At 43.3% G+C, this 144,179-nt stretch overlaps 1 protein-coding gene and 1 long non-coding RNA gene across 2 annotated transcripts; one reads left to right on the top strand and one right to left on the bottom strand.

Moving 5' to 3' along the window:
• Positions 1-14,162: 14,162 nt before the first annotated feature.
• LOC143804599 (cystatin-like) lies at positions 14,163-20,086 on the bottom strand. The gene is made up of 3 exons (XM_077282841.1): positions 19,655-20,086; positions 16,528-16,635; positions 14,163-14,366 (listed from the first exon to the last, which is right to left on the bottom strand). The coding sequence occupies exons 1-3, from the start codon at positions 20,069-20,071 to the stop codon at positions 14,286-14,288; spliced, it is 606 nt and encodes a 201-aa protein (XP_077138956.1). The 5' UTR covers positions 20,072-20,086; the 3' UTR covers positions 14,163-14,285.
• A 50,825-nt stretch (positions 20,087-70,911) lies between these two features.
• LOC143809160 (uncharacterized) lies at positions 70,912-137,190 on the top strand. The gene is made up of 3 exons (XR_013222108.1): positions 70,912-71,272; positions 136,307-136,405; positions 136,994-137,190. It is a non-coding gene; the product is annotated as an uncharacterized LOC143809160 (long non-coding RNA).
• Positions 137,191-144,179: the final 6,989 nt, after the last annotated feature.

The following is a 144,179-nucleotide window of genomic DNA, read 5'->3' as shown; positions in this document are numbered from 1 at the left end:
TCGGTAATATTGCTGATTCCTATTCTTGTATTTTTTACAGGTGACCAGGGCTTCAATAGAATGGGTTTAAGGTGAGTATTTTTGATGTTTATTATTTTCATTTTTTTACAGGGGACCAAAGCTCCAATGGAATGGGTGTAAGGTGCGTATACCTGTGTTTTTTTAATTTTTAAATAAATTTGGAAAATGGCGTGTATTTTTACTGCAAATAAAGGACTGTATTAAGGATGTTTTTTATTGTCAAATATGACTATGGGGTTAGTAATGGATAGGCATCTTCCAAAATGAGAGTTAGACCAGGACGATAAACCTTACTTTGTATTATTGCTCTTTGACTTTGTATTTATTGCAGCTGATCCTCCTTTATTACTATAGTATGTTTCATTCCATGATTCAAGAAGTGTGGGATAAGAGATTCTCTTCTGTAAATTTATCAGTGTTCTTCAACTACATTATTTGTCAAAATAACCTGATGCTAGTCCTGATAACAGCCCTACAACAATTCTGTGAATTGCTAATGGTGCTAGAAGTTTTGGCACAATGTGCAAGCATTCAGTATCGACCTCATTGTATGAAAGAAATCAGCTCTAGAATTGTTGTGCCCAGGTAACATCAGCAAGTGTTTTGTTCACTGCTTACTAATATATACAATATCTAACAGTGTCGGGCTGTATTCACCTGGTATAATTATTTACTGTACTGAACCACGAGCAAAAGTAGACTTTACACTGTACAGGAGAAAAGGACTTCACTGACTATAAGAGCTTACCCACTAGAGGTCATCAGAAGCAAGAAAAAAATACACAGACAGAAAGTTAAAATAGAGGGAAGAGTAGGGAATTTTGAATTTTTATACATATGGTATGAAATTCACTTAGTTTCAAACAAAATCTTTAACCCCTTACCAACATCCGCCATTCATGTACAGCACAAGTTGGTAGCCAGAGTATGGAGCAGGCTCACGGGGTGAGCCCAACATATGCCCGGCAGATAATGGCTGTCTGTAACATCCAGGACCTGCCTCTAACAACCGTGGGTGGAGGTAGCGCCGCCCATGACTGCTAACCTGTTAAATGTCACTGTCAATCTCTGACAGCTGCATTAACAGTGAAGCGGCATAGAGGCATATCATTCATCGGTGCCTCTCGTTCCATTATCATGTGGCGCCGATGGGCCGCTATGACAGCCTGTGGCCATTCTGCAAATGAAACAGTGATTTTTACTTTGTTCAGCAATACTGTGGTATTGCTGTATATAGCACAAGTGGTCAGATGATGGCAGGTTCAAGTACCCTAAAGGGACTATTAAATACAGTCGAAAGTTAAGAAAACAATAATGAAAAAAATGTCAAAAAAAGTTAAAATCACCTTCTTTTTTCCCCCATTAAAAATAAAGATAATACAAAAGATTTAAAAAAAAACATGTGGTATCGCCGCAACTAGAAAAGTCTGATCTATCAAAATATTAATATAATTAACCCAATCCTTAAATACCGTAAACAAAAAACAAAATCAAAACCACAAAGCTGTGGTTTTTGGTTGCTGCCAAACAGGAAAAAATGCTGTAAGAATTGATTGAAATGTGATATCCATCCCCAAATTGTATCAATACAAATGTATTTTTATCTCACAAAAAAGTGAGCTCCATAGGCAATAAAATTGAAAAATGAAAACAGGCTCAGAAAATAGCTACAATCCCAAAACAAAACATTTTTTTTTCTAAAATACAAAATACTATGTTCGACAAGTTTAGTATTGCCATAATAAATATGATGAGCAGGATTATATTCACAGGTCATTTTTTCCACAAAATGTACACCTTAAGAACAATTTCCAACAAATGTCAGAATTGTTTTATTTTCTCACTTTCACTGCAATTTGTAGTTTTCCCGTTTTCCATTACACTTTGTGATAAAATGAATGGTGTCTTTTTAAAAATGCAACTCATCCTGCAAAAAAATAAGCCCACAGACGTCCATGTCGACAGAAAAATAAATAAGTTATAGTTCTTATGGGTTAAATATATATATTTTATGTGTTACTAGTCCAACAGAATCTCCCTATGGCTCCAACACACAACCCATTTTTGTGTACATGTATATATAACTTTTTTGGGGGGGATAAAACTATTAGTCTTTTCACACACTTATTTCGTTTGCAGACCATGGGTACAGATGAGTGATCCTTTTAGGGTTTGGTTCGGTTGGATTTGCTGAACGTTTAGACGTTCGCCGAACAGTTCAACGAACGTACCTGAACCCCATTAAATTCAATCGGAGGCCAAACCAAACGTATACACAGCTAAAATTAGGGGCAGACACCATGAAAAGTGGCATCAATTGACCCACAGTAGAAATGTGCAAATGGCACAGCAGCAGTCAGCCATGGACCATATATGAGGTAGCAGGGTCTGGGCCAGCACTTACAGCTTTGAATTGAAGTTTCAATGAGGACCTGGTGGTTAAGGGAGCAGTGTAAGCCTTCTTAGCTGGGAGCCCTGATACCTCATGCACACCTCCTCCATTTTTTTCCAGCCACACACAGATGGCACAAACTTCAGTTTCTTACAGTACTATTGGTATAAAAATGTAAGGAAAGTAACATGGGTAGTAGACTGATCAATTGACCAACAGTAGAACCTTTTATAATGCCATAGAAGCAGTCAGTCATGAGCCACGCATGAGGCATCAGGGTCTTGGCCAGCATTTACAGCTTAGAATTGAAGTTTGAGGACTTGGTGGTTAAGGGAGCGGTGTAAGCATTTTTAGCTGGGAACCTCATATAACAGCTCCATTTTTTTTCAGCCACTCTCGGATGGCACAAACATAAGTTTCATACAGTACTATTGGTAGAACAATGTAACAAAGGCAATCCACCAGGAGAGCCAACGTGGAGTTTCTTCATTACAAACAATTATTGTCACACACCACTAAGGTGGCATCAATTTCCACAGAATAGAAAAAGTATAATAGGCCTTTTACACACCTTCTAATACAGGCAACCCACCAGATTGTGACCCAACTTGGAGTCTCCACATTTCAAAAAATTGTTTGTAACATCAGCAGCAGTAGCCACAGCAGGCACAGAAGTCACAGCAAAGTGGTCACAGACTGCAATAACCCGAGATCAATGCATGACACTAAAAATGACACGATTGTCTCGTCTGCCCAGTCTGCGACAGGGGTGCAAAAATAATTGGAGATCCAAAACTTGTTCATTTTGATGAAAGTTAGATGGCCTAAACTTTTCATGGGACAGATGGATTCTCTTATCCGTCAGTACACCAGTAGCAGCGCTGAAGACGCTGCGAGAAAGCTGGCTGCCAGGCATGACAAAACCTCCAAGGAATGACAAGCGAGCTCAGGCAACTCTTCCATTTGTGAAGGCCAAAATGCAAACGGGTCCAAACCCCCCTGATGGCATTGATATTGAGCTTCAAATACTTATGCACCATACTCTTCAGTTGCTCATAACGTGTCAGACTTGAACTCTGTTCTGCTGGTGCTCCGGCTAAAAAAGGTGAGAAACGACTCGCAGAGATTGCTTATGCCACTTAAACAGGTGATGCTGGTAAAGTTTTGGGGATGATACCTTGATGTTCCCAGGGTTGGAGGTCTAGAACTGGAACGCACACTGCTGTCTTGGAGACAACCATTCTTAAGATTGTCTGCAAACATGTTTCAATACCCCAGCATGAACGCATCCCTTTCCAGGGGGGGGGGCATCTGTGTATCTAACTATTCTATGTGTATTTACTGTATGTAATACATCTCTTCTTTCCTGCTGTGATTTTACAATACGCGGCTGCTAAATTGCTGGCTTTTCTTCTATCTATCAATCTATGTAATATACACTGCTCAAAAAATAAAGGGAACACTCAAATAACACATCCTAGATCCGAATAAATTAAATATTCTCATTGAATACTTTGTTCTGTACAAAGTTGAATGTGCTGACAACAAAATCACACAAAAATCATCAATGGAAATCAAATTTATTAACCAATGGAGGCCTGGATTTGGAACGATACTCAAAATCAAGGTAGAAAATCAAATTACAGGCTGATCCAACTTCAGTGGAAATGCCTCAAAACAAGGAAATGATGCTCAGTAGTGTGTGTGGCCTCCTTGAGTCTGTATGACCTCCCTACAATGCCTGGGCATGCTCCTGATAAGGCGGCGGATGGTCTCCTGAGGGATCTCCTCCCAGACCTGGACTAAAGCATCCGCCAACTCCTGGACAGTCTGTGGTGCAACTTGACGTTGGTGGATGGTGCGAGACATGATGTCCCAGATGTGTTCAATCAGATTAAGGTCTGGAGAATGGGCGGGCCAGTCCAGAGCCTTCATCTTCATCTTGCAGGAACTGCTGACACACTCCAGCCACATGAGGTCTGGCATTGTCCTGCATTAGGAGGAACCCAGGGCCAACCGCACCAGCATATGGTCTCACAAAGGGTCTGAGGATCTCATCTCGTTACCTTATAGCAGTCAGGCTACCTCTGGTGAGCACATGGAGGGCTGTGTGGCCCTCCAAAGAAATGCCACCCCACACCATTACTGATCCACTGCCAAATCGGTCATACTGAAGGATGTTGCAGGCAGCAGATCGCTCTCCACGGCATCTCCAGACTCTGTCACATCTGTCACATGTGCTCAGTGTGAACCTGCTTTCATCTGTGAAGAGCACAGGGTGCCAGTGGTGAATTTGCCAATCCTGGTGTTCTGTGGCAAATGCCAAGCATCCTGCACGGTGTGGGGCTGTGAGCACAACCCCCATCTGTGGACGTCGGGCACTCAGACCATCCTCATGGAGTCGGTTTCTAACCATTTGTGCAGACACATGCACATTTTGCAGGGCTCTGGAAGTGCTCCTCCTGTTCCTCCTTGCACAAAGGCTGAGGTAGTGGTCCTGCTGCTGGGTTGTTACATACCGGAAGTGGTGAATCATCATGCATGCGCTGTGTACGGTAATGTTTAAACCCAGAAGGAGTAAAGTCAGCGGGCGTCCCAGCGCGCAGGCATGTCAGAAACCACGAGAGGTTTATGTGTATATAAGTCTAAGAAAGCACAAGGAGTGCAAGGCTGATAGAGACCTGCAGTTTTGGATGGATCAGATAAGTCTTTGTGAACTAATACTGAGTATGTCTCCTGATGAATCAACTTCGGGGAAACACGTCAAGATGAACATACTTCGAGATGAACATGCTTAATGCTTAATCTAATTAAAATATACTATACATTATGAAAGGGAATTGTCAGTAATGTGATTTTGTTTATTTTGTGCACTGTTAATCTGGGTGGTGCCCAATTTGATATATTTATATCTAACTTTGGATATAAACAGAACCTGTAGGGTTTATCAGGGCTAGACGATGACGAGCTGGGGCTCCAATTATAGTTATAGGGTGCCAACCTCCGCTGGTAGGTAGGGCAAACCTAGGCACAGTGTATAGGTTAACAGTTATATTCCCCAGTGCTCATCATTACATTGCTTTCCGAAATAGGTGCAATAATAGAAAGTGTGCAATATATTTGAGCACATGCTATTGATTATTATTGATGATAATTTCGTTTATGTATTTGTTTGTCTGAATTGAATGGTCTGTTGTTTGATTTGCTATCTTTTTCTACACGACAGGGCCCATTAGGGTGAATTAGGGAGAGCCTACGTTGAGCGGGGGCGCCACTGCGCAGGATTTAGGGTGCCAACCTCTGCGGTAAGGTAGGGTACAGATAATCTGTTAACCAAGGATATTGTGCACCCTGTATATTTCAGCCAAACTATGGACATTGTTTAAGGTCGTATGTGTGATGTGGTTGCTATTTTTTTATTATATGATTTATTAAATGCTACGTTTTATTGTCTTTATTCAGTTTATTCTTTGTATATAGTGCTTCATGTCGGTGAATATTACAAGGTTTTTGGCGCTTTTATTCTATGTTCTGTGAGATAGAGCTGCCTCATAGGTTAACACTGGGCCATGTGATGATTTCTCACATAGCACTCGGCCATATTCTATGATAGTGTGACTATCACTTGTCTGGTACCATGAGCCCCCTCGATCGCTGTAAGCCACCCTCCCATAGCACCCACCTGTGCAACGGCAGTCAGGAAATTTCAGATATTGTTATCCCTTCCACATCCTCCTCTGCTTCCACCTCTTTTCTGGGATCTCTACCTTCTCACGCAAATTATTGAAAGTGTGCACTAGCATGTAGATGACCGAAATAGTTATGCTGATGACTGCATCGTCAGTGCTACCCATCTTTGTAGCCATTTTGAAACTATGCAGAAGGGTGCAGAGGTCCTTCATCTGTGCCTACTCCACAAGCGTGATTTGCACCATATCCATACTGCTTTGGCTCAGGCTATAGAAAAGGACATACTGCACCAGGGCTAGTCACTGCTGTCAAAGTCACTGCAATATGTCCAGAGTGGAATTCTACCATGTTGGAACATCGTAAATCAAACGGTTAAGCGCTAGGCTGAAATACCTCATGAGTTGATGACAAGTTGATGACCCGTGAGGTGAGATCGGAGGAAGTGAGTTCACAGCAACTGTGCTTTCTGCAACAGTGCATTCATGCCAGGATAGGGGTAGAGAAATTGATGTGTCACCAGGGTGAGGGTGTGAGCTATGCAAGGCAAGTGTGTGAGGTTGCCCCGGCATAGGTCCACCATCAGATATGCACCATTATGCACCATTATCGCACATGGCCTTCCCTGAATCCAGGTTCAGTGGAGACAGCCATTGCTCAAACTCGGCCTAGATAGCTGTCCACAATTCTTGAGCTGTGTGACTGCGATCTCCAAGACATATTAATTTGAACACTGCCTGATTGCGGTGAGCCATGGCTACTCAGTACAGAGGTGGGGGTGATTTTGTCTGCACTGTTGGAACGTGTTCTACCCACGGAGGTGATGAGTTCACCCAGGTTGCTAACCTCCTCGCAACCTGGGCCACCTAGTTTTCCGGTGGCTGTTTTACTATGTGGTTGAGAAGGGCACGTGCCCACGAAATGGCCCTTTTTTCCACAGTAGAAACACACTCCCCCTTTTCGCCGAACAACAGACAGTTTACCAGAGTGAGATGCCACACCCACCTGCCTAGGTTCCTCAGTTGGCTCAGTACTGAGCTCCCTTGACCCCAGACCTCCTGCACCCAGACCCAGAGGTGTCTCCCTATGTCTCTGGCAAAGACGGTGATCAACCCGTATCACCAAACACATCGCATCCTTCACCCTTATAGAAAGTCCCTCACAGAACAAGCTATGGAGTGGGGGGACATTCCAATGAGTATTCATGGCCCACCTCTGAAACCGGTCTCCTTGCTGAAGTTGGCGCAGTGTGGATTCAGCTAAGGAGACGCGATCGGGGACATCAATATAAGATCCAGAGTCAAAAGAAATTCCTTCACCATCTAAAGCAATGATGACTCAGGTGGGATAGAAAACGCCCATGCTTGGGGGGTCCCCCTGGAGGAACGTTGCTCCTCTGAAACTGAGGAGACAGGACATAGCCTGAAGTATAGTTTACAGACCTCCCTGAACACAGCAAACTTGTCACGCCCCCCAGAGAACCTGTCAGGCAAAGCGATTTTGGACTCCATGATGGTTTGCCTCAGAAACGCGAATGCCACACCAAATGTATTAGGGTGCTGCAAAGCAACCGTGTGTAAATCTGCCACCTCCAGACTGAGCCGATGCAGTTACCCTGTAAGAGCAGTGATTGGATCCATAATGGATCACAAAAAATGGTTATGATCAGAGCTAATGTCACAACACAGCTTTTGGGTGACCCGGGACCAGGGGCTCCTTCCACTAATTGTATGCCCTAGCTTGCCCTATTCCACGGGATGCTTCTGAATGTGAAGATGCCGGGGCTACCACCTTTGCCTTATCTTCTGATTTAGCCCTCCGTCTGTTCTCTTCCCCCACCCAGGGAAGAGGGACCTTATTGTGCACCTCAGTACACCAACCTGACAAACAAGGCAATACAAATAAGGGTTAACAGAAAACTCCAGGCATACAAAATATTCACTCACATATAAAAGAGGAATGCACCAGGGAGTGGAGGATGGGGAATAAACAACAGTAGAGAAGGGAAGGGAATTACCACACGTACAAACCACGCAACAGTCACAGATAACGCCTCCAACACTCCTTCTCATATGAACACCTCTTCCTCCTGAAGCCATGCAGCAAATGCTAGCTTTGACATGGATTTGCAACAGAGCCCAGATTATAAAGGGGAAGGGATTGGCTTACTGAGCTCAGCTGCGAGTTCAGAGATTTCCAACATGGCCGATTAACCCTTGTTCTACCAAAAGGAATAAATACCATTAAAATGAAGGAGAAGTGCTTCTTCTCAGCGCCGGAGTAGGAAAAATCAGCCGCTGTTGTCTTCTGGCTCCACACTGTCGTGGTAACCCCGTGACAGTGTGGCTGCACTCTAATATTAGGCCAAATGATTTTTTAAGGGACTCTGTCACCTCAAATTGGCAGGATATTTAAATGACTTTTTACCTGTCCGATGGGCGGCGTTTCATCTTCATTTCTCCACCCCGTCCGTCCCTGTTGTCTGCAATATTTTAGTGAATTAGAGTACTTGTGCTCCATAGTTGGCACGTGCGCAATGCAATCTTCAGTCGTGCATGCGCAGTATGCTTTGCCCAACTTCGGGCAAAGCTGAAAAGCATTACTGCACATGTGCACGCACACTATGTCCCGCAACACAGCGAAATACTTCCGAGACATAGTGCGTGGGCGCATGCACAGTAATGCTTTTCGGCTTTGCCCACAGTTGGGCAAAGCATAATGTGCATGCCTGACCGAAGATTGCATTGCGCACATGCCAACTATGGAGAACAAGTACTCTAATTCACTAACATATTGCGGACAACAGAGACGGACGGGGTGGAGAAATGAAGATGAAATGCTGCCCATCCAACAGGTAAAAAGTCATTTAACCCCTTTACCCCCAAGGGTGGTTTGCACGTTAATGACCAGGCCAATTTTTACAATTCTGACCACTGTCCCTTTATGAGGTTATAACTCTGGAACGCTTCAACGGATCTTGGCGATTCTGACACTGTTTTCTCGGGACATATTGTACTTCATGATATTGGTAAAATTTATTCGATATAACTTGTGTTTATTTGTGAAAAAAAAAACAGAAATTTGGCGAAAATTTAGAAAATTTTGCAATTTTCCAACTTTGAATTTGTATGCCCTTAAATCACAGAGATATGTCATGCAAAATACTTAAAAAGTAGCATTTCCCACATGTCTACTTTACATCAGCACAATTTTGGAACCAAAATTTTTTTTATTAGGGAGTTATAAGGGTTAAAAGTTGACCAGAAATTTCTCATTTTTACAACACCATTTTTTTTTAGGGACCACATCTCATTTGAAGTCATTTTGAGGGGTCTATATGATAGAAAATACCCAAGTGTGACACCATTCTAAAAACTGAACCCCTCAAGGTGCTCAAAACCACATTCAAGAAGTTTATTAACCCTTCAGGTGTTTCACAGGAATTTTTGGAATGTTTAAATAAAAACGAACATTTAACTTTTTTCACACAAAATTTATTTCAGCTCCAATTTGTTTTATTTTACCAAGGGTAACAGGAGAAAATGGACCTTAAAACTTGTTTTACAATTTGTCCTGAGTACGCTGATACCCCATATGTGGGGGTAAACCACTGTTTGGGCACATGGCAGAGCTAGGAAGGAAAGGAGCGCCATTTTACTTTTCAATGCAAAATTGACTGGAATTGAGATGGGATGCCATGTTGAGTTTGGAGAGCCCCTGATGTGCCTAAACATTGAAACCCCCCACAAGTGACACCATTTTGGAAAGTAGACCCCCTAAGGAACTTATCTAGATGTGTGGGGAGCACTTTGACCCACCAAGTGCTTCACAGAAGTTTATAATGCAGAGCAGTAAAAATAAAAAATCATATTTTTTCACAAAAATGATATTTTCGCCCCCAATTTTTTATTTTCCCAAGGGTAAGAGAAGAAATTGGACCCCAAAATTTGTTGTACAATTTGTCTTGAGTATGCTGATACCCCATATGTGAGTGTAAACCATTGTTTGGGCGCATGGCAGAGCTCGGAAGGGAAGGAGCGCCATTTTACTTTTCAATGCAAAATTGACTGGAATTGAGATGGGACGCCATGTTGTGTTTGGAGAGCCTCTGATGTGCCTAAACATTGAAACCCCCCACAAGTGACCCCATATTGGAAACTAGACCTTCCAAGGAACTTATCTAGATGTGTTGTGAGAACTTTGAACCCCCAAGTGTTTCACTACAGTTTACAACGCAGAGTCGTAAAAATAAAAAATCCTTTTTTTCCCACAAAAATGATTTTTAGCCCTCCAAATTTTTATTTTCCCGAGGATAACAAGAGAACTTTGACCCCAAAAGTTATTGTCCAATTTGTCCCGAGTATGCTGATACCCCATGTGTTGGGGTAAACCCCTGTTTGGGTGCACGGTAGAGCTCGGAAGGGAAGGAGCACTGTTTTACTTTTTCAACTCAGAATTGGATGGAATTGAGATCGGATGCCATGTCGTGTTTGGAGAGCCCCTGATGTGCCTGAACAGTGGAGACTCCCCAATTCTACCTGAAACTCTAATCCAAACACACCCCTAACCCTAATCCCAACGGTAACCATAACCACACCCCTAACCCTGACACACCCCTAACTCTAATCCCAACCCTTATTCCAACCTAGCCCTAACCCTAGCCCTAACCATAACCCTAACCCTAGCCCTAATGGGAAAATTTATATCATTTTTTTATGTTTTGGCGCTTTTATACGATAAAAGCTATTTTATAGAAAAAATAATTATTTTGGCATCGCTTTATTCTGAGGACTACAACTTTTTTATTTTTTTGCTTATGATGCTGTGTGGTGGCTCCTTTTTTGTATGACAAGATGATGTTTTCAGCGGTACCATGGTTATTTATATCCGTCTTTTTATTCACGTGTCATTCCACTTTTTGTTTGGCGGTATGATAATGAAGCGTTCTTTTTTTCTTTGCTTGTTTTTTTGCTTGTTTTTTTTTTTTTCTTACGGTGTTCACTGAAGGGGTTAACTAGTGGGACAGTTTTATAGGTTGGGTCATTACGGACGCGGCGATACTAAATATGTGTACTTTTATTGTTTTTTTTGTTTTTTTAGATAAAGAAATGTATTTATAGGAATAATATTTTTTTTTTCTTTATTTAGGAATTTTTTTTATAATTTTTTTTTACACATGTGGAAATTTTTTTTTTTACTTTGTCCCAGGGGGAGACATCACAGATCGCTGATCTGACAGTTTGCACAGCACTCTGTCAGATCAGCGATCTGACATACAGCCGTGCAGACTTACCAGCCCCTGCTGTGGACCCGGAAGTACTCCCTGCAGGACCTGGATGCAGCCCCGCAGCCATTTTGGATCCGGGGACTACAGCGAGGAGACACTCGGTACAAGGTGAGTACATCACCTTGCACCGATCGTCTCTGGGAAGCACGCAGGGAGCCCCCTCCTTGCGCGATGCTTCCCTGTACTGCCGGTACACTGCGATCATGCTTGATCGCAGTGTGCCGGGGGTTAATGTGCCGGGGGCGGTCCGTAACCGCTCCTGGCACATAGTGCCGGATGTAAGCTGCGATAGTCAGCTGACACCCGGGCCGTGATGGCCGCGCTCCCCCCGTGAGCGCGGCCGATCGCATATGACGTACTATCCCGTCAGTGGTCATACGGGCCCACCACACCTCGACGGGATAGTACGTCAGATGTCAGAAAGGGGTTAAATATCCCACCAATTTGAGGTGACAGAGTCCCTTTAAATGGAAATCTGGCCTTCTGCTTTTTCTCCGAAACACAGTTTTATCACAAACTATTTGGATTAGCTAATTGGGCCTCATGGCTGCACCCCAATATTAGGCCTGTTATGGACCTGGTGGTTAGGAGCACCCGGAATGGCCTGATGGTTAAACTGAAAATAGGACAAGCTCTGGGGAGTGGGAACTCTGCTGACCGCAAACCCTAATCCTATCACACACACTAGAAATAGCCGTGGAGTGTGCCTAACTCTGCCTAGACGCCTCTTCACAGCCTAAGAGCTAACTACCCCTAAAGAGGAAATAAAGCCTTACCTTGCCTCAGAGAAATTCCCCAAAGGAAAAGGCAGCCCCCCACAAATATTGACTGTGAGTTAAGAGGAAAGTCACAAACACAGGAATGAAACAGGTTTCAGCAAAGGAGGCCAGTCTAACTAGACAGACAGAGGATAGAAAAGGGATCTTTGCGGTAAACACAAAAAACTACAAAAAACCACGCAGAGTGTGCAAAAAAGATTCCCGCACCGACTCACGGTGCGGAGGTGCCACTCTGCACCCCAGAGCTTCCATCTAGCAAGGCAATATCATGATAGCAAGCTGGACTAGAATTTAGCAAGTACTCAGAAATATATTCAGTACACAATGAGCAACAAATGAACTAGCAGGGACTTAGCTTCTGCTGGAGTAGACAGGTCATCAGAAAGATCCAAGAGCGATCTGAACCAGTACTGATACATTGACCGCTGGCATCAAGTAACGATCTGAGTGGAATTAAATAGAGAAGCCAGCCCAGCAATAAACGAGGGCAGCTGAGGTAGCAACTTCAAGACCAGCAGCTCCACTTACAGCCACCAGAGGGTGTCCACGGACAGAACTCACAGAAATACCATTCCTGACCACAGGAGGGAGTTCGAGAACGGAATTCACAACATAGGCCTAATGATTTTTAACTGGAAATCTGGCCTTCTGCTTTGCCACTGAAACACAGTTTTATAAAAAATGATTTGAAGTAGCAAGTGGTGCCTCCGGAGACTGCCACACAGTTTTTGCACAAACTAGTTTAAGAGTTATCTATCTAGTTAAGAGACAAGTTCACTTTCAGCAGCAGCATTAGCGCAAGTGTGTCAGGGGGGTACTGGGTAGACTACAGCTGATTACCCAGGCCCCTGCGATATCCCTCAGACTAGGGAAAATCCTGTCTGTCCCTCTCCCAGAATTTACACTGATGGTGTGCTTGTTTGGGCCGCCAGGCCTGACCCTGACTCCTGTTTCAGCCCTATGCTGAAACCTTCACCCGCCACCCAGTGATAAGACCACACACCAACCCCTACAGAAAGCACAGACAGGGAAAACTAAAAAACGCACCACGCCGCAGACACAGGAAAACACTATAATGTGCACAGGGCAAAACAAATACAAATATAGGAAGGAGAAATATGACAAAGGATAATACACCACCAGATACGATATTTCTTCTCCTAGACCACCACTCCAGACCAAGATCACCAGACACAAGACACAAGCTATAATCGGCAATGCCCAAAGTCCAGAATGACTATTTAAAGGTCACGGGCATGACCCAGCCTCCAACCCGATTACCAGCTAGATTAACCCCGGACAACCTGGATAAAGTCTAGCCGGCACCACTGTGCGTATAGTGGACGAATGTGGAATTACCGCTGTCTGTCGGACGCCTTAGTGTGAATAACGTCCGACATGACAAAGCGCAACCTCTCTGCACTGTGACAGTGAGACAATGGAGTCAGCAAAACAAGAAGTACAGTTTTTATAATGCCAGGGACATGTGACTTCAGCAGCTAATCACAGAAGACCTGGTGTCATGATGTTGTTGATGGTTTCTGCACCCTGATTGGCTGCCGGAATCAACACACATAAAGCTAAGGGAAAAAAAAAAAGGGTGCACTGCTCCTCTAACTTCTCCATACTCCCTGTCCTCATGAAACACGTCCCCCCATCCACCCTCTCATCATACAGCACCACCATCCTAGCCAAAATAACAGCAAAAGCATTAGTGAAAACACGATGATTTACCGAACTATGGCCGAATTTTGCCAACTTTGAGTAAAAAAATGCTTGTGAAATCGAACACAAATCTGAATGTGCTACATACGTGCCGAATTTTAGATTGGCAATAGTTTTCCAAACAAGTTCGCTCATGCCTAGTCAGGACTTTCAAGAACAAGAAATGATAGGGGACTGGTTTTCCACAATGTCTGGAGACCCACACATTACTAGCACGATACTGTTGCATCAATTCAGGCAGCAATATTAAAATAGCACACAACACAAAAAAGAAGATATTACATGTTTAATAGTGAGAACACTCTACAAGGGTTTCGGCATGCAATATTATTGAAATTATTTTTCGTTTTTCTAAAAAAAAAATTATAAGATGGAATTAGCAGGATAGATCTTGCTAGTGATTCTTGCTGCAATAACCTTTTATCAGCTCTTTGTGATTTTTCCATGGAACAACAACTACTTCAAAAAAGCATCTCTGTGAAAAAGAAAGAAAGAAAGAAAAGTTAAAAACATTGCAGCAGTTTAATTAACATTTTTAGCATCTTAATATACGATTTGAAATTTAGTGCAAGGCAACACAATCTGTAACATACCTAATAACCTCGTCTAACCTGGGCCAATAGATGCCCAGCTTCTACTTTGTATATTTGATTGCTGGTTTGACTATGGCTCTTTTGTTTTCTGACTACTCTTGTGTGTTCTGATTTTGTACCTTTACTGCCTTCCTGGTTTTGACTTAGCAACCTGACAACTCATGCCAACCTGCACCATAGGCCAGCATCTGACTCTGTGGCCCCAGGTCAGGAGCCCCTGTGTAAGTCCTGATCCCTGTATAAGGAATGAAGGCCAGGAAAACCCCTAGGATCTGGTAATCGGATTGGCTTTCGCTAAGCATGTCCGTAGTTGCCATTTTTAGAACTGCCAGACGACCACTTTACATTACTAGTGGCCAGCTAATAGGGGTTGTCCAGTCCAAATTGGTAAGTCTGCAGTCACTCTGTGTGACTGTAGACTTTTCAATCCCTCCAGGGCACAAACTGTGCTCTGTGGGGATTCGCCGGTTTCTGAGCCAGAACCGGAAGGTATGTATGCAATGTACATACTCCCAGCCAGAACCTGCCTAGTGGGAGCGACTGCGGCCTTTACACAGCCACGCTCACTGCACGGTTTTATCACTAGTTGGGGGTGCAGCCTCGCTCAATAGAAGTGTGTGGAGTGAGGCCGCGCCCAATGGGCATACCTTTGGTAGTATATGCCATCTGTAAATTTGCAGACAGTCTTAAAAAAATAGATGTTACTTTCTGCTGCACTGTCATGTGAATAAATAGTTTTTGTCCTTTTTTACGTTTTTATTATGCAAGTGCTAATACAGCACATGAACAGTTGAAAGAGTGTTCTCAGCCTTTCCTGCCATTTTAAAAATGTTTAAAAAATGCTGACTTATTAAATCTCTTCCTGCTCCATCTCCTACTGTTGCTCACCAGTTTACAAGGCAGCTGGGATGGGGACAGTAATTTTGACGTGTCATCATTGCTACAATGTAAACGAAGCATTGGCAGTAAAGCAGCAGCGGAGGAGGGCGGGAGCGATGACAGGTCACAATTGTGGTTTATTTCTCACAGTTTTGACAAATTTTTGTGTTTTCACTACTGGACAACCTTTTTTAATTTTGTGGTCTTTGTGATTGAACGCCGTTTTGTAGACATGTTGTGGAGGCATGGTTTCTATTTGGGGGGGTAAAAGTGTTGAGGAGAGCCATAAGATCAAATACTTAATTAACCTCAAGACATAAGACATAAGGTAATTGAGAGAAGCAACCCATAACATGTACTGTTTAACCTTACATAAGTTTTCTCAGATCAAAGTGAGACACTAAAGATGGCTGCCATTTCCTGTATCAGCACACCCTGTGCTGATATCCTTGATAACGCCCACCCTGATGACCTCATGGATCCACCCACAGTGACGCCCACCCTGATGACCTCATGGACCAACCCACCCTGATGACCTCATGGATCTGCCCATGGACTTGTTCATTGCCCAACCCACTAACCAATGGAATACATCCGATCACTCCCATTTTAGAGCTAACAGAGCCCCCTTACAGGAACTATATAAACTTGTGTCTGACTAATAAAAGCCCTTCTTGGAGCTGAGCCACAGATTGATCAAGGAGAGTTTACATCCAACTGTGTGGTGTATTTCTTTTGGTGCGCACCTGATCAATATCCATTAGGCCAGGAGTAGGCAACTAGAGAGTGAACATTTTATTGATTGTTCAACCTAACAAAAGCTTAAGACCTTCCTTGATTTTTTACCAAGTTGTCCAGAAAACAAAAGTTGGCAACTTCAAAGGAGAGTTGCATGAATTTTTGCATCCTGTTTAACTAAATTTTTTACTTGTTTTTTTACTTTTTTTCTGTAACTAAATGTATAAGACTTCATATATTTACAAAAAAAAAATATAAGCATTTTTCACAGATAAGGAGATTTTGTGGATAATCTGCACTGCTGGTATTCCATATAATAGATCCAAGTCCAGATACAAAGTATTTGCGGTTCTTTTTTATTTAGTCAACGCGTTTCAAAGTTCTACAGGCTTCTTCACCAGGACAATACAACACAGTTACACTTACCTGTTTTTTGGTTTTCTGATTTTGGCATTCTTCTGCAGTAAATTCATTTTGAGAGCAGCGACTGACAAGGGCTTCAACTTCTATGGAATATTTCATACCAGCAACCACCTAATGCAAAGAAAGTACAAATGACAAGGATATTACAGTAAAGCAATGGTCAGCACTGCTATGCATAACGAAACTCACACTCTATGAATGCCAGCTACTGCACTTGTGGCTGTTAGAGGCAGATGATGGCTGAATAATTCAGCCATCATCTGCCGGGAAAGATGTGGACTCGGATTGAGAGTCCACATCCAAGTCAGGGACTTTACGCCATTAGTCGGGAAGGAGTTAAAAACATTAAAAATATATACCGCAGTTTGTGTGAATGAGACCTTAGAACAGAGTGAAACACAGGGTTTTGTGACATTTTATGCAGTGGTTGTATGACTTGATGTTGGTAAGCTGGCTATTTAAATTCTGCAAATTACTATATACAGAGGGCAAATATAATTATTCCCTCAACAACAAAAAAATGCTTAAAAAATTCCTAATATTGCTGCAAATTTTTACAAAAATTTGACTTGGCCTACTTCTTGTTCAAAAAATGTGTGTGGCTTAAAAAAAGGGCAGTGGTCGACCACCTTGCAATAAATTTATTAAAAATATATAATGAATGCCAGAAAACTGTTGTACATTTCAGCAGAAATTTAACCAGTATATATTACACGTTCAAGGGCACAGCCAGCCCAAAAATGTGACAAATTTAACGAGAGGCATGTACCTCTTCATTCATTTGGTATAGAAAGTGCCAGTTTGATAAATTCTCCCCCACAGTGTTCAGGTTTCTGGTATTTTTCTGGTGGTTTTGGATTCAATATTTCTAACAACATGCAGCTCGCTCAAGCTGTAGGCATTTTCTTCATACATTTTAAAATACTGTATACCTGCAATGATACCTGAAAGAACTCTCTATAATTTAAAAAATAATATTAACAAAAAGTTCCTAATACACACATATTTAATACTTGCTTTAACATGGCACAATTAAATCTAATTCAGATTTTTTACCTAGTCACAGTAACGGCTTTTTTACAGGACCATATTTTCGCTCCCAATGCTGTTCGTGAAAAAAAACAGACCGCACTCGGACCAATGTTATACAATGGGGCAGTGCAAACTAGCAATTTATTATTTTTTTTTCACTGGCTGAATCTGCGTGTGAAAAACAACAGCAGCATTCACTAGTTTCTTCCATTAATAGGATAAGACTCTCCGTATTCAAATCTATAGGTGCAGCAAAAACATCAGATGCCATACGGAGCCACGGCATCTGACTGTTATGGATCCGCCGCACTTCTGTAGCGTAGGAAACTGGAAATGGTCTTGTAAATTATCAATAGCTGCTGCTGTAAAAAAGGATTGCATACATACTGTGCACAGATGGCAAATGAGCAAAAAATCGTCCTACTTACGAAAATGACACATATTTCCATGTTAAAAAATTCTGCAGCACAAGCTGGGTTTTCGAATTTTGTGCAGCATTTCCAGTTATGCAATTACCTTTGGGGGTCGTTCAGAAGTAGCTGTTTTGTTGCATTTTCTTTTTCCATATGGAAAAATTGCAGCATATTACAGCCAGATGAATGAGATATCTAAAATATCATTCACACAATGTATTTTTAGATATTTGTTTAACTTTTTAAATACTTATAATTACAGTATCCCAATTCTTTCAGTTTTTCCCTATTGAGATAAAAATGATTCTTAGCAAGAGAATGTTCACACGTTACATTTTTTTCAGCAATTTTTTTAATTCTTGTTTTAATGCAAATTTTCAGCTGCGTCTTACAGCACCAGCAAAGTGTATGAGATGTCAAATCTCATGCGCACAACTTTGTTTTTTTTGTCCTCAGTATTTTTTTCAAAACCTTGTTTTTTGCAAAATGGAGCATGTCACTTCTTTCAGCGTTTTTCAGCATTTTGCACTCATTGAAAGCAAAAAAACCCCGAAAAAAATGAAGATATCAGATTTTGCGTGGTTTTGGTGCCAGAACCTGATGAAGTAGAATCAGATTTTTTTTTATTAACAAAACTTTATTAGTATTCACAAGAGACAAATGTACCCTGATAAAAGAAACCAAGAAACCAGGTTTTGCCTGCGGAAAAAAATGTGATGCGTGAACATAGTCTTATATTCTCTCTTTGGATTCACTGGTAGTTTTGTTTCAAATAAACTGCATGATAAACTGCGTGTGAATCCACGTAATCCTCATAATGTTTCCTCTTTATTCAATGGTTGGGGGACAGGTAATTTGTTAATGGACTGACTAGGACTATGAAAAAATTATTATTTTTATTATTATTATTTAGCTCAAATGCATTTATCAATGAAACAGTCACATATTTGATATTCATTTTATAACTTGTGGGGAATTGTGAAGATGATTTGTCTACTGTTACTAAATGTGGTCTGGGTCACATACATAAAGAATACGAAAAAGGGATGAACTTTCTTTCTAGAAACAGTGCCACTATGGTCCACTGGCTGGGTCTGTTATTACAACAGCAGTTTTATATCTTACCAGCGTGGGGAAAAAATAACTTTTTTATCCGATTGGACACTCCTGGAATGTCCATGAAAATAGAACACTTTTTTAGAGTTCATGATAAAAATTTAACCATGTGTTATCTCCAGTGAATCCTTCTCCCTGTATGGGTAATGTGTAGGTCACCCATCAATTCTCTTAGGCCTGTTTCACACGTCAGTGGCTCCGGTATGTGTGGTGACAGTTTTCTCACGTACCGGAGACACTGTCTCACGTAGACACATTAAAATAAATGTGTCTCTGCACATGTCAGCATGTTTTCACGGACCGTGTGGTCCTCAGTCGGCACACGGGCGGCACACGGCTGCCGCTCGTGTGCCACACTGATGTGCCACGTGAGCACACGGACACAGATAACTCCGGTACTGATTTTTCCGGTACCGGAATTATCTGGACGTCTGAGACTGGCCTTAAAGGGTTTTCCTGCTGAAGCTGCAGCACATAGTGACATATAATGACAGCCGGAGCTGTGAAACCTTTTCTGTGCATCATATGATGACCAGGATCATTATAATGTACATACACTTCTTACTAACCTGTCTCCTTAGTCGGATAACTTTGCTGACACTGGTGATGTACCCATCTTTGTTGTCCTTGTTGTATTCTTCCTTGGCATACCGCAATGCCTCTTGTCCATATTCATCATTTTCATTAATATCTCTCCAACCTCCCGCCAGGGCCATTTTCTTGTTTTGCGCGAAGCCTTGTGAACATAGAGCTAATGTGACCACAACACAAATTTTCCAGAACACGGCCATCTCTGTTGTTTCCCTTTTAAAACGTCTGTGGCTCTTGGTGCTGGCAGTTCCTAGTTTTCTTCCAGAGTGAGCAGAGGAGAAAGACCTTCGGTATTTATGCTGATGAGTCTCAGTGCTTGCCAAGCCCCTCTGAATCACATTTTTGGCATCCAGCAAGTGAGCACAAATTTCAGCGGAAACATTTCCAAAACACATGGGGTGCTTCCACGTTAATCTCTCACGTCATATTATTGTACTTTTGGCACAGTAGGATGTATGGAAAATATCTGAAGAGACACGAAAATAAGGAATGTTCAAGTCTTACAGTAATTAGGACAGGAAGTTTGTGTTCTCATATGTGCCTGTTCTTAATTTAGGTCGGGATTTCTAAAATAAAAAAAACCATGTCTTTGTTCTTTAGTAAAGAGGAATTATGCCGGGAAGCATAGACTACGTGATACAGGTTTCCAGAATACGTTTGGGAGCGGGGGCTCACATACGAAGCTTGTGGCAGATTTATCCAATAAAGTCAATGTTAGCCAATGATTAACGTTGCTGGTAATATTATTAATTTATTTAGAGGGTCACCAGTAATTCTTTTTTCATAATCAAACTCTAGAATTACAGATTGATACCTTCATTATATACTATATTACACAGTTTTGTCTTATTACTACATGTATTTAGCTCTCTACCTCCATTGCTAAATGGCAGTCCCAAAGTGTACAAATCATGCATTGACCACAGCCATAAAAGTAAAAGAATACGTTACTCCTTTCTTCATTTCCTCCTCGCTGTGTGTTCTCCCATGGTCCTTATGTAACACCCCTTTAGGGCTACCATGGTACACTGGGTGTTATGGGGTCTCACCTCTCTGTGGCACAGTGCCTCCACCCGAATCTTGATTGGAGCTCTCTCTGGGACTGCAGAAGGACTATTATCTTCTGCCAGGGGCTGACTCGGGAATCCCCTGCCACACTCAGTACACACTCACAGGGATCAGGAGTAAAACAGCTTAACAGGTTTATTGCTATGCAGCATAAATGAGATAGATTTAAAAGAATAACATGCAATAAAAGAATGCAAAGTCATATACACGTCACACTCTAATTCTACTTCAACCCTGCAAGTGTAAAGTAACAGGGGTTTTTTTGTTTCTTCTGGTTTAACTCAGTCCAAACGTTGGGGCCCAGTTGCCGCGGATGTTGGCGCAAATTAGAACAGTTGGTGCACTTAGATGAATATTAATGGCAATAGTCTGGGCTGTAATGTACTCACTATAAATAGCGCTGGTAGGACCACAAGTCTCAGAAAGGCACTCACTGCGCATCTCCAACGGTCGGATGGTTCTCTGGACACCAGCTGGGGGCGGCCGGATTCAGTCCTTTATAAGGTGGGAGTGCCGGCAGAACTCTCCAAGTTCTTGATGTAACTTGCTTCAGAGAGTAAAAGAAAGCCGCGCTCTCTAGCAGCATGGGTATATCCGAGGGGACAGCAACACTGCAGCATAGAGGGATGCAAATCCGCCGTGCTCAGTCTCTTACAGCAAGTTGCCACGCTCACTTCTTTCTCTGCACTCTAGCTTTCACTTTCTGCCCAGCTCCTCCCTCCAAGTCCCTCCTCATCCAATCCAGGCTGTGTCATCTGACTGAAACAAGGGTCCCTGGGAATTGTAGTCCACTGCCGCTCAGGGGAAAATCTGCTAATGTCTGTAGATCCCTGTTTAACAGCAGCTGCAAAGCTCTTCTTAGTGTCTGTAAGTCCCAGTATACCAGTAGCTGCCATGACAGTTCCCAGTGCAGATGTTACACTTACAAAGTACTATTCACTCATAAAGACAGAACCTTGCCAATTTCCAGCTGCACTAGTCTCATTGCTGTATCTGTCTCTGAATACCTGGAAAACAGTATGGAGCGATGATGACCCTGCAGCCGAGCAGAATCATGGGTTTAGAATAGAGCACATTGTGTGTGAACTCTGGAAATGAGACCAAAAAAGTGTCTGCATGGGCGATGGGCAGGTGAATGGTAGGTACAATTTAAGCTGCTTTCCCATTCCCACAATAAAATAACTATATGCAAATGCTAGGACAACTTCAAAAGGGATGGCCCTTGTAGGGGTTGGCCACTACAGTCCCTTTCATGTGAACTAACTGCATGGATAAGGTCTTTACTAAATACCTTGCTTTCCCAAATCCATCTGTGACCAGAGCTGCTCTATGATCACGTGATTTCTGGCTGAGAATCCACCATTGTCCAATGATGTAATATCAGATTTTCCATGAGTTCAGCAGCAGCATGCACAGGCGCGTGTGAGCTCTGCTGAAAAAGCCACACCTACCCACACAGCAAGCCACGCCTACCCGTCAGAGTCCAGAACTCATACACACAAAGGAAATTAACATGTGCATAACAATACATGTGCGATTGCAATACTTTTCTGGGAGAAATACTTTATTTTCTGGAACACTTTCAAGGGTTCCAACACTCTTGGCAATGACTGTACACCCTGCTGTATTCCCTCTATAATAAATACAAATTCATATCTCTCTTTGCATTCATCCATCCATCCATCCATCCATTAATTATTGTGGGGGAGAAGTTGATAATCTTTACTGCAATGGCTGGTGTTCTGGTGCTTTGTACATTTCAGTGGCATGTAAAAGTTTGGGCACCACTGGTCAAAATAACTGCTATTGTGAACAGTTAAGCAAGTTGAAGCGGAAATAATCAAATAATCTCAAAAAGGCAGAAATTTAAAGATGACACATTTCTTTTGTAGTTTATGCAAAAAAAAAGTAGATTCCCATTTTTTATATTTTAAAATTACAAAAAGTAAAACGGGCATATGAAAAAATTTGGACACCCTTGGAGATTTGTGTGCTCAAATAGCTTTGAAAAAAGTTTCAGTCCTTAATTAGCCTGTTAGGGTTATGGCTTGTTCACTATCATTGTTAAGAAAAGCCAGGTGATGCAAATTTCCCAGCTTTATAAAAACCCAGCCTCCTCTAACCTTGCACCAAAAAAACAGCAGCCACTGGTTCTTCTAAGCAACTGTCTAGCACTCTAAAAATGGTGGAGGTCCACAAAGCAGGAGAATGCTATAGGAAGATAGCAAAGTGTTTTCAAGTTGACCTTTCCTCAGTTTGAAATGAAATTAACAAATGGTCTGGAAGACCAAGCAAAATTTCCATGAGAACTGCTTGTAGGATTTCTAGAAAGGTAAATCCGAATACACCAGCTTGACTACAAAAGACTATCAGAAAGATTTAGCAGACTCTGGAGTTGTGGTACATTGTTCTACTGTTCAGAGACATCTGCACAAATACGGCCTTCATGGAAGAATCATCAGAAGAAAACCTCTCCTGCAACCTCACCATAAAAATCAGCACCAGATGTTTTTCAAAAGAACATCTAAACAAGACTGGTGCATTTTGGAAACAAGTCCTGTGGACCAATGAAGTTAACCCCTTCCCGACCTGTGACGCCACATAGGTGTCACGAAAGTCAGTGCCAATCCGACCTGTGACACCTATGTGGCGTCATGGAGGGATCGCGTCCCTGCATATTGGGTGAAAGGGTAAGCTACAATTTCACCTGATTTGCAGGGACAGGGGGATAGGTACTTCAGCCCAGGGGGGTGGCTTCACCCCCCCCCCCCCCCCCCCCCCCCGTGGCTACGATCGCTCTGGTTGGATGTTTCACTTTCAATAGCCAATCAGAGCGATTTGTAATATTTCACCTATGAAAAGTGGTGAAATATTACAATCCAGACATGGCCGATGCTGCAATATCATAGGCCGTGGCTGGAAACCCTGATCTGCCCCTGCCACTGCCACCGATCTCCTCCCCAGTCCTCCGTCCTTTGCTCCGCTCACCTCGGTCCTCCTGTTCGCTCCCCCATCCTCCTGTCTGCTCCCCACGTGCTCTGATCCCACCCCCCCGTGCTCCGATCGCCCCCGTGCTCCGATCCCCCCTCATACTTACCGAGCCTCCCAGTGTCCGTCCGTCTTCTGTATGGGCACCACCATCTTCCAAAATGGCGGGCACATGCGCAGTGCACGCGCCGAATCTGCCGACCGGCAAATTCATTCCAGGTACATTTTGATCATTGTGATCACAGCGATCAAAGTAAAAAAAATAGTAAATGAACCCCCCCTTTATCACCTTCAAAGGTATGGACAATAATAAAATAAAGAAATTATATTTACTTTTCTTTTTCCACTAGGGTTAGGGTTAGGGCTAGGGTTAGGGTATCGGCGTACTCAGGACAAATTGTACAATAACTTTTGTGGTCCATTTTCTCTTTTTACCCTTGGAAAAATAAAAAAATTGTTGCTATTGCTAAAAGATCATTTTTGTGACTAAAAAGTTAAATGTTCATTTTTTCCTTCCATGTTTCTTCTGCTGCTGTGAAGCACCTGAAGGGTTAATAAACTTCTTGAATGGGGTTTTGAGCACCTTTAGGGGTGCAGTTTTTAGAATGTTGTCACTTTTGGGTATTTTCAGCCATATAGACCCCTCAAATTGACTTCAAATGTAAGGTGGTCCCTAAAAAAAATGGTTTTGTAAATTTCGTTGTAAAAATGAGAAATTGCTGGTCAAATTTTAACCCTTATAACTTCCTAGCAAAAAAAAATTTTGTTTCCAAAATTGTGCTGATGTAAAGTAGACATGTGGGTATTGTTATTTATTAACCATTTTGTGTCACATAACTCTCTCTTTTAACAGAATAAAAATTTAAAATTTGAAAATTGCAAAATTTTCAAACTTTTAGCCAAATATCCATTTTTTTCACAAATAAACACAAAAATTATTGACCTAAATTTAACACCAGCATGAAGCCCAATATGTCACGAAAAAACATTCTCAGAACCGCTAGGATCCGTTGAAGCGTTCCTGAGTTATTACCTCATAAAGGGACACTGGTCAGAATTGCAAAAAACGGCCAGGTCATTAAGGTGAAAATAGGCTGGGTCTTGAAAGGGTTAAAATAGAACTCTTTGGCCACAATGATCAAAGGTACAGTATGTTTGGAGAAAAAAGGGCACAGAATTTCAGGAAAAGAGCATCTCGCCAATCATTAAACATGGTGGTGGATCAATCATGCTTTGTGGTTGTGAGTCGCCGAATTAAAGGGGAAAGATCTTTTAAAGAGATTTGTATGAAACTTTATATTCGTGATGCTACCTGAGGTTTAAGGTCAGAAGGGACCGACGCTGCTTAAAGGGGTCCTCTGGGGTGGTGTTGCTGCAGCAAAGATGGTGACACTTCCTATAGGTGAAGGGGGGTCCCCAGGACTCCCGGTGTGCTGGGCAGAGATGGTGTATGCTGGCAAATAAATGAAGGACACAGAGTTGTAACGTCTTTACCTGGTTTACTGATGGTAGCTGTCCACAATCCAGGGTACCAGGAACAGGTGGTGATGTGGTTTGGCCAGCCTGGAGGCAAAGGTAGATCCTGCTCCCAGGTGAGGTCTGTAAGCCTTCCAACTCGCTCTAGTATGCAAGGTCCCTGCTGCCTGTAGTTTGCTGGCACAGTCCTCTCTTTCCTGACCTGGGAGAGTTACCTGTACGATGGGCAGTGTGAGCCTTTTTATAGGGTCTCTATCACGACCCGGGCTCCTAGTGTACTGCTGCACCTTCAGGTGGGGGTACGGGCAAACATAAAGTCCTTTGCCCTCCAGTTCTGCTGTGTGACCTAGAGTACAACACAGCCTCGGGCTCCCGGTGCTCGGTTCCTGTGCTTCCGCTCTGAGGGTGCCCGATCATAGTTTCCCTCTGAGCCCCTTTCCTTCTCCTGTGCTTCTTTCCTCTGATGCTACTCTACAATCAACCCCTCAGGTTCACTTCCTTTCCTGGAGCTGCAGCTCAGTCCTGGCTGCATGACTCCGCTCTCTGCTCTCCACTCCTCTCCCTTCACTGTCTGCTCCAGACTGAACTCTACTAACAGCTAAATCTAATGGTCACTACTCCATGCTAATTCTCTTGGATCTCTCCGCAGCATTCGATACTGTGGATCATCAGCTCCTCCTCACTATGCTCTGCTCCATCGGCCTCAAGGACACCGTTCTCTCCTGGATCTCCTCCTATCTCTCTGACCGATCCTTCACTGTATGTTTTGCTGGTTTCTCCTCCTCTCACCTTCCCCTTACTGTTGAGGTTCCTCAAGGATCAGTCCTAGGCCCACTCCTCTTCTCTTTGTATACTGCCCCTACTGGACAAACAATCAATAGATTTGGATTCCAGTACCATCTCTATGCTGACGACACCCAATTATACACCTCTTCTCCTGTTATCATGCTGACCTTTTTAGAAAACACCAGTGATTGTCTTACCGCTGTCTCTAACATCATGTCCTCCCTCTATCTGAAACTGAACCTGTCAAAAACTGAACTCCTCGTGTTCTCTCCCTCTACTAACCTACATTTGCCTGACATTGCCATCTCCGTGTGTGGTTCCACCATTACTCCAAAGCAACATGCCCGCTGCCTTGGGGTCATCCTTGATTCTGATCTTTCATTCACCCCCCACATCTGATCACTGGCTCGCTCTTCTTATCTGCATCTCAAAAACATTTCTAGAATTCGTCCTTTTCTTGCTTTCGACTCTGCAAAAACTCTTACTGTTTCACTTATTCATTCTCGTCTGGACTATTGTAACTCTCTACTAATTGGTCTTCCTCTTACCAAACTCTCCCCGCCAGTCATTACACTGGCTACCCATCCACTCCAGAATCCAGTACAAACCTACTACCCTCATCCACAAAGCACTCCATGGCTCAGCACCACCCTAAATCTCCTCTCTGGTCTCAGTCTACCACCCTACCCGTGCCCTCCGCTCCGCTAATGACCTCAGGTTAGCATCCTCAATAATCAGAACCTCCCACTCCCGTCTCCAAGACTTTACACGTGCGGCGCCGATTCTTTGGAATGCACTACCTAGGTTAATACGATTAATCCCCAATCCCCACAGTTTTAAGCGTGCCCTAAAAACTCATTTGTTCAGATTGGCCTACCGCCTCATCGCATTAACCTAACTATCCCTGTGTGGCCTATTAAAAAAAACAAAAAAAAAACATAATCAGGTTCCTCGCATCATGTTCTCATACATTTTATGCAGTTAATAGCCTCTGTGTCTGTACTGCTACATACTTAGGCAGTTAACTGGTTCATGCAGCTTTACATGAACACCCGAGCCTTACACTATGGCTGTTCCAAATAACGAAAGCAATTGTTACCATCCACCTCTCGTGTCTCCCATTTTCCTCATAGTTTGTAAGCTTGCGAGCAGGGCCCTCACTCCTCCTGGTATCTGTTTTGAACTGTGATTTCTGTTATGCTGTTATGTCTATTGTCTCTACAAGTCCCCTCTATAATTTGTAAAGCGCTGCGGAATATGTTGGCGCTATATAAATAAAAATTATTATTATTATTATTATTACTATCCATGCAGGGTGCCCAAATGCTTGCTTTGGCCCTTTTTCATTTTTGTAATTTTTAAAATGTAAAAGATGAAAATAAATAAAAATGTGTCATCTTTAATTTTTGCACTTTAGAGATCATTTAATCTTCAACTTGCTTAACTGTTCACAATAACAGTAATTTTGACCAGGGGTGCCCAAACTTTTACATGCCACTATACTTGTATTCCCAGTAATAGTATTCTGCACAGGAGATCATGCTGGGGCTCTGTGTGATGCTGTGAGTGGAGTGGGGATGGGTTTAGGTGGAGTTTAATGGGCTGTGCTCACTGCTGGCTTGCAGCTCATCACAAGCAATGATGGAAAATGTAGTCAGAAGAGAGAAAAGGAATCTGTAAAGGAAATGATGACTGTGACAGCAGAGCTGATGCTAGGATACAGGAAGTAAAGCAGAACGGCAGAAAACATGAAATTGTCAGAAAAGTATACAAAGCATATCTAGGGGCATAAATGGTACCTGCGTTATGGTAGTTGATAATCTCTTTAAGTTACAGGTAAATTATTTCCTTACGAGCTATGTACACCTTTGTGCAGATTTTTTATTATTTCCTAATTGTAAAGCTAAGCCACTTTCTTCATTAAAAATGTTCCATCATTTTCTGCTGCACGGTGTAAGTTATTTATCTGAGAGATCTTCAAAAAAGAACCTGACAGTTCTCTGCTCCCTCCTTCCTCCTGTAAGTCTTAGTAACAGGAGGGATGGGAAAGGAGTTGTATAAAGGATCTGCAGTTAAAAAAAAGGCTAATGTTTTGTTGCAGGCAGAGAAAAACTAGGACAAAAGCAAACAAAGAAGAAATCAGTGCAGTTCTGAGCTAGTAAAGAGAGTACCCTGGATGCGCAGAGCTCACATCCCACCTATATTACAGGGACAGAAACGCCCTTGAGTAAAAAAATCTGAATCTTGGATCTGGCTGCAAACTGCAAATCAGAAGTCTGAAAATGATGAAGAAATGAAGATTACAGACTGAAATTTAGTGATTAACTTTAGTTAATAAAATCGCACTAACAATGTAAAAATTATTCTTTCCATCTCAGAGATGCTCATAATACGGTATCGCAAGAATACGTCATCAATATCACATGTTTAGTAACCTTTGCCTCTGCACACCCAATGATTGCATTTATATTTATCTGGATACATTACAGGGAACATGTCAGCATGATTTTGTAATGTAAAGACATGGCTGTAATGGCGCCGTGATACAGATTAATTTGATACCTTTGCTGAAGAAATCTGCTTTGTGGTTCTTCTTTAATTACCATTTGAAGTTTTCCGCTAATTAGATTTTGGTGCGCAGGGGCCGGACTGTGCTCTAGGTCTTTTCCTTCCTGTCCCATGTGCTTGTTTCTGGTCTTTAAATGACCGGTCACTTATTTTTCAGTGCCCAGCCTCCTGAGTTTGACATCTCCTTTTCAAACAGAGGTGATTAAAGAACCAAAAAGTAGATTTCTTAACAAAATGTATCAAATTACAGTAATTAGTATTACAGCACCATTACAGTCATATCTTTATATTACAGAATCATACTGACAGATTCTCTTTAGCCATGTAGGACAATGTGTCTTTTCGGAAAAGACTCACAGATAATGTTGTTCTAATTCAGAATAGGAATATATTTACATACAGCATCATTTCATTTCATTATACTAAAACCATTTTTGAAGTAAGTTTGTCAGCAGGTTTTTGCTATGTAATCTGGGAGCTGTAGGATTAGAGACCCTTAATCCAGTGATGTATCATTTACAGGGCTACTTGCTTCAGTTCTGATAGAATACCTTTTTTCTGGACTGTAAATGTAGCAGTGTTCAGAATGCTGAGCCCTGTATAACCCCACCCACACCCCTGATTGAGAGCTTCCTGTTTACACTGTATATTGTCAGAAACCTGTCAATCAGTGGTAGGGACGGGGTTTACACAGATTAGCTGGACTGTCTTGCACAAGACCTAGTCGTCTAGATATAACTCCTACTGATAAAACCCTGATAGCATTGAAACAATAACACAAAGCCTATTAAGTGACATATCACTGGAATCAGGGTCTCTGCCCCTATATTATGCTGCTCTCAGATTAAATAGCAAAAAACCTGCTGACAGATTGCCTCGAATACCCTTTTAATATATAGAGTGCTCAGCATAAATGAGCATACCTCATTGAACATAAAACCAATTTCCAAAATGTTTACAAGCCTCAGTTTCATAGAACATGTTATTAACCCATAACATGAAAGTAAGGTTAATAATATAACTTTTATTACAAAATATTGTTTTATGGCTCATCTGTGTTTAAAACATCAATCCGATGTTAATCCAGAAAAGTAAGGCGAGTGTTATGTGAGTGTCATGTGTGTACAATGCGATTTTTTCACATATCATCCGTATGACATCTACCAAACTATGACTAAGAACAATTAGTTCGAAACGCATCAGTCTGATGAATTGCCAGGGACATTCAATTTTTACTAATAAGATACAAAAAAAAAATTTTGAGATGAAAAAAAAATTTTAATCATTCTTTGAAATTAATAGATGTTGTAAACACATCTCTGGATCTGTTACTTAACATCTTCTCTACCAAGTTGTCATCCATATGACATCCGTATAACACCTGTATGCAATGTGTTTTTTTTCTCTGCAATTATTATTCTACAAACATTTACAGAACCATTTTCAAAGTTGTAGGCTACAGAATTGTAATGTATCCGTAAAAATCAGGCATCATACAGATGGTCCGTGTGCCGTCCATTTTTGTTCGCTCACCCATTGACTTGCATTGGTGAGTTTCGTCCAATATAGGTGGCCACTCATAGAATGCCGCGATTTCTTTCTCATCCATATTCCAGCTGATAAAAAAAAAATGGCAGATTAGCACTGAATCAGTGAATAACGTTGGTGAGAGTGCAATCCGATTTTTTTATCCAATTGCACTCGTATGATTTATACGCAGATGAGCATGAGTCCTCACTGAAATAATTGCAGCGTCTATGTTTTCCATTTTATAAGAACGTCTTTCATAGCTTGGATGCTGGATGGAGAGCATTGCTCAACTTGTCTATTTAGGAAATCCCATATGAGTTCAACTGGGTTCTGATCAGGAGACATACGTGGCCACTTAATCACTCTTCTTCTTAAGAAATGCAACAGATGTGCGTTTTAGATCATTGCCATGTTGGAAAACTGTACATCTACAAAGATCACAAAGTGATGGCAGCATCTTCTCTTTCACTATAGAGTATGTGAATTCATAATATGTGACTTTTCCTTCATCATAAATTTCCTGTGTAAGAAGGGCCCACAATTTCTCAATAGGGTTTAGGTCAGGTGAGGAAGGGACCATGTCATTATTCTTTCATCTTTACAGCCCTTACTGGCTGCCAAGCAGTGGAGAATTCAAAGCATGCAAAGGAGCATTGTCCTGTATAAAACTCACGGTTCTTTTGAAAAATGCAGACTTTTTCTTATACCACTACTTGAAGAAGGTGTCAGGTGAACTCACTTGTGGGGGAAGCGCTTGACTCTGCTTTTTCTTCAAGCAGTGTATTTTTATTACAGACAGTGCGCTCTCTTGCCAGATCCTTAACCCCTTAGTGACAGAGCCAATTTGGTACTTAATGACCGAGCCAATTTTTACAATTCTGACCAGTGTCACTTTAAGAGGTTATAACTCTGGAACGCTTTATCGGATCCAGCTGATTCTGAGACTGTTTTTTCGTGACATGATGTACTTCAAGTTAGTGGTAACATTTCTTCGATATTACTTGCAATTATTTATGAAAAAAATGGAAATATGGCGAAAATTTTTAACATTTTGCAATTTTCAAACTTTGTATTTTTATGCCCTTAAATCAGAGAGATATGTCACAAAAAATAGTTAATAAATAACATTTCTCACATGTCTACTTTACATCAGCACAATTTTGGAAACAATTTTTTTTTTTTGTTAGGGAGTTATAAGGGTTAAAAGTTGACCAGCAATTTCTCATTTTTACAACACCATGTTTTTTTTAGGGACCACATCACCTTTGAAGTGATTTTGAGGGGTCTATATGATAGAAAATAACCAAGTGTGACACCATTCTAAAAACTGCACCCTCAAGCTGCTGAAAACCACATTCAAGAAGTTTATTAACCCTTTACGTACTTCACAGGAACTAAAACAATGTGGAAGAAAAAAATGAACATTTAACTTTTTTTTGCAAACATTTTACTTCAGAACCATTTTTTTTAATTTTCTCAAGTGTAAAAACAGAAATTTAACCACAAATTTTGTTGTGCAATTTTTCCTGAGTACGCCGATACCCCATATGTGGAGGTAAACCACTGTTTGGGCGCACCGCAGAGCTTGGAAGTGAAGGAGCACCGTTTGACTGTTTCAATGCAGAATTGGCTGGAATTGAGATCGGACGCCATGTCGCGTTTGGAGAGCCCCTGATGTGCCTAAACAGTGGAAACCCCCCACAAGTGACACCATTTTGGAAACTAGACCCCCCAAGGAACTTATCTAGATGTGTGGTGAGCACTTTGAACCCCCAAGTGCTTCACAGAAGTTTATAACGTAGTGCCGTGAAAATAAAAAATCGCATTTGTTTTCACAAAAATGATTTTTTCGCCCACAAATTCATATTTTCACAAGGGTAACAGGAGAAATTAGACCACAAAAGTTGTTGTGCAATTTCTCCTGAGTACGTCGATACCCCATATGTAGAGGTAAACCACTGTTTGGGCGCACCGCAGAGCTTGGAAGTGAAGGAGCACCATTTGACTTTTTCAATGCAGAATTGGCTGGAATTGAGATCGGATGCCATGTCGCGTTTGGAGAGTCCCTGATGTGCCTAAACAGTGGAAACCCCCCACAAGTGATACCATTTTGGAAACTAGACCCCTTAAGGAACTTATCTAGATGTGTGGTGAGCACTTTGAACCCCCAAGTGCTTCACAGAAGTTTATAACGTAGAGCCGTGAAAATAAAAAATCGCATTTTTTCTACAAAAATGATCTTTTTGCCCCCAAATTTTTATTTTCACAAGGGTAACAGGAGAAATTAGACCACAAAAGTTGTTGTACAATTTGTCTTGAGTACGCCGACACCCCATATGTGGGGGTAAACCACTGTTTGGGCGCATGGCTGAGCTCGGAAGCAAAGGAGCGCCATTTGACTTTTCAATGCAAAATTGACTGGAATTGAGATCGGACGCCATGTCGCGTTTGGAGAGCCCCTGATGTGCCTAAACAGTAGAAACCCCCCAAAAGTGACCCCATTTTGGAAACTAGACCCCCCATGGAACTTATCTAGATGTGTAGTGAGAACTTTGAATGCCCAAGTGCATCACAGAAGTTTATAATGCAGAGTCGTGAAAATAAAAAATATATATTTTTTAACAATAAAGATTTTTTAGCCCCCAAGTTTTTATTTTCACAAGGGTAAAAAGAGAAATTGGACCCCAAAAGTTGTTGTCCAATTTGTCCTGAGTATGCTGGTACCCCATATGTGGGGGTAAACCACTGTTTGGGCGCACGGCAGAGCTCGGAAGGGAAGGAGCGCCATTTTGGAATGCAGACTTTGATAGAATTGTCTGCGGGCGTTATGTTGCGTTTGCAGACCCCTAATGTACCTAAACAGTAGAAACCCCCAACAAGTGACCCCATTTTGGAAAATAGACCCCCCAAGGAACTTATCTAGATATGTGGTGAGAACTTTGAATGCCCAAGTGCTTCACAGAAGTTTATAATGCAGAGTAGTGAAAATAAAAAATATTTTTTTTCCCACAAAAAAGATTTTTTTAGCCTCCAAATTTTTATTTTCACAAAGGTAACAAGAGAAATTGGATGCCAATATTTGTTCTCCAATTTGTCCTGAGTATTCTGGTACCCCATATGTGGGGGTAAACCACTGTTTTGGCACACGGCAGAGCTCGGAAGAGAAGGAGCGCCATTTTGGAATTCAGACTTTGATAGAATTGTCTGTGGGTGTTATGTTGCGTTTGCAGAGCCCCTGATGTACCTAAACAGTAGAAACCCCCACAAGTGACCAAATTTTGGAAACTAGACCCCCTAAGGAACTTATCTAGATATGTGGTGAGAACTTTGAAAGCTCAAGTGCTTCACAGAAGTTTATAATGCAGAGTAGTGAAAATAAAAAAATATTTTTTTTTCCAACAAAAAAGATTTTTAGCCCCCAAGTTTTTATTTTCACAAGGGTAACAGGAGAAATTGGACACCAAAAGTTGTTGTCCAATTTATCCCAAGTACGCTGATGCCCCATATGTGGGGGTAAACCACTGTTTGGGCGCACGGCAGAGCTCAGAAGGGAGGGAGTACCATTTGACTTTTTTAGCGCAAAATTGGCTGTCGTGTTTGGAGACCCCCTGATGTACCTAAACAGTGGAAACCCCCAAATTATAACTCCAACCCTAACTCCAACACACCCCTAACCCTAATCTCAACCCGATCCATAATCCTAATCACAACCCTAACGATAATCACAACCCTAACCCCAAAACAGCCCTAATCTCAACCCTAACCATAACCCTAATCAAAACCCTAAATCCAACACACCCCTAACCCTAATCCCAACCCTAACCCTAATCCCAACCCTAATCCCAAACGTAACACTAATCCCAACCCTAATCAAAACCTTAACCCTAATCCCAACTCTAACCCTAACTTTAGCCCCAACCCTAACTTTAGCCCCAACCATAACCATAACTAGCCCCCGTCGTCACAAAAAAGTTCAATGTAACCTTTTTTTTGTACTTCGCGTCCGCCATTTCCGCGCATGCGTGGCCGTAACTCTGCCCCCTCCTCCCCAGGACATAGACTGGGCAGCGGATGCGTTGAAAAACTGCATCCGCTGCCCACGTTGTGCACAATTTTCACAACGTGCGTCGGTACGTCGGGCCGACGCATTGCGACCGCCCCGTACCGACGCAAGTGTGAAAGAAGCCTAAGGCTACTTTCACACTAGCGTCGTACTCGGCCCATCGCAGTGTGTCGGGCCGACGTACCGACGCTAGCGCTGTAAGCGCCGCACAACGGGTGCAGCGGATGCTGTTTTTTCAACGCATCCGCTGCCCCATTGTGAGGTGCGGGGAGGCGGGGGCGGAGTTCCGGCCACGCATGCGCGGTCGGAAATGGCGGGCACGTCGCACAAAAAAGTTACATGTAGTTTTTTTTGTGTCGACGGTCCGCCAAAGCACGACGCATCCGTCGCACGACGGATGCGACATGTGGCAATCCGTCGCAATGCGTCGCTAATGCAAGCCAATGGAGAAAAAACGCATCCTGCAAGCACTTTTGCAGAATGCGTTTTTTCTCCAATGACGCATTGCGACGGAAGCCAAAAAACGCTAGTGTGAAAGTAGCCTAACCCTAACCCTAGCCCTATCCCTAAATTTAGCCCCAACCCTAACCCTAACTCTAACCCTAACCCTAACTCTAACCCTAACCCTAACTCTAACCCTAACCCTAACTCTAACCCTAACCCTAACTCTAACCCTAACTCTAACCCTAACCCTAACCCTAACCCTAATTTTAGCCCCAACTCGTCTTCTCCTGCCGGCCGGCAGATGGCAGCAGATGGCGGGCGCACTGCGCATGCGCCCGCCATGATGAAAAAGCCGGCTGGCAGGAGAAGACAGAAGAGGACCCAGGGACACCGGGTGAGTATGTTAGGGTCCCCGAATCCCCCTATTTCTCTGTCCTCTGATGTGCGATCACATCAGAGGACAGAGAAATAACTGATCGCTTTTTTTTTTTTTTTTGCGGTCGCCGGTAAACTGTTAATTACCGGCGATCGCAAAGCAGGGGTCGGTGCAAACCGACCCCGATCATGTTCTTTGGGGTCTCGGCTACCCCCGGCAGCCGAGACCCCAAAGATCTTCCGGGTGCCGGTCGGCGGGCGTACTGCGCGTGCGCCCGCCATTTTTTCCCAGAAAAAAGATGGCGGCGCCCATCGGGAGCCACGAGGAGCACCGGGGGAGGTAGGTAAGTATCGGGGGGCTATTGGGGGCCATCGGGGACCACGTTTCTCTGTCCTCCGATGTGCGATCACATCGGAGGACAGAGAAATTAAACGGCAAATCGCGTTTTGTTTTTTTTTTGTTGCGACCGCCGGTAAACGGTTAATTACCGGCGATCGCAACTCGGGGGTCGGTAAAACCCCCCCGAATCATGTTCTCTGGGGTCTCGGCTACCCTCGGCAACCGAGACCCCAGAGAAAATCCGACTCTGGGGGGCGCTATTCACTTTTTCCACAGCGCCGTTAACGGCGCTGTGGTTTATGTACCCTTAGCGGCCGCCGTTAAAAGGCGTATCGGCGGTCGTTAAGGGGTTAATTCAGATCAGAGCCTGAGAGCGAGCGCACTGTCACTGTTCATCTTGCACACTGACAAGAACCTACCGAGCATACATTGGAATTAACAACTGATGCATGTTCAATAGAGCAGGATCTAGCCCAGCCCCGAAATAGATGTCTTGCTTTGTTTCAGGGAGGGGGCAGAGACTGTGGTAGTGACCACAGCCTTTACCCCCTGATGATGACTTGTTTGACTCTGGTTCTCAAGCAAAGCATCATCACATCACAAAGGATGTAGTGACGGAACAATAGAGACTTTTTAATTAAAATATATTACAAAACAGATTAGATTTTTACATGAAATAAGTAGGCATTTAGGATTAAAATACATTTTAGTTCCGCACCACCCCTTTGAAACAAAAGCATGTTGACTTTGTGCTTTCATAATGGCATACTCGATAGAGGGGTTATGCACTTTTATACTTTGGTTCCTTGATTAGAAATGTAAGTACTGTACATACATTAAGTGTTTCTTCATGTATCTTGCTTCCCATAAAATATAGAGCTTTCTCAAAATGCCGTGGATTACGTAACTTTGTGAGTTATGCTTTGGCGGAAAATGTCTAATTAAACTCCTATTGCACTCTAGTCTTGAGTCTTTGAAAAATAAAGATCTTTTCCAAGAATTTTTCCTTCAAGGCCTGCATATGCACAGAACGTACAGTACAAACATATTATCGAATATTATGTAACTCGTGTTCTCGTCTTTTAGTTATATTTGTTCAATTAATCGTAAAATTCTGGAACCTTTAGTCAATTAGTCACATAAACAAACATGGACATGAACTCTTGCAGGAAAGGAATAAAATGTGTCTTTTTTCTTTCTGCTTAGTAAACATTTTCTTTCACTGACCCCAAGCCTGGAAAATAAACACAGAACAGCACATTTTTCATGTTTCAGTGGAACTATCCATTTAACCTCCTCTTTGTTTGTAGGCCCTCTTACCTTGCAGAATATGTGAAATATATACTTTTGTTGGAGTGTTTTTCTTATATGTATGGTAGGGGTTGGGGAAGAACTGTGGTGTATGATTAGATGAAGGGTAGAAAAAGATGAAAAGTTCAGTCCTGCACTATGGGAATACTGAATTTTCAGCATTCATACTCATGGACATAATACAGCATCATTTTCTACAAAACTGTAATTGTAATAGAGGTGCATGAAATTTCTTCTCTACCGCTTCATTAATCCAAGTAGGTATATACCATTTTTATGTTGGATAAAGTACATATCTGCCCCCAAAAAATGAAGACATGCTACATTATTAGACATATGAATGGAGTAATATTTCCATTATTGTAGTACATTTGGCCCTAAATAAAAAAAAAAAAATAGAGGCCCTATAGCTCCATAGTAACAGAAAATAGACGTCACACTCTTAGCAACTGAGAAATCTGTGTCAGTGAGGCTTTAAAAATCATATTCACGATTATTGTCCAGATCTTTCTAGATTATCCGTTTTGAATCTATGCTAACAATCCACAACAAATCAGTAACATTTGGCCTTGGCCTAACATTTCCTCATAGTGACAATGCGCTCTTTTGCTGCTCTAATATGAGGTGATGAATTGGCAACAGAGCGCACTGTCATTGTACAGTGTAAGTAAAAAAATGAGTGAGCAGAGACCAGCACCGCCCACACAAGTGACGTCCCTTCAGTCCAGAGCTGGTGAGAGAGCGCACTGAGAACAGTGCACAGTGACAAAAATCTACTCAGCATCTGACCTAATTGACAACTGACGCATACTCAGTAGATCAGGGACTAGCCCAGCCCTTGAAATTGAAATTAACTGATGAAGCTTTGCTTCATAAAGGGGGCAAAGGCTGCATCAGCCTCTGACCTTTGATGAAGCTTCGTATGAGTATCCCAGCATGCACTGGTGATTCTCAAACGTAGTGTCATCAAAGAGGAAGTAGTAGAGAAAGAGTAATTAAATTTTTACTGACAAAATTTAGTTTTAGACTTAATTTTTTTATTTTTTAAGGGTTGATAAGGAAAAATGGACCTCACAGTTTGTTGTGCAATTTCTCTTTTGCGTGCACCAATACCCTACAAGTAATCGAGAACTACTTTTCATGCACAGTGCTGAGCTCAGAAGGGAAGGATCACCATAATATAGTGCAGATTTTACTGTTATGGTTTACAGGTGCCAAAACCCACTGGAATAGCCCCTGAGGTGTCAGAACATCAGAACCCCCATTAGTGACCTATTTACAAGCTACACCTCTCAATTAATTCATTTAGTGATCATATTGACACCACGGGTGTGTCACAGAATTTTATATCTTCATAGATAGCAGCGTGAAATGGCTACTCTGATGACCGGTGTAGTAATTGATGTTACCGCTGTTCAAAGCCACCGCTGGGAGCCGGCAGCTCTGATTCTGTACTGCAACCCTAGGTCACTCCCAGTCATGTTTCTTGAGTAATGACGTTACTGAATTACTGACGTCTTCGCTCATGAGAGATGAACGGGAGTGACCTATGAAATGTCGTTCTCAGAAAGACTCTCCATAATTTCAGTACAGAATTGGTGGACGTCGTGGGAGTACCATGGATTACAACAAAGCTGCGAGGATTATTTTTCAACAATAAATTGGTGAATGAGGAGTGTTTCTTGTTTTTATTTCTTATCTTTACCTCTCTTTTTATGTCTTTCAGGTTCCCATTTGTGGACTACTTCAGATTTTGTGGACTACGTTGGAATCCCCGGACTGGATGGGGTTTTTTAAAATTCTTGGGTTTTTTTAATAAATTGTTGAAACATGGCTAGAGTTGGGGGGAGGGGGTTAAAATAATTTTTGTATGTGTGTGTTTTTTTCTTTTACCTTACTGGGTTAGTAATAGGGGTGTCTGATAGACATCAATCTCCTAAAACCATTACCCCAATTGTCACCGCACCAGGGCAATCAGGAAGAGCCAGGCCAAGAGCCAGAATTGGCCCATCTTATGTGCTGCGCCAACTCTGGAATGGTTGTGGGCTTGTAGTTGTAGACTAGGAAGGGCCCAATAACCAGGGACCTTCCCAGCCTGACAATATAAGCCTGAAGATGTCTGCTTTTACTGTGGCTGGTTCAGAAAAATATGGAGGACTCCATGTAATTTTTTTAATAATTTATTTAATAGGTTAGATAAGGTTAAATGTGTTAGGGCTGACTGAACGCACCGAGGATATTTAGATATTATTATTGGTGCTTTCGTAGCCCGGGGTCCACCGTGCAGAAGACCAACCTGCTGCTAGCAAATGGTGGCACGATATGGCGGTAGAAGTGTACTCTGTTACTTCACAGAGTCGCACAGAAGGGAAAACGCTGTGCCCTGTTATAGTCACAGGGGAACATAGCTGCCTAACAGAGCAAGCAAACAAACACCTCCTCTCCGGTGGAGCCGGAATTCTAATGGCTTTACGCCAGCCCTGAATTCACCATGCAAACTCCTCACCGGAGGTGCCGGTATTCTAGTGGCTTATTTCAGCCGGACCCTGACCACAAACAGACAAGACCACTGAGTAGCTAAAGCTCATAACATAAGCTGATACCAGTGCATGGCCGTGCAGCCATGCAAACCTTTTATAGCTGCAGCAACTTCAGGACCTTCCTAGAGGACCAATGGGAGCTGCTACAGTACCTATGCAACTTCAGGACCTTCCTAGAGGACCAATGGGAGCTGCCACAGTACCTGAGCATGTGACCCCCGACCTCCAATGAGGTCTTACCCTGGGCATGCTCAGAAGGGGAAAAGCAGGACTTAGGCTACTTTCACATTTGCGTTTTAATCTGCAGCATTTAATCTGCAAACGCAAGGACCAGAAAAACGCAGAATAGCGAGTATAAACGTAGCGGTTTTTAAGCGCATGCGGTTAACGCATGCAGCTGTAAAACGCTGCGTTTACTTGCTTTTTTATGCGTTTTTCATGCGTTTGCGTTTTTGGTGCGCATGGTGAAAAATTTTACAGGAGAAAAATCTAGATTACCAGAAACAGCCAATAGGACTACAGAGGGCATGTATTATGGGATATCTATATATAGACCCTAGGACTGCTGAAATCTTCAGATTTTGCTCCTGTATCCTGTGTCATGATGGATCTTCACATGGATAGCTTTTACTTCAACCTGGATCTAAGCATCAAGCTGCGTTTGCTTGGGAGGCACACCGAAACCGTGAAAGACAGAGAAGGACACGGCGTAGGCGTTTTTGGCAACACCCAATTATAGAACTGCGGGAGAGCCGTGGTGCATATCACACCCTGTATGTCGAGCTCAATGACAACCTGGACAAATTCCCGGAATATACCGGGATGTCGCAAGACTCTTTCCGGGATTTGCTTGCTCGTGTCCAAGGAGCCATCCGGAGACAGGACACACAGCTCCGTAGAGCGATTCCACCAGAGGAACGTCTCCTGGTTACCTTAAGGTACGTAATAATTCTAAACAAATGCTAGTCATAATTATTGCTGGTCTGACATGTATTCTTTGCATTTTTGTAAATTATTTTTTCTTTATTACAGATTTCTTGCAACTAGAGAGAGCTTGTCATCCCTACACTTCCAGTACCGCCTTGGAATTTCCACCCTGTCTGGAATAGTTTTTGACACCTGCCGGGCTTTGTGGAATGTTCTCCGTGAAGAATTTATACCCATACCCAACGAGGAAATGTGGATGGAAATAGCAGATAAATTCTGGACTGTGTGTGATTTCCCCAATTGTTTGGGTGCGGTGGATGGGAAGCACATCCGGATTATCCAACCAGCCAGAACGGGATCACAGTTCTTCAACTACAAAAAATATTTTTCAGTAGTTCTCATGGCAATAGCCGATGCGGACTGTCGCTTCATTGCTGTGGACATTGGTGCTTTTGGCCGTGGCAACGATTCACAGACTTTCAAAAACTCTGATATGGGCCGACGTGTTTATGGCAAAAATTTTAATTTTCCACAGCCACGACCTCTCCCCAACACTCAAGGCCCACCGATGCCATTTGTAATGGTTGGGGATGAGGCATTTCAGATGAGTGAAAATCTACTGAAGCCCTATTCAAGTCGGGACTTGAACTGCACAAAACGGATCTATAACTACAGACTAACCAGGGCCCGCAGAACAGTAGAGTGTGCCTTTGGGATTATGGTGTCTAAATGGCGCATTCTTGCAACAGCCATAAATTTAAAAATGGAGATGCAGCGCCCCAGAGTCCTGGTCGTTGCAGTACTGTGGCTCCGCCACTAAGGGGAGCTATGGTACGTCTGATGGCACCGAAGGAGTTCATCTGATCAGGTATCACAGACACCAATACATTTCACAGTCGGGCCTCCGGGGGGAGCTAAGGGTTCTATTCACTAGGCCACTCCCCACCATAGTGGGTAAACTGGGGGTCAGGCAGGAAGTTAGAAGAGAAAGCTGACTGGGTTGGAACCAGGCAACACCTTGTGGCAGAGGGTGTTGTGGGGGAAGATACAGTAGGGTCTCTGTCAGGGGTGGGATCCTGACAGAGGCTTGGCAACTTGAGCGAACGTAACGGGACCGTGCCTGCTCAGGATAGCGGCGGTGCCCAAGGAAGGATCAGAAGCGAGATAGATTGTGCTGAGTGAGAAACGAGATCAAAGCAATAAGGAGAATATACCAGTAGGAGTCGTGCTGTAAGACCGAGGCAACATCCTACTGAGGCGCACTACCGGTGGCCGGAACGCCGAGGGAGTATTATAACATTCAGCTTCAAGCAATACTCTAAACAGCGGCAGGACAGTCAGTCTAAGGCGGGCTGTCTCACTTAAATCACCTATGCAGTCTTGGGGGGCAACTTGTGGAGAGGGGCGACTCTAGGGTCCCGGAAGAGCTCCGAGCCTACCCGTCAAACGGGTGCCGTCCCAACCAGAACATCAGGGAGGGACGGAGGATTAGCAGAACATCATCTAATCGAGTTGTGAGGGAACTTAAGAAACAGACACAACAGTTGTGGGGACTTTCTGTAAGCACAGCAGGGAAGGACCACAACACATAGCGCTAGAAGGAAGGCACAGATTTCCACCTGTGAAGAGAACTCTGGAGGTGCCATTGGACCGGCCGGACTTGCGCAGCCTGGTGAACCGTATTCTGGACTGAGGACCCAGAGATCTTCAGTAAAGAGGTAAAGAGACTGCAACCTGGTGTCCTCGTTATTTACTGCACTGCACCACCATCATCCATCCATATCTATTATTTACTGTGCGCCCCTCGGCAGGGTCACGGACCGGGGCCTAGCCACCGTGACAACCCCAGAGTAGAGACTCAGAGGCCCGGTACCGGGTACCCCTCGGCCCTGCGGCGGCGGGGGCGCTACAATTTTGGCGTCACGAACAGGATCTACTTAAGCCTGAAGAATCAGGTGATGTGTGCCTTGGAACTGTGATTTATTGTGCTTGGACTGTACTTTATTGCAAGGACTGTGCTGCGCCATTTACCGCCAAATTCCGCCGCCATTACAGCGCTGAGGAGAGCGCAGGAGAAGAAGAGGGGCGTGAAGTGGGCGTGGACAAGCTGAAGAGCGCGAAGGACGATGGCCGCCCAGTCTAAATATTTCTGCACTGTGAGGACGTGTCCGTCAGCAGCGGAGATCCGCCTCCTGATCCTCAATGGAGGGCGGAGACCGAGAAAACGACACCGCCCACGAAGGAGAGAGCGGGAAAAAGACCAGGAAGTGACCCACGTGGAGGACGCCATGGCCAGCAACTCCGAACCCGAAAGCGGGGTTGAAGCAGAAGTCTCTCCCAACTACCCGGATGAGCATCGCAGCCAATCCTCCATGGATAGCACTGGTTTCCTGCGGGCTGAAATGGAGGACTTAATCGATCAGCTCCTCCAGCTGAATGTGAAGGCCCGGGCTCCGCACCAGGTGGCGCCGAAAGAGAGTCTCCTGACATCGGGTCCACTGCTGCCGGAGTTGCTACCGGAGTTCTCGCCGACGGAGCCAGCGGGACCCGTCGCGGAGGAGGAGCCTACGCCGGCTGGTGAGTCCGCCGACCCTGTCTCGCCGGAGGAGGATTTGTTAGTGGGCCCCATTGCAGCACCCCCTCTCCCTGGGACCCATAAACTCCAACGCCTGTTACCATGGGAGGAGGCCACGGGCATGGAACACCGCATGAGAGCCCCGATCGCACCCACTCCCCTGCTGTGTGAGGTCCACGCAGAGCGCACAGTGTGCCGCTGGGTGAACCCCGGATCCAATCTTATGGGGTTCCCCGGGGTGAAGACCCAGGAGGGAGAGATGGTACAGGCCCTAAGCTGGGAAGAATATCAGGTCCAGCTAGAACAGCAGTGGAGGCAGAGAGAAAAGGAGCACCAGGCTGGGCTGGAGGCCCACCATCAAAAAGATTTGGCGGTCAAGGACTGGGCCCACAAGGACCCCACCACTCACCAGGCCCCGCGCAGGCAGGGCATTGTAGTTGACTTTAAGCTCCGCGGAGGCTGGGGCTTCATTAAAGAGCCGGGGTTATACGCTGAGGTCTTTGTCAACCGTCGGGATGTCGAGTCTCATCTCAGAGAGGGCCACCCCGATCGGGACCTCTACCCGGGGGACAGCGTTACCTACACCAGGCACTTTGGGGAGAAGGGGTGGTTCGCTTTAAACGTTCACAGGAGAAAGCCGACGGAACCCCCGACCAAGGTGCCAGAAAAACCGTCCCCTGTGGCCAAGGTACCGCCTTGTGGTCGGCCCACGACCACCACCCAGACCACCGTGGTCACTCCCACTTGTACAATTGTAAAGACCACGACTTGCAGTATTGCTACCACCACCGCTGTTGTGGCCAAGGAGGCGCTTCCTCAGGTGACCGGTGTTCCTGCTGCGCCAGAACGGAAGACGGTGGGTACGCAGACCCCCAGATGGGACAACACTCCCCCTTATGCAGTACCAGGTGGTGCGCAGTATCCTACGGGGTTGCCTCCACCGGTGCTGCCGCCTGCGTGGTTCCAGTAAGAAAGATACTGCATTATATGTAAATAGTTAACTGTTTGTTTTCTGATTTGCTGCTAAACCCGTTCAGGGATAACTTTTAAAGGGATCCCCTTGTTGACCCGGGGTCCCTATTGCTTTTTGGTTGTTTTTCCACTTTTTGTTTCCTGTTGAAAAGAACTGCCGCAATCATGAACAGTGCATGATACAAACTTTTTGTACATAGTTTGCACCTTATTAAAGGTGCTACCTACTGGTTTTACTTCAAAAAGGACTCTTTGTGAAGATACCACACTGGAACCTTTGCTGAGTACGGACTGGTAGCTTGAGAAGATATGCTACCTCATAGAGACTTGGTCCCCTCTTAAAGGGGATGTTCATGTGTTGCACTTAAAAGAATAGTATTGCTTTAAGATTGAGAGATAGCAATAATGTTTTGATAAAGAGAACGTGATGATATTGTTTGCGTGAGAAAGTTATATGTATCCAACTAGTTAATTGTAGAGAAATGCTGGTGATGTCCCCTGAAAGGAAGTGAAAGCTAGAAGAAGATTTAATGTTCTATAGAAAATGTTTGATAATGTTGAAAGATAATGAGGATAGAAGGTGAACCCTGAGTCCTCCTAGGAGTCATGTAGAGATGGCTCGGTGTTCTTAGACTGAAAGTAATGTTATGTTCTATACTGTGTATAGTAGTTGAAAAGACAGAAGGCTCGGGCTGAAAGGAGCGGTCCTGTAAGAAAGGAGAGGCAGTAGGTCTGGTGCCGTTAGGACAGGCGGTCCTGCAAATTTAAAGAAGGAGAATGTAAAAGTTAAATTGCCTTATAATGTGATTATAAGAAGGTCTTTAGCGGATTCAGAGTGTACGTCCTTAAAGGCAATGTTAAGTTATTGTTCAAAAGTTTGTACTAGTAGAATACCTGGTTGGGTAAGAAAAGTTATTTATAGCATGTTGCTATGATATTTAACCATGTTTTGTAACGTTCAAGTGTCCTCACCTCCCATAAAGGGAAGCCTGTTTAAATATGCTTACTGTTATTGCACTCACAAAAATTGTATGTCTTTTTGCTAACCTGTATTGTTGTTTTCTTCTCAGTCCCGGAGTACTGTGTTTAACCAGGGGGGAGTGCAGCGCCCCAGAGTCCTGGTCGTTGCAGTACTGTGGCTCCGCCACTAAGGGGAGCTATGGTACGCCTGATGGCACCGAAGGAGTTCATCTGATCAGGTATCACAGACACCAATACATTTCACAGTTGGGCCTCCGGGGGGAGCTAAGGGTTCTATTCACTAGGCCACTCCCCACCATAGTGGGTAAACTGGGGGTCAGGCAGGAAGTTAGAAGAGAAAGCTGACTGGGTTGGAACCAGGCAACACCTTGTGGCAGAGGGTGTTGTGGGGGAAGATACAGTAGGGTCTCTGTCAGGGGTGGGATCCTGACAGAGGCTTGGCAACTTGAGCGAACGTAACGGGACCGTGCCTGCTCAGGATAGCGGCGGTGCCCAAGGAAGGATCAGAAGCGAGATAGATTGTGCTGAGTGAGAAACGAGATCAAAGCAATAAGGAGAATATACCAGTAGGAGTCGTGCTGTAAGACCGAGGCAACATCCTACTGAGGCGCACTACTGGTGGCCGGAACGCCGAGGGAGTATTATAACATTCAGCTTCAAGCAATACTCTAAACAGCAGCAGGACAGTCAGTCTAAGGCGGGCTGTCTCACTTAAATCACCTATGCAGTCTTGGGGGGCAACTTGTGGAGAGGGGCGACTCTAGGGTCCCGGAAGAGCTCCGAGCCTACCCGTCAAACGGGTGCCGTCCCAACCAGAACATCAGGGAGGGACGGAGGATTAGCAGAACATCATCTAATCGAGTTGTGAGGGAACTTAAGAAACAGACACAACAGTTGTGGGGACTTTCTGTAAGCACAGAAGGGAAGGACCACAACACATAGCGCTAGAAGGAAGGCACAGATTTCCACCTGTGAAGAGAACTCTGGAGGTGCCATTGGACCGGCCGGACTTGCGCAGCCTGGTGAACCGTATTCTGGACTGAGGACCCAGAGATCTTCAGTAAAGAGGTAAAGAGACTGCAACCTGGTGTCCTCGTTATTTACTGCACTGCACCACCATCATCCATCCATATCTATTATTTACTGTGCGCCCCTCGGCAGGGTCACGGACCGGGGCCTAGCCACCGTGACAACCCCAGAGCAGAGACTCTGAGGCCCGGTACCGGGTACCCCTCGGCCCTGCGGCGGCGGGGGCGCTACAGAGACAGTGGATGAGGTGGTAAAAGCATGTGTGGTTCTCCACAATTACATTCTGGCTAAGGAGCAACCCACCATTGAACTTGATGAACAAGTTGCAAACCCTTTGCCTGATTACCGGCCTCACCCGCTGCGGTCAACTGTTGAAGTTGGCCACATGCGGGACCAATTTGCTGCCTTTTTTGATTCAGACCTTGGATGTGTGGAATGGCAGGACAATATGGTGTAAAAGGTCCTGTTGGCTTTGGGTGTGTAACAGTTATTTTCAAAATGTTGATAATGTTTCTTGTAATAAAATAATTATGTTTTATTATCTCCACCATGTCTCCCATGTATTTGCTTTACACACCACTAAGGGTTTTTGGGCTTAGGCTGTTGATGTCATTGCGTCCTGACTCGGTTCACCAGTAGCTATTTGAGGCAGACTGTATAGATGATGGCTGTTTGGTGCCGTCACATTCTCAGTATTTGTTCATTACTTAACATCAGCATTTGTAAGCCAAAACCAGGAGTGGTTGTTAAATGCAGAGGTGGTGTTTATATTTTTATTTGACTTTTCCTCACATTGATCCACTCCAGGTTTTGGCTTACCAATAGTGATGTAAAATACTGAGCAAATACTGTCAGTTTGACGGAAGCCAACACAACAGATCAATAGTCATCAAGTCAGGTGTCAGAAATAATGAATTCATGATGCACAAATAAATAGCTCATGAATTTATTATTTCTGACACAACTCCTGTTGGGTATAGATATGCCTTGTATCACCTCCATCGTACCTTCACTTTGTGTTTAATAGATTTAATGTACAAAGAAGATAAAATGGAGGTAATACAAGGCATTTATCTACTCTGCAGGTCAGGTGTCATAACAAACGATTTTGTGAAGACACGACCAGTTGAGTATAGTTAAAGCTGTGTATTCAGCTGTGTATTGCCACCATTTTGTCTTCAGTCTGCGACAAAAAGTCACAGAGTGAAAATACAAGTGTTATTTTTTTGGGCAACCTCTTATCTCTATACCAAACACACACAAACCTTCTGTGTTGTACTAACTAACTACTGGAGCTAGGAGGTGGCCCAAACAAATGTGTTTGGCACATTTTTGGATTTGGTGCATGGTGTGTGTTGCCGGCGGCGAAATAAACAATTATCCAAACCTTATTGGGGGCAAAAAACATGAATTTTTATTTTAACAAAATAAAATAAAAAATTAACTGCTCCTGCTTGGGGTTGATTGACGAAATTGGGGGGTGTGGAGCAGTGAGGGCTGGCTAACTATCGACGATGCAGGGGTGGCTGGAGAAGGGGCAATAAAACTACTGGGGTCGGGAAATTCGGGGATTGGGCTAAACACATGAGAGGGCAGAGACACACTAGAAGGTTGAGACAAACCAGACATTACAGACACATAGGGAGGTGAGGGGGTAGGGGTAGCTATTGTCTTTGGTTTTTTATTGCCTTTCCCTTTTTTGGATTGGCGCTGCCGTCCGGGGAGCTCGTTGGGCTACTTGGTATTGGCCTGGCCGTGGTGGCCGACCTGTCACGTTCCGTCTGCCGTTGTTGTGGCATTCTTGTGGTGGTGGGGAGGAATGCCAGGGAAGGGTTTGGCAGCGGCATTGTTGAAGTGGTGGCAGGGAACGCCAGGGCAGGGTCCGGCAGCGGCATTCTTGAAGTAGTGGTGGTGGCGGGGAACGCCAGGGCAGGGTCCGGCAGCAGCATTCTTGAAGTGGTGGTGGCGGGGAATGCCAGGGCAGGGTCCGGCAGCGGCATTCCTGTGTTGGTGGCGGGTAACAGGCCTGGGTCCGGCAGCGGCATTCTTGTGGTGGCGGGGAATGACAGGCCAGGGTCTTGCGGCTGCAGCATGGTGGTGGCAGTGGAGGAGGTCCAAGCAGGAGCAGCAGTTGTCATGGTGGTGGCGGTGGGCTGTCCTACTGCAATCGGCATGGTGGTGGTGCTATAGTAAGGTCCGGCAGTGTTTGGAATGGAGGTGGCCGTGCAGTGGTATGCAGCAGATGTCGGCATAGAGGTAAAGACTGACAGTGTGGGCACTGGTGGAAATGCCCCCACTGTCTGCTGAAAATACCAACTCTGCTGCATAGCCTGCACGTAAGCAGCATTACAGGCCTGCATAACACTAATCTGGAGATCGGGAGTAAGGTGTTCCGACATGCCCTGTTCTATTTGATTAAAAAAATGATGTGCTGGCCTCTGGAGGTCAGCTTTCACTTGGGCAAGGGCTGTGGTAACCTCCTGGATACGTGTACTCATATGACTAATGGCATTATCCAGTTGGTCACCCATTGCCTTGAGTCCCTCGTGGAAGACCGAGCTCAAGTGCAAAAACTCGGGCATGAGTGACCTGTCCGCGGCCCTCTGCTGCTGCCGGGAGGAGCCAAAAAAAATTGGCCAGAGGCAGAGGACTGGGGAAGGGGAAAACCTGATGGACCAGCTTCCTGGTCTCCAGTTTGTGTGGCAGGCCCACTTGCTGCAGCGCTGGAGGATGGCTGCGACGGGTCCGTGGCTGACTGATGAAGGACCGCTCCAGAACCTGGGCCAACAGTGGCGCTCCATGTGCTGTGAAAAAAGAATGAAAAAAATGTAAGACCAAACATTTACAAAACGCAAATTCCTGTGGAATAAAAACATAGAGTAAGCTGAGGTCACACTAGCAGTATTTGGAAAGAGTTTTACTTTGCAAGCAAAAATCAGGAGTACAACAGTACGAGCAAAAATATAATAAAAACATATGCTGCACTTCAGCATTTATCTACCACTCCTGGGTTTGGATTCCAAATACTGATGTAGAATATGAAGGGTCGATGGAGGTGATACAAGGCATATCTACACTCACCAGGACATGTATCAGAAATAATGAATTTATGAGCCTTTTCTTTGTGCATCATGAATTCATTATTTCTGACACCTGACTTGATGACTATAGATCTGTTGTGTAGGCTGCCGTCACACTGTCAGTATTGGCTCAGCATTTTACATCAGTATTGGAGCCAAGACCAGGAGTGGAAGTATATCAGGACAAGTATAATAAAAACATATGCTCCACTACTGCATTTATCTACCACTCCAGGGTTTCATTTACAAAAACTGATGCAAATTAGGGACCCAAAAATTGTAATGTGACGGCAGCCAAATGCATTAAAAAACTTTTCTTTTTTTCACCAAAAATATACTTACGTTCTCTGGGCAAGGACCGGTCTCAAAAATGCAAGGATGCGGTGGTACTTGTATTTACGGATCCTTGCTCCTGAACCACTAGGAAGCCGGCTCTCTTGACGCAGGTCCTTGTTGAAGCGGTCCTTCATCGATCGCCAACGTGTTTTGACTTTTGACACTGTTGACAAAACATAATAGTTAGGACAATGGTCTTTTGACCGTGGTCACACAACTGTGTGTGCTGAGAAAAATTAATGACTTTCCATCATCATACACAGTTGTGTGAGCATGGCCAAGGTCTTGGCTGCATCACACTGCATTGCGATACTTACCAAATGCATTTCGGACCCGAGTTGGGGCGTTGTCCCAGCCATCCCACAACGCTGTGGCCACCTCATTCCAAAGCCGCCGGATCGTCACGTTGTTGGAGTGCAGTGGATCCCGGGTGTCCCACAATGGGACTCGCTCATGGACCAGGGAGATTAGGTGCTCATTCTCTATGAGGTCCTCATCCCGTTCTGGAACCTAAAAAAAAACAGAACATTAATGTTGGAGACATTAAGGAAGAAAGAAAACAGAAGCAGAGAAATGGCCTGAATATTAAAAGTTTAAAAAAAAATTAGTACAGAAGCAACAGGGAAAGAAAGAGAAAAGTACAGAAATGAAGATTCAAGAATTGTAAAGTGAGGATACAATAAACAGTCAGCCAGGTATACTTACACGCTGCCGCTGTGCCACCCGACCGTGACTCCGCTGCTCCTGCCCAGTCTCTGCCGCAGTAGAAGAAGAGCTCTGAAAAAAGGAAAAATAATTTGTCATATGTGTAGATGTGACAGTGAATACTTATCAATCTGAGGAGGCAAGTACTCACCTCACTGACATTTTCCGCTTGTGCAGGCCCAGGCATTTGATCCTCATCAGAAGAAGAAGAAGACATTCTGATGCATGCAGAAAAAAAGAAATGGAAGATATTAGGACATGTAGAGACAGAAAATAGAAAATACAGGCATTGGCTTTGATATACTCACATTGTTGAAAGTCTTGTTTCCTCCAAGGTGCTTTCCTCTGTGTGGTCTGCTTCCCAGTCTGCTGTGTAGTGACCTGGCAATGCCCACTCCCTCCCTTTATCACCTTGTATGTGGGGGGGGGGCTAATTAGTGTCTAGACATGTTTTTCTCTGGTTCAACGCATGCCTTTACAAACGCAATGAAACGCGTGTGCTTGTAAACGCATGCGTTTACATAGACAGCAATGCGTTTTTTTGTCACAAACCTTACGCAATCGAACGCATACGTTTCCAGGCGGCAAATTGACGCCTCTAAAAATTACTACATGTTGCATTTCCGCGCCAAGCCGCAAACGACTAGACGACGCATGCATCGTCAAACGCGGCAAAACGCGAACAAACAAAAACGCATGCGTCCCTAATGTTAAATATAGGAATACACAATGCATGCGGATATTTGCGGAAGAAACGCTGCGGACACAACCGCAAATGTGAAACCGGCCTAAAGTCCCAGAGATGTCTGCTCGCCGCTGACCAGTACTGGCTACAATGGCTGAGCCTGGAAAGGCAGCAGTAACCATCCGCACAGTATCAGGCTGAGCCAGATGCTGGGACCGACGTCTCCGCTGAGCAGGTTCCACTGCAGCTGGAGAAGAATGGGAGACTGCAGAGGAGATGGTTCGAGATTCCCCCTGTGCAGAGGCAGGAACTCGACCCCTAACAAAATGTTCTTTAGTGCCACATGAAATACGCTAAAGGATGAACGTTTAGCATATATAGGGGGCTTGTGAAATTATTTATGTACAGAATGTCTATTCTATCTATCCTATTTATTTTTTGTATCTTTCTATTCATTCTATTTATTTACACTATCTATCTATTCTATCTACAGTGGGGAAAAAAGTATTTAGTCAGCCACCAATTGTGCAGGTTCTCCCACTTAAAAAGATGAGAGGCCTGTAATGGACATCATAGGTAGACCACAACTTGCCTATTGCAGGTTCAGTCTTCCCAGCCTGGTGCAGGGCTTCAATTTTGTTTCTGGTGTCCTTCAACAGCTCTTTATTCTTCACCATGGGAGTGTGTCTGTTTGAGGTTGTGGACAGGTGTCTTTTATACTGATAACAAATTTAAACAGGTGTCATTACTACAGGTAATGAGTGGAGGACAGAGGAGCCTCTTAAAGAAGAAGCTACATGTCTGTGAGAGCCAGAAATCTTGCATGTTTTTAGGTGACCAAGTACTTATTTTCCACCATAATTTGAAAAATAAATCTTGCCAAATCAGACAAGGTGATTTTCTAGATATGGTTTCTCATTTTGACTCTCATAGTTGTGGTCTACCTATGATGTCAATTACAGGCCTCTCTCATCATTTTAAGTGTGAGAACTTGCACAATTGATGGCTGACTGAATACTTTTTTCCCCAGTGTATTCTATTTATCTATGGTGATGGACTTGAAACATGGAGATTGATTATTTTTTTTCAACAATTTTGGTCCTCAAGTTCTCAGACAGTTTTCTACTCTTTCTGTTCACCATGCTTAGTATGGCACACACAGACACACAATGCAAAGATTGAGTCAACTTATCCCCTTTTCATCTGATTTCAGGTATCATATTCATATTGCCCACACGTTATTTGCCGCAGATGAGTTTTAATGAGCATTGCATGTTTGTAACAAAGTTGTTTACCAACTATTTTGGAAAGATGTCAACATTTCTGTCCAGCCCATTTTGGGGGTTTTGTGTGAAATGATGTCTAGTTTGCCTTTTTTTCCCTATTTGCCTTGTTCCAAAACTCACAAAGGAAATGAACACGTGTATAACAAAATGTGTAATTGCAATAATTTTCTGGGAAAAATACTTCATTTTCTGGAACAGTTTCTGGGGTCCCAACATTTTTCGCCATGACTGGCTTAAATTAGATTATAGTAATTATAGTATAGAGCAGAGGTGTCAAACTGCATTCCTCGAGGGCCTCAAACCATGAGTGTTTTCAAGATTTCCTTAGCATTCCACAAGGTGCTGGAGTCATTCTGTGCAGGTGATTAAATTATCACCTGTGCAATACAAGGAAATCCTGAAAACATGTCCTGTTTGCGGCCCTCGAGGAATGCAGTTTGACACCTCTGGTATAGAGAATACTATACTATATAGTATAGAATACTACACTATTATAGAGAATTATAGTAAAAAATGATGTTAAAAAACGCATTGCATACGAATTGCGCACTAAGTGATCTCTCTCATATATCATCCCGTTGTTATATATGGTGCTGTCCTTTATTACATAGCATTCCTTTTTGTTATATATAGTGCCATATTATATAGCGTCCCCTTGTTATATTTAGTGTCCTCTTGTTTTTTATACTTGTATCCCCCAGATAACCGGTTGTTACAGTGATGTTGCCTTCCTTTCGGGGAGGGCGATATCATGCATGGAGGCAACGAGGATTCTCTTTACCAGGTAAGCACACACATGCAACACATTCTGAATCTAGACCAGGAGGGGGAGCTCAGGACCTGGATTCAGGGGAGCTTCCCTCAGCTTTAAGTATCCTTGTCTGGAGGAGGAGTTAGCCAGTCTGAGAGAGACACTGAGTGAGAAGGATGTCTGGAACCGATGGAGGGGCCTAGCAGCCATGTAGGAGCTACAGCCTCTGGGAAGATAGAACACCTGAAAGGTTGTTGCATGCAGTGGAGCATTGAGGAAAGGAGCGCAGGAGTGGAACAGGGCTCAGAGGGGAACTGTGACTGGGCACCCTCAGAGCCAGAGCACAGACACTGGGTACCAGGAGCCCGAGGCTTTTGTGGGACTCTTAAGACACGAAGCAGAACCGGAGGGCACTAGACTACACATTAACCTCCCACACCAAGCCTGAGGTACAGCAGTACTCTAAGAGCCCGGGTCGTGGTAGAGACCTTATAAAAAAGCTCAACCTGCCTACTGTGCAGGCAACTGTCCCAGGACAGGGGAGAGAGGATACCTTGCCAGCAAGCAACAAGCAACAGGGACCTCACTATCTTAGCACAAGTAGAAAAGGCTTACGGACCTCACCTGGAAGAGGAATCACCTTTGCCTCCAAGCCGGCCAGAGCACATCACCACCTGTGCCTGGTACCCTGGACTGTGGCCTGCTAACGACAGTAAACCAGGTAAAGACTTTACAACTTGCGTCCTCAACTTATTCGTTGGCATAAACCATCTTTGCCACACACCTTGGGAGCCCTGGGGACCCCGCTTCACCTGTGGGAAGCGTCACATCTAGCCACCATATCATCACCCCAGAGGACCCTTTTAAGTGGCGTCGGTCCCTACTGACTGAGAACCACAGCTGGCGTCATGACAGACTTTATCACAATTCCCTTTAAAGACAGTTCCCCTTTAATTGGGCACCAAGGGCCACGGACCGAGTCACAGCCACCGTGACATCCCCTTTAAGAGCGACTGGACCCGATACTGAGTACCCCACAAGCCCAGGCAGGCGACGCATACTGCCATCCTGTATGATAGCCCCATCCCCTATTATATGGCATCCTCTTTTTGTGTATGGTGTTATTCCGTATTATATACATCCTCGTTATATATAATGCCTTTTATAAGCACTACACACACCATTGTCTTTGTCATTTTCCATCTTCAGATAAGCACCTATGTGTTAATCACATGACCTATCATATGAACTCCAAAAGGGGTTCACGTGACATGTCACGTGATACATCGACTGCTGGAGGCTCACAACCTCTAAACTGCCTGGGGCCCTGGCTACTCTTAATCCGCCCCTGTGTGTGAGTGTTGCTAAAAAACAAATTCATATATGTGGGCAATATTTACTAAATCTGAAAACCATGTACAACATTTACGAATTTGCTGATATGCTACAAAATTCTATTTATATTGTACAAAAAAGGGGGACACAATTGTAGGTATTGTATTTGGGTAGTGTTTCTGGATAATCATTTTTTCTGTTTTTTTATTACTTTTTTTTATGGATGAAGATCTATTTTTGTCCTGACTCAGTATAGAGTTTGCATTTTTTTTAACATGACACATCCTTTTAAAATGCAGCCATTTTCAAATCACACACTTTTGCAAGCCTGTGGGGCTGTTGTGTATCTCTTCAATGTGATTTGGTTTTGTTCCCATAACGATATAGTCAGCTTGGTTTTATTGCCATTTCTGTATAGTAAACCTGGATTGGGTATGCTGTTCCTTGTATCAGTGTAATAATCTTGTTTCTGTGACAGGATCACATTTTTATTTGTGCACTGATAGTGGTTCTTGTATTTTCGTATATTTTAGTGCTCGCACGCGATGTTTTATTTCCGGCTGTAGAGACACTTAAAGAAAACATCTGCTGTCTTTATTCCGAAGTAGCCACATTTTTTTGTGATGGCTCTGCCACTTGCGCTTTCTGTTACAGTTCTGAGAGACTGAACATGCTACTTCTTTTTTTTTTTCTTTCTGAACCTTGAAGCAGATAAAAGAAATAAGTAAAGAAGGAACATGTGCAAAGTGACCGCAGGCAGCAGCCATGACATAGGGTATACGTGAGTTCCGTGACCTGGAAAAAAATTCCCCAATCCCCTTAAACAGTCCCCATGACCATCTAAAGAATAAACTTCTATCATACACAAAAACAGACTGAGACATATGTTGGATTTAATTGGCCACAGCAGCCATTTTATTAAATAAAAGATAACATAACTTTTATAACAACCCAGAATAGGAGGGGCGGTCCTCGAAGCCCCAAAATTATAGAACTCAGCCTCCCAAAATTCCACAATGTTCAGCCCAGGATGAGTCTTACCCCCAGCCGTAAAGCACCAGCTCAGGGATAGCTAACACCCAATCCTGGTCCACCGAACCCACCCCCATGCCAGGGGCCCATAAATCCACTTCACGCGGGATAACCGTACCGCGCCTTGTTAAATTCTCTTATGGGGGGGTCCAGGACCTCTAATAATAATAATAATAATAATAATTTTATTTATATAGCGCCAACATATTCCGCAGCGCTTTACAACTTATAGAGGGGACTTATACAGACAATAGACATTACAGCATAACAGAAATCACAGTTCAAAACAGATACCAGTAGGAATGAGGGCCCTGCTCGCAAGCTTACAATCTATGAGGAAAAGGGGAGACACGAGAGGTGGATGGTAACAATTGCTTTAGTTATTTGGACCAGCCATAGTGTAAGGCTCGGGTGTTCATGTAAAGCTGCATGAACCAGTTAACTGCCTAAGTATGTAACAGTACAGACACAGAGGCTATTAACTGCATAAAGTGTATGAGAACATGATGGAGGAACGTGATTATGTTGTTGTTTTTTTATTAATAGGCCACACAGGGATAATTAGGTTAATGCGTTGAGGCGGTAGGCCAATCTGAACAAATGAGTTTTTAGGGCACGCTTAAAACTGTGGGGATTGGGGATTAATTGTATTAACCTAGGTAGTGCATTCCAAAGAATCGGCGCCGCACGTGTAAAGTCTTGGAGACGGGAGTGGGAGGTTCTGATTATTGAGGATGCTAACCTGAGGTCATTAGCAGAGCGGAGGGCACGGGTAGGTTGGTAGACTGAGACCAGAGAGGAGATGTAGGGTGGTGCTGAGCCATGGAGTGCTTTGTGGATGAGGGTAGTAGTTTTGTACTGGATTCTGGATTGGATGGGTAGCCAGTGTAATGACTGGCACAAGGTAGAGGCATCGGTGTAACGGTTGGCGAGGAATATGATCCTGGCAGCAGCATTCAGGACAGATTGGAGCGGGGAGAGTCTGGTAAAAGGTAGGCCAATTAGTAGAGAGTTACAATAGTCCAGACGAGAATGAATAAGTGAGACAGTAAGAGTTTTTGCAGAGTCGAAAGTAAGAAAAGGGCGAATTCTGGAAATGTTTTTGAGATGCAGATAAGAAGAGCGAGCCAGTGATCGGATGTGGGGGGTGAATGAAAGCTCGGAATCAAGGATGACTCCAAGGCAGCGGGCATGTTGCTTTGGAGTAATGGTGGAACCGCACACAGAGATGGCAATGTCGGGCAAAGGTAGGTTTGTAGAGGGAGAGAACACGAGGAGTTCAGTTTTTGACAGGTTCAGTTTCAGATAGAGGGAGGACATGATGTTAGAGACAGCGGTAAGACAATCACTGGTGTTTTCTAAAAAGGTCGGCGTGATAACAGGAGAAGAGGTATATAATTGGGTGTCGTCAGCATAGAGATGGTACTGGAAACCAAATCTACTGATTGTTTGTCCAATAGGGGCAGTATACAAAGAGAAGAGGAGGGGGCCTAGGACTGATCCTTGAGGAACCCCAACAGTAAGGGGAAGGTGAGAGGAGGAGGAACCAGCAAAACAAACAGTGAAGGATCGGCCAGAGAGATAGGAGGAGAACCAAGAGAGAACGGTGTCCTTGAGGCCGATGGAGCAGAGCATAGTGAGGAGGAGCTGATGATCCACAGTGTCGAATGCTGCGGAGAGATCCAAGAGAATTAGCATGGAATAGTGACCATTAGATTTAGCTGTTAGTAGGTCATTAGAGACTTTAGTGAGGGCAGTTTCAGTAGAGTGTAAAGAGCGGAAACCAGATTGAAGAGGGTCGAGAAGAGAATTATCTGAGAGATAGCGGGTAAGACGGGAGTGGACCAGGCGTTCCAAGAGTTTAGAGATGAAGGGAAGATTAGAGACAGGTCTATAATTAGCGGCACAATTTTGATCGAGGGAGGGCTTTTTAAGTAGTGGATGTATGATGGCATGCTTAAATGAGGAGGGAAAAATACCGGAAGTGAGGGAAAGGTTGAATATTTTTGTTAGGTGAGAGGTGACAGCCGGGGAAAGGGACTGGAGGAGATGCGACGGAATGGGGTCGCTGGTGCAAGTGGTCGGGCGAGAAGATGCAAGGAGCCTGCTTACTTCTTCTTCTGTAACTGGTTCAAAGTCAGAGAGTGAACTAGATGCAGTGGGGGAGGGAGGACAGTGCTTGGTATGAAGAGATTGGGAAATGATTTCCTGTCGAATGTGGTCAATTTTTTCTTTGAAGTAAATGGCCAGATCGTCAGCGCGGAGATCTGTGGTTGGGGCCTGCTCTCTTGGGTTGAGTAGGGACCGGAAAGTGTCAAAGAGACGTTTAGGGTTATTGGACAGCGAGGTGATGAGGGTGTTGAAATAGGTTTGTTTGGAGAGGTGAAGGGCAGAGTTGTATGTTTTTAACATGAACTTATAATGGATGAAATCTTCGGGCAGATTAGATTTTCTCCACAGACGTTCGGCGCACCTGGAGCACCGCTGCAGGAAACGTGTTTGCAGCGTGTGCCACGGTTGTCGCCGTCTGTGCCGAGTTGTTCTATGTATAGGAGGTGCAGCTTCATCCAGGGCACTTTGCAGGGTTTCATTGTAATGCTTCAGAGCAGAATTAGGACAAGAGATGGATGAGATTGGGGCCAATGAAGACTGCAAGTTCTTCATAAGTTTCTGGGTGTTAATGGCCTGTATGTTTCTATAAGTGTGGAAAGTGGGGGTGACCTGAGCGGGATGGCAGTTCTTGATAGAGAATGAAAGAAGGTTGTGGTCAGAGAGCGGGAGAGGGGAGTTTGTGAAATCATCCAGTGAGCAAAGCCGGGAGAAGACCAAATCAAGGGAGTTTCCATCATCATGTGTTGGAGAGTTAGTATGCTGCGAGAGGCCGAAAGAGGAGGTTAGAGATAAAAGGTGAGAAGCAGATGGGGAGAGGGGAGAAGCAATTGGGATATTGAAATCACCCATGATGAGGGTGGGGGTGTCATAAGAGAGAAAGTGTGGAAGCCAGGTGGCAAAATGATCCAGGAACTGGTGAGAGGGGCCGGGAGGACGATACACCACCGCCACTCGCATGGAGAAGGGGACGTAGAGTCTGACAGCATGGACCTCAAAGGAAGGGAATACAAGTGAGGGTACTTGGGGGATAACTTGGAAGGTACATTTGGGTGAAAGGAGCAGACCAACGCCTCCACCTGCTCTGTTGTCTGATCTTGGGGTATGAGAAAAGTGTAGTCCACCAAATGAGAGAGCAGCAGCAGCGGTGGTGTCTGACTGCTGGATCCAGGTTTCAGTAAGAGCCAGGAGATTAAGAGAGTTAGAAAGGAAGAAGTCATGAATGAAGGAGAGTTTATTACACACAGAGCGAGAATTCCAAAGGGCACAATTCAAAGAGACAGAAGGCATGCAAGGAATATTAATAAGGTTAGAGGGGTTTCTTGGTGTAGCAGTTGGGAGGTTTGACTGGCTATAACATGGGGGGCCGGGGTTCGGAGAGATGTCTCCAGCAACTAGGAGAAGGAGGATAGAAAGAGTGATCAGATGGTTAAGTGATTTGTGAGAGCGTCTCTTGTGTTGGATGGTGGGACTGAATGGATCTGTACTGTTAAGCAATGTGAACAGAGCATGAGTGCTATACATAGGAGAGGCAAGGACAGAGGGGCCAATATGGATGGAGTGTAAAGAGTTTATGCAAGGGCGGTGATTGTGTGTGAAAGCAGCAGCCATGATATAGATTATACAAATACATATGGTGAGTATTTGCTGTGTGCCAACTGAATAGGGAATAGATTTAGATTGTCTTACCTGTCTCCTGCCCTGTCTAACTGCCATGTTATAACTGCTGAATACTTAGAAAAAAAAGTACTTTGAAAAAAAATGTACACGAATAATAGTGCACGAATGCCCCCTGCATGAATGCTTCCCCAAGCTATATCTACATTTATAGGTGGCCAGCTCTTAGATCTCACTTTTTTTTTTTTTTTTTTTTTTTTTTGTCTTCCCCCCTCTCGTTACCAATCAATCTAACTCAATTGAGACAGCAGGGCACAATAAATGTAGTGATCAGATAAACAAATGTCCAGGTCTACATGGATCATAAACCCCTTTGAAAAACAGTTATGCGAACTCTTGGCATAAGGACAAGCAGAATAGAATTAAATATCTAGAAACAAAAACAATTGCATAACAAGCTGGCTAACAAATATAGATATAAGCAGGAATCAATGCCGAAGGTAGAAGGACTCTGATACCATTCAAGCTTGCTTGCTGTCAGGGAATGGAGCAATAGACATGCAGGATATTTCAGTTCAAAGAATGAATGATATATTACCATTCAAGCTTGCTTGCTGTCAGGGAATGGAGCAATAGACATGCAGGATATTTCAGTTCAAAGAATGAATGATATATTACCATTCAAGCTTGCTTGCTGTCAGGGAATGGAGCAATAGACATGCAGGATATTTCAGTTCAAAGAATGAATGATATATTACCTGTATGAAGAGAGAAGAGATGCTTGTTATATTCTGCCATGTTATAACTGCTGAATACTTAGAAAAAAAAGTACTTTGAAAAAAAATGTACACGAATAATAGTGCACGAATGCCCCCTGCATGAATGCTTCCCCAAGCTATATCTACATTTATAGGTGGCCAGCTCTTAGATCTCACTTTTTTTTTTTTTTTTTTTTTTTTTTGTCTTCCCCCCTCTCGTTACCAATCAATCTAACTCAATTGAGACAGCAGGGCACAATAAATGTAGTGATCAGATAAACAAATGTCCAGGTCTACATGGATCATAAACCCCTTTGAAAAACAGTTATGCGAACTCTTGGCATAAGGACAAGCAGAATAGAATTAAATATCTAGAAACAAAAACAATTGCATAACAAGCTGGCTAACAAATATAGATATAAGCAGGAATCAATGCCGAAGGTAGAAGGACTCTGATACCATTCAAGCTTGCTTGCTGTCAGGGAATGGAGCAATAGACATGCAGGATATTTCAGTTCAAAGAATGAATGATATATTACCATTCAAGCTTGCTTGCTGTCAGGGAATGGAGCAATAGACATGCAGGATATTTCAGTTCAAAGAATGAATGATATATTACCATTCAAGCTTGCTTGCTGTCAGGGAATGGAGCAATAGACATGCAGGATATTTCAGTTCAAAGAATGAATGATATATTACCTGTATGAAGAGAGAAGAGATGCTTGTTATATTCTGCCATGTTATAACTGCTGAATACTTAGAAAAAAAAGTACTTTGAAAAAAAATGTACACGAATAATAGTGCACGAATGCCCCCTGCATGAATGCTTCCCCAAGCTATATCTACATTTATAGGTGGCCAGCTCTTAGATCTCACTTTTTTTTTTTTTTTTTTTTTTTTTTGTCTTCCCCCCTCTCGTTACCAATCAATCTAACTCAATTGAGACAGCAGGGCACAATAAATGTAGTGATCAGATAAACAAATGTCCAGGTCTACATGGATCATAAACCCCTTTGAAAAACAGTTATGCGAACTCTTGGCATAAGGACAAGCAGAATAGAATTAAATATCTAGAAACAAAAACAATTGCATAACAAGCTGGCTAACAAATATAGATATAAGCAGGAATCAATGCCGAAGGTAGAAGGACTCTGATACCATTCAAGCTTGCTTGCTGTCAGGGAATGGAGCAATAGACATGCAGGATATTTCAGTTCAAAGAATGAATGATATATTACCATTCAAGCTTGCTTGCTGTCAGGGAATGGAGCAATAGACATGCAGGATATTTCAGTTCAAAGAATGAATGATATATTACCATTCAAGCTTGCTTGCTGTCAGGGAATGGAGCAATAGACATGCAGGATATTTCAGTTCAAAGAATGAATGATATATTACCTGTATGAAGAGAGAAGAGATGCTTGTTATATTCTGCCATGTTATAACTGCTGAATACTTAGAAAAAAAAGTACTTTGAAAAAAAATGTACACGAATAATAGTGCACGAATGCCCCCTGCATGAATGCTTCCCCAAGCTATATCTACATTTATAGGTGGCCAGCTCTTAGATCTCACTTTTTTTTTTTTTTTTTTTTTTGGTCTTCCCCCCTCTCGTTACCAATCAATCTAACTCAATTGAGACAGCAGGGCACAATAAATGTAGTGATCAGATAAACAAATGTCCAGGTCTACATGGATCATAAACCCCTTTGAAAAACAGTTATGCGAACTCTTGGCATAAGGACAAGCAGAATAGAATTAAATATCTAGAAACAAAAACAATTGCATAACAAGCTGGCTAACAAATATAGATATAAGCAGGAATCAATGCCGAAGGTAGAAGGACTCTGATACCATTCAAGCTTGCTTGCTGTCAGGGAATGGAGCAATAGACATGCAGGATATTTCAGTTCAAAGAATGAATGATATATTACCATTCAAGCTTGCTTGCTGTCAGGGAATGGAGCAATAGACATGCAGGATATTTCAGTTCAAAGAATGAATGATATATTACCATTCAAGCTTGCTTGCTGTCAGGGAATGGAGCAATAGACATGCAGGATATTTCAGTTCAAAGAATGAATGATATATTACCTGTATGAAGAGAGAAGAGATGCTTGTTATATTCTGCCATGTTATAACTGCTGAATACTTAGAAAAAAAAGTACTTTGAAAAAAAATGTACACGAATAATAGTGCACGAATGCCCCCTGCATGAATGCTTCCCCAAGCTATATCTACATTTATAGGTGGCCAGCTCTTAGATCTCACTTTTTTTTTTTTTTTTTTTTTTTTTTTTTTTTTTTGGTCTTCCCCCCTCTCGTTACCAATCAATCTAACTCAATTGAGACAGCAGGGCACAATAAATGTAGTGATCAGATAAACAAATGTCCAGGTCTACATGGATCATAAACCCCTTTGAAAAACAGTTATGCGAACTCTTGGCATAAGGACAAGCAGAATAGAATTAAATATCTAGAAACAAAAACAATTGCATAACAAGCTGGCTAACAAATATAGATATAAGCAGGAATCAATGCCGAAGGTAGAAGGACTCTGATACCATTCAAGCTTGCTTGCTGTCAGGGAATGGAGCAATAGACATGCAGGATATTTCAGTTCAAAGAATGAATGATATATTACCATTCAAGCTTGCTTGCTGTCAGGGAATGGAGCAATAGACATGCAGGATATTTCAGTTCAAAGAATGAATGATATATTACCATTCAAGCTTGCTTGCTGTCAGGGAATGGAGCAATAGACATGCAGGATATTTCAGTTCAAAGAATGAATGATATATTACCTGTATGAAGAGAGAAGAGATGCTTGTTATATTCTGCCATGTTATAACTGCTGAATACTTAGAAAAAAAAGTACTTTGAAAAAAAATGTACACGAATAATAGTGCACGAATGCCCCCTGCATGAATGCTTCCCCAAGCTATATCTACATTTATAGGTGGCCAGCTCTTAGATCTCACTTTTTTTTTTTTTTTTTTTTTTTTTTTTTTTTTTTGGTCTTCCCCCCTCTCGTTACCAATCAATCTAACTCAATTGAGACAGCAGGGCACAATAAATGTAGTGATCAGATAAACAAATGTCCAGGTCTACATGGATCATAAACCCCTTTGAAAAACAGTTATGCGAACTCTTGGCATAAGGACAAGCAGAATAGAATTAAATATCTAGAAACAAAAACAATTGCATAACAAGCTGGCTAACAAATATAGATATAAGCAGGAATCAATGCCGAAGGTAGAAGGACTCTGATACCATTCAAGCTTGCTTGCTGTCAGGGAATGGAGCAATAGACATGCAGGATATTTCAGTTCAAAGAATGAATGATATATTACCATTCAAGCTTGCTTGCTGTCAGGGAATGGAGCAATAGACATGCAGGATATTTCAGTTCAAAGAATGAATGATATATTACCATTCAAGCTTGCTTGCTGTCAGGGAATGGAGCAATAGACATGCAGGATATTTCAGTTCAAAGAATGAATGATATATTACCTGTATGAAGAGAGAAGAGATGCTTGTTATATTCTGCCATGTTATAACTGCTGAATACTTAGAAAAAAAAGTACTTTGAAAAAAAATGTACACGAATAATAGTGCACGAATGCCCCCTGCATGAATGCTTCCCCAAGCTATATCTACATTTATAGGTGGCCAGCTCTTAGATCTCACTTTTTTTTTTTTTTTTTTTTTTTTTTTTTTTTTTTGGTCTTCCCCCCTCTCGTTACCAATCAATCTAACTCAATTGAGACAGCAGGGCACAATAAATGTAGTGATCAGATAAACAAATGTCCAGGTCTACATGGATCATAAACCCCTTTGAAAAACAGTTATGCGAACTCTTGGCATAAGGACAAGCAGAATAGAATTAAATATCTAGAAACAAAAACAATTGCATAACAAGCTGGCTAACAAATATAGATATAAGCAGGAATCAATGCCGAAGGTAGAAGGACTCTGATACCATTCAAGCTTGCTTGCTGTCAGGGAATGGAGCAATAGACATGCAGGATATTTCAGTTCAAAGAATGAATGATATATTACCATTCAAGCTTGCTTGCTGTCAGGGAATGGAGCAATAGACATGCAGGATATTTCAGTTCAAAGAATGAATGATATATTACCATTCAAGCTTGCTTGCTGTCAGGGAATGGAGCAATAGACATGCAGGATATTTCAGTTCAAAGAATGAATGATATATTACCTGTATGAAGAGAGAAGAGATGCTTGTTATATTCTGCCATGTTATAACTGCTGAATACTTAGAAAAAAAAGTACTTTGAAAAAAAATGTACACGAATAATAGTGCACGAATGCCCCCTGCATGAATGCTTCCCCAAGCTATATCTACATTTATAGGTGGCCAGCTCTTAGATCTCACTTTTTTTTTTTTTTTTTTTTTTTTTTTTTTTTTTTTTGTCTTCCCCCCTCTCGTTACCAATCAATCTAACTCAATTGAGACAGCAGGGCACAATAAATGTAGTGATCAGATAAACAAATGTCCAGGTCTACATGGATCATAAACCCCTTTGAAAAACAGTTATGCGAACTCTTGGCATAAGGACAAGCAGAATAGAATTAAATATCTAGAAACAAAAACAATTGCATAACAAGCTGGCTAACAAATATAGATATAAGCAGGAATCAATGCCGAAGGTAGAAGGACTCTGATACCATTCAAGCTTGCTTGCTGTCAGGGAATGGAGCAATAGACATGCAGGATATTTCAGTTCAAAGAATGAATGATATATTACCATTCAAGCTTGCTTGCTGTCAGGGAATGGAGCAATAGACATGCAGGATATTTCAGTTCAAAGAATGAATGATATATTACCATTCAAGCTTGCTTGCTGTCAGGGAATGGAGCAATAGACATGCAGGATATTTCAGTTCAAAGAATGAATGATATATTACCTGTATGAAGAGAGAAGAGATGCTTGTTATATTCTGCCATGTTATAACTGCTGAATACTTAGAAAAAAAAGTACTTTGAAAAAAAATGTACACGAATAATAGTGCACGAATGCCCCCTGCATGAATGCTTCCCCAAGCTATATCTACATTTATAGGTGGCCAGCTCTTAGATCTCACTTTTTTTTTTTTTTTTTTTTTTTTTTTTTTTTTTTGGTCTTCCCCCCTCTCGTTACCAATCAATCTAACTCAATTGAGACAGCAGGGCACAATAAATGTAGTGATCAGATAAACAAATGTCCAGGTCTACATGGATCATAAACCCCTTTGAAAAACAGTTATGCGAACTCTTGGCATAAGGACAAGCAGAATAGAATTAAATATCTAGAAACAAAAACAATTGCATAACAAGCTGGCTAACAAATATAGATATAAGCAGGAATCAATGCCGAAGGTAGAAGGACTCTGATACCATTCAAGCTTGCTTGCTGTCAGGGAATGGAGCAATAGACATGCAGGATATTTCAGTTCAAAGAATGAATGATATATTACCATTCAAGCTTGCTTGCTGTCAGGGAATGGAGCAATAGACATGCAGGATATTTCAGTTCAAAGAATGAATGATATATTACCATTCAAGCTTGCTTGCTGTCAGGGAATGGAGCAATAGACATGCAGGATATTTCAGTTCAAAGAATGAATGATATATTACCTGTATGAAGAGAGAAGAGATGCTTGTTATATTCTGCCATGTTATAACTGCTGAATACTTAGAAAAAAAAGTACTTTGAAAAAAAATGTACACGAATAATAGTGCACGAATGCCCCCTGCATGAATGCTTCCCCAAGCTATATCTACATTTATAGGTGGCCAGCTCTTAGATCTCACTTTTTTTTTTTTTTTTTTTTTTTTTTTTTTTTTTTGGTCTTCCCCCCTCTCGTTACCAATCAATCTAACTCAATTGAGACAGCAGGGCACAATAAATGTAGTGATCAGATAAACAAATGTCCAGGTCTACATGGATCATAAACCCCTTTGAAAAACAGTTATGCGAACTCTTGGCATAAGGACAAGCAGAATAGAATTAAATATCTAGAAACAAAAACAATTGCATAACAAGCTGGCTAACAAATATAGATATAAGCAGGAATCAATGCCGAAGGTAGAAGGACTCTGATACCATTCAAGCTTGCTTGCTGTCAGGGAATGGAGCAATAGACATGCAGGATATTTCAGTTCAAAGAATGAATGATATATTACCATTCAAGCTTGCTTGCTGTCAGGGAATGGAGCAATAGACATGCAGGATATTTCAGTTCAAAGAATGAATGATATATTACCATTCAAGCTTGCTTGCTGTCAGGGAATGGAGCAATAGACATGCAGGATATTTCAGTTCAAAGAATGAATGATATATTACCATTCAAGCTTGCTTGCTGTCAGGGAATGGAGCAATAGACATGCAGGATATTTCAGTTCAAAGAATGAATGATATATTACCATTCAAGCTTGCTTGCTGTCAGGGAATGGAGCAATAGACATGCAGGATATTTCAGTTCAAAGAATGAATGATATATTACCATTCAAGCTTGCTTGCTGTCAGGGAATGGAGCAATAGACATGCAGGATATTTCAGTTCAAAGAATGAATGATATATTACCATTCAAGCTTGCTTGCTGTCAGGGAATGGAGCAATAGACATGCAGGATATTTCAGTTCAAAGAATGAATGATATATTACCATTCAAGCTTGCTTGCTGTCAGGGAATGGAGCAATAGACATGCAGGATATTTCAGTTCAAAGAATGAATGATATATTACCATTCAAGCTTGCTTGCTGTCAGGGAATGGAGCAATAGACATGCAGGATATTTCAGTTCAAAGAATGAATGATATATTACCATTCAAGCTTGCTTGCTGTCAGGGAATGGAGCAATAGACATGCAGGATATTTCAGTTCAAAGAATGAATGATATATTACCATTCAAGCTTGCTTGCTGTCAGGGAATGGAGCAATAGACATGCAGGATATTTCAGTTCAAAGAATGAATGATATATTACCATTCAAGCTTGCTTGCTGTCAGGGAATGGAGCAATAGACATGCAGGATATTTCAGTTCAAAGAATGAATGATATATTACCATTCAAGCTTGCTTGCTGTCAGGGAATGGAGCAATAGACATGCAGGATATTTCAGTTCAAAGAATGAATGATATATTACCATTCAAGCTTGCTTGCTGTCAGGGAATGGAGCAATAGACATGCAGGATATTTCAGTTCAAAGAATGAATGATATATTACCATTCAAGCTTGCTTGCTGTCAGGGAATGGAGCAATAGACATGCAGGATATTTCAGTTCAAAGAATGAATGATATATTACCTGTATGAAGAGAGAAGAGATGCTTGTTATATTCTGCCATGTTATAACTGCTGAATACTTAGAAAAAAAAGTACTTTGAAAAAAAATGTACACGAATAATAGTGCACGAATGCCCCCTGCATGAATGCTTCCCCAAGCTATATCTGACCTCTCAAGATCCCCCCCCCATTGAACCACCATTTACCATTTCCACCGACTTTGAGGACCTCCACCCCCGCCAAACTGCCGTGACAATAACCTAACAGCATTCACAGAACAAAATAAATACACTTAAACGCCTCTTAAAACAGAACCCAAAGCCTCATGGGCGACTTCCCCCCCCATTACCCTAATCAAAAGGGAGGGTGGGCGGGAGATTCCACACTTGTCACGCAGGCACCTAAAATGGATGCCTGCTTGAGGAGCGTGCCCCTTTTTATGTGCCCCCTCCCTGCAGTCCCCTGGTTCCACCCCCTTCATTCAAAAAATGCCCCTTTAGCCACCCCTTCAAATTCCAGTTAACCCTTACCACTGTACCCCCTCTAAACTGCTCCAGCTCCCCAGGTCCCACGTAACCCCGTCATGGCGGCCTCCCCTTAAGTGCCGTGGGCCCCCCAGTACGGCCTTTCTTGACCGAGCTACTGCTCCCTAACGCCCCAGTACTTTACAGGAAAATTGTTTCCAAGTTCCAATGTGCTATCACGTGTGGGGTGGCTTACACTTCCTTGTAGGCTGCAAGTGAGTGTGATCCATGCAATTTGGACTATCCAATGCACCGGGTACATTCCAGCAGCTGATGGAGAAGTGCCTGGGTGACCTGAACTTTGAGCCATTCTGATATACCTGGATGATATCATTGTTTACACTGCTACCTTTCAGGAACATCTGAATAGACTCAGCTCAGGTATTTACGGGCCCATGGCTTCAAGGTAAAGCCAAAGAAGTGTCATCTTTCCAAGAAGAAGATTGAGTACCTGGGCCATAAGATGTCACAGGACAGAGTCCTGCCTTGTCAAGACAAAGTAGCTGTGACAGAGCAACGGCCAGCACCCAGAGCGGAAGTTGAAAGCCTTCCTTGGATTGGCTGGGTACTATTGACAGTTCATCAAGTACTATGCAAAAATAGTGAACCCTCTGAACAAGCTGCTAAGAGGGACAGATGGGGTACCCTAGAATCAAAGCATACCCAGGGAACAAAAGCACTGGGAGGCATTCCAGACTCTGAAAGAAGCCCTGACATTGGCCCCCATCCTGGTTTATGCAGATTTTGTTAGGCCGTTCCTCCTGTAAACTGACAACAGCCTCTATTGACCCAAGCAGTCCTTTAGCAGATATAAGACAGGCACAAAAGAGTTATTGCCTATGCCAGTAGGTCCCTACAGTATACGGAGCGACATCCTCACAACTACAGCTCTTCCAGCGGGAACTCCTTGTCTTGGTGTGAGCCATGAGTAGAATTTTGTGGAATACCTGACAGGGGCCAAGATCTTTGTGCTGACTGACAACAATCCACTGGCCCATCTGGACTCTGCCATGCTGGAAGCCCTGGGGCAGCATTGGGTAGCTCATCTTGTAAAATTTGACTTCTTGATCCGCTACCGCTTTGCCATGGAAAATACCAACGCTGATGGCCTGTTAAGGGTAATGTCACGTGTTAACCGAGACAGAGAGGAGCCAGAAGACTGCTATGTATGATTTCTCCTACTCCTGCACTGATTGGAAGGATTTCACCTTCATATTAAACTGTGTAAATTTATTTGCAGGAGTAAATCTTCTCAGTTGAGAGCTCCTGGATTGTTAAGACTCTCAGCTGTGCACTTAGCCACTCCTATCTCCTATATAAACTCAGTCCTGGCTAGCACCCATCATCAGAGAAAGCTTATGATGCATGGCTGGAGGTTGTTGTTGGTTATTAATGAAGAAGGTGTTTGGTGGATTTATCTGTTACTGTTGCTAGGTTTTGAGTGTGTGATATTTCCCTTTCTTCTCCTACTTTGGTTTAACCCCATCCTCCATACCCCGGTGCATTCCTCTGTTTTATGTGTGAGTATATTTGTATATTTGGTATTTTTCGTTACCCCTGTTGGTATTACCTTGTTAGTCTGTTTGGTGTATTACTGTACACTACTACTTCCCTCTTCCCTGGGTGGGGGAAAGGAACAGACTGAGGGCGGATTCAGGAGCTAAGGTAAGGTACGTGGCTCTGGCATCTTCACCATCTGAAGTAATCCGATGAGCAAGCAAGCTAAGGTGCCCCCAAACAGACAGGGAAGGAGCCCCTAGTGCCAGGACCTGACAACAGAGTCGTGACAGGTAACATTCAAAAGTCCAGAAAGGGACCTTGATGAACACCTGGAAGAAGAGGAAATTACAGACTTCCATAAATGCACACCCCTGACAGAAGTGACACAGTCAAGTGGGGGGGCCTGCTCTCTACCCAAATCACTAGGGAGAACTAACAAAGAATGGGGTTGAGGACAAAATGAAGATGCAGGGTTTCAGATAGTGAAAGGCTGGGTAGCCCAGCAAAAAGTACCCAACAAAGAAGAAAATGCTGAGCTAGATGCTGAGTTGAAGTCCGTGCTGCGTCATTGGGACAAGTTGGAAGTCAAGGAGATGTTTTATACCGCAAGTGGCAAAAGCCTGCTGACTTAGAGACAAGGTGGCAAGCAGTAATCCCCGAAAGCGCGGCAAGAGAAATTGTCAAAGGAGCTCATGAGTTCGAAGAAGACTTCGGACCTTGAAAGACTTACCAGTGGTTGCAGCATTATGAATATTGCTCACAGCTGGATGCCACAGTTGAGAGAGCCTGCTTCAAGTGCCGCATGTGTGACCTTACCAAAATCACAGAACAGAGGGCACCTGTACAGACCATACAGCCCAAGGAACCGCTTGAAGTGTTAATGACAGACTACCTCCTCATGGGACAATCAACTATAGTTCCACAGTGCTGCCTGGCAATGATTGACCACTTCTCCAACTTTGCAGTGGTCACCCCAACTCCGGACTAGACAGCTGAGTCAGCTGAGTGAGTTGTCTGGCAAGATTTCATCCCAGTTTATGGGAGTCAGAAGCAGATCCACTCAGAGCAGGGAGTGTGTTTTCAGGGTAAAGTGATGGAAGAATTGTATGTAATGTACAGCATCAAAAGGCCCAGGACAACCCCAAGGGAATGGGGTCTGTAAGTGCTTTAACTGGACTTTGCTTCAAATGTTCAGAATATTAGAAGAAAAGAAAGCACATTGGCCTGACTATGTGCCTGAATTGGACTCGAACTATAACAATCGCGTCCAAACCACCATGGGTTATACCCCATACATTCAACTGTTTGGTAGAGTCAGCACAGAAGTCATCAAACTAAATCTGGAACAGTCAGCGTATCTATTCAAACAATCTAGCTCCTCATGGATGAATGATCATTGGCGACGGCTCAAGACCATCCGCCGGCTAGCAGGCCAGAGGTCACAAGAGGAGACTTATAACAGCCAACCTCCAATTCAGGAAGTTCCACTCCAGCCTGGTTCTGGTGTGAGAAAGACGTCACAAAGGCAAGCTGAGTGAACATTGGAAGCTGCAACCATACAAAGTGATCAAGAGAGTGTACCCCAATGACCCAGTGTACAAAGTTCAAAATGAGGAATTTGATCCAAGAACTCTACACAGGAATATATTACAACCATGGCAGTCTGAAGATCCCAAATGTGTCCCTAGAGCGGCTCCTGCTGTTCCTTCATCATGGCTGACTTTCCTTGACAGTAACTCTAGTGAAAACTGCTGGACCGCTTCTAAGACTGCAGAAGGTCCCCAGTCCGTGGATGCCGACATTCCTGACACAGAACTATTGCCAGTTCACAGAGGAGAGGAGCCCTAGGCTCTGTCCGATCTTTGCGCTAAAGACAACAGTCCTACCATTACTGTTCCCATCGAAGACATTTAAGACCTCCTGAGATCCAGTACATCTAATGCAGGGGTTCCACCAAATAGGTACAAAGCTGATCAGTTCATTTGGTCCACCTGTATGTATTGTGGGCTATGGCTACTGCTGCAAAAGCTGTTGCAAAGATTCTTTTATCCTTCTCCCTGGACTATACAGCAAGGCCGAGAATGGCCACATTTAAGTGGGGAGGAATGTAGGGGGCCAAGAACTGAATTACACTGTGACTTTGAGAGATGATGCTCCCCTCTGATTTGTATGCACATGGACTAGTCCTTTCCCCGCCTACAGCTTGCTGTGTGTTGGTTTGAACTGAAAGCAGGAAGAGTCTGTTCAGGAAGTGAAGAGAGAGAATGGTGCCTGCGAGAGAGAGACAGGACTATAAGTGCATTCTAACACTGAGAGACTGAAAAATTAACTATCGGCTTCAAGAGAGAAGATAGTGCCCAATCACTAGAACCATGCCAGAAGGAAACAGTCGCATCACACAGACAAGATGGTTCTCCCCGAGCACCTGTAATCTAAGAGAGGAAACAATGCTGAGGTACCAGTAATCCCTCAATAGTGAGAGTGGGAATGAGACTTGCCTGAAGCCAGAAGAAGATGGATCCATTAAGCTGAAGGAAGAGCTCAACACAACAAACTCTGCTTCACTACATTTGTACAAAGCAGAAGCTATCAGACTTTCTCCTAAGTGCTACAGAACTGTGAGTGATACACTGGTGTTCAACTGTGTTAGCATGTAGAGCAGGATTCTTTAGCTAGGGCACTGTAGCAACGCAGCCTGATTTTTGGAAACCAAGTAGGAAATTAGAAGAGAGCAGTTTGTTGAAATTGTTAATGCTATTTATATTTAACTTTGTATTTCCATAGCTGGAGCTCAGCTTGTGTGACAAGCTACAGCTATCTCTCTTTGTATCCATTATTGCTATTATCATTACAGTAACTGTTGGTCTTATTTTCCGGCATATAATCTTGTCTTTCAATAAATCTGGTGTTTTGTTTCTGCCTCCTCGTCTACTGTACCATATTTAAGTCCTGCCCAGCGGTGTTGTTTGGGCATGGCTACAAGGTTCTCTTTAATGCCATATAAAAGCAAAGTCCTGGATAACCCAGTGGATGACATGGACCAAAGAGATTTACAGGATTCTACAGGTGAACAGCTGGCTATGTCACTGGTGCTATGAGCAACACTTTGAATTTCTTGACCATGGAGTGCATTACCTGTATGTTGGACTCCTTGGTTGAGATGGGTTGCATCCTACGAAAACAGGAAAGCACATATTTGGCGGTCGCCTTGCTACATTCATCAAGAGAGCTTTAAACGAGAGCACTATGGGATGGGAACTATACGGCCAGAAAAAAATATGCAGCTAATGAATAGTGTTGAGCATTCCGATACCGCAAGTATCGGGTATCGGCCGATATTTGCGGTATCGGAATTCCGATACTGAGATCCGATACTTTTGTGATATCGGGAATCGGTATCGGGATCGATATTAATGTGTAAAATAAAGAATAAAAAAAAAAAATATTGATATAGTCACCTCTCCGACGCAGCCTGGACCTTACCGATGTAACCGGCAGCTTCCGTTCCTAAGAATGAGCTCTTGAAAGACCTTAGATGACGTCGCGGCTTGTGATTGGTCGCGTGAGCTCATTCTTACGAACGGAAGCTGCCAGTTACATCGGTAAGGTCCAGGCTGCATCGGAGAGTTGAGTAAATCAATATTTTTTATTTTTATTCTTTATTTTACACATTAATATGGATCCCAGGGCCTGAAGGAGAGTTTCCTCTCCGTCAGACCCTGGGAACCATACAGGATACCTTCCGATACTTGGTGTCCCATTGACTTGTATTGGTATCGGGTATCGGTATCAGCGATATCCGATACTTTTCGGGTATCGGCCGATGCTATCCTATACCGATACTTTCAAGTATCGGACGGTATTGCTCAACACTACTAATGAATTCTTTTGAGAACCCTGCTATTAGAGGTGGAAATAGAGAACAAAAAAAAATTCTGAATGAAAATAGATGAGCAAGAGAAATGACTACAAACTACAATGTGTCTATACAAACTCACATGGGAAGCAAACATGGAGAATTGGAGCTTCTAACAAAGGAGGATAGATATGATGTCATAGGCATCACTGAAACTTGGTGGGATGATACACATGATTGAAATACAAACCATGAAGGCTACAACTTATTTATTAGAAACAGGATTAACAAGAGAGGAGAAGGGTGTTGCATTGTATGTTAGGAAAACATATATCCACAGAGATCCAAGCATAAGAGACTGGTAGCTCTGTAGAAACTGTTTCGGTAGGAATACAATGAAAGAAGACCAGAAAAGACACTACTGTATGTGTTTACTATAGGCCACATGGACAGACTGAAGATATCATGAACTCGTTTTACATCAGATATCTCTGTTCTCAAAAAAGAGATAGTGAATATGGGAGATTTTAACTATCCAGATATTTGTTGGGAATCTCTCTCAAGCAAAAGTAATGGGTCCAGAAAAATGTTATTTTCTCTAGCTGACAACTTTATCTTTCAAAAAGGTAGAAGAGAGGACAAAAGGATCTGCCATCTTGGACCTCATTCTTCACAATAGGTTGGAAATGGTTCAGGAAGTAAAAGTGACTGGGAATTTAGGAAGCAGCGATCATGTGATCCTAAAATTTTGGATTACAATAGGAGGAAGACCAGCAAGGATTCAAACTTTAAGGTTGGACTTCAGAAAGGCAGATTTTTAATGGACTCAGAGAAAGGGTAGGGAGAGTTCAATGGCTGGTTATTCTAATCTAAAGGACAGAAATGTTCAAAAAGGATGGGAGATTTTGCTATATTAAATTCTCACTGCACAATTGGTAGCTATCCAGAAAAGAAGGAAGAATTGGCAGCATTTAAAGAGACCAGGGTGGATGAACACATAACTTAATCACTTGTTAAAAAGGAAAAAAGAAATGTATACTAAATGGAAAGAGGGGGCATATCTAAAGGAGTATATAATGCTGTTTGCAGGGAATGCAGGGAAAGCATTAGAAGAGCTAAAGCCAATAATGAAGTGAGGCTTGCTAGGGAGATCAAAATAAATACAATAGCATTTTGGAGGTATGTCAAAAGAAAAGTCAAAGATGCCACAGGATTTTTACATGATGAAACAGGTGAAGTGGTAAAAAATGATGTTGAGAAGGCCGAACATTTAAATTTCTATTTTGCACCTGTGTTCTCTAAGAAAGCAATTTTAACATCAACTGATCTTCACGGTGCCATCGAAGGAAAAGAATCCACACTATCTATAAACAGAGAGATGGTGAGGGAACACTTAGCTAATTAAAATAAATTTAAATCTCCTGGTACAGGTGAATTACATATTAGGGTACTGAAAGAGTTAGCAGAGGAAATTGCAGAACCACTAGGTAGAATCTTTGAAAAATCCTGGAGAATAAAGAAGTACAAGAAGATTTGGGAGAGCAAATGTTGTCCCTAACTTCAAAAAAGGAATGAAGATGGAGCCAGGAAATTACAGGTCAGTGAGCCTTACTTCTATACCAGGAAAGATTTTTGAACAAATTATTAAACAACCTGTATGTAAGTACTTGGATAAGAATACAGTAATTAACCAGAGCCAGCATGGGTTTGTAGCAAACAAGTCATGTCAAACTAATCTAATTTCCTTCTATGATTGAATCACTGACTGAGTGGATCAAGGAAATGCTGTAGAAATTGTATATCTCGACTTCATCAAAGCATTTGATAAAGTATCTCAAGGTTACAATAAGGTGGATTCATAACTGGCTCAATTATCATACTCAAAGAGTGGTAATAAATGGTTGCACATCCAATTGGAAGAGTATTTTAAGTAGAGTACCACAATGTCTTGGCTCCAGAATTGTTTAATATTTTAAAAAAAAGATTGAGATAAGGTAACTGAGGCCAAACTGATCAAATTTGAAGACAATGCAAAGCTAGAAGGGATAGCTAATGCTATAGAAGACAAAGAAAGGATTCAGAAGGCGCTAGATAAACTTGAACAATGGGCAGCGACTAATAGAATGGCATTTAACAGGGGGAAATGCAAGATTCCACATCTGAGCAAGAAAAATGAAAATTACATCACAGAATGGGAGGAATAGAACTAAGCAACAGCACATGTGAAAAAGGCTTGGCTATACTAATAGATCACAGACTGCACATGGGTCAACAGTGTGATGCAGCTGCAAAAAAGGCAAATACAGATATAGAATGTATTAAGAAAAGCATACAATCTAGATCACATGAAATAATTATCCTCCTCTACCCCTCCTTGGTCAGGCTACATCTGGAATACTGTGTTCAGTTCTGGGCACCACATTTTAAAAAAGACATTGAAAAACTGGAGCAAATTCAGAGAAGAGCTACCATGATGGTGAGCGGACTGCAAAGTATGTCCTATGAGGAACAGTTTAAAGGATCTGGGAATGTTTAGCTTGTAAAAAAGAAGGCTTAGAGGACACTTAATATCTGTCTACAAATATCTCAAGGGATGTCACACTGTAAAGGGATCATCCTTATTTTCATTTGCACATAGAAACATGAAAAGCAATGGAATGAAACTGAAAGGGAGAAGATACAGATTAGTGATTAGAAAAAACTTTTTGTCAGTGAGCGTGATCAGTGTGTGGAACACAGGTGGAGAGTCCTCCTTCAAAGAAAGTCTTCAAACACAGGCTGGACAAACATCTGTCTGAGATGGACACAAGAATACCAGTCATAAATTATGCCATATACATATATTAAATGGCGACTCAAAATATAATACTTATAATAGGAGAAGAGTCAAAAAGTAACCAATAAATTACACGATAACATTATTTATTGAAAAATCCATCATCAGCTTCCACATAAAAATACATGATTTTACAAAAAACCTATACAGCATATGGTATACAATTAGATTGTGACTCCATCCATTCATACAAACAATGATGACCCAGGAATACAGAACGGGACATGTATTATTGCAACAGGATCAAGAGATTCTGCAAATGTTGAGTACATATATCTCCAATATATAGTGATTTAACAACTAGTGCAGTTAAATTAGTGATAGTTTAATCACCATATACCTCCGTGCAGTTCAACAGACAATTCATTGTATAGTAAAATAAAAGGGATAGTTACCCATATGTGTAAAAGTCCCGTCTGGATCCTGGTCACCTTACCCCAATGCGCGTTTCGAGTCTAATTATTACCGCTTCCTCAGGGGGCATGGCTTAATCAGGATCTCAGTCTAGTTGAAATAGTGACTTCATCCGATCATGTGATCATTAAAAGAAGTGCCTGTGCGCATGTGTGAAATGCAAGCATACTTCCTCCCTGCGTCTCAAGCCTCAGGTCAAACGGAAGAACCCCTATCATGTGAGTGGGCCGGCACCACGCCCACACACTGCGACACAGGACAACCGCCGAACACAGTGTGAGACAAAAGGGTTTTTGCATGATTGCGTATGTATACACAAAAATTGTGTATAAATAAAGTGACTAAGTGCTTAGTTGTGCAATATTGTGCAATTTATTGGATATTTTAAATGGTAAAGGAACATTTACCTATGTGAACAAGCCAATGAGCAATGTTATATATAAAATTACCAAACTAACATCGATAAATACTGTTTCCACAAACACTAGAAAAATAATGTATGGGGAAATATACAATGCTAAGGCATACAATAACACATGAATTAGGGAGTACAACATATAATATATTCCAATAACCCATTCCATATAGTAATTAGTTCATCATTGCTAAAGTCCGTATCAGTTGATTACATATTATGGATCTTAGCGCATCCTCTCATCGACGGACAATTCATTCTATGTTGTACTTCAGAATTCTCCCTCATACTTCATACGAATGTCCCCAACATCAAAAAATCAGATTGGTATGGTCAGCAGTACTGCACACTACAAATTAAAAACACAAAACTGAGATACATGATTACAATCTAATGGTACATGGTAGAGATATTGAAAGGGTCCCTTCAACAAATTATTATAAAAATGAAGAAAATCCCTGTGCTTCATTAAGACCCATGGGGGTCATCGTGCCCAGTGTGGTAATCCAACGGCACTCTCTCTGTGCAAGGAGGCGCTTTATATCGCCCCCCCCTGATGACACATCGGACATGATCAATCCCCCTTACCGAGAGGAACTTAGGGTTACAATTATGAAATAGTCTGAAATTACATGGTAGTCTTCAATTAAAAGAAATTTTTTGTCAAAATGAATGTTAATAATTCCATGACCAAATCACAAATAGCACCATCCCAGTTGCTGGCATCCAGGAAGAAGTATTGGTCACAAGGACGGATTGGAGGCAGTCCGCTTCTTCCTGGATGCCAGCAACTGGGATGGTGCTATTTGTGATTTGGTCATGGAATTATTAACATTCATTTTGACAAAAAATGTCTTTGTATTCAAGGATGTCCTTTATTTACAGTGGCGTGGCACTGCCATGGGCGTGGCTTGTGCGCCTTCTTTCACCAATCTCTTTCTGGGCTATTGGGAAAGGGAGATATTTGGTGGGGGCAGCAGGTCACGGACCATATGCAGTGCTGGTTGTGTTACATAGACGACCTTTTCATTATTTGGCAGGGACCTGATAATGCATTGCATGAATTTATGCAGCAATTGAATGACAACAGGTATAATATCAAATTGACTTATCAAATAAGCAGGACTGAGGTGGATTTTCTTGACATCAAAATTGAGGTTGATGAGAACCGGTATTTACAAACTGATGTCTTCAGGAAGTCCACCTCAGTTAATTCATTGTTGCATACAGATTCAGGTCACCCAGATAGTACCATTATAGCCATCCCAGTTGGTCAGCATCTCAGGATGAGGCGGATCTGCTCCTCCACCACCAAATTTGAATCACAGGCAGCTGATCTCAAGGTCAGGTCTAGGACAAGGGGATACAGTAACAGGTGTATCAAGAATGGATATCTAAAAGCGAAATATGTACCACGTCATGAATTATTTTGCCCACATAAGAAGATTGACGATAAAAGTGACATTGTCCATTTTATCTCTACGTACAATGGCGAGCAGTCCACAATGAGGAATTGCCTCCAAAAACATTGGAGCATCCTCAGGATGGATCCACTATTTTCAAAATGTCTGACTGAACATCCTTCAATGACTGCAAGGAGAAGTAAAAATTTAAAGGACTTATTGGTATCAAGTCACTATGTTCCAATGCCAAATAAAAACATCTTTGGATCTGGTCGTCCACCCAATGGTTGTTTCCCCTGTGGAGACTGTCTCCTGTAAGAATGTCTGTCGTATTGCCATCTTTGACTGTGCCGATGGCAGTAAAGTATTTTCTATTAATCATCACATGACTTGCAATACAGCATGGGTTATATATTATGCCAAATGAGGTTGTCCCAAAATTTATATTGGATTGACATCACAATGCTTGGGCACATGTACGCTTGAACATGTGCGCGATATAATGGCGGCCAGAAATGAGACAGACCTGACACAATTGAAGACACTACCACATCATTTCAGACTATTTCATAATTGTAACCCCAAGTTCCTCTCGGTAAGGGGGATTGATCATGTCCAATGTGATATCAGGGGGGGGGGGGGGGCGATATCAAGCGCCTCCTTGCACAGAGAGAGTGCCGTTGGATTACCACACTGGGCACAATGACCCCCATGGATCTTAATGAAGCACAGGGATTTTCTTCCTTTTTATAATAATTTGTTGAAGGGACCCTTTCAATATCTCTACCATGTACCATTAGATTTTAATCATGTATCTCAGTTTTGTGTTTTTAATTTTTAGTGTGTAGTACTGCTGACCATACCAATTTGATTTTTTGATGTTGGGGACATTCGTATGAAGTATGAGGGAGAATTATGAAGTACAACATAGAATGAATTGTCTGTCGATGAGAGGATGCGCTAAGATCCATAATATGTAATCAATTGATAAGGACTTTAACAATGATGAACTAATTACTATATGGAGTGGATTATTGGAATATATTATATGTTGTACTCACTTATTGATGTGTTATTGTATGCCTTAGCATTGTATATTTCCCCATACATTATTTTCCTATTGTTTGTAGCAACAGTATTTATCGATGTTAGTTTGGTAATTTTATATATAACATTGCTCATTGGCTTGTTCACATAGGTAGATGTTCCTTTACCATTTAAAATATCCAATAAATTGCACAATATTGCACAACTAAGCACTTAGTCACTTTATTTATACACAATTTTTGTGTATACATACGCAATCATGCAAAAACCCTTTTGTCTCACTCTGTGTTTGGCGGTTGTCCTGTGTTGCGGTGTGTGGGTGTGGCGCCGGCCCACTCACGTGATCGGGGTTCTTCCGTTTGACTTGAGGCTTGAGACGCAGGGAGGAAGTATGCTTGCATTTCACACATGCGCACAGGCACTTCTTTTAATGATCACATGATCGGATGCAGTCACTATTTAAACTGGACTGAGATCCTGGTTAAGCCACGCCCCCTGAGGAAGCGGTAATAATTAGACGTGAAACGCGCGTTGGGGTAAGGTGACCAGGATCCAGACGGGACTTTCACACATATGCGTAATTATCCCTTTTATTTAACTATACAATGATCTGTCTGGATGAACTGCACGGAGGTATATGGTGATTAAACTATCACTAATTTAACTGCACTAGTTGTTAAATCACTATATATTGGAGATATACAGTATGTACTCAACATTTGACTTGGAATTTATGGGCATGTTGTCCTTTTGCGGAATCTCTTGATCCTGTTGCAATAATACATGTCCCGTTCTGTATTTCTGGGTCATCATTGTTTGTATCCATGGATGGAGTCACAATCTAATTATATACCATATACTATATAGGTTTTTTGTAAAATCATGCATTTTTATGTGGAAATGAATGGATTTTTCAATAAATAATGTTATTTTGTAATTTATTGGTTACTTTTTGACTCTTTTTCTCCTGTTATAAGTATCTGTCTGAGATGGTTTAGTGAATCCTGCATTGAGCAGGGGGTTGGACATGATGACCCTTGAGGTCCCTTGCAACTCTAATATTCTATGATTCTTTGATTCTAACCCCTTTAATTTTTCAAATGAGTAATTCATCAGTCTTAAATATTGTTAAATAATACAAAAGCAATTTAAGTGTCATCCGGATTCCGATCTGGGTTATGTACTGTCGACATTTCAGTCTTGCATCTTTTCGCATTAACATTGATAATGCTCGCCTGAAGGTCTTTTGGCTTTATAAACAAGAAGAAAAAGAATGCTATTCAAACCCAACAATTTGTAATACAGATAACAAATGTCTTGTAGCATCCTAATGAATTTGTGACTGATCCACAAGCAAGCTGTCAGACTGACCCACCATTAAATTAGATTGTCAACCAACAACAAATAAAATTCAGCTGATTATACTCTCACTGATAGCAGGGTGGCTCAGTGGTTAGCATTGCAGCGCTAGAGTCCTGGGTTCAAATCCTACCAAGGACAACATCTGAAAGGAGTTTGTACGTTCTCCCCGTGTTTGCATGGGTTTCCTCCGGGTTCTCCGGTTTCCTCCCACACTCCAAAGACATACTGATAGGGAATTTTGATTGTGAGCCCCATCGGGGACAGCGATGATAATGTGTGTAAAGTGCTGTGGAATATTTTGGCACTATATAAACCAATAAAGATTATTATTGTAGCATCCAATGTTTTCCTTGAAAGGACATACTGCTGCTTTGTGATTATCTATACTGATAAACTGTAACAAATTTGTGTAGTTTTTCTTACAGATCATGGAAAAAGGAAATGGAACACTGTACTGTTCCTATGAGAAAGACATTTCTTTTCTAAGGGAGTCATACATAGATAACAGATACATAGATAACACCTTCCTGAATCACAAATCAGTGCACAAAATGAAACAATGTATCAGATTATACTAATGCAGTGCTGGCTTACATTTGGAATGATTTCTTTTCTGAAAAGAAAAGGCACACATCTACTGATTATTCTGATGCTATACTGTTTGTACAATCAATGAAAATAATTGGCAGATTATAGTAAGATTTAATTTACAGTACATATCTATACTTTTCACTATGTTCCTTGGCTAAGTGGCTTCTAGGTCAATTGATCATTCTTAGGAAAAGTATTAGTAAACACAACCTAAGGCATTTAAAAACACAACTCAGCATGGTGGCTCAGTGGTTAGCACTGTTGCTTTACACCACTGGGGTCCAGGGTTCATATTGCACCAAGGACATCTGCACTCCAAAGACATTCTAATAGGAAATTCAGAGACTGTGAGCCCCAATGAGGACACTGATTATAATGTCTGTAATGTGCTGCAGAATATTATGGTGCTCTATAAATGAGTAAAGTAAATTCATTCTAGAGGGCAATTCCTTTTTTGGCCCCCAAAGAGCAAATGGATGCAAATGGATACACTAAAGCAAATGTGTCAAGCTCTTCTTAAAGAAAGAAAAAATAATTTTGAGCTGTATGTATTTCATAAGACCATAATATGGCCATACTGTGTGAACACAACACGTCCTAGACAAACCCATAAGTGACATCACCAGAGACATCACTAAGGCATTTATGTCTTTCTCATGGCTTTATACTCCACTATAAAGAATTAGGCTGTCCCTTTTTCCCGATAGCTGTTTATAGAGTCTTCCTGTGGCATCACTTCCCAACTAACAAACACCTGTAACCTCAACAACCACCAGATATGTTGGCCAATGTAAATGATTCCGTCCTTTATGCCATTACCAGCCACGAGATCTGCCTTTTCATTGACTAGTGTCTTACATATGAAGCATCACCCTATACAGCCAACTCCTCCTGCTCCTTAGCACAGTGGCTGACTGGCAGCTTCGGGTCTTGATACTGTACTTACAGAGTTATCACTGATTTCTTATTATCAGGTCTTTATCTCTAATAAATCACCTCCTCAGCGATGCCATCATCTGCGGTGTCATGTGTTTACTTTCCTGGCAACATCCTAATTTACGATGTCAATAATGATGCTACCAAGGTATAGACATCAGCCCTAATGCAGAGCCAGTGTCAGTCAGATGCCACCATCTATACTCAGAGCGGTGACTGAACCAGTCCCAGCCCCCAGTTACTGAAACCAGAATGCTGCAGGGGAAATAAAATTCATTTTTTTCTTGGCAGCGTTCGGCTAAGTGTGAGCACTAGGTAGGATAATAATGCTATTAACCTGCAGATTAACCCCTTCCCGTCATGTGCCGAACATACACTGCAACGTGGGAGCTGTATTCCTGTAAACTGCCATATATGTACAGTGCAGCAATCATGCGGGCTCATGCCGAGCGCTGTCACGATCAAGTGCAGGTGTCAGCTCTAATTGAGAGCTGTCACCCTGCAACAATGGCAACGATTGGTGCTAGCACCAATTGCGGACGTTTGACCCAATGCTATGCAAGCTGTCAGCTCTGCACTGACAGATAAAGTTGTCACTTCAATATATTGACAGACCCTGTAGTATAAGGCAGCACCCCCATAGGTAGACCCTGCAGTAAAAAGCAGAACCCCATAGGCAGACCCTGTAGTATAAGGCAGCACCCCATAGGCAGATCCTGTAGTATAAGGCAGCACCCACATAGGCAGACCCTATAGTATAAGGCAACACCCCCATAGGTAGACCCTGTAGTATAAGGCAGCCCCCATAAAAAACAATAAATACTCACTTCTCTTCCTCCTTGTTCCAGTGGTGTTCCAAGCTCCAGTGGGTGCTGGGTGGTGACATCACCGTACCCACTGTCAGTGTCAGCGTCGGTGACGTCAGATGCTGACAGGAGGGGTGATGGGAGAAGGAGCGCTGCGCTCTCCTTCCCTCATCAATGCGGTCAGCTGTAGCAGATAAATGCCAATACAGCTGACCTTGCGGTGATGGGCGGGGGGCCACTGCTGGCATCGGACCCCCCGCCTGCTCAGGGGCCCTATAGCGGCTGAGCGGCAGAGACCAATTCTCCCTGCTCTGCCGCAGAATGTAACTGTATCGGTGCGCTGTGTGGGTGAGCCCCCTCTGAGCTCTGAGCCCGGGGCGCTATCACCATCTGCCCCCCCCAGTATCTACGCTACTGGTAAATAGAGTCCACAAATCTGTGCTCCAGGAGACAAATAGCTCTCTGTTCCTCCTGAGTCTCGCCGTGTGGCTTAGCAGTACTGTACAGCCATATATAGGGTGTTTTTACATTCAGCAGAAATTGTGGGACAAATTTTAGTGCCATTTTTACCCATTTCCCAGTGTGAAAATATAAAACCTGGAGCTAACATACAATCTTGGTGGTAAAAATGTTAAATATTTTTTCTTCACTGATCAGGTATAATATTCTGTGACACACTTGTGGTGCCCTAGATGAATTCATTGAAAGGTGTAGTTTGTAAAATGGGGTCACTTATGGGGGGGTTCTGTTGTTCTGGAACCTCATGGGCTCTGCCAATGTGACATGACATCCTCAAACCAGTGTAGCAAAATGTGCACTGAAATATGGCACTCCTTCCCTTCTGAGCTTTGCACTGTGCCTCAAAAGTAGTTTTCGACCACATATGGCGTGTCAGTATACTCAAGAGAAATTGCAGAACAAATTTTGGGGTCTATTTTCTCCTGTTAAGCTTGAGAAAAAAAATTGTGAAAATAGTGTAGGGATTCGTACTCACTCAGGTGTGTAGGAGGAAACAGGAGGCATGTTCTCTTGAAAGTCCATGTGGGTTTATTTGCTTCATAAACCACCAACAAAAAGGTAAACAGTCTTTACATCAGGCAGACAAAACCTCAATGTCCATAGCGGAGCTCTGCTCCCTGAAACCTGTGGGCAGGGCCGCCAACAGGGCATTACTGCCCTGACTGGTGTATTGGGCCCGGTGGACAGAGGGGGCCCCATCGGGCCCCATCTCTTTGGCTCATCAGGCCCCAGCCCCAGCAGCAGGCTTCTATCGGTAACTGAACCTGCGCCCGAGATGCTGGTTCAGTTACTCTATTGACTTGCAGGCCCATGCGGGCCTGCACGGCAATGGTTAAAGTCGCCAGCCAATCAGAGGCTGGCAGCTGACATCAGCGTGCATCGCCGGCGTTTGACATCTTTGTCATTTGCCGGTGAGTGCGCGCTGAAATGCCGGGAGGGATCTCCGCCGCAGGAGTGTAGCCAGGTAAGAAGAAAGGTTTTTTATATTTTTTTATTATTTTTATTGAAAGCGGCAAGCCGCAATGTTTCACCGGCAGGATGGAGACACATGGACCATGTGTCTCCATCCAGCCTGGTGCAGAATGGCGATGGGGCAGAATGGAGACAAGGGGCAGAATGGAGACACAGGGGGCAGATTGCAGACATGGGGGAAGAATGAAGACAGGTGGCAGAATAGAGACACGGGGCAGAATGGAGACATGAGGGGAAGAATGGAGACACGGGGCAGAATAGAGACACGGGGCAGAATTGGAGACAGATGGGGCAGGAATATGGGGCAAGATGGAGACAGATGGGGCAGGATCATGGGACAGATAGGGCAGAATCATGGGACAGATGGGGAAGGATGGGGAGATCATATGGGGCAAGATGGGACATCACATGAGGGCAGGATAGGAGAACATATGGCTGGAGCCAGGAATGAGACACACGGGGGCCAGGATGGGGGATATTATTACCATAGGGTCTAATTAAGGGATATTATTACTGAAGTGATGTATTTATTTTATTTTTTGAGGATACTCCTATCTTATAGGATTTTTTGAGGATACTGTTTTAAATGGGGGGGGCAGTCCTGTTACTGTGCAGAGCAACACTGTCACTTTTTTCCTCATCTGTTGTAGTATAGAATTTAGGGAAAAAATAAGTAATGTGTTCTGCACGCAGTGCTCTAGATAACTGATTTCCTGCAGAGACGAGCCCTGGCTGGATTTAGTGACGGCGGTCTGTGCTGGATGAATATTAAAAGCAAAGATGAAGGACTTCACCTAGAGACGTCACATGTGAGTCAGTGTGTTACTTGTACACTGATGCTATTCACTGTGTACTATATACAGTGGTCATGTGTACAATGTCACCAGTGATCACTGTATTACCTTTACATTATACACTATATACAGAGCTTCGGTGTATAATGTCACCAGTGATCACTGTATTACCTGTACACAGACACTGCATACTAAGTACAGATCTCCTGTGAATAATAATGGCACTTATGGTGATATTAGTATTGTGTTTTTTATTACTGATCAGTATTGTAGTATTCAGTCACTATGTGGTGATAATATGTTGTCCGGCCATGGTGTGGCGGTATTTGTTCCTTGTATGTGCTTTTAGTTGGTCACTATGTGGTGGTAATATATGGTCTGGTCATGGTGCGGTGGTATTTGTTCCTTGTATGTGGTATTATTTGGTCACTATGTGGTGGTAATATGGTGTCTAGTCATAGTGTGGTGGTATTTGTCCCCTGTATGTGGTATTATTGGCCATTTTAAAAATTGAAAAATACACCTTGTTCCAAATTATTATACAAATGATATTTTTCTCAGATTTTCCTAAATGGTCAGTGCAAATGACAGTCAGTCTAATAAAAGTCATCACCCGTTAGAGTATACATCGAAAAAAAACCTCCCAATGATAACAATATAATCTCCAAAATGAATAAAAACTCAAAATGCACTGTTCCAAATTATTAGGCACATTTGATGTGTTTTGAAGAAATGAAAATGCTCATTTGTTGCATTTGCAGCATTAGGAGGTCACATTCACTGAATAAAAAGCTATTTAACTCCAAAACATCCTAACTGGCCAAGTTACATGTTAACATAGGAACTCTTCTTCTCTTCTTTGATATCACCTTCACAATTCTTGCATCCATTGAACTTGAGAGTTTTTGGAGAGTTTCTGCTTGTATTTCTTTGCATGAAGTCAGAATAGCCTCCCAGAGCTGCTGTTTTGATGTGAACTGCCTCCCACCCTCATAGATCTTTTGCTTGATGATACTCCAAAGGTTCTCTATAGGGTTGAGGTCAGGGGAAGATGGTGGCCACACCATGAGTTTATCTCCTTTTATGCCCATAGCAGCCAATGACTCAGAGGTATTCTTTGTGGCATACGATGGTGTATTGTCATGCATGAAGATGATTTTGCTCCTGAAGGCACGTTTCTACTTTTTATACCATAGAAGAAAGTTGTCAGTCAGAAACTCTATATACTTTGCAGAGGTAATTTTCACACCTTCAGGAACCTTAAAGGGCACTACCAGCTGTTTCCCCATGATTCTGGCCCAAAACATGACTCCTCCACCTCCTTGCTGACGTTGCAGCCTTGTTGGGACATGGTGGCCAACCACCAACCATTCACTACTCCATCCATCTGGACCATCCAGGGTTGCTTGACACTCATCAGTAAACAAGACTGTTTGAAAATTAGTCTTCATGTATGTCTGGGCCCACTGCAACCATATCTGCTTGTGAACACTGTTTAGGGGTGGCCGAATAGTAGGTTTATGCACCACAGCAAGCCTTTGAAGGATCCTACACCTTGAGGTTTAAGGGACTCCAGAGGCACCAGCAGCTTCAAATAACTGTTTGCTGTTTTGTAATGGCTTTTTAGCAGCTGCTCTCTTAATCCAATGAATTTGTCTGGCAGAAACCTTCCTCATTATGCCTTTATCAGCATGAACATGTCTGTGCTCAAAATCAGCCACAAATCTCTTAACAGTACGATGATCACGCTTAAGTTTTCGTGAAATATCTAATGTTTTCATCCCTTGACCAAGGCATTGCACTATTTGATGCATTTCGGCAGCAGAGAGATCCTTTTTCTTTCCCATGTTACTTGAAAACTGTGGCCTGCTTAACCCCTTCATGACCTTGGGATTTTCCATTTTTCCGTGTTCGTTTTTTGCTCCCCTCCTTCCCAGAGCCATAACTTTTTTATTTTTCTGTCAATATGGCCATGTGAGGGCTTTTTTTTTGCAAAACAAGTTGTACTTTTGATCGACATCATTGGTTTTAGCATGTCGTGTACTAGAAAACGAGAAAAAAATTCCAAGTGCGGTGAAATTGCAAAAAAAGTGCAATCCCACACTTGTTTTTGTTTGGCTTTTTTGCTAGGTTCACTAAATGCTAAAACTGACCTGCCATTATGATTCTCCAGGTCATTACCAGTTCATAGACACCTAACATAACTAGGTTATTTTTCATCTAAGTGGTGAAAAAAAATTCCAAACTTTGCTAAAAAAAAATAAAATTGTGCCATTTTCCGATACCCGTAGCGTCTCCATTTTTCATGATCTGGGGTTGGTTGAGGGCTTATTTTTTGCGTGCCGAGCTGACGTTTTTAATGATACCATTTTAGTGCAGATATATTCTTTTGATCGCCTGTTATTGCATTTTAATTCAATGTCGCGGCGACTAAAAAAACGTAATTCTGGTGTTTCAAATTTTTTTCTCGCTGCGCTGTTTAGTGATCAGGTTAATGCTTTTTTTATTGACAGATCGGGCGATTCTGAATGTGGTGATACCAAATATGTGTAGGTTTGATTTTTTTTTTATTGATTTATTTTGAATGGGGCGAAAGGGGGGTGATTTAAACTTTTATATTTTTTTTTATTTTTTAACTTTTTTTTAACTTTTTTTTACTTTTGCCATGCTTCAATAGCCTCCATCAGATCGCTGCTATGCAGCAGAAATGCAGGTGTGCTATGAGCGCCGACCACAGGGTGGCGCTCACAGCTGGATCAGTAACCATAGAGGTCTCAAGGACCTCTATGGTTACTCTGCAGAAGCATCGCTGTCCCCCGATCATGTGACGGGGGTCAGCGATGCACTCATTTCCAGCCGCCCGGCCATAAGCGCTAGTTAAATGCCACTGTCAGCGTTTGACAGCGGCATTTAACTAGTCAATAGTGGTGGGTGAATCGCAATTTCACCCGCCGCTATTGCGGGCACATGTCAGCTGTTCAAAACAGCTGACATGTCCCGGCTTTGATGTGGGCTCACTGCCAGAGCCCGCATCAAAGCGGGGGTTCTGACCTCGGACGTACTATCCCGTCCGAGGTCAGAAAGGGGTTAATAATGTGGAACATCATTTTTAAGTAGTTTTCCTTTAATTAGAATCACCTGGAAAACTAATTATCACATGTGTTTAAGATTGATTTCAGTGATCTATTGAGCCCTGAGACACAATACCATCCATGAGTTTATTTGAAAAACAAAACAATTAAATCTTTATGACACTTAAATCCAATTTTCATAATAATTTAGAACACGGTGTAAATAAAAATATACCTAAATTGTATTGGATATTTTAACGAATATTTAATAGGTTAGAGTAGAGTAGGGCTTAACCTTGTTGTGGTGGCGGCTTAAAAAATCTTTTGACTGTGGACAGTTAGAGGGGTGGAGGCGGGGCTGGGGTGGAGTCTAGGCAGAGTGTCAAGGGGGCCATGAAAATTTTGCCAGTATGGGGCCCCGAAATTCCTAGTGGCAGCCCTAACTGTGGGCACAAAGTGCTGTGACCAGCATGCAGGCTTGGTCTGGATGGCTTTCTACCTCCCAAGTCACAGACCACTCTGTAGTGTCCCGCCTGGACACATGTAAACCTGTCCACCCTGACAGACTCCCAAACACTCACTGCCATGTGCCAAACACACCACCATTACCGTCACATTATATGACCGAGAATAAAAATATAATTAGGCACACTGCAGTAAGTAAATAAATAGTAACATGTAAAGACCATGGTTCTTACTTAACTTTATTTTAACAAAAAGCATAACAGCCATCCCATCGCAACAAGGTGTACTCAATCAGGATAGAGTCACGTGCTGGTCTATTTCTGCTCCAATCTATTTTGAGGCCTGTTCGGCACAAAGCAAGGTGAATTACTAGAGTTAGAGACCATGTTGAATGGGTACACCTTGTCGTGGTGGGATGACTTTTACGATATTTTTTTAAAAAAATTGATAACTAAGCACCCAATTTTTTTTTACATATGTTAATATTTACTTATTGCAGTGTGCCAATGTTTTTATTCTAGATTATATTTGTTTGATAATGGCCATAGCATACATGTGCACCTGCATATTAAACCTATACTACCAGGTGTGCTGGCAATTGTTTTTGCTTTGGTCGCTTGTAGGGATGAGAGAACATTTCAAGGTTCAGTTCGATTCCCCTATCGTTTACATAGTTACATAGTTATTAAGGTTGAATGAAGACTTTAAGTCCATCTAGTTCAACCCATAGCCTAACCTAACATGCATTAACATGTTGATCCAGAGGAAGGCAAAAAAAAACCATGTGGCAAAGAGTAAGCTCCACCTTGGGGAAAAAAATTCCTTCCCGACTCCACATACGGCAATCAGACTAGTTCCCTGGATCAACGCCCTATCAAGGAATCTAGTGTATATACCCTGTGTAACAATTATAGGGGATAATTCAGGAGACTCTTTGCGTGGAACAAGACAACAGGACACAGTTTTATAAGTGGTAAAGTTTATATTACCATACGGTGATTCAAACAGGTGCAGAGAGAAACTCAAGTCCACAACACTTGGTGCAAATAATGAACGCAGCTTAGCAGTTAATAGGACACTTCAGAGGTAGATGCAAACAAACAGAAAGTCTATGAAGCACAGTTATACTTGAGGAAACTTGACACGAATAGATCCTTGACTTAGTCCAGACACAGATAGATATGCTATAAGGCAGTTCAAATCATATCTTAGCTCCACCAGGGAGGCCTGGTTAATAGTCTCAGGTTATGCAGAGCAGCAAACAGCTTACATGTCCAGCAAATGCAGATGGAAGTAACACGAGCAGCAGATGAAGGAGGATTACTGAACACTGGTGTACGCAGCAGGAACTCAGAGCAGAGTGGCAGGATCTCCAACACAGGTTCACAGGAGCAGGTGCAGGTGCAAGGCCCGCGAGTAATCAGGAGCTGGATGCAAAGCAGAATAATCTAGCACAGACTGAAGGCTGGGGTGGAGTTTTATAGCAGGAAGACAAGTGCACATGAGACCAAAGATGCCATGTTGGAAAAGGGCAGTAATGCACAAAAAGTAAAAAATGTTCAGAGTCCTGACACCCTGTAACATTATACTTTTCCAGAAAGGTATCCAGTCCCCTCTTAAATTTAAGTAATGAATCACTCATTACAACATCATACAGCAGAGAGTTCCATAGTCTCACTGCTCTTACAGTAAAGAATCCGCGTCTCTTATTATGCTTAAACCTTCTTTCCTCCAGACGTAGAGGATGCCCCCTTGTCCCTGTCACCGGTCTATGATTAAAAAGATCATCAGAAAGGTCTTTGTACTGTCCCCTCATATATTTATACATTAACATAAGATCACCCCTTAGCCTTCGTTTTTCCAAACTCAATAGCCCCTATCTTGGTATTGCAGACCCCCCAGTCCTCTAATAACCTTGGTCGCTCTTCTCTGCACCCGCTCCAGTTCAGCTATGTCTTTCTTATACACCGGAGACCAGAACTGTGCACAGTATTCTAAGTGTGGTCGAACTAGTGACTTGTATAGAGGTAAAATTATGTTCTCCTCATGAGCATCTATGCCTCTTTTAATGCATCCCATTATTTTATTTGCCTTTGTAGCAGCTGCCTGACACTGGCCACTGAATATGAGTTTGTCATCCACCCATATACCCAGGTCTTTCATTGACGGTTTTGCCCAGAGTTTTAGAATTAAGCACATAGTTATACATCTTATTACTTCTAAACAAGTGCATGACCTTACATTTATCCCCATTAAAGCTCATTTGCCATTTATCAGCCCAAGCTTCTAGTTTACATAAATCATCCTGTAATATAAAATTGTCCTCCCCTGTATTGATTACCCTGCAGAGTTTAGTGTCATCTGCAAATATTGAAATTCTACTCTGAATGTCCCCTACAAGGTCATTAATAAATATGTTAAAAAGAAGAGGGCCCAATACTGACCCCTGTGGTACCCCACTGCTAACCGCGACCCAGTCCGAGTGTGCTCCATTAATAACCACCCTTTGTTTCCTATCCCTGAGCCAGCTCTCAATCCACTTATACATATTTTCCCCTATCCCCATTATTCTCATTTTATGTAACAACCTTTTGTGTGGCACCGTATCAAAAGCTTTTGAAAAGTCCATATACACTACATCCACTGGGCTCCCTTGGTCCAGTCCGGAACTTACCTCTTCATAGAAGCTGATCAAATTAGTCTGACATGAACGGTCCCTAGTAAACCCGTGCTGATACTGGGTCATGACTGGGTTATTCCTCTTCAGATACTCCAGTATAGCATCCCTTAGAAAGCCCTCCAGGATTTTACCCACAGTAGAGGTTAAGCTTACTGGCCTATAATTACTGAGTTCAGTTTTTGTCCCCTTTTTGAATATTGGCTCCACATTTGCTATACCCCAGTCCTGTGGTACAGACCCTGTTATTATGGAGTCTTTAAAGATTAAAAATAATGGTCTATCAATGACTGTACTTAATTCCTGCAGTACTCGAGGGTGTATCTCATCCGGGCCTGGAGATTTGTTAATTTTAGTGATTTTTAGACGCCGCCGTACTTCCTGCTGGGTTAAGCAGGTGACATTTAATTGGGAATTTTTATCACTAGTCATTTTGTCTGCCATGGGATTTTCTTTTGTAAATACTGATGAAAAAAAGTCATTTAGCATATTGGCTTTTTCCTTATCCTCATCCACCATTTCACCCAGACTATTTTTAAGGTGGCCAACACTATCATTTTTTAATTTCTTACTATTTATGTAGTTAAAGAATATTTTGGGATTATTTTTACTCTCTCTGGCAATGAGTCTCTCTGTCTCAATCTTTGCTGCCTTGATTTGCTTTTTACAGAATTTATTTAATTTTTTGTATTTATTTAATGCCTCCTCACTACCTACTTCCTTTAATTCTCTAAATCTTCTTTTTGTCACTTATTGCGCCCCTTACAGCTCTATTTAGCCATATTGGTTTCCTCCTATTTCTAGTATGTTTATTCCCATACGGTATATACTGTGCCCAGGTCCTATCCAGGATGCTAATAAACGTCTTCCATTTTCTTTGTGTATTTTTATGTCTCAGGATATCATCCCAGTTAATTGCACCAAGATCCTCTCTCATCCGTTGGAAATTTGCCCTCCTGAAGTTTAGTGTCCTTGTCACCCCTCTACTACACATCTTATTAAAGGATACACGAAAACTTATTATTTTGTGATCACTATTCCCCAAGTGACCCCCAACTCTTATATTTGATATGCAGTCTGGCCTGTTGGTTAATATTAGGTCTAGCAGTGCCCCCCTTCTTGTTGAGTCCTGAACCAGTTGTGAAAGGTAATTGTCTCTCATAGTTGTCAAAAAACGATTACCTTTGCTGGAACTGCAGGTTTCTGTTCCCCAATCTATTTCAGGGTAATTGAAGTCCCCCATAATAATGACTTCTCCTTGAGTCGCAGCTTCATCTATATGCTTTACGAGGATATTCTCCATTGCTTCCATTATTTTTGGAGATTTATAACAAACCTCTATCAGTAATTTATTATTTTTCCCCCTCCCCTTATCTCCACCCACAGGGACTCTACATTTTCATTAAATTCACCTATATTATCACACAGGATGGGTTTTAAGGACGATTTTACATATAGACACACCCCACCCCCTCGCTTATCTGTACGGTCATTTCTGAACAGGCTATAGCCCTGCAAGTTAACAGCCCAGTCATGGCTCTCATCCAGCCATGTTTCAGATATCCCCCCCATGTCATAATTATGCTCCAACAACATTAGTTCTAATTCGTCCATTTTGTTGGCGAGGCTTCTGGCATTAGTATACATGCACTTGATGTTCCTCTCTGTACCTCTATTCTTTCTTAAATTATTAACTGTTCAAACCCCAGCTCCCATGCCACCGCCACCCCCAACTTCCTTATTTGTGCCCAGGTCTCTATCTGCACTATCTTCCCCTCCTATAAATTGAATACCCTCCCCCCCAATCCCTAGTTTAAACACTCCTCCAACCTTCTAGCCATTTTTTCCCCCAGCACACCTGCACCTTCCCCATTGAGGTGCAGCCCGTCCCTAGCGTAGAGCCTGTAGCCAACTGAGAAGTCGGCCCAGTTCTGCAGGAACCCAAACCCCTCCTTCCTACACCAATTCTTGAGCCACTTATTAACCTCCCTAATCTCCCGTTGCCTCTCTGGCGTGGCCCGTGGTACAGGCAGTATTTCGGAAAATACCACGTTGGAGGTCCTTGCTTTCAGCTTGCAGCCTAATTCCCTGAAATCATCTTTAAGGACCTTCCACCTACCTCTAACTTTGTCATTTGTGCCAATGTGCACCATGACCACTGGGTTCTCTGTTATGATCTGGTGACCTTGGAGCCGCATGAAACTTTCTCTGGAGTCAGTGGAACCTGTACTGACCGCAAATCCTGAACTAACACCACAACTAGAAGTAGCCGTGGGGTGTGCCTAACATACCCTAGACACCTCGACACAGCCGGAGGACTAAATACCCCTATAGATGGAAATAAGAATGCTACCTTGCCTCAGAGCAGACCCCCAAAGGATAGGCAGCCCCCCACGAATAATGACTGTGAGTAGGAGAAGAATAGACACACACAGGTAGAAAACAGGATTTAGCAAAAGAGGCCACTCTAGCTAAATAGGAAAGGATAGGACAGATTACTAGGTGGTCAGTATTAAAACCCTTCCAAAAATATCCACAGCAGATAATACAAAAAGTTCCACAATCTAACTAAAGACATGGAATGTATATCTGCCACTCCAGAGAATCCAACAAGACTGAGAAAATACTGACACAATCTAAGCTGGACAAGAAAACACACAGAATAGCACTGAATTGTGAAGCACATAGCATGTGTGCCACAGGGAAAAAAACAGACACTTATCTTTGCTGATTTGGCAGAAAGGCAGGAGGAACCAAGCAGAGGTCCAACACCTCCCAACAACAATTGACAACTGGCAAGGACTAATGAATCCTGCACGCCTAAATACCCCAGTCAGAACTGCAATCAGCAGATACACCTGACCAGGACTGCAACTCAGGGGCAACTGCATTACCACCTACAACCACCGGAGGAAGCCCAAAAGCAGAATTCACAACAGTACCGGTCACCGAACCCTCACCAGAGCCCCCAGGCCGATCAGGACGAGCCAGATGAAACGCATGAACCAAATCAGCAGCATGGACATCAGAAGCAAAAACCCAAGAATTATCCTCCTGGCCATAACCCTTCCATTTGACAAGGTACTGAAGCCTCCGCCTTGAATAACGAGAATCCAAAATCTTCTCAACCACATACTCCAACTCCCCATCAACCAAAACAGGGGCCAGAGGATCAACAGAGGGAACAACGGGCACCACATATTTCCGCAATAAAGATCTATGGAAGACATTATGGATAGCAAAAGAGGCCGGGAGCGCCAATCGAAAAGACACAGGATTAATAATCTCAGAAATCCTATAAGGACCAATAAACCGAGGCTTAAACTTAGGGGAAGAGACCTTCATAGGAACATGACGGGAAGACAACCAAACCAAATCCCCAACCCGAAGCCGGGAACCAACACAACGACGACGGTTAGCAAAACGTTGAGCCTCCTCCTGAGACAACACCAAATTGTCCACCACATGAGCCCAAATCTGCTGAAACCTGTCAACCACAGAATCCACACCAGGACAGTCAGAAGACTCAACCTGCCCAGAAGAAAAACGAGGATGAAAACCAAAATTACAAAAAAAAGGCGAAACCAAAGTAGCCGAACTAGCCCGATTATTAAGGGCAAACTCGGCCAATGGCAAAAAGGCCACCCAATCATCCTGATCGGCAGACACAAAGCATCTCAAATAAGTCTCCAAAGTCTGATTAGTTCGCTCGGTCTGGCCATTTGTCTGAGGATGAAATGCAGAAGAAAAAGACAAATCAATGCCCAGCCTAGCACAAAAGGCCCGCCAAAACCTAGAAACAAACTGGGAACCTCTGTCGGACACAATATTCTCCGGAATACCATGCAAATGAACCACATGCTGAAAAAACAACAGAACCAACTCTGAAGAGGAAGGCAATTTAGGCAAAGGCACCAAATGAACCATCTTAGAAAACCGGTCACAAACAACCCAGATAACCGACATCCTCTGGGAAACCGGAAGATCAGAAATAAAATCCATAGAAATATGCGTCCAGGGCCTCTCAGGGACCGGCAATGGCAAAAGTAACCCACTAGCACGGGAACAACAAGGCTTCGCCCGTGCACAAGTCCCACAGGACTGCACAAAAGAACGCACATCACGTGACAACGAAGGCCACCAGAAGGACCTACCAACCAAATCTCTTGTACCAAAAATTCCAGGATGACTGTTATGATCCTAGTGGCAAGGATCTCAAGTAGGACTAGCTAAGTAACTAAACCGACTACAAACTCTGGGGAAGTGGTAACTGAATTGACCGCAATAGGTATTCTAGGCTCTGACATAGGACTGTGAACAACAAAATCCTGAATACTTTGTACCCTTGCAGCAAGATGATCTACACTGGAGGCCAAACTCTGAATATCCATATCAGCAGCTGAGTTCAGAGCCACACCAAGATTAAGAGGAGGAGAGAAGCTAGACACACAGCAGCTAAACACACGGCAAAAAAAAAAAAAATCTCAAGGCTTCTTTTCTCCTGCTTCTGCCATGCAATTAACACTTTACCAGTCTGGCTGTACTGTTATGATCCTAGTGGCAAGGATCGCAAGTAGGACTAGCTAAGTAACTAAACCGACTACAAACTCTGGGGAAGTGGTAACTGAATTGACCGCAACCTGATCCTATCCGCAAACAACTATAGGCAGCCGTGGAACGTTACCTGAAAATCCTAGACGTCCCTTCACGGCCTGAGAAACTGACTATTCCTAGAGGGAACGAAAGTCCTCACTTGCCTCAGTGAAATGACCCCAAAGATATAGAATAGCCCCCCACAAATATTAATGGTGAGTTAAGGGGAAAGCACAAACACAGAGATGAAATTAGATTTAGCAAATGAGGCCCGCTAACACTAGAAAGCAGAAAATAGAAAGGGAACTGTGCGGTCAATTAAAAACCCTATTCAAAATATCCACGCAGAGATCGCTCGAGCCCCCGCACCAACTAACGGTGCGGGGGAAGCAACTCTGTACCCCAGAGCAAACCAGCAGAAGAAATCACATATTAGCAAGCTGGACTAAACTCATCATACACAGAAATCATATTGCAGACTGATGAGCAAAAAATAATTAAACAGAACTTAGCTTCTCCTGAAGAGACTGAAACCGAAGATAATCAGGAGTAATCAGAATAGCACTGAGTACATTGACAGCCGGCAACAAGTGGAAGTGAAACAGAGCTAAATAGGAAACTCCCAAGTGAATAACGAGGCAGCTGATCAGCCACAGACCCGCAGGATAACAAACAAAGCCACCAGGGGGAGCCCAAAACAAAAGTCACACAATACCACCTGTGACCACAAGAGGGAGCCTGAAAACAGAGTTCACAACAGTACCCCCCCTTGAGGAGGGGTCACCGAACCCTCATCAAAACCCCCAGGGTGATCAGGGTGAGCCACATGGAAGGCACGAACCAAATCGGCCGCATGAACATCAGAGGCGACAACCCATTTTGCCGTCTATAATTTTGCCGTTCACTTCTGGTCAGAATTCTATCACATTGTATAGACTCAGGTGTCTGTTCAGAAGACACCGCCAAATAATGCGCAGGTTTGCGCTCCCGCAAACGCCGATCAATCTGAATGGCCAGAGTCATTGACTCATTCAGACCTGCAGGCGTAGGGAACCCCACCATGACATTCTTAATGGCCTCAGAAAGACCTTTTCTGAAATTTGCAGCCAGGGCACACTCATTCCACTGAGTAAGCACCGACCATTTCTGAAATTTCTGGCAGTACACCTCTGCTTCATCTTGCCCCTGAGAGAGGGCCAACAATGCTTTTTCAGCCTGGTTCTCAAGATTAGGTTCCTCATAGAGCAATCCAAGGGCCAGAAAAAACGCATCAACACTGAGCAATGCCGGATCCCCTGGCGCCAATGCGAAGGCCCAATCTTGAGGGTCACCACACAAGAAAGAAATTATAATTTTACCTTGCTGAACGGAATCACCAGAGGAATGAGGTTTCAAAGAAAGAAACAATTTACAATTGTTCTTAAAATTCAGGAACCTAGATCTAGCTCCAGAAAACAACTCCGGAATAGGTATTCTAGGCTCTGACATAGGACTGTGAACAACAAAATCCTGAATACTTTGTACCCTTGCAGCAAGATGATCTACACTGGAGGCCAAACTCTGAATATCCATATCAGCAGCTGAGTTCAGAGCCACACCAAGATTAAGAGGAGGAGAGAAGCTAGACACACAGCAGCTAAACACACGGCAAAAAAAAAAAAAAATCTCAAGGCTTCTTTTCTCCTGCTTCTGCCATGCAATTAACACTTTACCAGTCTGGCTGTACTGTTATGATCCTAGTGGCAAGGATCGCAAGTAGGACTAGCTAAGTAACTAAACCGACTACAAACTCTGGGGAAGTGGTAACTGAATTGACCGCAACCTGATCCTATCCGCAAACAACTATAGGCAGCCGTGGAACGTTACCTGAAAATCCTAGACGTCTCTTCACGGCCTGAGAAACTGGCTATTCCTAGAGGGAACGAAAGTCCTCACTTGCCTCAGTGAAATGACCCCAAAGATATAGAATAGCCACCCACAAATATTAATGGTGAGTTAAGGGGAAAGCACAAACGCAGAGATGAAATTAGATTTAGCAAATGAGGCTCGCTAACACTAGAAAGCAGAAAATAGAAAGGGAACTGTGCGGTCAATTAAAAAAAACCCTATTCAAAATATCCACGCAGAGATCGCTCGAGCCCCCACACCAACTAACGGTGCGGGGGAAGCAACTCTGTACCCCAGAGCAAACCAGCAGAAGAAATCACATATTAGCAAGCTGGACTAAACTCATCATACACAGAAATCATATTGCAGACTGATGAGCAAAAAATAATTAAACAGAACTTAGCTTCTCCTGAAGAGACTGAAACCGAAGATAATCAGGAGTAATCAGAATAGCACTGAGTACATTGACAGCCGGCAACAAGTGGAAGTGAAACAGAGCTAAATAGGAAACTCCCAAGTGAATAACGAGGCAGCTGATCAGCCACAGACCCGCAGGATAACAAACAAAGCCACCAGGGGGAGCCCAAAACAAAAGTCACACAATACCACCTGTGACCACAAGAGGGAGCCTGAAAACAGAGTTCACAACAGATGACCAGACAACACAGAACAGTGAACCTCAGAAATCACTCTACTAGTCCATCTGTCAGGAACAAACAATTTCCCCACAGGACAGTGGTCCGGTCTATCAGCCTGAAATTCCTGAAGAACCTGCCGTAAATCAGGGGAAATGGCAGAAAGGACCACCCCTTCTTTCAGAATGCCGACCGGTTCAAGGACCTCAGGAGAATCAGGCAAAAAACTCCTAGAAAGGGCATCAGCCTTAATATTCTTAGAACCCGGAAGATACGAAACCATGAAATCAAAACGGGAAAAAAACAAGGACCATCGAGCCTGTCTAGGACTCAGCCGTTTGGCAGACTCGAGGTAAATCAAATTCTTATGATCGGTCAGGACCACAATACGGTGCTTAGCTCCCTCAAGCCAATGTCGCCACTCCTCAAACGCCCACTTCATAGCCAACAACTCCCGATTGCCGACATCATAATTGCGTTCAGCAGGTGAAAACTTCCGGGAGAAGAAGGCACACGGTTTCATCAAAGAACCAACAGAATCCCTCTGAGACAAAACGGCCCCTGCCCAAATCTCAGAAGCATCAATCTCAACCTGAAACGGAAGAGAAACATCTGTTGGCGCAACACCGGAGCAGAAGTAAATCGGCGTTTAAGCTCCTGAAAGGCAGAGACAGCCGCAGAGGACCAATTCGCCACATCAGCGCCTTTTTTTCGTCAAATCAGTCAAGGGTTTAACCACGCTGGAGAAGTTAGCAATGAAACGGCGATAAAAATTTGCAAAACCCAAAAATTTCTGAAGGCTCTTCACGGATGTGGGTTGAATCCAATCATGAATGGCCTGAACCTTAACCGGATCCATCTCCATAGATGAGGGAGAAAAAATAAAGCCCAAAAAAGAAACCTTCTGCACCCCAAAGAGACTCTTAGACCTCTTCACAAACAAGGCATTGTCACGAAGGATCTGAAATACCATCCTGACCTGTTCCACATGAGACTTCCAATCATCGGGAAAAATCAAAATATCGTCCAAATATACAATCAAGAATTTATCAATATAAGTCCGGAAGATATCATGCATGAAGGATTGAAAAACAGATGGAGCATTAGTGAGCCCGAATGGCATCACAAGGTATTCAAAATGGCCTTCGGGCATATTAAACGCAGGTTTCCATTCATCACCCTGCTTAATACGAACAAGATTATATGCCCCCCGAAGGTCAATCTTCGTAAACCAACTAGCCCCCTTAATCCTAGCAAACAAATCGGAAAGCAAAGGTAAAGGATATTGAAACTTGACCGTGATCTTATTCAAGAGGCGATAATCAATACAAGGTCTCAAGGAGCCATCTTTCTTAGCAACAAAAAAAAAACCTGCTCCCAACGGTGAAGAAGATGGCCGAATATGCCCTTTCTCCAAAGACTCCTTAACATAACTCCGCATGGCGGTATGTTCAGGCACAGACAGGTTGAAAAGTCGGCCCTTAGGAAACTTACTGCCTGGAATCAAGTCAATAGCACAATCACAGTCCCTGTGCGGTGGAAGGGAACTGGACTTGGGCTCATCGAATACATCCTGAAAATCAGACAAAAACTGTGGAATTTCAGAAGAGGAAGAAGAGGAGATTGACATCAAAGGAACATCATTATGAACCCCCTGACAACCCCAACTAGTCACAGACATAGATTTCCAATCCAACACAGGATTATGTACCTGCAACCATGGGAAACCCAGCACGATAACATCATGCAAATTATGCAACACCAGAAATCGACAATCTTCCTGATGGGCTGGCGCCATGTTCATGGTCACCTGTGTCCAAAACTGGGGCTTATTTTTAGCCAAAGGTGTAGCATCAATCCCCCTTAAAGGAATAGGGTTCTGCAAAGGCAGCAAGGGAAAACCACAACGCCTGGCAAACTCAAAATCCATTAAGTTCAAGGCGGCGCCTGAATCCACAAACGCCATGACAGAAAATGATGACAATGAGCAGATCAAGGACACCGATAACAGAAATTTAGGTTGTACAGTACTGATAGTAAATGAACTAGCGATCCTTTTTGTCCGCTTAGGGCAGACTGAAATGACATGAGAAGCGTCGCCACAATAATAACACAACCTATTCTGACGTCTGAATCCTTGTCGTTCCATTCTAAACAAAATCCTATCACACTGCATTGGCTCAGGACTTTGCTCTAAGGACGACACCACAGCGCGCACAGTTTGACGCTCCCGCAAACGCCGATCAATCTGAATGGCCAGAGACATAGAATCACTCAGACCGGAAAGCGTGGGAAACCCCACCATATCATCTTTAACGGATTCAGAAAGACCCTTTCTGAAAATTGCCGCCAAAGCATCATCATTCCATTTAGTCAACACAGACCATTTTCTAAATTTCTGACAATACAATTCTGCCGCCTCTTGACCCTGAGACAGGGCCAACAAGGTTTTCTCTGCTTGATCCACAGAATTCGGTTCATCATATAATAATCCTAAAGCCTGAAAAAAGGAATCTACATTAAGCAAGGCTGGATTCCCAGATTCCAGGGAAAATGCCCAATCCTGTGGATCGCCACGCAGCAGGGAGATGACAATTTTAACCTGCTGAATGGAATCACCGGAGGATCGCGGTCTCAGAGCAAAAAACAGTTTACAATTGTTTTTAAAACCCAGAAATTTGGACCTATCACCAAAAAACAAATCAGGAGTAGGAATCTTCGGCTCTAAAGCAGGAGTCTGAACAATATAATCAGAAATATCCTGTACCCTAGCAGCAAGCTGGTCTACACGAGAAGCTAATTCCTGAACATCCATGCTGGCACAAGACTCCTCAGCCACCCATAAATAAAGAGGGAAGAGAAGACAAAACAGACAGCAGAAAAAAAATGGCTCAACACCTTCTTCTGAGATGCATTTAACTCATTATTGGCCAGTTGTACTGTTATGATCTGGTGACCATGGAGCCGCATGAAACTTTCTCTGGAGTCAGTGGAACCTGTACTGACCGCAAATCCTGAACTAACACCGCAACTAGAAGTAGCCGTGGGGTGTGCCTAACATACCCTAGACACCTCGACACAGCCGGAGGACTAAATACCCCTATAGATGGAAATAGGAATGCTACCTTGCCTCAGAGCAGACCCCCAAAGGATAGGCAGCCCCCCACGAATAATGACTGTGAGTAGGAGAAGAATAGACACATGCAGGTAGAAAACAGGATTTAGCAAAAGAGGCCACTCTAGCTAAATAGGAAAGGATAGGACAGATTACTAGGCAGTCAGTATTAAAACCCTTCCAAAAATATCCACAGCAGATAATACAAAAAGTTCCATAATCTAACTAAAGACATGGAATGTATATCTGCCACTCCAGAGAATCCAACAAGACTGAGAAAATACTGACACAATCTAAGCTGGACAAGAAAACACAAAGAATAGCACTGAATTGTGAAGCACATAGCATGTGTGCCACAGGGAAAAAAAACAGACACTTATCTTTGCTGATTTGGCAGAAAGGCAGGAGGAACCAAGCAGAGGTCCAACACCTCCCAACAACAATTGACAACTGGCAAGGACTAATGAATCCTGCACGCCTAAATACCCCAGTCAGAACTGCAATCAGCAGATACACCTGACCAGGACTGCAACTCAGGGGCAACTGCATTACCACCCACAACCACCGGAGGAAGCCCAAAAGCAGAACAGTTCTCACCAGCCCCTCCCAGTAATCTGTCCACCTGATCAGCGATGTGTCGGATTCGAGCGCCAGGTAGGCAGCACACCGTTCGATGATCCCTGTCTTTGTGACAGATTGCCCTATCTGTTCCCCCAATAATTGAGTCCCCCACTACCAGTACCTGTCTGGCCTGCCCTGCTCTCCTATTTCCCTCCTTACTGGAGCAGTCACTCCTCTGGCTTTAAGAGGACATGCCTGGCTGCAGCAGTGCTACCCCTGTGCTGGCATCCCCCTCATCTGCCAACTTAGCAAACTTGTTAGGGTGTGCCAGATCAGGACTAGCCTCCCTGGCACTCTTCCCTCTACGCCGCTTCCTAAATGTCACCCAGCTTGCTACTTCACTGTCCTGCAGCTCCATCTTACCATCCCCCCCTCATCTATCCCATTGAGCGTCTGCTCAGTGAGCAGAAGACTCCTTTCCATGTTGTCAATGGATCTCAGTGTTGCCAGCTGCACATTTAGATCCAGAATCTGGGCTTCCGAAAGCTCAACGTGCTCACATCTCGCACAGCAGTATGCACCCTCGACCGGCTGATCAAGGATTGCATACATGTGGCAAGATGTGCACTGGATGGCATTAACAATAGTGGAGCACATTTCCTAATGGGGATTGCACCACACAGAAACGTTAAATAAAAAATAAATACAAAGTATTAATAAAAAACAGACAGCAATTCCTCCCTTGGAGACTCCCTGATTCCAAAGTCACTGAATCACAAGTCACACTTACCGCCGTTCACACTTACACTCAGCTCACACTCAGCTCGCTCACATTCGTTATGCTGAAGATTTATAGATTTTTTTTTTCTCTATTTCCCCTCAACAGCAATCCACCTTGCTGTTCAAATGCACTTCCAAAAAGGACTTGAGCCCCAAACAGCTGCCCCTTATAACCCCTTAATTATGAGCCCCCACCCTAAGTTAACCCCTTGTGAATATAGCTACTCCCAATTCAGCAACTCACACCAATTCACACAGGTGTTTGTTAAAGGCTTTCCAAATACCTCTTCACTGAATCACAAGTCACACTTACCGCCGTTCACACTTACGCTCAGCTCATACTCAGCTCGCTCACACTCGCTATGCTGAAGATTTATAGATTTTTTTTTCTCTATTTCCCCTCAACAGCAATCCACCTTGCTGTTCAAATGCACTTCCAAAAAGGACTTGAGCCCCAAACAGCTGCCCCTTATAACCCCTTAATTATGAGTCCCCACCCTAAGTTAACCCCTTGTGAATATAGCTACTCCCAATTCAGCAACTCACACCAATTCACACAGGTATTTGTTAAAGGCTTTCCAAATACCTCTTCACTGAATCACAAGTCACACTTACCGCCGTTCACGCTTACTCTCAGGTCACACTCAGCTCGCTCACACTCGCTATGCTGAAGATTTATAGTTTTTTTTTTCTCTATTTCCCCTCAACAGCAATCCACCTTGCTGTTCAAATGCACTTCCAAAAAGGAAGATGTTTGATGTTAGATGTTAGATGTTTGCCGAACATGTTAGCTGAACGGTTCAACGAATGTACCCGAACCCCATTAAATTCAATGTGAGGCCAAACCAAACATATACACAACACCTTAGGGGGCGACAACAAGCTTCCCAAACAGCTAAAATCAGGGGCAGACACCATGAAAAGTGTCGTCAGTTGACCCACAGTAGAAATTTGCAAATGGCACAGCAGCAGTCAGCCATCAGCCATGCATGAGGTATCAGGGTCTGGGCCAGCATTTACAGCTTTAAATTGAAGTTTCAATGAGGATCTGGTGGTTAAGGAAGCGGTGAAAGGCTTCTTAGCTGGGAGACGTGATACCTCATGCAACACCTTCAATTTCTTTTTCTCCCGCCATACTCAGATGGCACAAACATCAGTTCCATGCAATAATATTTGTAGAAAAAAATAAGAAAGTAGCACAGGTAGTTGACTGAAAGTAAGTCTTGTAGCCCTATTTACACAGGCAACCAGATAGATGGAGGCCCAGCCTGGAATCTCCACATTTCAAAAAATTATTATCACACACCACTAAAATGGCATCAATTTCCACAGAATGGAAATGTTATAATAGGCCTCTGACACACCTTCACTACATACAAAACCACCAGATGGAGACCCAACTTTGAGTCTCCCCATTTAAAAAAATTATTGTCACACACCACTAAAGTGACATTAATTTCCACAGAGTAGAAACAGTATGATTGGCCTCCGACACACCTTCCACTACAGGCAACCCACCAAATGGAGACCCAACTTTGAGTCTCAACATTTCATAAAATTATTTGCAACATCAGCAGTAGCAACAGCAGGCACAGAAGCCACGACAAAGGTGGCACAGACTGCCATAATGCATTATCAATGCATGACACTAAAAACTACACCATCTTCTAGTCTTCCCAGTGAGTGCAAATGTCATTGGAAATCCATGACTTGTTTATTTTGATGATGGTCTACACTTTCAAGGGACAACCGGATGCACTTATCCATCAGGACACCACCAGCAACGCTAAAGACATGTTCTGAGAGAACGCTGGTTGTCAGGCATGACAAAACCTCCAAGGCATGAGAGGGGAGCTCAGGCCACTCTTCCAGTTTTCAAGACCAAAATTCAAAAGAGTACAACTTCCCCCTTATGGCATTAATATTGAGCTTCAGATACTCCAGCAACAAAGTCTCCAGACGTTCACTTCAGACTTGTACTCTGTTCTGCTGGTGCACAGGTTGGTCTAAAAAGTGTGTGAAACGACTCACAGAAATTACTTATGCCACTTACACTGCTACTGTTGCTGCTGCTAATGTTTTTGGGATGACGCCTTGAATTTCCCGGGGGTTGGGCATCTAACGATTTTTAAGTGGAAATCTGGCCTTCTGATTTGCCACTTAAACACACTTTTATCACGATTTGGAGTAGCAAACGGTGCCTCTGGAGACTGCCACACAGTTTTTGCACAATCTACTGCGATGCTGGAAGATCAATTTCACACAGGACAGGATCCTATCTATTAAACTGACAAGTTCACTTTCAGCAGCAGCATTAGTGAAGGAGCAACCTCTCTGCACTGTGACACTGAGACAATGGCGCCAGCAAAACAAGATGTCTGCTTTTTATATGGCCAGGGACATGTGAAACACGTCTCCCCGTCACTCACGTTAATCATACAGCACCACCATCCTAGCCAAAGTAATAACAAAAGCATTAGTGGAAACGTGGTGATTTACGGAACTTTTGCCGACTTTGAGTAAAAATGCTTCTGAAGGCGAACACAAATCCAAATATTCTACGTTCGTGCCGAATTTCAGATTGGCAAGTGTATTCCGAACAAGTTCACTCATCTCTAGTCAAGATCAAATAAGGGTACACCAGCTATGCGTCTATCCTACTTTGTTAAAACATTACCTGACTCAGACCCGCCATCATGGGATGAGATAAAACAGCTACTTCCATGAAAAACTGAAGTGGATTAACCCCTTAGTGACAGAGCCAATTTGCAGCTTAATGTCCAGGCCAATTTTTACAATTCTGACCAATGTTAATTTATGAGGTTATAACTCTGGAATGCTTTAACGGATCCCACTGATTCTGAGATTTTTTTTTCATGACATATTGTACTTCATGATAGTGGTAAAAATTTCTTCAATATGACTTGCGTTTATTTCTGAAAAAAAATGGAAATATGGCAAAAAAATTTAACATTTCACAATTTTCAAACTTTTAGTTTTTATGCCCTTAAATAAGAAATATACAGTACAGACCAAAAAGTTGGACACACCTTCTCATTTACAGATTTTTCTGTATTTTCATGACTATGAAAATTATACATTCACACTGAAGGCATCACAACTATGAAATAACACATGTGAAATTATATACTTAACAAAAAAGTGTGAAGCAACTGAAATTATGTCTTATATTCTAGGTTCTTCAAAGTAGCCACCTTTTGCTTTGATGACTGCTTTGCACACTCTTGGCATTCTCTTGATGAGCTTCAAGAGGTAGTCACCGGGAATGGTCTTCAAACAATCTTGAAGGAGTTCCCAGAGATGCTTAGCACTTGTTGGCCCTTTTGCCTTCACTCTGCGGTCCAGCTCACCCCAAACCATCTCGATTTTGTTCAGGTCTGGTAACTGTGGAGGCCAGGTCATCTGGCATAGCACCCCATCACATTCCTTCTTGGTCAAATAGCCCTTACACAGCCTGGAGGTTTGTTTGGGGTCATTGTCCTGTTGAAAAATAAATGATGGTCCAACTAAACACAAATCGGATGGAATAGCATGCCGCTGCAAGATGCTGTGGTAGCCATGCTGGTTCAGTATGCCTTCAATTTTGATTAAATCCCCAACAGTGTCACCAGCAAAGCACCCCCACACCATCACACCTCCTCCTCCATGCTTCACGGTGAAAACCAGGCATGTAGAGTCCATCCGTTCACCTCTTCTGCGTCGCACAAAGACATGGTGGTTGGAACCAAATATCTCAAATTTGGACTCATCAGACCAAAGCACAGATTTCCACTGGTCTAATGTCCATTCCTTGTGTTCTTTAGCCCAAACAAGTCTCTTCTGCTTGTTGCCTGTCCTTAGCAGTGGTTTCCTAGCAGCTATTTGACCATGAAGGCCTGCTGCTCAAAGTCTCCTCTTAACAGTTGTTGTAGAGATGTGTCTGCTGCTAGAACTCTGTGTGGCATTGACCTGGTCTCTAATCTGAGCTGCTGTTAACCTGGGATTTCTGAGGCTGGTGACTTGGATAAACTTATCCTCAGAAGGAGAGGTGACTTTTGGTCTTCCTTTCCTGGGACGGTCCTCATGTGAGCCAGTTTCTTTGTAGTGCTTGACGGTTTTTGCCACTGCACTTGGGGACACTTTCAAAGTTTTCCCAATTTTTCAGACTGACTGACCTTCATTTCTTAAAGTAATGATGGGCACTCGTTTTTCTTTACTTAGAATTTGTATTATGGCAAGAAAAAAGCAGCTAACAGTCTATTCAGTAGGACTATCAGCTGTGTATCCACCAGACTTCTGCACAACACAACTGATGGTCCCAACCCAATTTATAAGGCAAGTCCCACTTATTAAACCTATTGCAAAACAATGGGGAGACAAAGAGCGCAATAGGGTCTTATCCACATTACACAGAGGAGAATATACACCAAATTTGCTCACCTGGTTAGGATGAGATTAGAGCATATAGATAGCGGCTGCTGCAGATCTACAGGTCTTCACCGGCCAGAGAAAATAATGTCTTCAAAGGGAGATTTGTAGTTAAAATTCTGCGCTGCCGCTAAGATGAATTTCAGGAAAGTATAGTTGATTCACAGTGGTTTTATTCAACGCATTTCAGGGGCCTCATGCCCCCTTCATCAGGAAATACCGTATTTCCTGATGAAGGGGGCATGAGACCCCTGAAACGCATTGAATAAAACCACTGTGAATCAACTATACTCTCCTGAAATTCATCTTAGCGGCAGCGCAGAACTTATTAAACCTGACAGGGCACACCTGTGAAGTGAAAACCATTCCCGGTGACTATCTCTTGAAGCTCATCAAGAGAATGCTAAGCAGTCATCAAAGCAAAAGGTGGCTACTTTGAAGAACCTAGAATATAGGTCATAATTTCAGTTGTTTCAAACTTTTTGTTAAGTATATAATTCCACATGTGTTAATTCATAGTTTTGATGCCTTCAGTGTGAATGTACAATTTTCATAGTCATGAAAATACAGAAAAATCTTTAAATGAGAAGGTGTGTCCAAACTTTTGGTCTGTACTGTATGTCACACAAAATAGTCAATAAGTACCATTTCCCACATGTCTACTTTACATCAGCACAATTTTGGAAACAACATTTTTTGTGTTAGGAAGTTATAAGGGTTAAAGTTGACCAGCGATTTCTCATTTTTATAACAATATTTACAAAACCATTTTTTTTAGGGACAACATCACATTTGAAGTCACTTTGAGGGGAGTACATGACATAAAATACCCAAAACTGACACCATTTTAAAAACTGCACCCCGCAAGGTGCTCAAAACCACATTCAAGAAGTTAATTAACTCTTTATGTGCTTCACAGGAACTGAAGCAATGTGGAAGGAAAAAAATGAACATTTACCTTTTTTCACAAACATTTTATTTCAGAACCAGTTTTTTTTGTTATTTTCACAAATGTAAAAAGAGAAAACGAAACCACACAATTTGTTGTGCAATTTCTCCTGAATATAACTTACTTTACCCCAACTCCAACCCTAATGGAAGAATGGAAATAAATATATTTTTTTATTTCATTATTGTTCCCTAACTAAGGGGGTGATTACGGGGGGTTTTATTTTTATTTTTATTACTGTGATAGACCCTATCACAGTGATCAAAATGAACCGATAGGAAAAATCTCCTATTGTTGCCGGGTGCCAACAGGCAGATCTCAGTGGGCACACTGCGCATGCGCCCGCCATTTTCTTCCCGGAAGAAGATGCCAACGGTCGTGGGAGGATGCAGGAGGACCCAGGGACACCGGGAGGTACAGGGGGAGATCGGGGGCTCTTTCTCTCTCCTCTGATGTGCAAACACATCAAAGGAGAGAGAAATTAAATGACAAATCAAATTTTTTTTTTTGCGGTCGCCGTTATACGGTTATTAACAGCGATCGCAACCCCGGGGTCGGTAAAAACCTACTTGAATCATGTTCTCTGAAGTCTTGGCTACCCCCAGCAGCCGAGACCCCACAGCAATTTCGACTCTGGGGGCGCTATACACTTTTTCCACAGCGCCCTTAAAAAGCGGCGCTGTAGTCTAAGTACCCTAAATTGCCGCTGTGAAAAGGCGTATCCGCGGTCATTAAGGGGTTATTGCTGTTAATGAGGAAATGAGTTATTTATCAACTTCAAACTTTTAAACTCACCAAGCTGCCACAATGCAAGAAAGCAATGTAATTGGGTTTTTATGACCAAGTATGACTCTGAAGGCAAGGTTCATAGGTTTAAAGCAAGATTAGTCGCAAAAGAATATTCTCAGAAATATGGTGAAGATAATGATGCCACATAGCTAACTAGACCACTTTCAGGACTATAATTACTATAACTGCTGAACAAAAGATGTTTGTCTGACATTAGGACATCAAAACCGCCTTTTCCTTTTTGAATGGTGACATTGAAGAGGACTTGTACATGACGCAACCTGAGGGTTTGACGGTGAAGAGAATCTTGTTTCCAAACTACAAAAATCTCTCTATGGTCTTAAACAATTTTCAAAAGCATGGAACACCAAAATAAACCAAGTCTAATTGGAAGAATGATTTAATGACTTAATGTACTTTATCTGCCCTGTTGAGGGCAGAGCAACGTACTGCAGTGCGCAGGCGCTGGGCTTCTTTGACCTTCCCCGGCGCATGCTCACTGCAGTACTTTGCTCTGCCCTCAACAGGGCAGATAAAGTATGCCTGCGCAGGAGCCGTGACAGAAAGCAAGGAAGAGGCCATAATTGCATGAAGATGGGGGACGCCGGACCCAGACTGCGACGCCCATCGGACCGGACAGCACCGAACCGCCCCCCCCAGGTGAGTATAATCTAACTTGTTTTTCTTATCTTTCAGGGTAAATCAGGGGCAAATCCAGGTCCAAGAGAAGAAGATGGAAGTTTTCTCTAAACCAAAGTGTAAAAATCAACTCCATTGGGAATCAGATTGAAATCTCAGAAGCTAAATATCAACTCCAATGGAACTATCCTACTTAAAGTTAGAAGGAGAAAATGATCTGTTACCTAACAATGAGAAATATTGACAGGCAGTGGGAACACTTCTATACATAGCAACTATGACTCAAAATGATATCGCAGCAACAATATAACGATATTTGAAAGACAAATTTAAGGACATCTGCATCAGGAGAGCTAAAACTCACAGGCTATGTGGATGCAGACTGGGTTGATGACTTAAGTGAACATCAATTGACAAGTGGCTATTTGTTCAAACTTGGAGAAAGTTCAATTTCTTAGCCATGTGAGTCGCCCGCCAGGGTGAGGGGTACCCGGTACCGGGTTCGGTGTTCACAGGGGGATGTCACGGTGGCGACCCGGTCAGTGGCCCTGGGCGCCCATGTAAAAGGGGAAATTGAATAAAGTTTATGTTCGTGACGCCACCTGTAATATTCGGTCAGTGGGGACCGACGCTGCTTTAAGGGGTCCTCTGGGGTGATGTTATGGCAGCTAGATGTTATAACTTCCCACAGATGAAGTATATCCCCAGGGATCACGGTGTGTAGATGGAAGATGGTGAATGGCGCAGTAAGGAACGAGGACACAAGTTTGCAGTCTCTTTACCTGGTTTACTGAAGACTACAGGCAGCCACAGTCCAGGATACCAGATCAAAGGGCAGGCAGGGTCTGGCCGGCTTGGACGCGAATCCAGAGTACCCCTTTACCAGGTGGAGTTAAAATCTTCCTCTAGTGCGGTATTGTTGTAGTCCCTTACTGCCTATGGCTTCAGATAAGGTCCTCACAGTTCTTCTCTCTGTCCCCTTTATAGAATAGTACAATATCTGCATGACAGGTAACTCGAGCCTTTTTTACAGGGACTCTAGCACGCCCCAGGTTCTATATGTTACTGTGTCTCAGGTGTGTGTGGCGGACAGGTAACTTGCAGTTCAGCTGTCCTGCCGGTGTCTGATGTAAGTCTTAGAGTCCCTTACAACCTCGGTGGTCTGGCTACCGGTTATCTGCGCTTCAGAGGGAGGCAGCCTGCTAGTGGCTGGTCTCCCCTGATATATCCCCTCCTGTGCTTCGATCTCCTTCATGCTCACTGAATGATGTCCTTTCCTTATGTATTATCTCCTTCTTTAGGAGCTGTTGCAACTCTGGCTACACGGCTCCCTTCAGATCTTCTGACACTCTAGGTTTGACCTCTTCCTCCTCTCTCACTTTCCTGAAAGGAACTGAACTCTTTCCCTCCAGATCAGAATGTCTTTATAGGGGAGTTCACCCTAATCTAGGCTTAGAGCTCCCCCTTCTGGTCTGGAGTGTGAACATGTTGTATGCATTGTGGTTACCTGATAAAAGATCTCCTTCATCGCTTCCAGGCGTAACATCACTCTCCCCGTGAGGAAAGTAATGCTACTGTGACGACCAGGAGTGAGAAGATCAATGCAGGAACCTAATGAATTGACTTTAAACATCATCACCTGTGTGATTTGATAGAACATGGCAGAACTGAGTTTGTTTATTGAGACACTGACCAGATGATAGTTGATGTTACGACAAACCCACTTCCAAGAGCCAAATTTGAAGAATTTAGAATTACTATGGGACTTACAGGATTAGAAGTTGTTGAGTGGGGGTGTTGGAATAATGCCTATTATTGTATATTTGGCATCAACTACTATTTGCTACTGTGTAATGGTGAATGAATTTCTATGTCCTTCAAAGTGTTATATTGCCAGTAAAGCACTGTTAAAAAAAAGGAACCAGGAAGTTCCTGTTCACCATGTGTATTGCTGATGCACATGCTTATGGAGCGCCCCCAGACGCAGGGCCGCGGGGTACTCGGTACCGGGCCTCTCTGTCTCTGTCTTGGGGTCGTCACGGTGGCTAGACCCGGTCCGTGACCCTGCTAAGGGGCATCCAATGAAAGATAAGATGATGGTGCGTGGTGCAAGTCGCGATGAATAGCGAGGACACAGGGTTGCAGTCTCTTTACCTCTTTACTGAAGGCTTCAGGATCCTCAATCCAGAGTACTGCTAACAGGGCTGGCTGAGACCGGCCGGTCCGAAGGCACATCCAGAGTTTCCTTTGCAGGTGGAAATCAGTGCCTACCTTCTAGCGCCTGTGTGTTGTAGTACCTCCCTGCTGAGCACCACGGGATAGTCCTCACAACTGTTGTGTCTGTTTCTGATGTTCTTCTTTCTCACAACTCGTATCTATTCTGATGTTCTTCTCCGTCCCCCAGATGATATGGATTGGATGCACCTGCATGACGGGTAGGCCTGGAGTTCACAGGGGGATGTCACGGTGGCGACCCGGTCAGTGGCCCTGGGCGCCCATGTAAAAGGGGAAATTGAATAAAGTTTATGTTCGTGACGCCACCTGTGGTATTCGGTCAGTGGGGACCGACGCTGCTTTAAGGGGTCCTCTGGGGTGATGTTATGGCAGCTAGATGTTATAACTTCCCACAGATGAAGTATATCCCCAGGGATCATGGTGTGTAGATGGAAGATGGTGAATGGCGCAGTAAGGAACGAGGACACAAGTTTGCAGTCTCTTTACCTGGTTTACTGAAGACTACAGGCAGCCACAGTCCATGATACCAGATCAAAGGGCAGGCAGGGTCTGGCCGGCTTGGACGCGAATCCAGAGTACCCCTTTACCAGGTGGAGTTAAAAGCCTTCCTCTAGTGCGGTGTTGTTGTAGTCCCTTACTGCCTATGGCTTCAGAGAAGGTCCTCACAGTTCTTCTCTCTGTCCCCTTTATAGAATAGTACAATATCTGCATGACAGGTAACTCGAGCCTTTTTTACAGGGACTCTAGCACGCCCCAGGCTCTATGTGTTACTGTGTCTCGGGTGTGTGTGGCGGACAGGTAACTTGCAGTTCAGCTGTCCTGCCGGTGTCTGATGTAAGTCTTAGAGTCTCTTACAACCTCGGTGGTCTGGCTACCGGTTATCTGCGCTTCAGAGGGAGGCAGCCTGCTAGTGGCTGGTCTCCCCTGATATATCCTCTCCTGTGCTTCGATCTCCTTCATGCTCACTGAATGATGTCCTTTCCTTATGTATTATCTCCTTCTTTAGGAGCTGTTGCAACTCCGGCTACACGGCTCCCTTCAGATCTTCTGACACTCTAGGTTTGACCTCTTCCTCCTCTCTCACTTTCCTGAAAGGAACTGAACTCTTTCCCTCCAGATCAGAATGTCTTTATAGGGGAGTTCACCCTAAACTAGGCTTAGAGCTCCCCCTTCTGGTCTGGAGTGTGAACATGTTGTATGCATTGTGGTTACCTGATAAAAGATCTCCTTCATCGCTTCCAGGCGTAACATCACTCTCCCCGTGAGGAAAGTAATGCTACTGTGACGACCAGGAGTGAGAAGATCAATGCAGGAACCTAATGAATTGACTTTAAACATCATCACCTGTGTGATTTGATAGAACATGGCAGAACTGAGTTTGTTTATTGAGACACTGACCAGATGATAGTTGATGTTACGACAAACCCACTACCAAGAGCCAAATTTGAAGAATTTAGAATTACTATGGGACTTACAGGATTAGAAGTTGTTGAGTGGGGGTGTTGGAATAATGCCTATTATTGTATATTTGGCATCAACTACTATTTGCTACTGTGTAATGGTGAATGAATTTCTATGTCCTTCAAAGTGTTATATTGCCAGTAAAGCACTGTTAAAAAAAAGGAACCAGGAAGTTCCTGTTCACCATGTGTATTGCTGATGCACATGCTTATGGAGCGCCCCCAGACGCAGGGCCGCGGGGTACTCGGTACCGGGCCTCTCTGTCTCTGTCTTGGGGTCGTCACGGTGGCTAGACCCGGTCCGTGACCCTGCTAAGGGGCATCCAATGAAAGTTAAGATGATGGTGCATGGTGCAGGTCGCGATGAATAGCGAGGACACAGGGTTGCAGTCTCTTTACCTCTTTACTGAAGGCTTCAGGATCCTCATTCCAGAGTACTGCTAACAGGGCTGGCTGAGACTGGCCGGTCCGAAGGCACATCCAGAGTTTCCTTTGCAGGTGGAAATCAGTGCCTACCTTCTAGCGCCTGTGTGTTGTAGTACCTCCCTGCTGAGCACCACGGGATAGTCCTCACAACTGTTGTGTCAGTTTCTGATGTTCTTCTTTCTCACAACTCGTATCTATTCTGATGTTCTTCTCCGTCCCCCAGATGATATGGATTGGATGCACCCGTATGACGGGTAGGCCTGGAGTTCTTCCGGGACCCTAGCGTCTCCCCTCTCCCACAATTGCCCCCTATGTCTGCTTAGGTGATTTAGGTGAGACAGCCAACCTAAAATTAACTGTCCTGCAGCTGTTTGAAGTATTGCTTGGAGCCTAATACTTCCTCAGCGTTCCGGCCACCGGCTACGCGCCTCAGTAGGATGTTGCCTTGATCTGACGGCACGACTCCTACTGGCTTTATCTCCTTTTTGCTGTGATCTCGTTTCTCACTTCTCCACCATAAACCTCGCTACTTTTCCTTTCTTAGGATGCCACCGCATTCAAGTGCAGGCACGGCTCCATAACGTTCTGTTCGCTAGGCCACTGTCAGGATCCCACCCCTGACAGAGACCCCCCTGAATCTTCCCCTGCAACACCCTCTGCCACAGGATGTTGCCTGGTTCCAACCCAGTCAGCTTCTGACTGACTTCCTATCCAGCCCCCAGTTTTACCAGATTGTGAGGAGTGGCCTAATGCATAGAACCCTTTGCTCCCCCTGGTGGCCAGAATGTGAAGTGTAAAGTGTGACTGTGATACCTGGTCAGGTGAACTCCTTAAGTGCCATCAGACGTACCATCACTCCCCTTAGCGGCGGAGCGTCAGTACTGCAACGACCAGGACTCTGGGGCGCTGCACTTACTTTCCCTTTTTCAAGCTGACAGAATAGATGCAGTCACCAGGGTGTCACATCTCCCTGGAAGACCTGGAGTTAGTTAGAAGGTCGCATCGGGTAATCAGTCGTAGTCCCGTTTAAACATGGCATGATTCATGTCCTATTTTAAATGGATTTCCTTTAGTGCTGATAGGGTTAAGGACTCTTTTCATGCTGGCTGAGACTATACAGCCTGGTTATTCTCAGCTGCAACTGCTTTTTATTTACTTTCTCTGTATATACTGGCTGATGAAAGATTTGTCTTCCTGTGCTAAGTGCTAAAGCCGAGTAGTTGGAGTGGAGTTGTTGTAGTAGTGATCTTTTGTTTCCTGTTGTACGAGTTTTTCTCCTAGCCCCTATTCCTATTTTGTTTATTCTTCCCTGTCCCTATCCTCTTCCCTATTGTTCTTGAGTGCGTTTGTGTGATATTGGTTTTCCCGTGCCTCATGGTGGTGGGGGAGGGGACAGATCAGGGTTTAATTGGAGCATAACAAGGTCAGAGACCTGTGCCTCTCTACCTTCAAGGGTACTACTGGGACAGGAATAGTTAAGTTCCCAGTTCGAGCGACAGTTTGAGATACCTCTCCCTTACTCAAGATTGTCACAAGCATGACAGATGCCTAAACACGGTCCTATAAGTATCATGGAGTAGAGAGAAACATACAAAACCTACAGAAAATGTGTGTAAATGGGTAAGTAACTGGCTTAGTGAGAGAAAGCAGAGGGTGGTTATAAATGGTATATTCTCTAACTGGGTCGCTGTGACCAGTGGGGTACCGCAGGGGTCGGTGTTGGGACCTATTATCTTCAACATATTTATTAACAATCTGATAGAAGGTTTACACAGTAAAATATCGATATTTGGAGATGATACAAACCTATGTAAAGCAGTCAATACAAGAGAAGATAGTATTCTGCTACAGATGGATCTGGATAAGTTGGGAACTTGGGCCGAGAGGTGGCAGATGCAGTTTAACAATGATAAATGTAAGGTTATGCACATAGGAAGAAGGAATCAATATCACCATTACACACTGAATGGGAAACCACTGGGTAAATCTGACATGGAGAAGGACTTGGGGGTCCTAGTTAATGATAAACTTACCAGTGCCAGGCAGTGGCTGCCAAGGCAAACAGGATCATGGGGTGCATTAAAAGAGGTCTGGATACACATGACGAGAGCATTATACTGCCTCTGTACAAATCCCTGGTTAGACCGCACATGGAGTACTGGGTACAGTTTTGGGCATCAGTGCTCAAGAAGGATATAATGGAACTAGAGCAAGTACAAAGGAGGGCAACAAAATTAATAAATGGGATAAGGGAACTACAATACCTAGAGAGATTAGCAAAATTAGGATTATTTAGTCTAGAAAAAAGACAACTGAGGGGCGATCTAATAACCATGTATAAGTATATAAGGGGACAACACAAATATCTCTCCGAAGATTTGTTTATACCAAGGAAGGTGACGGTCACAAGGTGGCATTCTCTGCGTCTGGAGGAGAGAAGGTTTTTCCACCAACATAGAAGAGGATTCTTTACTGTTAGGACAGTGAGAATCTGGAATTCCTTGCCTGAGGAGGTGGTGATGGCGATCTCAGTCGAGGGGTTCAAGAGAGGCCTGGATGTCTTTCTGGAGCCTAACAATATTGTATCTTACAGTTATTAGGTTCTTTAGAGGGACGTAGATCTGGGGATTTATTCTGACTGAATATAGGCTGAACTGGACGGACAAATGTCTTTTTTCGGCCTTACTAACTATGTTACTATGTTACTAGAAATACTCCTATAAACAAAAATCAATGAAAACCAATATTTATTAGAACAAATAACAAACTATACAATCATATAAAAACACATTAAGAGAGAGGTACTGCAGAAAAAAGTACTGGGTAAGTATGCAAGAAGTCTTTTGCATGTGTTAGACAATATAGGGCTCAAAATGTATACATACAAGAATCAATTAATTATGTTTCACAAATATTTGAGTATCCAACCCATATGGAGAAAAGTAAAAAATATTGTAAAAAAAAAAGGTTCTACATATTACACATGACCCAATATCTTCACCTAGTAGCAGGGCCAATGTCACCACCCACTGCACCCAGAAAAGTGCTGGGGCCCTGAGCAAGCGGGGGGTCACACACCATCAGTAATGCAATATAACACCTCTCCCTGTTCCTCTGCAGCTCTGGGGTCTTTGCGTTTTCTGACTCTGTGATGTCTCAGGTCAGAGGGTGCGATGATATCACTACTATGCGCCCTCTGCTCTGAGCAGTCACAGTGCAGAGGGCTGGAAGACTGCAATGCTGACAAGTCCGGACCTGCGGCCAGCAAGGAGAGGCGAGTATTTGATTTTTTAAAGTATGAAGCAATATATGGGGCCCATACTGTATGGAATATTATATGGGGCTCATACTGTATGAAGCATTATATGGTTCCCATTCTGTATGGAGCACCATATGGGGCCCAATCTGTATGGAGCATTATATGGTGCCTATACGGTATGGAGCATTATATGGAGCCAATTCTATATTGAGCATTATATGAGGCCCATATTGTATGAAGCATTATATGAGGACCATTCTGTATGGAGCAATATATGGGTCCCATTATACTGTATGGAGCATTATATGGGTCCCATTATACTGTATGGTGCATTTTATGGGGTCCGTTATTCTGTATGGAGCAATATATGGGGCCACTATTCTGTATGGTGCATTATATGGGGTGATTATTCTCTATGGAACATTATATGGGGCCCATTCTGTATGGAGCATTATATGGAGCCCATTATCTCTGAAATATTACATGGGGCCCATTCTATATAGAGTATTATATGAGGCATTGGGCACCATTATACTGTATGGAGCATTATATGGGGCTCGTTATACTGTATGGAGTAATATATGGGACCCATTATTCTGTATAGAGCATTATATGGGGCCCATTGTACAGTATGGAGCAATATATGAGGCACATTATACTGTATGGATGACTATATAGGAGAAAATTGATTTTGGTAAAGGGTACACTGTTGAGGACAGTTTCTACTGATAGGGTACATTTATCAATATCCTGTTTACCTCTAATACTACAGGTACTGAAACCTTGAAACCTGTGGACCCTCGATCTCCTGAATCCCTTCTACGGTATGGTATTGTAGAATTTACAATAGATATCAGTCATGTAATGTAAGAAGTAACTGAAATCTTTGGCATTGTACTATACCTATATTTCTCTGCTTTATCTGTGCATCATGAATTGTGGTATGTGTTAAATGGGCTCACTGAGACTCTTTCCTCTGAGGCCCATGAAAACCTGGAGCTGGCCCTGTCTAGCGGTATCTATTGAATGTTGACCCCCCAAAAAAAGGACATGTGCTCCGTTAGTGAGAAATACTGTTCAGTGCATGCACATAATCAAATCCCACCATAGTGGAAATATGCATTTTATATAATGCTCAATTAAAGTGTCAGTGCTTATGTAAACAGTTACAGATCATTGCATACAGCAGATAGGTATTACTGGTTATCTTTTCAATAAAAAGATAACAGATAGAAATATAAGTATATGGGGAGCAGACACATGCGACATCGGGTGTGAGCCAAAATCCCTGCTCCATAAGGTAAGTACCATTAAAAAAGTGCTAGCGCATAGATGTATAGGAGCAGTCAGAATGCCGGACACCCAGACATCCACATGCCTGGAGACATAAGTATTAACGGCAAAACACTGGAAAGAACAAGTGCATATATGGTTACCCAGATGAACCTCCTGCAACTGTTTACATGTCAGCAATGAAATTTTATTTGTGTATTATATAAAATACAAATTTGCACTACGGTTGTATTTGATTATCTGCATGAACTAAACAGTATTTCTCACTAATGAAGCACATTTCCTTGTTTTTAGGTCTAAATTCAATAGATAACACTAGGTGGAGATATTGTGCCATGAGTAATTTGTAGAAACATTTTTTTGAGATAGTTGTACTTTTAACTCCATATGGATTTTATACTCAAATATTTGTGAAAAATTTCTTTCCGAAATTAAGTTATTCTTGTATAAATACATTTTGAGGCCTATACTGTCAAGGACATACAATTGACTTTTTGCACACTTGCCCAGTACTTTGTTTCTGCAGTACCCCTCTCTTAGCATCTTTTTATATGATTGTTTGTTTGTTATTTGTTCTAATAAAGATCTGTTTTCATTGATTTTTGTTTATGGAAGTATTTCTGTAGGCTTTGACAGACAAGATGCTAAGATCCTAAAATACAAGAAATGCCAGATTTAAGCTGTGTTATCTTTGTTCCTGAATAAATATTTATTCACTGTTGAACGACTGGACAATATAAGGATTAATCCTCTGCCAAAGGTTGTCTTGAAGACTTCCGGCGCTGTACTTCAAAAGTAGAAATCTACAGTCTACTTACACGGTCTCTCTCTCTCACAGCAAGGTACCCCTACTTGTCTGCTGTCTTCAGATATTTCTGCCACCTCTTTAATCCAGTTGTTGGCTTGCTACTTGTGTTTCTGGGTCATCTCCTTAACACACACACTCATATTACAGCCTGGCAATGTCGCCTTTTTCATTTCACTACACCCAAAACACTTACTACTAAACCAAGAACTAACTTCCCTTTAGTTTCTTTGCAACTCTTCCCACTATCTGGGCTGGTCAGCTTGTAACCTTTTCTTTCCCGACTGCCTAATCTTCACTTTCGAGAACAGTAGGATAGTACTAAACCACATGGATGTGCCAAACCAGTCTCAACATATCAAAAATTACATTGTACAAGTCTTCAAGGGTAGTCTAATATCTCACTCCTTTTCAATATCAAGGTGTAAGAAGGTTTGAGAAACTGTACAGCGCACTGTAATGTAATTGCAGAGGTGTTAAAGGGGACATGTCACCTCAGAAAACATTATATACCTGCAGATATAGGGTTAATCTGCAAGAACAAAACAATTTGAAAAATTGTCAGCTCACCAGTTTTCTGGGCATAATGGGTATGGAGTTTCATAGAAACCTATGATACAGTCAGGAACAATTACAAGAATTGTAATCTTTGCTTAAAACATAGCATTTAATTCAGCCATTAAAAGCAAAACTTTAAAACTATTGGCAATATACATGATAAAGAACCAATGGCCAGATCTACGCGTTTCGACTAAAGGTACCTTCACACTGACCAACTTTCCAACGATAACGATAGCGATCCGTGACGTTGCAGCGTCCTGGATAGCGATATCGTTCTGTTTGACACGCAGCAGCGATCTGGATCCCACTGTGATATCGCTGGTCGGAGCTAGAAGTCCAGAACTTTATTTGGTCGTCAGATCGGCATGTATCGTTGTGTTTGACAGCAAAAGCAAGGATGCCAGCAATGTTTTACAATGGTAACCAGGGTAAATATCGGGTTACTAAGCGCAGCGCCGCGCTTAGTAACCCGATGTTTACCCTGGTTACCATTGTAAAAGTAAAAAAAAAAACAGTACATACTCACCTTCTGATGTCTGTCACGTCCCCCGGCGTCCGCGCTGCTGCTCAGAGCTTCCTGCACTGAATGTGTCAGTGCCGGCCGTAAAGCAAAGCACAGCGGTGACGTCACCGCTCTGCTTTAGGGCCGGCGCTTACACAGTGCAGGGAAGCGGACGCCGGGGGACCCGACAGACACCGGAATGTAAATATGTAGTGTTTGGTTTTTTTTACATTTACACTGGTAACCAGGGTAAACATCGGGTTACTAAGCGCGGCCCTGCGCTTAGTAACCCGATGTTTACCCTGGTTACCCGGGGACCTCGGCATCGTTGGTCGCTGGAGAGCTGTCCAGCGTCCACACAGCGACGCTGCAGCGATCGGCATCGTTGTCTATATAGCTGCAGCGTCGCTTAATGTGACGGTACCTTAAGTGTCTCTCCTGTTCACTGACAATTAGGAATATAAGTATACCCAATGTAAATTAGATGGTCGTTTCTCAATACCATATGTTTAAATCAGTCAGCAGGTGTCATCACCCTGGGTACCCGGTCAAGTGGACCCCTGAGCAAATCGGCCAATGTGCCACAAATAATGCTTCATACAGTTCATTATGGCCCCAGAGATGCTCCATATAACAATGTGCCACATGTAATGCTCCATACAGTTCTTTATGGCCCCATAAGATGCTCCATATAACAATGTGCCATATATAATGCTCCATACAGTTCATTATGGCCCCATAAGATGCTCCATATAACAATGTGCCACATGTAATGCTCCATGCAGTTCTTTATGGCCCCATAGATGCCCCATATAATGTTCCATGCAGTTCTTATTGGCCCCATAGATGCCCCATATAATGCTCCATGCAGTTCTTTATGGCCCCATAGACCCCCCATATAATTCTCCATGCAGTTCATTATGGCCCCATAGATGCTTCATATAACAATGTGCCCCATATAATGCTGCTGCTGCAATAAAAAAAAATGACATACTTACTCACCTCTTGTCGCTGCCCGGTGCTCCTAAGCGTCCCGTCTCTCCGCACTGACTGTTCAGGCAGAGGGCGGAGCGCACACTAACACGTCATCGCGCCCTCTGACCAGAACAGTCACAGCAAGAGGACGGGGAAGATGGGGTGGCGGTGAAACAAGGGAAGGTGAATATGAAATACTCAGGTATATATATAAAAATAATCCGCGCTGAGTTCTCCAGTTTTGTGAACACTAAATACCTCCAAAAAACAATAAATATTTGCACCTTTTATATGACTTTAAAAAACTATTAAAAAATAAGTTTGTGCTGTGTTTTAAAATAGCTCCACCGTGGAGCACGACATTACCATAAGGAAATTCTGAGCAAGATAATAAATTGATTTTTTACCTGGTGCGGTATAGTCGATAATGTCCACAGTTCCCTTTAGTCGGTCTTTGTAATAGTCCAAATGTGGAAAAATGCGGCTTCGGTGGAGTTTTTTTTTCCTCTTTTGCTTTCACGTGAGCGGGCTCCAGGCAGTGCACCGGCCGGCGGCAAACAGCCCTATGCTCGCTCACTGCTAGTAGCAAGAAATACTCACCTGCTCCCCACACGGTCCCTGGCAGCTTTTCCCAGACAGATGGTCTCCGGGAGCCGGAAGCTTCTTCCTCTGTTCAGCGGTCACCGGTACCGCTTATTACAGTAAAGAATATGCGGCTACACCCGTATGGGAGTGGAGTCCATATTCATTACTTTAATGAGGGGTACCACGTGACTGCTGAATAGGGGAAGAAGCTGCCGTCGCCGGAGACCATGGGACATGCAGAGACAGCGCCAGAAGCGCCAGGAGCAGGTGAGTATGTGACCATCGTCGCTCCCCCTTACCAAACCGACCACCAAAGCCCCCCGCCGACCATGACTCAAGTATAAGCCGAGAGGGGCACTTTCAGCCCATTTTTTGGGGCTGAAAATCTAGGCTAATACTCGCGTATATACAGTACCTCACCTTGTTCCCGCAGGTCCTGTCTCTTCTGTATCTCTCTGTGAGGTCTCATGTCAGAGGGCACAATTATATCACTACTGTGCTGAGCAGTGCAGAGGGTCAGAAGATGTTGAAAGGACAGGACATATGGCCAGTGGGGAACAAGGAGAGGTGAGTATTTGATTATTTATTTATTTATGGAGCATTATATTGGGCTCATTCTCTATGGAGCATTAAAATGGGCTCATTCTGTTTGGGGCATTATATGGGACTTATTCTCAGTGGAGTAATATATGGGACCCATTCTCTATGGAGCATTAAATGGGGCTCATTCTCTATGTAGCATTTTATGGGGCCCATTCTGTGTGGAGCATTATATGGGGGCCATTCTATATGGAGCATTATATGGGGTCCATTATTCTGTATGCAGCAGTATATGGCACCCATTCTATATGGAGCCTATTGTACTGTATGGAGTAATATATCTGACTATTATATACTGTATGGAGCATTATATGTGGCTCATCATTCTGTATGAAGCATTATATGGGGCCCATTTCTATATGGATCATTAAATAGGGTCCATTATATTGTATGGAGCAATATATAGGGTCCATTATTCTACATGTAGCTTTATAAGGGATCCATTATTCAGTTTTGAGCATTATACAGTACAGACCAAAAGTTTGACACACTTTCTCATTTAAAGATTTTTCTGTATTTTCATGACTATGAAAACAGTAAATTCACACTGAAGGCATCAAAACTATGAATTAACACATGTGGAATTATATACTTAACAAAAAAGTGTGAAACAACTAAAAATATGTCTTATATTCTAGGTTCTTCAAAGTAGCCACCTTTTGCTTTGATGACTGCTTTGCACACTCTTGGCATTCTCTTGATGAGCTTCAAGAGGTAGTCACCGGAAAGGGTTTTCACTTCACAGGTGTGCCCTGTCAGGTTTAATAAGAGGGATTTTTTGCCTTATAAATGGGGTTGGGACCATCATTTGTGTTGAGCAGAAGTCTGATGGATACACAGCTGATAGTCCTACTGAATAGACTGTTAGAATTTGTATTATGGCAAGAAAAAAGCAGCTAAGTAAAGAAAAACGAATGGCCATCATTACTTTAAGAAATGAAGGTCAGTCAGTCTAAAAAATTGGGAAAACTTTGAAACTGTCCCCAAGCGCAGTTGCAAAACCATCAAGCACTACAGAGAAACTGGCTCACATGAGGAACGCCACAGGAAAGGAAGACCAAGAGTCACCTCTGCTTCTGAGGATAAGTTTATCAAAGTCACCAGCCTCAGAAATCGCAGGTTAACAGCAGCTCAGATTAGAGACCAGGTCAATGCCACACAGAGTTCTAGCAGCAGACACATCTCTAAAACAACTGTTAAGAGGAGACTTTGTGCAGCAGGCCTTCATTGTAAAATAGCTGCTAGGAAACCACTGCTAAGAACAGGCAACAAGCAGAAGAGACTTGTTTGGGCTAAAGAACACAAGTAATGGACATTAGACCAGTGGAAATCTGTGCTTTGGTCTGATGAGTCCAAATTTGAGATATTTGGTTCCAACCACTGTGTCTTTGTGCTGCGCAGAAAAGGTAAACGGATGGACTCTACATGCCTGGTTCACACCGTGAAGCATGGAGGAGGAGGTGTGATGTGTGGGGTGCTTTGCTGGTGACACTGTTGGGGATTTATTCAAAATTGAAGTCATACTGAACCAGCATGGCTACCACAGGATCTTGCAGCGGCTTGTTATTCCATCCGGTTTGAGTTTAGTTGGACCATCATTTATTTTTCAACAGGACAATGACCCCAAACATACCTCCAGGCTGTGTAAGGGCTATTTGACCAAGAAGGAGAGTGATGGGGTGCTTCACCAGACCTGAACCCAATCGAGATGGTTTGGGGTGAGCTGGATCGCTGAGTGAAGGCAAAAGGGCCAACAAATTCTAAGCATCTCTGGGAACTCCTTCAAGATTGTTGGAAGTGACTACCTCTTGAAGCTCATCAAGAGAATGCCAAGAGTGTGCAAAGCAGTCATCAAAGCAAAAGGTGGCTACTTTGAAGAACCTAGAATATAAGACATATTTTCAGTTGTTTCACACTTTTTTGTTAGGTTTATAATTCCACATGTGTTAATTCATAGTTTTGATGCCTTCAGTGTGAATTTACAATTTTCATAGTAATAAAAATACAGAAAAATCTTTAAATGAAAAGGTGTGTCCAAACTTTTGGTCTGTACTGTATAAGGGGTCCATCATTTTGTATGGAGGAATATATCGTATCTATTGTTCTGTATAGAGCGCACCATGGGGCCCATTGTTCTGTGTGGAGCAATATATGGGGCTCATTATACTATATGGAGCAATATATGGGGTCCATTATACTGTATGGAGGGGTCTGTGTTACCCATATTTCTGTATGGAAGAATATGTGGTGCCCATAAAACTGTATGGAGGACTATGTGGCGATCAATACTGTATCAATACTGTATGGAAAACTGTTGTGGTGCTAATACTGTATGGAAGACTATATTGTGCCCATAATACTGTATAAAGGAATGTGGTGCTCATAATACTGTATGGAGAACTATATGGTGCCCATAATACTGTATGGAGGACAATGTTGTGATCATAATACTGTGAGGAGGAATATGTGGTGCCCATAATACTGCATGGAGGACTATGTGGTGATCATAAGACTGTATGGAAGACTATATTGTGTGCATAATACAGTATAAAGGAGTATGTTGTGCTCATAATATTGTGTGGATGGGCTATGTGATGCCCAAATACTGTATGGAGGACTATGTGGTGCTCAATACTGTATGGAGGACTATGTGGTGCTCAATACTGTATGGAAAACTGTTGTGGTGCTGATACTGTATGGAGCACTATGTGGTCCCCATAACACTATATGGAAGAATATATTGTGCCCATAAAACTGTGTGGAGAACCATACTGTCTGGTCTAAAATGAAAAGTCTGCAGTCCCTCTAACTGCAGACATTTGAATCCCAGAAGCGCATGCATTGTGCGCTTTGAGCATTCGCCAGTTTCTGAGCTATTGTAGAATTTACAATAAATATCACTCATGCAATGTAAGAAGTAAGTGAAATCTTTGGCATTGTACTATCCCTATATTTCTCTGCGATATCTGTGCATCATGAATGGTGGTATGTGTTAAAGGGCCTCACTAACACTCTTTCGTTCAGGGCCCACAGAAACCTGGAGCCGGCCCTGAGTATAAAGGACTAAAAGACATAAAATCAATGTGTGGCTATGAAAATGAATAAAAATGAAAAAGAAAACTATAAGTAAATACTAGTGAATAAATTACAGTAGATTAATACTGCAAGATTAACTCCTGTCTAAGATTCAATCCCAGAGGCGATCTTGTTTCCAGCATAAAGATCCAGTATGATTCCCTGTTAATTAACTTACGCCTGTGATCTCCTCCGCACTGTGGTTTGTAAACTTTTTCTATACCTGAAAGACTAAATCTAATGAGGTCCCCCTTTTGAACTCTGGCAAAATGTTACCACCAAAGCTGATATAGCCTCCGGATTTACCGCATCGGAGAGATGACTCCTTATGTGGACTTTCCGGAGACCTGTAGTACAGCCTATGTATTGAATTTTGTAGATAGTACAATCTATAAGGTAAACCACATTGTGTGTATTACTATTAAAGGAATCATGAATGGGAAAATGTAGTTGTTTATGAGATGATGAAAATTTGTCAGGTATGTTTTTTTTTGCATAACTACATGCTTTGCATCACTTAACTCCGCATTTGATAAAGCCTTTTAAGTTTAGCCATGACCTCTGTCTGTTTGAATTATTAATAAAAAGGCTAGAGGATAAGAATGAACCCAATGTGGGTGCTTTCTTGGCAACAAAACGGAATTCATTCATTGGTGAGTGTTTTCTTAAAATGTTTATCCTGGTTGAGAATAGGTAAGTATTTTTTTTAATTATTGATATTATATTGTTGTAATATGGACTGTATTCAGTAGAAAAGGTAATTATAGAATTGGAATCATTTTTAATATTTCTTTTATCAATATTCAATAATATATTTTAATCTATATTGGACACAATAGCTTGTATCCAATATAGACTCTAACTGGTCTTTCACTGACTAGCTTAAACTACAGCAGTATGGCTGGACATCCAAATAAGACACCAGCAGGAAATACCAGGAGGTAGGAAGTATATAAAGCTGCACCCAAAAGGTGATAGGGCAGAAAAATTAGTAAACAAACATGCACACTTTTTTTTTTGTTTTAAGGATTGCCATATGAAAGAAAACAATTTCTTTAATATAGTCACTGTGTTTCCTATTACAATAACTGTGTTTAATCTATACAATGGTTGTATTATTGTGTATGTCTGCGAAAGAGATAAATACTGTGGGAGTCTCCTTTCCTTGCTTTGTCCACATGTTTTTAATTAGTGCACCTATGTATTGTATGTCTTTTTGGATATAAGGCTGACATTCTAGGTCTCTTTTATACCATGAGTAAGACCTGAACGGTCGAAATACGTCGGCTTCAGACCACTAGGGACCCCTTTGTCATCATGTCTTTTTCCAATTTTGATGCTAGATTTTTAAATTTATTATCAATAAAACATTGGACTTTTTACTGAAAGAGTTTCACGCTGGAGATTTCTTTTCCTGCATTTGCTACAGACAACACCCCTGATCAGGGTGTCTCCATGACAGGACTACAGAGGATCAATCAGAGACTGGTGAGCTGACTTTGTTCCCCCTTTTCCCTTTTTTCCTCCATATACATGTAACAATTTATGTGGCATATGTCATTGTTGGCAGAGAAACAAATCTGCTGAATCTTCCCTAGCAAGTAATTTAAAGGGAACCTGTCACCCCCAAAATGGAAGTTGTGCTAAGCCCACCAGCATCAGGGGCTTATCGACAGCATTCTGGAATGCTGTAGATAAGCCCCCTATGTATCCTGAAAGATAAGAAAAAGAGGTTAGATTATACTCCCCCAGGGGTGGTCCCGGTGCGGTGCGGTCCGATGGGTGTTGTGGTCCGGTCCGGGGCATCCCATCTTCTTACGCTGACGTCCTCTTCTTGTAGTCACGCTGACATGCGCGTTTCCTTTATCTTTGTTTGCCTTTAGCTTATATGGCATCGGACCTTCCTACTGCGCACACGCTAGTAAGCGCTCTCAATATCATACCTGAATTGCTTTCGCTGACATGTGCATTTAGCACTATAGGACGCTACTATGTGCCTGACTCATCGTATGCTATGGGGTAGGCCAAGGAGTTGATTCACTATAATGTCGCACGTCTGTGCTTTTATTGTCCATTAGTGCTTTGATGTGCACTGTATGTGCCTCTGTATGGTGGCACATTTGCACTGCACTTTATGTGATTTATGCTGACCTGTACAATGCTCTGCACTTTTTGTATTTCACATATTGAAGGGCAATGTCCCCTTTTTTACCAATGTTGTGAAATATTTCCAATTATGCACATGCTTTAAATATTCAATCCTGTGCACTTTGTTCAATGCTTGAATAAGGTTCGCTACACTGAACCGAAACATCGCCATCATGGGCTAAATAAAATAGCGCCTTATTCACTTATTCTATCTATCTGGAAGGCCTGCCAGGGCCGTGGGGTACTCGGTATCGGGGCCAGTCTTAAAGTTGATGTCACGGTGGCTGTTACCTGGTCCGTGGCCCTGGGCGCCCAATTAAAGGGGAAAGGTCTTTAAGGGATATTGTGAATAAAGTCTATTGTTCGTGACGCCACCTGTGGTTCTCGGTCAGTAGGGACGGACGCCACTTAAAGGGGTCCTCTGGGGTGATAGTAGGGCGGCTAGATGGTGAAGCAGGGTCCCCGGGGCTTCCCAAGTGTATGGCACAGAATATGTGGTGGATGATATAGTAAAGAACAAGGACACAGGTTTGCAGTCTTTACCTGGTTTACTGATACTGTTAAATAGTAATGTATTTTTATTCCGTGATCATTCTTATTTGCGGTTGAGTCTGCAGCGTTTCTTCCGCAATAATCCGCATGCATTGTGTATTCCTATATTTAACATTAGGGACGCATGTGTCTGCATTTGATTGCGTTTTGCCGCGTTTGACGACGCATGGGTCGTTTCGTTGTCTGTGGTTTGGCGCCGTAAACGCTACATGTAGTAATTTTAGAGGCGTCAATTTACCGCCTAGAAACGTATGCGGTTGTTAGCAGAAGAAATGTGGCAATATGTCTATATGAACGCATGCGGCCGCAAGCACATGCGTTTGCTTGCATTCATGAACGCATGCGTTGCACCATAGAAAAACATGTCTAGACACTGATTAGCCACCCCCCACATACAAGGTGATAAAGGGAGAGAGTGGACAGTTGCAGGTCACTACACAGCAGTCAGAGAAGCAGAGCAGACAGACAAAAGCACCTTGGAGGAAACAAGAGTCTGAACAATGTGAGTATATCCTAGCCAATGCCTTTATTTTCTATTTTCTGTCTCTACATGTTCTAATTTCTGCCATTTCTTTCTTTCTACATGCATCAGAATGTCTTCTTCTGATGAGGAGCAACGTCCTGGGCCTTCTGAAGCCGAACAGGTCAGTGAAGTAAGTACTCACCCCCTCAGATTGGTAAGTATTCACTGTCACATCTACACATATGACAGTTTTTTTTTTCCTTTTTTTAGAGCACTTCTTCCACTGCGGCAGAGGCTGAGCAGGAGCAGTGGGGTCACGGTCGAGTGTCAAGGCGGCAGCGTGTATGTATACAAGGCTGACTGTTTACTGTATCCTCACTTTAGTATTCTTGAATCTTCCTTTCTTTACTTTCCTCTTTCTTTACATTTTTCTTCTGGACTCCTTTTTTATCTTGACTTTCCTTATTCATGCCATTTTTCAGCCTCTCTTTTCTTTCCTTTCCTTATGTTAATATATACAATATTTAATGTCTTCATTTATGTTTTAGGTTCCAGAACGGCATGAGGACCTCATTGACAACGATATCCTCATCTCCCTGGTCCATGAGCGAGTCTCATTGTGGGACACCCAGGTTCCACAGCACTCGGACAACGTGACGATCCGGCGCCTATGGAATGAGGTGGCCAAAGCGATGTGGGATGGCTAGGACAACGCCCCGACTCGGGTCCGAACTGCATTTTGTAAGTATTGCAATGCAGTGTGAAGCAGCAGAGACCTTGGCCGTGCTCACACAAATGTGTGTGATGAGAGAAACTCTCAGGAGTTTCTCTCATCACACACAGTTGTGTGATCTCGGCCAAAAGTCCATTGTCTAACCATTATGATTTGTTTTTTCAACAGTGCTCAAAGTCAAAACACGTTGGCGTTCGATGAAGGATCGCTTCAACAAGGACCTGCATCAAGAGAGCCGTGTTCCCAGTGGTTCTGGAGCAAGGATCCGAAAGTATAAATACCATCGCATTCTGGCATTTTTAAGACCGATCCTTGCCCAGAGAACGTAACATAAGTATTTCTCCCGTGCATTAGGTTGTGTTGTATTGCCATAATCTGTATGTTTCTATTTAACAGGAGTTGGCGTTTATTCAGTTTTTGGTATTAATTTTTTTTTCCTTTGTTCACAGCACATGGAGCAGCACTGTTGACGCAGGTTCTGGAGCGGTCCTTCATCAGACAGCCACGGACCCATCCCAGCCATCCAGCAGCGCTGCAACAAGTGGGCCTGCCACACTAACTGGAGACCAGGAAGCTGGTCCATCAGGTGTTCCCCTTTCCCAGTCCTCTGCCTCTGCCTTTTTTTGGGGGCTCCTCCCGGCAGTGGCAGAGGGCATCGGACAGGTCACTCATGCCCGAATTTTTGCACTTGAGCTCGGTTTTTCACGATGGACTCAAGGCTTTGGGTGACCGACTGTACACTGCCATTAGCCATATGAATACATGTATCCAGGAGGTCACCAAAAGCCTTGACCAAGTAAAAGCTGACCTCCAGAGGCCAGCACATAATTTTTTTAACCAAATTGAACAGGGCATGTTGGAACACCTTACTCCTGATCTCCAGCTTAGTGTCATGCAGGCCTGCAATCCTGCTTATGTGCAGGCTATGCAGCAGAGTCGGTATTTTCAGCAGACAGTGGCGGCATATCCACCTGTGCCAACACTGTCATGATTGACCTCAATGCCGACCTCTGCTGCATACCACTGCACGGCCACCTCCATTCCTAGCACTGCCAGACACCAGTACAGCACCACCACCATGCCGAGTGCTGTTGGACAGCCCACCGCCACCACCATGACAACCGCTGCTCCTACTTGGACCTCCTCCACTGCCACCACCATGCAGCAGCAGCCCCCAGATCAGGACAGGTTGGCCACCATCACCAGGTCCCAGCTGCAGCAGAAGCAGCACCCGGATCCTGGCATGCTTTTCAGCACCAGCATGCAGCAGCACCCGGATCCTGGCATGCTTTTCAGCACCAGCATGCAGCAGTAGCACCCGGACCCTGGAATGGCTTTCACCACCACCAGGATGCAGCAGCAGCACCTGGACCCTGGCATGGCCTACCCCACCACCACAACCATGCAGCGGCACACGGACCCTGACAGGTCGGCCACCACAACCAGGCCGCAAGAAATGAGTCCGCCAAGGCTCCCCAGACCGCAGCGTCGATTCCAAAAAGGGAAAAAAAGACAGCGGACTATTTCAATTCCTCCCCCTCACCTCCCAATGAGTCTGTAATGTCAGGTTTGTCTCACCCTTCCAGTGTGTCTCAGCCCTCTCATGCGTCGAGCCCCATCCCCGATCTGCCAGACCCCAGTAACTTAATTGCCCCTTCGCCTGCCACCCCTGCGTCGTCCACAGTCAGTCAAGCTTCACAGCTACATACCCCCCGTTTTCAGCACTCTATCCCAAGCCGGCGCAGTTAATTTTTCTTTTAAAAATAAATAATAATGTTTTTTGCCCCCAAAAAGGTTTGGTTCATTGTGCATTTCGCCGCCAGCAACACACACCGTGTGCCAAATAAAAAACTGCGCCGCGCACTTTATTTTTTGGCCCACTTCATAGCTCCAGTAGTTAGCAAGTACAACGCTGCAGTTTTGTGTGTCTTTAGTATAGAGATATGAGGTGGGCCAAAAAAATTATACTTGTATTTTATCCTTAATCTCTTCCTTCTGCTTAGTCTGTGACTAGTGTTGCAGACTGAAGAGAAAATGGCGGCAATACAATGCAGAACTATACTCAACAGGTCATGTGTCCAAAAACTCATTAGTTAGGACACCTGACCTGGTGAGTAGAGAAGTGCATTGTATAACCTCCTTTTTCTCTTCAGTGTACATAATCTATTTCACACAAAGTGAAGGGACAATGGCGGTCATACAAGGCATATGTATGCTCACCTGGACATGTGTCAGAAATAGTGAATTCATGAGGCTGTTATATGTGCATCATGAATTCATTACTTCTGACACCTGACTTGATGAGTATAGATCTGTTTTGTATTACAGCCATTGTCTCTTCAGTCTGCGTCCAAAGGATACTGCAGAACAGCATCAGGACGCAATGACGTCAACAAGCTTGCCACTAAAACAACATGGCTGCTGTCACACTAGCAGTATGTGGTCAGTATTTTACATCAGTATTTGTAAGCCTAAACCAGGAGTGGAACAATTAGAGGAAAAGTATAATATTAACATATTTAGCACCTCAGCATTTATCACCCACTCCCGGTTTGGGCTTACAAATACTGATATAAAATACTGAACAAATACTGCTGGTGTGAGGGCAGCCTTGGTTTGTAGAGGAAATACATAGGAGACACGGTCAAGATACCAAAAAATAAAGTTTATTAACAAATGTTAGTAACATTTAAGAAAATAACTGGTACAGACAAAATCCCCACAGAACATTTACACAACATTGTCCTGCCATGACACACGTCCAATATCTGATTCAAAAAAGGCAGCAAATTGGTTCCGCATGTGGCCAACTTCAGCAGTTGACCGCAGCGGGTGATACTGGTAATCAGGCAATGGGTGTGCAACTGGTTCATCCAGTTCAATGTTGGGTCGCTCCTTAGCCATTATGTAATTGTGCAGAACCACACAGGCTTTGACCACCTCGTCGACTGTCTCCATTTTTAGATTAATGGCTGATGCAAGAATGCGCCATTTTGAGACTAGAATACCAAAGGTACACTCTACTGTTCTTCGGGCCCTGGTCAGTCTGTAGTTAAAGATCCTTTTAGTGTGGTTCAAGTCCCGACTGGAATATGGCTTCAGTAGGTTTTCATACATCTGAAAGGCCTCATCCCCAACCATATCAAATGGCATCGGTGGACCTTGAGTGTTGGGGAGAGGTTGTGGCTGTGAAAAATTAAAATTTTGCCATACAAACGGCGGCACATATCTGAGTTTTTAAAAGTCTGGGAATCGTTGCCACGACCAAAAGCTCCAATGTCCACAGCGATGAAGCGACAGTCCGCATCGGCTATTGCCATAAGCACAACAGAAAAATATTTTTTATAATTGAAGTACTCCGATCCTGTTCTGGCTGGTTTGATAATGCAGATGTACTTTGCATCCACCGCTCCCAAACAGTTGGGGAAATCACACACACTCCAGAATTTTTCAGCAATTGCCATCCACATGTCCACGGTGGGTAGGGGTATAAGCTCATCACAGAGAACATTCCACAAAGCCCAGCAGGTGTCCGCAACTATTCCAGACAGGGTGGAAATTCCAAGCCGGTATTGGAAGTGGAGGGATGATAAACTCTCTCCGGTTGCCAGAAATCTGGAAGAAGAAAAAAAGAAAAAATTACAATCAATTCTATTTATGGTGTTGTTATGCTAAAGACATAAAGGAAAATACAAAAAAACACATATCAGAACACCCAAAATTAGCACTGGCATTTGTTTAGATTTGTTACGTACCTTAATGTAACCAGCAGACGTTCCTCTGGGGGAATCGCTCTACGGAGCTGGGTGTCCTATCTCCATATGGCTCCTTGGACATGAGCAAGCAAATCCCGGAACAAGTCTTGCAACATCCTTGTATATTCCAGGAATTTGTCCAGGTTGGCATTAAGCTCACCATACAGCGGGTGATAGGCTCCATGGCTCTCACGTAGTTCGATAATGGGGTGCCTCCAAAAACGCCTACGCCGTCTCCTTCTCAATCTTTCGCGATTTCTGTCTTGCTCCCAAGCAAACGCACAGGCAAGAAACAGCTTGATGCTTAAATCCAGGTTGAAATAAAAGCTCTCCATGCGAAGATCTATCATGACACAGGATACAGTAGCATACTGTTTAGATTTCAGCAGTCCTAGGGTCTATATATAGAGATCCCATAATACACGCCCTCTGTAGTCACATTGGCGGTGTCTGGTTATCTAGATTTTTCTCCTGTAAAATTTTTCACTATGCGTACCAGAAAAGCAAAAGCATGACAAAACGCATGGAAAAGCGTGCAAACGCGGCTTTTTTTAACCGCATGCATCTTAAAAACGCCGCGTTTGTACGTGTTTCTATGCATTTTTTTCCTTGACTTGCGGATGCGGATTAAACACTGCGGATTCTAACGCAAATGCGAAACTAGCCTAAGAACAATGTGAACAGGATTTCTTGCAGAAATTTCCTGCGCAAAACAGGACATTTTCTGCAAGAAATGCGTTTTTATTGCGTTTTTACCGTAATTTTACCGCGTTTTACCGTGTATTTGGTGCATTTTTGGTGTTTTTTTTGCGGATTTTTCCGGAGGTTCCCAATGCAATAGTATAGTGGGAAATCTGCAAAAAATTCACAAAATTAATGAACATGCTGCGTTTTTTACCGCAATGCGTTTTTTTCGCGGAAAAAAACACATCATGTGCACAAAAATTGCAGAATGCATTCTAAATGATGGGATGCATAATGTATGCATTTTTTCACATTTTTATAGCAAAAAAATGCAAAAAATCTGATACGTGTGCACACAGCCTGAAGGTACAGGACACAGGGTTTTGTAGAAGAAAAGGTTTTATTTAGTTAAGCATTTAAGCCATGGAGATGAGATGATGCCATTTAATGTGTTGGAGAGGCAGTTTAGCTTAGAGGGGTTTTCTCCCAAACCAAGTTATTTTTAAAATTGATTTTAAGCAATAGATCTTGATGATAATGTGTGTAAAAGTGTAAAGCGCTGTGGAATATGTTAGTGCTATATAAAAATAAAGATTATTATTATTATTATCTTGGAATAATAATAAGTTCTACAATTGGATGTGTTTTTAGAAATTGTCCCTGTGTTGAGATAATCTTAGAAATGTGCCCCTGCTGTGTACTGTGTAATGACCGTGCAGGAACATGGTCTGATCACACCACAGCTCCTGGGCAGGGGAGGAAGCAAAAAAGTATACAGACAGTACAGCACAGGATCACAGCTGATTCTTTTTGTGAGATAAAGCATTTCCCTGCCTGCTTTTTAAAAAATGTTTTACCTCAAAGAAAGAATTTACAGTCCTATATGGAGCACCCCCATGGGGCCGTGGGGTACTCAGTACCGGGTACTTCGGTTCACGGGGGGATGTCACGGTGGCTGACCCGGTCCGTGGCCCTTTGGACGTCCTTAAAGGGGATAATGTTCATGACGCCACCTGTGGTATTCGGTCAGGGTGACCGACGCTACTTTAAGGGGTCCGCTGGGGTGATGTATTGATATAGTTGAAGAACAGTTTGGGATTAGTTTTACTCTCCTTAGCAATGTGCTTCTCTGTTTCCTTTTTGGCAGCTTTAATTAGTTTTTTAGATAAAGTATTTTTCTCCCTATAGTTTTTTAGAGCTTCAATGGTGCCATCCTGCTTTAGTAGTGCAAATGCTTTCTTTTTACTGTTAATTGCCTGTCTTACTTCTTTGTTTAGCCACATTGGGTTTTTCCTATTTCTAGTCCTTTTATTCCCACAAGGTATAAACCGCTTACAGTGCCTATTTAGGATGTTCATAAACATTTTCCATTTATTATCTGTATTCTTATTTCTGAGGATATTGTCCCAGTCTACCAGATTAAGGGCATCTCTAAGCTGGTCAAACTTTGCCTTCCTAAAGTTCAGTGTTTTTGTGACTCCCTGACAAGTCCCCCTAGTGAAAGACAGGTGAAACAGTACAATATTGTGGTCGCTATTTCCTAGATGCCCGACCACCTGCAGATTTGTTATTCTGTCAGGTCTATTAGATAGTATTAGGTCTAAAAGTGCTGCTCCTCTGGTTGGATTCTGCACCAATTGTGAAAGATAATTTTTCTTGGTTATTAGCAGAAACCTGTTGCCTTTATGGGTTTCACAGGTTTCTGTTTCCCAGTTAATATCCGGGTAGTTAAAGTCCCCCATAACCAGGACCTCATTATGGGTTGCAGCTTCATCTATCTGCTTTAGAAGTAGACTTTCCATGATTTCTGTTATATTTGGGGGTTTGTAACAGACCCCAATGAGAATTTTGTTACCATTTTTCCCTCCATGAATTTCGACCCATATGGACTCGACATCCTCATTCCCTTCGCTAATATCCTCCCTTAAAGTGGACTTTAGACAAGACTCCTCCTCCTCTCCGATTTTTACGATCCTTTCTAAACAGACTGTAACCCTGTAAGTTTAACTGCCCAGTCATAGCTTTCATCTAACCATGTCTCGGTTATTCCCACTATGTCAAAGTTACCTGTAGATATTTCTGCTTCTAGTTCTTCCATCTTGTTTATCAGGCTTCTGGCGTTTGCGAGCATGCAGTTTAGAGGATTTTGTTTTGTTCCAATCTCCTCGCTGTGGATTGTTTTAGAAATGTTCTTACCTCCCTTCTGAGTATGTTTTCCTGGGTCTTCTTTGTTCGAGTCTAATGTTTTTCTTCCCGTCCCCTCTTCTTCTAGTTTAACGCCCTCCTGATGAGTGTAGCGAGTCTTCTGGCGAATGTGTGTTTCCCAGGTTTGTTGAGGTGTAGTCTGTCTCTGGCGAGGAGTCCATCGTACAAGTCATTCACACCGTGGTCCAGGAATCCGAATCCTTGTTGTCTGCACCATCGTCTTAGCGAGTTGTTCGCATCAAGGATCCTGTTCCATCTCCTGGTGCCATGCCCGTCTACTGGAAGAATAGAAGAAAAAACTACCTATGTATCCAGTTCCTTTACTTTCTTCCCCAACTCTTCAAAGTCCTTGCAGATTGTCGGTAAGTCCTTCCTTGCCGTGTCATTGGTGCCAACATGTATCAGAAGAAATGGGTGGACGTCCTTGGAGCTGAAGAGCTTTGGTATCCTATCGGTCACATCCTTGATCATCGCACCTGGAAGGCAGCATACTTCTCTTGCGGTTATGTCCGGTCTGCAGATGGCTGCTTCTGTGCCTCTCAGTAGTGAGTCTCCCACCACCACCACTCTTCGTTGCTTCTTGGCTGTACTTTTTGCTGTCACTTGTTGCTGTGTACCCTTTTCTTTTTTGCTTGCTGGTAGTGCTTCATCCTTCCACTTCCACTATTGTCAGCAATCTATAATAAGTGATTTTTAAACTATTGAGAATCTTGAGTCTCTAATTTAGTCTCTTATTGAGTTTTATCACTTAAAGCTTAAATGTTTTTATATATTTTGCCTTTTTTTTACCATGTAGGGAGACAATCAGTTTACGTCTTCATCACAAGCAGCTAACAGCAAACATTCAGAATCCACCTCTTCTGATTGCCCCAAGCTTCCAACATGTATTTTCCAGGTAAATATTTCTGTTTTTCCTCTATTTATATATGTTCTTCATGTCAATACTAAATCATTGTAAGTAACAATCATTCTTGCTTTCAAGAAGTGAAACGACGAGGACATGATAATGTAAGCAAGGTGTAATAAGAGAAGAAATGCAATATAGTTTTTATTATTGGATTTATTTTCAACAATTATTATTTTTTCTTGCTGTGCAATTATTTAAATCTGGGTTGAGAAAGGAAGTAATCGATGAAAGTTATCAGCCTACTGCTGCGGAAGAATCGCCAACACACAATCTGACGGGCGAGATAAGTCCCTCAAACATTACATGCCGTATAGATCTATTATGAGTACACTCACCATAGTCGTATGGTTCATATTGCATTTTTCTAACATTACACTAATATTGGCAACTTCCTATTTTCAATTTCCAAATTGGCCTTTTTTGTAGACAATATATAATGCAATATTTCATGTCTATTTCAACGTCAGCTGATGACCAAAAATATAATGTTGAAGTTGTCTTTGCTTAGTTTGTTTCATTTGATAACCAGTACATATCGTCAAGTTTTTTAAAAACATGTCTTTTAATTCTTTTCAGGTTAATGAGAAAGGCGACTTATCGCTTCTATACAAGCATGACACATCTTGGAAGAAAAAGGTGAATAATACCTGCACTGAACTGCGCTGAGAACATGATCAGATGCAGTTTCCAAGACCTGGAGAATCTCTACATGTGTTTTTGTTCAGAGCTGCCCAGCAATGGATATGGCGTTGGACATTTGAACATTAATAGTCAAAACTTGTTGTTCAAATTTTTCTGTTAGATATAAATATGATTAAAAATAAATAAATAAATTCTCTCTAGTTTTGGACTTTTGTTCTGTAAAACGATGACTGTTGCAAAACATTTTACAATCAATGTTGTCTACTTGTATTATTCAGCCATCATCTGCCTCGAACAATCAAGAGGAGAGGACCTATGTCCGTGGCTGTTAAACTGTTAAATGCCACTGCCAGCATTTAATGTGCACCGACAGGGGGGCTCACCATTCTATGCATCCATTGGCGCCCCAGGGAAGTGATTACCAATATGACCGGGAGTCTGATGACCCCGGTGCCTGTCATGATGGTACTACTGTGAAAACCAGTCTGTGGCTGGCGTCCATGGGAGACCATAATTTTTGCTATATATGGAATCCTGTGGCTTTGCTGTGCATAGCACAAGTGATCAGATGATTGCAAGTTTGGTAGCACACACAAAATATGGTGGCCTGGTCCTGTTTTGGAACAACTAGGGAGGCCCACACACTTTTGGACTTTCGTATTATCCCCAGCTGCAATATTTCTTCTATTTCCCACTGGATATCTGCCTTTACCTGCAAACAAAACCGGAATGCTGACTGTCTGACGGTGGGGTGATCGACTGTGGTTACATGATGAACGGCCAGTGACGTCCTTCCTGGCTTTATTGTGAATACATCTAGACAGCATCTTCAAGAGGTTGTGCATCCTGGGTAAATATGATAGAACCTTTCAATATTCGGTTCAGTTTGGATACGCAAACGCACCGATGTTCAGTTCGGATTGGCGAACGTACCCAATGTTCAGCAAACACTTTCGTCGAACAGTTCAGCGAACATATCCAAACCAAATTGAATTCAATGAGAGGCAAAAACCAAAAAACTGCCAAAACAGCTTAAATTAGGGGCAGACAACAGGAAATATGGCATCAATTGAACATGAGTACAAATGGTATTATTTTAAAGCATGAGTGCATGTGACAGGGCTTGGACCAGCATTGTTAGCTTAAACATTCATCAGTAACAGGTGGAGGAGTGACAGCTGTAGGCCTGGTGCTCGGAGAGCCTTGCTAGGAAAAGAGACATCAATTGACCCACAGGAGAAATTTGATAATGGCACTGTAGACATGGGCCATGCATGAGGTATCAGGGTCTGTGTAACAAGGTGGCGCAGGGGGGTAGTTATGGCCAAGTCACTTAGACACAGTCCACAGACAGATGGTCAGTGAACACCCCCCGGCCCTGTTGTGAATTCTGCTTTTGGGTTCCCTCCGGTGGTAGTAGGTGGTAATGCAGTTGTCCCTGGGTTGCAGTCCTGGTCAGGTGTGTCTGCTGATTGCAGTTCTGACTGGGGTATTTAGGTGTGCAGGATTCATTAGTCCTTGCCAGTTGTCAATTGTTGCTGGGAGGTGTTGGACCTCTGCCTGGTTCCTCCTGTCATTCTGCCAAATCAGCAAAGATAAGTGTCTGTTTTTTTTTTTCCTGTGGCACACATGCTGTGTGCTTCACAATTCAGTGCTATTCTTTGTGTTTTCTTGTCCAGCTTAGATTGTGTCAGTATTTTCTCAGTCCAAATGTAAAGAAGGGGGACAGCACCACAGCAGTTGTGAAAAAAGAACCACTTGTTTATTCCACCTCTTGCAACGTTTCGGTCCTTTAGACCTTTGTCAGTATTTTCTCAGTCTTGCTGGATTCTCTGGAGTGGCAGATATACATTCCATGTCTTTAGTTAGATTGTAGAACTTTTTGTATTATCTGTTGTGGATATTTTTGGAAGGGTTTTAATACTGACCGCCTAGTAATCTGTCCTATCCTTTCCTATTTAGCTAGAGTGGCCTCTCTTGCTAAATCCTGTTTTCTACCTGCGTGTGTCTATTCTTCTCTTACTCACAGACATTATTCGTGGGGGGCTGCCTATCCTTTGGGGGTCTGCTCTGAGGCAAGATATCATTCCTATTTCCATCTATAGGGGTATTTAGTCCTCCGGCTGTGTCGAGGTGTCTAGGGTTTGTTAGGCACACCCCACGGCTACTTCTAGTTGCGGTGTTAGTTCCGGATTTGCGGTCAGTACAGGTTCCACCGACTCCAGAGAAAGTTTTCATGCGGCTACAAGGTCACCGGATCATAACACGGCCCCTTGAACATAAAATAGACAGGACGAACACAGCTCCTTCCCATGGGTTACCTTTTCTTTCCAGCCACTGTAGTCTGGCAATCAAAATTCAGGGTCACCACTATGATCCAACAGGGATAACTTTATATTATGCTTTGAAGTAATAAAGAAGTAAAGCAGGGAGTAGAAAAGAAGATACAACACTGGCTTCCTGCTCTTTCCTTGACACTATCCACAGCAGTACACACAACAGTCACGGTAGCCGAGATAAGGCAATCAGTCCACTCACTGGAATCTGGACACTTATAATCCCTTCAGCTGGGGCCCATCCAAAGTCCTGGGGCCGATGTTGTGATCCTTTGTCCGGGGCAGCAGATTCCCTCCCTCTTGGGAGTCTGGCAATGCCCCATTGTGTCCTTTGGCAGCAGATCCTCTCCCCGCTGGCAGTCTGGCAATGCCCCGGCTGCAGCCACACATCTGCTCAGGTCTGACGTGCCTGAGCTTCTGACCAGGAGCAGCAGCTTCCTGATGCCTTTTCTGCTGCTGGCTCAGCCCATCTATTTAACTATTGACTGTCCCTAACTCTACAACAGTATCTATAACACAGTGCACAACAAGTACATATAGGGGCATTACCGACCCAGCAAAACATCACAGGGTAAACACAGCACAGCATATTATAATAGGAAATCAACACAATAGGACCACATGACACATTCAGTGCAATAAAGATATAGAACACAATAGGATAACACATACAATGTGCAAACAGGGCCGCATGGGCTCCGCATAAGGGAGGGGCAAACGAGGTTCTCCGCCACCTCCTTACATCTGGACCAGCATTTACAGCTTTGAATTTAAGTTTAAATGTAGACTAGGTGGGTGATGGACCGATGTAAGCCTGCTGTGATGGAAGCCCTGATACCTCATGCAACAGCTAAAACTGTTTTTTGCTCAGCCACACTCAGGTGGCACAAATATCAGCTTGATAGACAACTAATGTTAGAAATATTTAGGGATAGTAACATAGGTATTTGACAGATCAATTCACGCACAGTAGAAATTTTGGAATGGCACAGCAGCAGTTAGCCATCAGCCACACATGAGATACCAGGGTCTTGACCAGCATATTTAAGTTTAAAGATGAGATGGGTGATGGACTAGTGTAAGACTGCTGTGCTGGGAGCCCTGATACCTCATGCAACAGCTCAAACTAGTTTTTATTCAGCCATACTTGCAGCACCCCAGAGTCCTGGTTGTTGCAGTACTGTGGCTCCGCCACTATGGGGAGCTGTGGTACGTCTGATTGCACTAAAGGAGTTTCTCTGACCAGGTACACTCACACCACACTTCACACTCCGGCCACCAGGGGGGGTGGTCCTATCTAGTAGGCCACTCCTCACAACTCTGGTAAAACTGGGGGTTGGACAGGAAGACAGGGAGAAGTAGCTGGGAAGAGCTAGGGAGAGGACCTGTCAGGGATGGGATCCTGGCAGACTCCTCAGAGCAGAACTAACCAGTAAACAACGGGAATACAGAAAAGGAGAAATACCAGAAGGGGTCCTGCTGTTAGACCGAGGCAACATCCTTCTGAGGCGCAAATAGTCGGTGGCCGGAACGCCGAGCAAGTAAGAGACTTTAAGTACATTGCAAACCACGGCCGGACAGCTAACTACAGGTTGGCTGTCTCACTTAACACCTAAGCAGACAACGGAGGCAGCTGTGGGAGAGGGGCGACTCTAGGGTCCCGGAAGAACTCCAGGCCTACCCCGTCATACGGGTGCGTCCTACCATATCATCTGGAGGACGGAGAAAGAACAGTAGAGACAGAAAGAAACAGTTGTGAGGACTATCCCGGGAGCTCAGCAGGGAAGAACTACAACACACAGCGCTAGAAGGTAGATACTGATTCCCACCTGTAAGGAGGAACTCCTGATGTGTCGTTGGACCGGCCGGTCTCTGAAAACCCAGTTAACAGCGCTCTGGACTGAGGTCTCCAACATCTTCAGTAAAGAGGTAAAGAGACTGCAACCTGGTGTCCTCATTATTTACCGCGACCTGCACCGTTACAACACCACTTATTGCACCGGACGTCCCCCACTGACAGACAGGGCCACGGACCGGGTCTAGCCACTGTGACAACCCCAGGACTGAGACCTAGAGGCCCGGCTCCGGGTACCCCTCGGCCCTGCGGCGGTGTGGGGGCGCTCCAAATTTGGCGTCACGAACAGGATCTACTTAAGCCTGAAGAATCAGGTCATGTGTGCCTTGGAACTGTGATTTATCGTGCTTGGACTGTACTTTATTGAGAGAACTGTGTGCTACTGTTTGCCGCGGAGAGTTACCGCCAAAATTCGCCATTGCCGCGCGCGGAGGGAGGCGCCCTAGCTACGTGGGCGGGATCAGCCAAAAGAAGCGCGGAACGGAAAGCGCGGTAAGGCGCCAATCCCGGAAGAGGAACTCCGACCCCCAGCAGGTTAGTGGGAGGAAGGGACAGCGATGTCTGAGTCGGGAGGAGAGGAGGTGGCGGTCGCAGCCGCGGACGCAGGGGCAGCTCCGGTCCCCGCAGCGGGCGAAGCCGCAGCCCTAATACCGCCACTGGCTGCCGCGGAGCCCGCTGCCCCCATCAGCCAGTCGGACACCGCCGCTAACGCAAAAGCCATAATGCCCTTCTCCATGCCCTACCTGCCCGGAGCGACCTGGCTCCCACGATACTCTGGGGAGGCGCATACATTCACTGACTTTAAAGAAGGGCTCTGCAGCCTGCTCGAGTTCTATCCCCTAACCGAGCCCCAGAAAGTCCATATGATAACCGGCCAACTCTTTGGGGCGGCTCTTAGAGAATTGAAATCCTGGCCCGCTGAGGATAAAGGAACTGCACAACAGATTTTTGCCAAGCTTAAAGCCACCTTTGATACTCGCACTGCTACAGAAATTAAACTGATTTTTTATGGATGCAAACAAAGGTCACAGGATAGCTTGCGGGACTATGCCCTTAATCTCCAGGAAGCGATGCAGGCCATTAAGCAGAGTGACCCCGGCAGCATGCAGGATGAAGATAAAATCCTGAAGGAGCGGTTCATTGAGGGGCTCCTGTGCAGTCACCAGCGGGGCCAATTGCACTTCCTGGCTATGCAAAATCCAGACTTGACTTTTGTGCAGTTTAAAGATAAAGCTATCCAGGCATTGCAGGAGCGACAGCCCAGCCGCGCAGTACCACCCAGGCGCCCCGCTCTCACATACCACCAGGAGGTGGCATCGGATACCCCAATTGCCGCGGAGGCCGACGCCCAGAGCTTCGAGGACGACTCCCCCGCAGGACTTCGGCTCCAGATGCAAGAGCTAACTAAGAGCGTCGCTGCCCTGGCCCGGACGGTGCAGTCCCTACAGGAGGCCCCCAAAGAGAAGATCCAGTTGGCTTCCAGCCCGGAGGATGTCCCTTGGATGCGACAGAGGAGGACTCCGCCGACCAGGAGCCGGCCTGACGACCGCTTCCACCAGGATGGACGACCCATCTGCCGCCGCTGTCACCAGGTGGGCCATCTTGCAAGGTACTGTCCTTTAAACGAGCAACCCCTGGGGCAAAGGGCCAACCCCCAGGAGTAGGACGGTCAGGCCCACAGCATTGGAGAACCAAGTATATTGGAGGACGACCAGTTCTCCCTGTAGTGATTGATGGAATCCCCTTGAATGCTTTGCTGGACACCGGTTCTCAGGTGACGACTATACCTTACGTGCTCTACAAACGGTATTGGGAGGACGCTGATATTACTCGTGGCCCTGACGATGATTTCACCATAATCGCCAGTAATGGTCAGCCGTTGCCACAAGTGGGGTATAAGGAGGTCACCATCAAAGTGGGGCGGGTGGAATTGAAAGCCCAAGGGATTGTGATTGTAGATATTGATCGTCGAGAATGTAATCCCATGATGACTCTTGGTACTAATGTTATAGAAAATTGTCTTGCAGAAGTGATTGTTTTGTTGCAACAGGTGGCAGAAAACGCTGGCCACAGTGAGCAACGTGCCCTGCAGAAGGAAATCAGAGCTCTGATGCAGAGACAGCAGGTAGAGCTGACTGGTGGTGAGATTGGTCGTGTCACTGTAAGTGATTCAAACCCCATCGCGATACCTCCCAAGAGTGAAATGTTAATATGGTGTCGAGCAGCCATAGGCCTCAGGGGTAGGGACTACCAGGCCTTGGTAGAACCTGTATATTCAGACAATAGGCCTACTGTTCTGACAGCCCGGGGGGTGGTCGACGTCCGACAGGGGAGAGTGCCCGTACGTGTCCTCAATTGTGGGGAGGAAGAGGTCCACCTAACCAAGTATACCACGCTCGCCAAACTGTTCACTGTCAATAATAGTGTAATACAGACACCTGAACCCTTGGTCCCGTCAAACGTGGCGGAGAACAAAGGTTCTGCAGAGCACTCGAAAGACTGGTGTCGGGAATTGCATGTGGGCACTGACTCTACCCCATCTCATCAAATACAGGGGGCTTACAGGGTAGTACACGAGTACGAGCAGGTATTCAGCAAACACCCCTCAGATTTTGGGCAGGTGAAAGGGATCCAACATCACATCCCCACGGGAGATCACCGACCCATAAAAGAGAGATATCGCCCTGTACCCCCAGCTCATTACCAGTGTGCCAAGGACATGTTGCGGGAAATGAAGGAGGCTGGGGTGGTGAGAGACAGCTGTAGCCCCTGGGCAGCTCCGTTAGTCCTCGTTAAAAAGAAAGATGGTACAATGAGGATGTGTGTTGATTACAGGCAGTTGAATCGCATTACACATAAGGACGCATACCCACTGCCCAGGATAGAGGAATCTCTGGCTGCTTTAAAATCTGCTAACTACTTCTCTACC

The sequence above is a fragment of the Ranitomeya variabilis genome, chromosome 2 (genome assembly GCF_051348905.1).
Source record: "Ranitomeya variabilis isolate aRanVar5 chromosome 2, aRanVar5.hap1, whole genome shotgun sequence".
Classification (NCBI taxonomy): Eukaryota; Metazoa; Chordata; class Amphibia; order Anura; family Dendrobatidae; genus Ranitomeya; species Ranitomeya variabilis.
This window is presented reverse-complemented; position numbering and strand designations above follow the sequence as displayed.

Coding starts and splice junctions, on each gene's coding strand:
- LOC143804599 (XM_077282841.1), bottom strand. CDS start 20,071: ATGTGTTTTGGAAATGTTTCCGCTGAAATTTGTGCTCACTTGCTGGAT. Junction 16,636..19,654: donor TTATCCGACTAAGGAGACAG/GTTAGTAAGAAG, acceptor TCTTTGCATTAG/GTGGTTGCTGGTATGAAATA. Junction 14,367..16,527: donor ATCAGAAAACCAAAAAACAG/GTAAGTGTAACT, acceptor TCTTTTTCACAG/AGATGCTTTTTTGAAGTAGT.